This window comes from Sitophilus oryzae, unplaced genomic scaffold, assembly GCF_002938485.1.
Source record: "Sitophilus oryzae breed Bouriz unplaced genomic scaffold, Soryzae_2.0 scaffold_85_pilon_pilon, whole genome shotgun sequence".
In the NCBI taxonomy this organism is placed as follows: domain Eukaryota; kingdom Metazoa; phylum Arthropoda; class Insecta; order Coleoptera; family Curculionidae; genus Sitophilus; species Sitophilus oryzae.
In genome coordinates, this window is record NW_022147483.1 from 2,777,810 (window position 1) to 2,891,344 (window position 113,535).

Here is a 113,535-nt window from a genome sequence, read left to right on the forward strand (position 1 = left end):
ATGGTACTATAGAAGGTACCACTTATATGCATTATAGTACCATCATATTACAGTGTCACCGAACATACGGAGCATACAAAGTTTAAGCCCAATCAAACGCCAAGAAATGGTATCGTAATATGGCACTACATTATGGTTCCCCTTGATATGCTTCATGGTACCATAATATTGCAATGTCATAAAAAATACGCAAGTACAATCAAATATGAGCCCAATCGAACGTCAGAAAGTGGTATCATAATATGGTACTATAGAAGGTACCACTTTATATGCATTATAGTACCATCATATTACAATGTCACCGAACACACGTAGTATACAAAGTTTAAGATCAATCGAACGTCAGAAAGTGGTATCATAGTATGGTACTATAGAAGGTACCACTTTATATGCATTATAGTACCACCATATTACAATGTCACCGAACACACGTAGTATACAAAGTTTAGGATCAATCGAACGCCAGGAAATGGTATCGTAATATGGTACTACATTATGGTACCTCTTGATGTACTTCATGGTACCATAATATTGCAATGTCATCAAAAATACGCAAGTATATTTAAATATGAGTCCAATCGAACGTCAGGAAGTGGTATCGTAATATGGTACTATATTAAGGTACCAGTTTATATGCATCATAGTACCATCATATTACAATGTCACCGAAAATACTTACTATACCAAAGTATAAGTACAATCGAACGCCAGGAAATTCAATTACAATCAAACGTCACAAAGTGATTGTAATTCAGCTCGTAAGATTTAACTCCAACCAACATGGCAAGTTAAATACCTAAAAGTTTGAAAAAAGAGCTCTGATCTATTTTAATATATTTAAATGATGTAGGAAATTTGAAGGTAGGCTTTATCAGGAAATATTACAATATAAATTACACAATGGCAACACTGCATAAAATTATTTTAAATTTCGTTTGTAGAAAACTGTTTTCTTTTAAATTTATTGCCCTCTATTATGTAATAGCTAAACTACCGCATCAAAATATCTGATTTGGATACAGGCTTTAAAAGCCTGTCTCCTTTTGATACCTACGATTTTATACGTAAAACGAGGCTTCTGTTGCGTAGCTAGATATTCTGTGCTACAATAGACAACAATGAGCCCAAATAGGCGAGTATCTAATATATAATAGAGAGTATCTAAATATGTGAGGGAGACTACAACATAATGGTAATGGAAAGTGGTTGAATAAGCTGATAATGATGATACAAAGCAGAAGGGTTTAGTCAACTCTACTCTACCCTACTTGATTTTTATTGGATCGATATTATAAATTTAATTGTATAACGATCATACTACTAAGCAACTAAGAAAACATAACATTTTAACGTTTAAAATTTATCTAATAATAAACAATTTAAACTTGATTCAATCTTCGTTCAAAATTCAAGGTGAATGAGAGACATTAATGTTATCTATTAAATAATCCATAGTCATGCCAATAATATTTTCTCAGACAACACGATAATGAAAAAATAAAATGAATGTAATCATCGATTATATTTAAAAATAAAATATAACGTTATCACAAAATTATTACATAATATAATTTACAAAAATTCATTTATACAGGGTCCGGCAAAAGTGGGTCGGGCAGCTGTAACTCCTAGAATAAAAAACTTGCGAATTTTGTTTAAGTGCAACGCTAAAGTATGTACTCGGATGCATTTCAGGAAAATATTTTCACTTTTACAGGGTGGCTCAAAAAAGTGTGAGTGGATCGGGATGATTTTTTTGAACGGAACACCCTGTATATTATTGCATTTTTGGCTTCCTTTCAGATCACTTTACATAATCCTAAGATATGAGTAAATATATTTCGATAATTTGAGAGATATTAATAAATAAATAAGAAATATATATTTTTTCAGCCTTTCTGAAAAAAATTATTAAAAATACAAGAAGTGTCCTGAAACCAAAACTATATTAGGTATTTACTTTAGATGGTCTGTACTTACTTTACTATAAACATCGGAACCTTAAATCATACAGGGTATTCCAAATTCTACGCCAAACTTTCCAAAATTCAAAATAATTTTTCTTGGTTTTTTTAAATGGAACACCCTGTAGATTGACATTTTTTGTATTTAGAGTATTTCAAAATTTTTAACGGCCTCGCAGATACGTGCGGTATTATTTCGAATGGCTCTTTCAACGGTAAAATACGAGAGAAAAATCATTGGGTGGCTTTGATAAAAATTTACTCTGGAAAAGCCATATGAAATTAAAAACCGCGAATATCTACGAAACCGTTAAAAATTTTGAAATGCGCTAAATACAAAAAAATGTTCATTTTTTAATTCTGCATCTGTTAAACAAATCATATACAGAAAATAATTTTAGTTTTAATACTGAATCATGGTCTGTCATGGAAAAATAATGACAATAATATAAGTGGATAAGACGGATTTTGCTGCAGTAAGGTAATTTGTAACGAATTTTATATTTTCACTAGCGTGTACCAGCGACTTTGTTCGCGTCGAATTAATCATTTGTAATGGTGATGATAAAGCAAAGCAAGAATTTCCATTAACATACAAACTGGATAAAATTTTCTCACATTTATGTCAGCATGAGAAAAAACAATATGGCGATATTATTATATAACTTGGTAATATTTGAGGGGTAGTTTCATCTCGTTGGAATTTGACTTTCGAAAAATCCGTTTGCCATAAATAAGCTTTTTACGTGAAGCAGTTTAAGCAGAACTTTTTGGAACACCCTGTGTGATTTTTTAAAAAATTTCAAAATATGTAAAAAACCAAATAAATTATGCTTGTCCAAGCGTTTTCCCGAAAGACTAACCGTTTTTTAAATAACAAATATTGTAATATTTGAGAGGCGTGTTCACCCTCTTGGAATATGAGATTCGAGAAACCCCTCCTTATCGAACCTCTACACCCCACAGTCAATCCGTTTGCCAAAAATCTGCTTTAAACGTCGAGGAGTTTAAGCAGAATCGTGATTGCTCGATGGTCATATTTTATGAAACACCCTGTATAAATTTATAAAAATCTTAAACTATGTAAAACAACAAAATGAAATATACGTGTTTAAGAGTTTTTCCGAAAAACTCACCGGTTTTTAAATAAAAAATATTTTAATATTTGAGGGATAGTTTCACCCCCTTAGAATTCGATTTTCGAAACATCCCTTCTTATCGAACTTCTACACCCTAAAGTTAATCTGTTTTCCAACAATCAGCTTTTTACGTCAAGCGCTTTAAGCAGGATCGTGATTAATCAATGACCAGATTTTTCGAAACACCCTGTATACATTTTTAAAAAATCTTAAAATATGTAAAAAAACAAAATAAAATATACGTGTTTAAGCGTTTTTTCGGAAACTTGACCGTTTTTAAAATAAAAATATTGTAATATTTGAGGGGTGGTTTCACCCTCTTGGAACTGGAATTTCGAAAAATCCCTTCTTATCGAACCTCTACACCCTAGAATCAACCTGCATGCCAAAATTGAGCTTCTTACGTTGAGTGGTTTGAGCAGGATCGTGATTAATCAGTATGTCAGTCACTTAAGGATTTTATATATTAGTATAGACACAAAAGACGGATTTTGCTGCAGTAAGGTAATAGACAGTTAAAGCACGGCCAAAGACATAGACGTAAACGTATCGTTTGACATGTACGCTTGCGCAGTGATAAATTCACTTGCGTTTACGGATACGTGATACGTATCTTTACGTGCCTTTACGTACGTACAAAACGCAAACGTATCGAGCCGAAGGAGTTTCGATTTTCATCCGAATGATGCCGAACGTACAAATTCACAAACAACTCGTTTCCACAACTGGCTAGTAATTAAGTTATTTCATAAATTTTGGGGTCAGTGTAACAGAACTGGGCCTATTTTATTACAATAAATTAGTATGAAAATATTAAGCATCATAATAAACTCATTTTGGAATCTATTTCATTAAATGCTAGTTCTTAGCCAAAATCCATGTGAGGATTCTAAAAGATGGAATCTAATAAATAATCATAAAACTGTGTCTGTTTTACAATATTTTTATTACTAAGAGCATTTTAAGTTGTAAGGACTACTTTCTGTAATAGAATAATTTCCATTTATAATTTTCTTCATTTTTCGAACTTTTATAAATTTAATGTGGAATCAATGGAATAATAGATATCCATTTTCAGTTTTAAAATTAAATTGTTTTACAAAATAATTTAGAATTACAAATGTGTCATTTGCGTTACGTACGTCAAAATACTTGCGAAAAACTCTTGTTTACACGACAACGCAACGGCAGACGTAACGTAGGTTTCTGCGATACGTGTCGAGAGATACGTATACGTATTGTGCCTTGCTTTAACTGTCTAATTTTTAATGAATTTTATATAAGAATAGGCGAATTTTACTGCAGTTTGGGATTATGTTTATGTAGCTTTCAGAATTTCACTATTAATATATGTCATTAGGCCATTTTTTTTTAAAAATTGATAAGGCGGGTTTTGCTAATAAGACTAATGGGATAATATATTCTTTTTAAGAACGTACGCTACTGAACTGAATCTTCTCCCACTTAAAACATGCTAACTGCGAGCCTGTATAAACAAATTTGTTTTTATTTAATCATCAATTGTTGATGGATAATAACATCAGTTCTAAAGTGTACTAAAAACATCGACAGTTTACTTATACCGGTCCTCTGTAGATAGATAACAAACAGAACATATTATATTAGTGTGTCATTTTAAGTTATTTTTACTTAAAAAAACAGTGAGAAAACATGGGTTCTGTAGGACGCTTTGTGGCTTTTTCTGGACTGCTTGTTATAGCCTATTTTTTCCTGAAATCCTCTAAAATTCCACCGGTACCAACAATTGAGGAAACGTGGTGGGGTCCCGGAAGTCCAAAAAAAGAAGATGCTACCATCAAGCCCTTCAAAATCAACGTTCCAGATGAGGTAAAATTATTACTTAAATAATATCAAATTGATGAATTTTAAAAAGATTTTAAATAGTATTGCGCCATATTATACAAGATGTTTTCTAATGACGGTGAAATATTTTAGAGGGTGAGATAATTTTATGAAAAAAAAATGTACAGGGTGTCCCATTTTTGTGTGTTTTACCGGGGTTTATCGTTTACGAGTAGAGATACAAAGATGCGGTTTTCACGTCAATGTATGGCATTTCTATAGAACTAATGTCTGATCATTATTATTATTTATTGGCTATTCTAGACTAGTTTCTGTTTGCAGAAGTGTATCAAAAATATCAAATCAATCTGTAATAATGCAAAAGAACTGTAATAATGTTTAATAACGTTATACTTTTTCCTTAATTTTTTTATTCAAATCTTTTATTATTATATTATAGGTTATTGCTGATCTCGAAAATCGATTAAATACAGCACTACCATTTCAAGAACCTCTGGAAGATGCCAAACAACACTATGGAATCAACACGAAACTTCTGACCACCATCGTGGACTACTGGAAAACGAAATATAACTGGAAAAAGCGCCAGGAATTCTTGAACCAATTTCCTCAATATCAAACTCAAATCCAGGTAGATATACAGGGTTGTTCACCACATACGACACGGAGTATTGTAGCTAAACGGCTAGATTTTTGCAAATTGTAAGTTTTGGGTTCGTTGAAGGACTATTAGAGCTACAATTTAAAAATATTTTTACAAGATACAGAGTGTCCCAAATAAATAAAAAATATCAAAGTTGTATTTTTTTAAATAGAACACCCTATATATTATTACACTTTTAGTTTCTACGATTAAAATAAAGGTAAATTTGATTAAGGTTTATTACACTTAAACCTTACCGTTTTTGAAATATCTTCAATTTTGTGAAATTGCAGTATAAATTTTAAGGCTTCATTTCTCCGAGGGTATCAAAGTTTTTAATACTAAATATTTACTGAAATTTATTTATTGATCAGTTATTGTATTGCATAATAAAACTTTACTACCTTATACAGTGTCTAAAAATTTATTTTTAAATAATTACTAGCTTTTAAAGGCCAATAACTTGTTTAATTTAAATGGAACGCCCTGTATATTTTAGGAGAATCAGATGCACAATTTAATTGTCTATCAAATTGTATTACACCATTTTTACCTATCCCTTCAAGTTTTCGTGAAAATGCATTTTCTTGTAATTTTAGAACCATTTGTCAATATACCCATGGAATACTGACATTTTATATTATTTTAAAGATGTACCAAATTTTTTAAAGAGTACAGATACTAATATTGTCGATATAGTTCGTTTATTTCATTAAAAAATAAAAAAACTGTTTAAATATTTGTTAAAGAGGACCAATTAATATGATTCCAGTATTCAAACTACATTAATTGACTGTTTGCGTTGATTAATAATAATTGCTCCAAATACTAAAAAACTGAATTATGTATGTGTATTAGACAGTGTGGTAAAAAGTAACACTTTAAAAATGATATTTAATTTTTTGACACATGCTTATTTATAACAACAGAGACGTTCATTTTCATAACTTATTATTATATTGATTTCTGATTCAAATCCACCTTTATTTAGAATAATTTATTAACGAACACAATTAAGTATGTAGTTAATTAGTATTTGGGTGGAAATACTGGTGGTATATTTAATTAATGGTATACTCTTTTATAAAGATTTAAATAGTTTTCTTTTTGCATACAAATGGCCTAGTAATATTATCGTTTTACTAAAAACTATAATATTACTTGCCTGTACATTTTGTACATTTGTTATTTTAAAAACAATCTAAAATATAAATATTCCATGGGTATATTGATAAATGAGGTGTAAATTATAAGAAAATGCATTTTCTACGAAAACTTGGAGGAATAGGTAAGAAGTGGTATAATACAATTTGATAGACAATTAAATTGTGCATCTGATTCTCATAAAATATACAGGGTGTTCTATTTAAAGTAAATAAGTTATTGCCGTTTAAAGCTTGTAATTATTTAAAATAAATTTTTCGACACTCTGTATAAGGTAGTATAATTTTTATTATTGCAACACAATAACTGATCAATAAATAACCTTCAGTAAATATTTAGTATTAAAAACTTTGATATCCTCGGAGAAATGAAGCCTTAAAATTTATACTGCAATTTCGCAAAATTGAAAATATTTCAAAAACGGTAAGGTTTAAGTGTAATAAGCCTTAATCAAATTTACCTTTATTTTAATCGTAGAAACTAAAAATGCATAATATACAGGGTGTTCCATTTAAAAAAATACAACTTTGATATTTTTTATTTATTTGGGACACTCTGTTTCTTGTAAAATATTTTTAAATTGTAGCTCTAATAGTCCTTCAACGAACCCAAAACTTACAATTTGTAAAAATCTAATCGTTTAGCTACAATACTCCGTGTCGTATGTGGTGAACAACCCTGTAAACAACCCTGTAAATATGTGGTGAACAACCCTGTAAATATGTTTTTTACTAGTTAACGCTGTTATGTCCTAACGAAATGTATTTCAGGGTCTTAACATACACTTCCTTCATGTTAAACCCAAAAATGTCCCTCAAGGTGTCGAAGTACTGCCTCTGTTGCTTTTACATGGATGGCCAGGGTCCGTACGAGAGTTTTATGAAATTATACCCATTCTGACAACGCCGCAAAAAGGTACGTAGCATTTTCCGTGTAAATTAAAAAAAAGAAGTAAACCAGGAAAACACACGTTGTTTTTGTAATGTTACTGTCATTGAAAAGTCTTTCATCAATTTGATATTTTATAACTGTTATTTAAATATATTAGTTTAAATAAAATACAACAGCTTTATTATTAGCCATACAAATTAGACATTATTTAGAAAAACAACCGTCTAAAATAACAGTTTTATTAATAAATAACAGTTCAAAACTAACTAATTACTTGTTATTTTAACTATTTGTTGTTTTAAAACTGTTCTGTATAAATAACAGTCTAAAATAACAAAATTAATACAAACGTAACTGTTCAAAAACGTTATTGTTACTATATATCTAATTGCTATTTTAAAACTGTTATGTAGAAATAACTGGCTAAAATAACAGTTTAAAAAGAAGGTTGTTATTTAAGATTTGTAATTTTAATATAATAAAAATAACAAATTAAAAAGGCTGTTATCGGGATTCACGGATTTGTTATTTTGAAACTGTTATGTAGAAATAACAGTTTTTGTTGCAAAGGTTATTTAAGATTTTTTAAATATTCTTTAGGAAAAGACTTTGTCTTCGAGGTTATAGCGCCTTCATTGCCAGGTTATGGATTCTCGGATGGGGCTTCCAAACAAGGACTGCACGCAGGCGTAATGGGACAGATATTTGATAAATTGATGCGCAGACTGAAATTTTCCAAGTACTACCTGCAAGGAGGTAATAACAGCATTTCTACATTACTACATTTCCATATTTTCGCCATTTAATATTATTATTATACAGGGTGGTCCGAACTGTATTCCGGAAACTTCGGCAGCATGTTCTGCAGATAAAAATAAGTAAAAAAGTTCGTATAAATGTATATCCTAAAATCATTTTTATTTCGATTTTTTCCCAATAATTTCTGAAGTAACGACAATATTTGGATAAAAAATTGTGTTTAGGAGTTCTTTTCAATTTTCGTACCACGAATTAGGATAAGATTTTTATCTGTATACATATAGTAGGTATACCTAATCTGGGTTAGTATCTTTAGTTTCATAAAAATGTTCCTCAGTAATGTGAAAAAGCCGCATCTTTGTATCTCTACTCGTAAATGAGAAATATTGTAAATCATAGAAAAATGGGACACCCTGTGCATTTAAAGTGAAAGCTTTGTGCTATTTCACAGGTGACTGGGGATCATTGATAGCCCAGGACATGTCAGTCCTCTATGCGGACCGTGTTATTGGCGTACACTCAAATATGTGCAACACTCAGAACGCTTTAGGAAACTTGCAGCTCTTCGTAGGAGCTTGGTTTCCATCGCTGGCATTGGACAAAACTGAAGCTGAAAGGAACACTCCTTTGTCAAGTTTCTATGGCAATATCTTGCTGGAAAGCGGATACATGCACTTGCAGGCAACCAAACCAGACACTGTAGGTAAGTATACAGGGTTGTTCATCACATACGACACGGAGTATTGTAGCTAAACGATGAGATTTTTACAAATTATAAGTTTGGGGTTCGTTGAAGGACTATTAGAGCTACAATTTAAAAATATTTTTACAAGATACAGAGTGTCCCAAATAAATAAAAAATATCAAAGTTGTATTTTTTTAAATGGAACACCCTATATATTATTACATTTTTAGTTTCTACGATTATAATAAAGGTAAATTTGATTAAGGTTTATTACACTTAAACCTTACCGTTTTTGAAATATCTTCAATTTTGCGAAATTGCAGTATAAATTTTAAGGCTTCATTTCTCCGAGGTTATCAAAGTTTCTAATACTAAATATTTACTGAAGTTTATCTATGGATCAGTTATTGTGCTGCAATAATAAAAACTTTACTACCTTATACAGAGTGTCTAAAAATTTATTTTAAATAATTACTAGCTCTAAACGGCAATAACTTGTTTAATTTAAATGGAACACCCTGTATATTTTATGAGAATCAGATGCATAATTTAATTGTCTATCAAATTGTATTATACCATTTTTTACCTATCTCTTCAAGTTTCCGTAGAAAATGCATTTTCTTGTAATTTAGAACTCATTTATCAATATACCCATGGAATACTGACATTTTAGATTGTTTTTAAAGCAACAAATGTACAAAATGTACAGACTAGTAATAGTATCGTTTTTAGCAAAACGATAATATTACTAGCCCATTTGTATGCAAAAAGAAAACTATTTAAATCTTTATAAAAGAGTATACCATTAATTAAATATAACACCATTATTTCCGCCCATATACTAATTAATGACATACTTAACTGTGTTCGTTAATAAATTATTATAAATAAATGTGGATTTGAGTCAGAAACCAATATAATAATAAGTTAACAAATTAAAGTATCTGTTGTTATAAATAAGCATTATTTATTAAAATATGAAATATCATTTTTAAGGTGTTACTTTTTATCACACTGTCTAATGCCCATACAAAATTCAGTTTTTTAGTATTTGGAGCAATTATTATTAATCAACGCAAACAGTCAGTTAATGTAGTTTGAATACTGGAATCATATTAATTGATCCTCTTTAACAAATATTTAAACAGTTTTTTTTATTTTTTAATGAAATAAACGAATTATATCGACAATATTAGTATCTGTACTCTTTAAAAATTTGGTATCTTTAAAAATAATCTAAAATGTCAATAGTCCATGGGTATATTGATAAATAAGTTCTAAATTACAAGAAAATGCATTTTCTACGGAAACTTAAAGAGATAGGTAAAAATGGTATAATATAATTTGATAGACAATTAAATTGTGCATCTGATTCTCGTAAAATATACAGGGTGTTCCATTTAAATTAAACAAGTTATTGCCGTTTGAAGCTAATAATTATTTAAAATAAATTTTTAGACACTCTGTATAAGGTAGTATTATTTTTATTATTGCAACACAATAACTGATCAGTAAATAAACTTCAGTAAATATTTAGTATTAAAAACTTTGATACCCTTGGAGAAATGAAGCCTTAAAATTTTTACTGCAATTTCACAAAATTGAAAATATTTCAAAAACGGTAAGGTTTAAGTATAATAAATCTTAATCAAATTTACCTTTATTTTAATCGTAGAAACTAAAAATGTAATAATATGCAGGGTGTTCCATTTAAAAAAATACAACTTTGGTATTTTTTACTTATTTGGGACACTCTGTATCTTGTAAAATTATTTTTAAATTGTACCTCTAATAGTCCTTCATCGAACCCAAAACTTACAATTTGTAAAAATCTTATCGTTTAGCTACAATACTCCGTGTCGTATGTGGTGAACAACCCTGTATAAAATTATTATTCTACAAATAATTATTGATCCTCAAAAATAATGATTCAGATTGATGCCACCTATACAGGGTGGTCCGAACTGTAGGTATTCCGGAAACTTCGGCAGCATATTTTACAGATAAAAATAAGTAAAAAAGTTCGTATAAATGTATGTCCTAAATGCTTAGTTTCAGAGATACAGGGTAGAGAAGTTTCTTTTTTATTTCGCTTTTTTCCAAATAATTTCTGAAGTAACGTCAATATTTGGATTAAAATTGGTGTCTGGGAATTTTTTGACATGAGAAATTTGATTTTGATGTCAATATAATTGCTATTTGTAGGGGGCGCCACCTACGTGTGTTTTAACTGTTTTGAAGAGTAATAACTTTTCGTCCGTACCTGTATAAAATTACTGGGTGAAAAAATATACATTTCCGTGATTTTTTATGTAAAAAATATCTCTTGGTACAAATCGCTACGAGCAACCGTTCTCAAGATATTTAGAATGGAAATAGACAATACACCAGTGGCGGACTAAGGGGGGGGGGAAGAGGTGGTCCGCCCAGGGCCCCGTCTAATATTTCTCAAAAACGGTTAATGTTAGGTATAGAGTATTTAATATTAAAATTCATAAAATTTTACAGAGAATTTAAATGTAATAAAAATTGGAACATCTATTTAAAATAAGAAAGTTGCTGTCAACTTCCGGTACTTCCGGAAGTGTCGCAATAGTGAAAATATTTTTAATCGATAGAAACAATTATATGCAAAAAATCTCGGATGTAGATATTGTAGTTCCCTAGAAACTTCTAATGCAGGCTCAGCCTGGGACACCCTGTATAAATACTTGAATTTTGTCAACCATTATACATGCGTCATACAATTTTTACAAAATGTGTATTAGAAGTATATCATTATCTGAACAGACCGAGGGCCACATTTAGCTTCGCCGCCCCTGGCCCCCGACAGGCTTAGTCAGCCACTGCAATACACGTCATTAATGACAAAAAATAAACAACGCCGAATAGATAGTTATCTGACTGAAATGATAAATTTAGGAACTTTTTATTTTTTAAATTAATCATATTTTTTTTCCGAAAAAATGATTATCAAAATGAAAATGAAACTTCTACACCCTGTATCTCCAAAACTAAGCATTTTAGGACATACATTTATACGAACTTTTTTACTTATTTTTATCTGGAAAATATATTTCCAAATTTTTTCTATTCAATTTCTATCACCCTGTAGATAAAACTTGTTATAGGTGTGGCCTTAAGTGACAGTCCGGTCGGTTTGGCTGCCTATATAATAGAAAAATTCACCACGTGGACAAATCCAGCTTGGAAAGACCTGGAAGATGGTGGTCTGACCAAGAAGTATACTCTGGACAAGCTTCTTGACAACGTCATGATCTACTGGGTGTCCAGATCGATCACTACCTCTGTGAGGTTGTATTTGGAGAATTTCAGTGCGACAAGAAGAAACTTAGACTTAGATTCGTAAGTACATTACAATAATCTAATAGCGACTACAGACAGACAGGGTGGCGCCTCTCATACGCCGCGGAAGATCCAAGGAGAACGGTAGTTTATATCGAAATGAAATCTTGGCAACATATGTAGGTTAACTGAAAATATATAAAATTATACAGGGTGTCCACAAAAAGAGTTACACATCAAAGTTGTGTTTTTTTTTTCTAATAATCACACCCTATATATTAATTAATTTTCGGATTCTAGGCAAAAAATAAAGATAAGTTTTATTAGAGAAGCATATACCTAAAATCTAAGGATTCTGACATATATTTCACATTTTGTGAAAATGAAGAGTATAAATTTTAAATTTCGATGACATGCTACGTAAATTTTAGTTGACCTTGTATAGACTGATATTTAACTACAGTAACCATTGTATGTTAAACCAAATTGAAATTTGACCCGAAAAGTTATACAGGGTGAGACAAAATTATTATGGAATATTAGTCACTTTTAAAACCAAGTTACTCCTTTATTTTAAATGGAACACCCAGTATATTTTTCCGGTGTTCAATGGGGAATTTATATATCTTCAAAATATTATTAAGGTTGCTTATCCCTCAGATAAAGATTTTCCTAGATATTTTAATTTTTATGATTTTGCGTCAAGATCTTTATTATTTGAAAAAATCTAGGGTGGCTGTGATATACCTTTTGTTAATTTAACAAAAATTAAAGATTGTAGAGTAAAATACCCAACGGTAATAAAAAGATACACGTTTAAAACATATTTTAATTATTACAGAATTAAAACTAGATATATAAACCTATAATTATGTGACAAAAATTAGCTAGATGAAATCAAATGCTCAAGATGCTTCCTTTCATGTTAACTGCATAAAATGATTGTATTTTCAAAATGTAAGAGTCTTGTTTTCCGTTAAAAATTTGTTTATATTAAATTGTGTTATTTTAAGAAATAATATTTTATTTGAATCTCTAATTGACTTTTCTTGACCGCATGTATACAATGTCGTTTCCTAGACGATGCGGTTTGCATTGTTGATGATTATTTTGACTGACGTCGCCATTTATCAAAAAAATATTAAATTCAGATTATAATTGTGTGGAAAATATTTCTGGGACTGAATAGAAGGAATGAAGTATTATACAGGTGAGTGTATTTTGTTCACTCACGGGTATTACTGGAATTTGTGTGAGAGTATTTTAATATTATTTAATTTACAGTTATTACTGAGTTATAGTAGTAGATAGAAAATGGTATTTTAGTATTACTTTTGTGTGTGAGTGTATTTTGTTCACTCACGGGTATTACTGGAATTTGTGTGAGAGTATTTTAATATTATTTAATTTACAGTTATTACTGAGTTATAGTAGTAGATAGAAAATGGTATTTTAGTATTACTTTTGTGTGAGAGTGTATTTTGTCCATTCACGGGTATTGCTAGGATTTGTATGAGAGTATTTTAATATTATTTAGTTAACAATTATCACTGAACTTTAGTAGTAGATAGTAAAGGGTGTTTTAGTATTACTTTTGTGTGTGTGTGTTTTATAGTAGACAAGTATTTATCAAAGAGCATTTTAATATTATTTAGTTAAAGGATAGATGTTTATCAATGAGTGTTTTAGTGTTATTTATTGTCGTTACGGAACAACATTAAGCTATGTCGCTTTTGGGCCATGCCTATATGTAGGTGAGACGCCTTCTGGCCTAAGCTACGACTATGTCGCTTTTGGGCCATGCCTATATGTAGGTGAGACGCCTTCTGGCCTAAGCTACGACTATGTCGCTTTTGGGCCATACCTATATGTAGGTGAGACGCCTTCTGGCCTAAGCTACGACTATGTCGCTTTTGGGCCATGTCTATATGTAGGTGAGACGCCTTCTGGCCTAAGCTACGACTATGTCGCTTTTGGGCCATGCCTATATGTAGGTGAGACGCCTTCTGGCCTAAGCTACGACTATGTCGCTTTTGGGCCATGCCTATATGTAGGTGAGACGCCTTGTGGCCTTAGATACGGTACAATAACAAACATATTTAACTATTTTATATACTCGATTATGGTAATGTGATTGTGTGCGTTTTCCAGTGATGCTCAAGTATATTTTATTTTTATAGATTGCAAAACACGTAATATATATTTCAAGGAGTGAGAAGTATTGTGCAGATCAGGCATTCAAGGTAAGTTTGGCTTCTTTTATTTATGTTGATTGAATATTAAATTGATGTTAACACCATTCATATATTATGCTATATAAACAAAAAAAAAAATATTATATTTTTCTTACTCGCTCTTACAAAAAGGATCTTTTCATTTTAAAAGGCATATGTGGAGTTCTACCTCGAAAAGCAGCTACAATAATTTCTCTCATGTTGTAGACAATAGTTGGTCGAGTTTTGTAAACACTGTCTTTAACATATCGCTATAAAAAAAAACCAGACTAGATAAAATCAAGAGCATTTAAGTATTCTATTAATTGGTGAATGCACACTGCATTCACCAACTAATAGAATCATATCATTTCTCTCTGATGTAGGATAAGTTTGCATTTTCGACAATTTTTTAAGATTTTTTTTTTGATCTGACACAATATGATAACTAGTTGTTAAAGTTGGACTAATTAGACAGCTATGTTGAAGTAACGTCAGACATATCACCGCCACCTAGATTTTATCAAATAATAAAGACCTACTCAGATCAAATCATGTAAATGAAAATATCTAGGAAAATCTTTGTTTGAAGGGTAGGCAACCTTAATAATATTTTGATGAAACATGAATTCTCCATTGGATATCGGAATAATATACTGGGTGTTCTATTTAAAATATAAGAGTAACATGCTTTTAAAGGTGACCAATGTTCAATATTAATTTTGTCTCACCCTGTATAACTTTTTGGATCAAGTTTTAGTTGGATTTAAAGTACAATAGTTAATTTAACTACATATTAAGTTATACCGAATAAACTACAATTTAGGTAGCTTTTATTGTAATTTAAAAATTGTTGTTTATTTCTAGAAAATGTTAAATATATCAAGAACCTTACATTTTAGTCATATACTTCTCTTATAAAACTCATCGTTATTTTTTTCCAAGAATCCGAAAATCAGTTAATGTATAGGGTGTCCCATTACAAAAAACACAACTTTGATATGTAACTTTTTTTTAGGGACACCCTGTAGGACTCTCTATATTTTTAAAAAGTGCTCTGAATTAAACTACATATGCTCACAATTTTCATTTCATTACAACTGTCGTTCTTCTTGGAGCCTCTGCGGCGTATGAGAGGCGCCACCCTGTACAGGGTCCGGCAATAGTGCTAGAATAAAAAACTTAGAAATTTTGTTTAAAAACCTAAAATATATATTAGGATGTATTTTTGAATATAATTTAACCTCTACAAAGTAGCTTATAAAAGTGTGAGTGGGTCGGGATGATTTTTTTTAAATAGAACACCCTGTATATTATTGCATTTTTGGCTTCTTTTTAAATCATTTTACATAATCCTAAGGTATGAGTTAATACATTTTGATAGTATTCAGAGATATTAATAAATAAATATCAAACATATTTTTTTCAGCCTTTCTTAAAAATATTATTAGGTTTTTTTATACTGAACACCCTGTATATTATTTTTTCAATAGATGGAGAATTAAAAAATGAACAACAAAGTTTATGTTAATTTAGTAAGAAATAAAAGTTAATATATAGGGTGTTTCAAAACAAATGCGAAAAACTTTAGGGGGTGATTCCTTGTTCAAAATAAAGGGTAGTTTGCTTTATAAACGTTGGGTCAAAAGTCAACCATTAGGGAGATATCGCGGTACAAAGATGGCGGAAAAATAATGTTTTTATTTTTTATCTTGAAAACGAAAAGAGATAGACTGGTCGAGCTTTATTAGCCAAAGCAGTGAAAATCATTGCGTATATTTTTAAATGAAGGGTTGAATTACTCCTCTATCATCTTGTTAACGAATTTTATCAAACATGCAGTCGCATTTGAGGTTTAGTTTAGAAACTTTGTTTCTTAGCTTGATAAAACTCACTATTGGAAATTAAAAATAAATGTAAAAGCATTACATGTCAGGACAAAAACATTTTTAGATCAAGAATCTAGTGATAATAACGATAATAATAATCATCTAGATAATAACGTATTGCAGAGTAATGTCAAATAAAATAATATTAGGAACATCCTAAAAAGTAACAGCGGCCGACTAGATTTTTTCCTAAAAAAATTACAGCAGCCCACTAGATTCTTTATCAGAAAATGTTTTTTGTCCTGACATGTAATGCTTTACATTTTATTTTTTAATTTCAAATCGGTGAGTTTTATCAAAAAAATACAAGAGATAAAAAAGTTTCTAAACAAACTAAACTATCCAAATTAAGGCATTTGCATGTGTTTGATAAGATTTTTCTTTAAATTTCGGTAACAAGAATGATAGGGGTAGTTTATTTCAACACCTTCCACTCATTTTAAAAAAGTGAAAAAATTACCAGAAAGTGTGTTTTCATAACAGTGATGCTTCCATAAAATTTTATTAGTCTATCTCTTTTCGTTTTCAAGTTAAAAAATAAAAACATTATTTTTCCGCCATCTTTGTACCGCAATATCTCCCTAATGGTTGACTTTTGACCCAACGTTTATGAAGCAAATTACCCATTATTTTGAACAAGGAATCACCCCCTGAAGTTTTTCGCATTTGTTTTGAAACACCCTGTATATTAACATATTTGTTGCAGTATCCCCATAACTGTGCCCAGCGGTTGCAGTCGTTTCAAGCACGAACTTATCTATCCCATAAAGGCAGTACTGAAAGGAAGGTACAAGCAACTTATCTCTGTGGATGACCACGACGACGGTGGACACTTTGCTGCCTTCGAGTTGCCGGAAGTACTTGCCAAGGACGTGTTTAATTTTGTACAAAAAGTCAGAGCATTACCCAAACAAAAACAGGAGTTGTAAAAAGATAAATAGGAGACTTATGCCCCGACCCCATTAGCCAACACGCTACGTCATGCGATGCCATGCTGCCCCACGTCATGTAGATCAGTGCGTATGTTTTTCCATTTAATTACATGTATTGCGTACACACTAGGCAGCACGCCACGCCATCCGACGCTATAACACGCTATGACACGTGTGATGGTCGATTCGTCGGTCCCATTTCGTAGGTAACCCTACTGATAACGTTTTTTACTCTAATTAAAATTTCAGGCGTGTTAACACGTGTTACATAGTATGTACATGCACACATTCCCACGTCGCAACACGTGGGATAGCGTGGCATCGCGTGGCATCGCGTGGCATTGCGTCAGGTGTTGGCTAATGGGGTCCCGGCTTTAGAGACGTATATGGATAAGTTGGAGTGTTATTGTTACGATTTTTAATAAAAATAAATAAAAAATTAAAGAAAAAATTATATATTTGTTACATTTTTAATTTTATCCTCTTCAAATTTTCCTTTTACTTACTTTAAAAAAGTAATGAATATACAGGGTTGTTCACTACATACGAAACGGAGTATTTTAGCTAAACGATTAGATTTTTTCAAATTGTAAGTTTTGAGTTTGTTGAAAGAACATTAGAGCTACAATTTAAACATAATTTAAAAAATACAGAGTGTCCCAAATAAATAAAAAATATCAAAGTAGTTTTATTTTTTTAAATGGAACACCCTGTATATTATTACATTTTTAGTTTCTAGGATTAAAATAAATGTAAATTTGATTAAGGTTTACCGCATTGTAATCTTACCGTTTTTGAAACAGTTAGGTTTTTGTCAAAATGGGCGTATTTTTAATCATATCTCAATTTTTTCAAATGGAACGAGGGTGGTCATTAGCATATTTGGAAAAAGCATTTTTTTACGAATAATTTGATACCACACACTTGGTATTTCGAGTCAAATTTTCGTTACGAACCGCAACTTATAATTTCAAATAAACCATATTATGCGAAAATGTCAAAAGTTGACATATGATATGTCATTCTATTCAGAGTAAAATACCGAGGGTGCCAATTCAAAATCAAAAGTTGTAGTCATTTTCGGTGAAACAGGAAGTAACCGAAAACAATTGAATCCGTCAATCAATCCTAATTTATGTCATATATTAATATACCAAATCTCGTTTGTTTAACTGAAAAAATAAAGCAGTTATAAGGGTGAGCCCGTTTTGAGCCCGTTACCTTAGCAAAAGATTTAGTAAAATAAAACTCAGTTTAATTGATGAGCAACATTTAATTCAACAAGCACACATATACACACTCAGCCGTAATAAATAACGTTAATAACATAAACCCTTCCTTATCCCTTCAATCCGGTCAAGGCAAGGGCCAGGGCAATCCAGAAAAATCCACAGGTCCTCCCAATCCAGCGTCAGCTTCGAGCAGGCTCATGATCACAGCCATGGCCGCCTCGTCGTTCCCTTCCTGGCTCGTGTGATGCTGCTGAACCGGTCCCGAAGCACATCCAGGGACTGGATTCAACATGTCCGCGACAAAACCCGAAGAGGATCCTTCGGCAGGACTCGGTCCAGCGCCTAGAACTAGCGGTGAGTACTTGCGATGAGTATCTGGCGGTATCGAGTAGCTAACATCGACTTTGAGCTTTTTTAACTGGGGAGATACTGGGTAAAGCGTGTGGGGCAGGGGGTATTTGGCAACATAGGGATAGTCTACAACAAAAGCGGTTGGGTTGAGCGTGCGGGTGTGTTTACCAGGGTCGGGCATCATCGATGTTTGCGGCTGTTGTTGCTGCGGTAGCGGTAGTTGTAACGGTGCCACGTTGATATCGGCGAAGTCTGCCATGGTGTCGTCCCTGGCGACGGGGATGGAGTATTGGTCTTGGAGGGTGGAGGTGAAGTCTGGCAACACTGGAGGTGGAGGGGTGGTGTAGAGGTCGCAGGGTTGGATGTTGCTGGTGGATGGTATGTGTGTCTGAAAAGAAGATGTTAGTATAAATGTTAAGGTGGCTACACACACTACTGCAAGCTTGACAAGCATGCATGAACAATCTTTTTGTACAAGCCATGCATAATTTACCTTCGCCGCCACACGGTACATACATTCTTGAACAAGCTTCAGTTTATGCCGCGAAAAAGAAGAAGGAAGTCCGAAGAAAAAGAAGAAGGAAGTCCGCGAAAAAGAAGAAGGAACCCTGAAGGCATTTATCTTTTTAATAACGGCATTCTTATCGGCTTGGCTGTCAATTAATCTATACTTATTAAGTAAAATTTTGTATGCTGCATCCTTCTTCACCCTATCATGATATTCTGGTGATTTAATTCGCCAAAGACACGGCTAATTTTCGTATGCGCGAATAAAATCTTCCAATAATCCTCGATTGCTCCTTTTCAGATCGCTAGACATGATGGCGACGGGACGTACAGGTCATTTAAGATCACGGACTGAACTAATTGTTTGTACAAGCTGAATACATGTGGTACACACGTATCGTTTCGCTTGCGCAAGCATGGCTTGTCCAAGCTTGTATGATTCAAATTCAATCAATCACCAAGCGGCTTGCACAATTAAAATGCTTGCGCAAATTTTCCCTACAGACGCTACATTTTGCTTGTACAAAAAGATTGTTCATGCATGCTTGTCAAGCTTGCAGTAGTGTGTGTAGCCACCTTTACAATGAAAGTCGGAAATACAGAAAATGTACACACAATCATAACAAACAAGCACTAGGACAGTAATGGCAAATAACGTGTCACTGCTGACACGCATCTTCAAAGATAAAAAAATTCATAATTGAAATATTTGTTTCTCATTGGCCAGAGTTGGTTTTTAATAATTATTCTTCTTCTTACAGTGCCACACTCTATATAGAGCGTCGGCTACCTCTCGCATGTACTTGTGATGTGTGTCATCAGTGTTTCACAAGTACACGGGACCTACAGTTTATTGCCGAATCCGAACGGCATATTTGAGAGGCTGTACAAGGCAAATATACTCAATGTGGTTTGCCATTGCCTTCCTTGAGGTGGCGGCTCGTTGGTCGCTCTATTTAGATAAATAAATATTTTTATTTAAATAAATAAAGCGACCGTACTGGCTGGGGATCGAACCCAGTACCTTCCGCTCCGCAGATCGACACATTAACGCTGGAGCTACGGCCGGCCACAACATTATTATTAATTATACACATAATTATTATTAATTTATTATTATTAGCAGGGATGTGTAGGTAGAAAATTTTATATTTTCTACCGTATTTTCTACACGTAGAAAATTAATTTTCTACACCAACTAATTTGCTACATTTTTTACATGTCCAGACGTAGAAAATTAGTTTTGTATATTGTAAGCCTTTTTTTTATTTCAAATACTTCAATCACAATTACGATTAGTACAAGAAATAAACTTATAACGATATATCTAATTGTTATTTATTATTTAACAAATGGATAGTATATATCATGTCAAAAAAAAGCTTAACTAATAAATTCGATATTATTTTAAATTGATATGTGAGGGAGGATGCGTGACAGTGACTGCTGTGTCATAATTCACAGGCATATTGTATTTTCTGTCATTTTCTGAATGTCCTTTGTCGAAATCTTCCTTGATTTGTTACACTTTATAGTCGAAGTTTACTTTACTAATTATTTTTAATACTAATTATTATCAGATTAATTAGTTTTATAACCGTTCATTTATTATTCAATTTAAATAATGAGCACGTGCCTCGATATTTGTCAAATTTCTCGTTTCCCCGATATTTGACACATTTGACATTGACGTTTGCTGCTGGGGGCTCTCGGATCTTTGCAGGTCCGTAACTTGATCTACTATTTCACGACCAATCTTGCTTGCTTCCACTTGAGTGTTGATCAATCTCTGTATGTTTTGTTCAGTAGCTAAAAACAATAATAATAAATATTGAATTAATTTGGTAATAACGTAAGAAACGGCGTCAAAGAATGCTGGGAAATGACCGTCTTTGGTGCCTTTCTTTCGATCATACGGTATACTAATATTTTATACAATTTTTTTGGAAAATATAACTACCCTCAATTATTTCTGGCATAGTACCATAGTAGAAGGAAAAGAGTAGTTGCACTCTCCCAAATATATTCTGCCAGTTTTTACAATCTGTCGAATATCGGCAGATTGCAGAGCGTTTCAGTTGAGTTCCGTCCGTCGAGCTGCGAGGTTCGAGCGTTGCGTCCCAGCACAGAGACGGATTGACAAAAAAAGAGTGTCTTACTGTGTGCTGCTATTGGTAGCAGTAATAATTCAAAAAATTGTACTTTGAGTTTTTTTTGAGAGTCATTTGTAATCATGCTTGTGTTCAGGTTAATTTTCTCATGACTGATTACTACTTAGTAATTTGATATTATTTTCATTCAAACCTCAATTTTGATCGATATTACTTTTGACAACCATCCCTTGCTTGCTGTTTAATGAACTGCACCATCATTGAAAAAAAAATTGCTAGTATGGAAAGTACCGAAAAAAAACTGGAAATACCGGTTCCTTAGAGGCATGTACCAAAATTACCGGTTCCGAGAAACAGCTCGGGTTGCGGAAATGCTATAACGTACCATAACCGTGAATCACCCTATACAGGGTGAGTATTAAACAAGTGCAAATATTTTTAGGGGTAGTATATTTTGGTCCCAGAAATATGAGGATGTTTCTGTGCAATTTTTTTTTGAAAAGAAAATCTGGATTTTTTTTTAGTTTTTAGTTAAAAAACATATTTTCTTGCTAATATGGTGACTAGGGTTCAAAACCGGAAATTCCCGGTTCTTTTGAGATATCAAAATACATTTTGAGTTGAAAACATTTCTCAGAGGCTGTTTGATATAATGAAAACTATAAAATTTGACCACCCATGTGAGAAATTTCCTCTTATTTACATCATTAAATTATTTATTAGATTGAAAATATTTTATGCATTAAAGTTTACAAAAAATAAAGATTTATATAGTCGAAAAAAGTCCGATAGAACCAATAGAAATGTAACTATTTTGTCACATCTTTAATTAAATTTTGTTAAATAAATTAATTTTTTATTCTATAAATATCTTTTTTTTTCCTAATCTCCTACGAGCTGATATAATATGACGAGCAATCTATTAAATTACTGTGAGATTATACAGAAAAGTCCACAGACTTCGAGACATAGAAAAATCAAGTCCATTTAGCGTGTGTCCAAATTTTGACAAGTTTTCAAAAATGACAGTTTTGTTTAGACTGAGGTTTAATTTCACCTAACTTCTCGGTAAATGATTTCTTTTTATGGGGGTACATAAAATCTAAAATTTACGGCCATGAAGAAATTCAAAACTTGGAGCAGTTAAGGCAGAAAATATTTAATGCCTTTGACACTGTCACCCCTGATATGTTATCCAATGTGAGGAGGGGATTTTATGATCGTTTGGGTTATTGTTTAATGCAAGAGGGAGGCACTTTTGAACAATTTTTGTAATTTTTTAAATTTCATTATCCTGTTTTTTTACCGTTTACCCATTACCTACCTTGACGAACATAGGAAAACGAAGGTACTTTTCGGGACCACAAATATTTTGATTGAGAAAATTGGTAACTTTTTTTTGGATTAAAAAACAAAAGTTGTTAATATAATACCAATTTAAAAGTGTTTTAGTAGTTTTAATACACACTATGATATAAAATTTATTATTATTATAATGTACATTATTAATACTATTGTTCATTCGAAATGGCATTAAGGATCAATTGCAACAATGATTTAAATTTTTCTTAAAGATAAGTAGAGCTTAGAATGAGCTGTATTTATATTTACTTTAATATTCACCTTAAATGAGGGAATTTGACTGATACAATTTTTGAATTTGAATTGTTTTTAATGATACTAACAATTTTAGTTCAATTTTTAATAAAATTTATTTAATATTAATAGAAATCCAAGAGATTTGAAACCTCTTTTAGCGATTTATAACATTCTCAAATGAATTACAGGTGCCCTTATTTTCTATGAAAATCACACAGCTTTTTTTAATAGTCGCTGCAGTTGCTATAGCTATAAAAAACGAATTTTTTAAGGTGTGAAAATTGCGACACACGCTAAATGGACTTGATTTTTCGTATGTATGGACCTTTTTGTATGCCTCGATAACATATTGGTGCAGATTATTTTCACCCAAACAAATAATAACCCAAACTATACATTGATGCGGATTGTCTATGAACTCTTTCTGAAGGTCACAGAAACCTGAACGCGTAATTCGGTGTCCTTTCGCAGCTGTTGTAGGTAATTTGTGACAATGTGTTGTTCAATGTATTAGTTATCCAATGAAAATCACCTAACCGATATATTACTACAAAACAAACACATTAATGTTAAAATTAAACTTGTTTCAAATTAAAAAAAAGTTGCAGAAAATATCTGAAATAGATAGTCATTATATATTTTCTCCGCATTTCCTCCTATCAGAAGATTTTCAGATACAGAAGAATTGTTACTTACACGAAATGTGAAAATATTCTGTTTTCAAGCAAATTTTTACTTGATGATCAATTTTTTTTATTTTATTTTATTGTGAACTCATATTTTCCTAAATACATCTTTGTGAAACTATGGCGAGTGCCACGACTATACTTTGCCTAGTTATAGACTACGACTATACAGCTACGTCAGTGGTCACGGGACGCGAGAACAAGGTCATATAAAGTGGCAGAAAAAGAACAAAGGATTTGACAAGGAGTAAAGCTACTAGTTTCCTTATACTATGATAGTACCTACTTTGTTTGTACTTACGATTAGTAAAAAAGTCATACATGTCCTGCGAGACTTGTGTACCACTTGCGGTACTCTCCTTATTGCGAAAATCACTTCTAAACAGAATACAAAACCAAAAATTAGAGACCCATTTACAATTTGTGATTAATACACGAAAACTTACACCACTAGTGTATTCTTGGCCATCATATATTCGATTTCTTTCGTCCAAGGATTCATAAACTGTCTCCAATCGGTCTCTAAACGTATATAATTTCCTTCCTTTGTACGAAACCTGTAAAAAGAAATAAAAAATCAAATATATCCGAGGACTTGGTGGATAGATCTGTCAACACTGTCTGGAAATTAAGGACTTACCTGTAAATGCCAGTGTGAACAAACTCTGTAGTTTTCAACGCCATCTTGTGTCGTTCTGCTACTGCAGATATATCGTCTTGGTGATAATACTCGTACATACTGGTACCTAGTAGCTCTTGAGGTACAAATCCCAAAATCAAAGTGGCACTAAAAAAAGAAACGTTAAAAAGAACATTAAAAAAAGAAATTTACTTATATTAATTTCTTAACAACAACCACTTTCTGAGACACTAACTAAACAAAATAAATTATGCGTGTCCAAGCGTTTTCCCAAAAGACTAACCGTTTTGAAAAAAGAAATATTGGGCACTAAAAAAAGAAACGTTAAAAAAGAACATTAAAAAAAGAAATTTTCTTATATTAATTTCTTAACAACAACCACTTTCTGAAACACCAACTAAACAAAATAAATTATGCGTGTCCAAGCGTTTTCCCAAAAGACTAACCGTTTTGAAAAAAGAAATATTGTAATATTTGAGAGTTTTTCACCCTCTTGGAATTTGAGATTCGAGAAACCCCTCCTTATCGAACCTCTACACCCCACAGTCAATCCGTTTGCCAAAAATCAGCTTTAAACCTCAAGCAGTTTAAGCAGAATCGTGATTACTCAATGGTCATATTTTATCAAACACCCTGTATAGATTTTTAGAAAATCTTAAAATATGTAAAACAACAAAATAAAATATACGTGTTTAAGAGTTTTTCCGAAAAACTCACCGGTTTTTAAATAAAAAATATTCTAATATTTGAGGGGTGGTTTCACCCCCTTAGAATTCGAATTTCGAAAAATCCCTTCTTATCGAACCTCTACACCCTAAAGTCAATCTGTTTTCCAAAAATTAGCTTTTTACGTCGAGCGCTTTAAGCAGGATCGTGATTAATCAATGACAAAGCTTTTTCGAAACACCCTGTATACATTTTTAAAAAATCGTAAAATATTTAAAAAAACAAAATAAAATATACGTGTTTAAGCGTTTTTTCGGAAACTTGACCGTTTTTTAAATAAAAAATATTGTAATATTTGAGGGGTGGTTTCACCCCCTTGGAACTGGGATTTCGAAAAATCGATCCTTCTTATCAAACCTCTATACCCTAGAATCAACCTGTATGCCAAAATTGAGCTTCTTACGTTGAGTGGTTTGAGGAGGATCGTGATTAATCAGTGAGTCAGTCACTTAAAGGTTTTATATATACAATATATAGTATAGATATATCATTTAAGATTCACCCTGTATAGTTTTTATAATAAACAGTTAGTTTCAGTATACTCGGTGTATTTAAAGACCGTAACCGCTACTTACTTTTGATCAACAAAGGTGAATTTCCCATCAAGAGCATGCCTAGAAACGAACTGGATAGGTGCTGCATTAGGATGATGGTTCGCAGCCACTGTTGAAATGTGAGGAAGTATTCTACCTATGGCCACCAAACAGCACAAGTTGCATCCGGTGTCCATATCCGGATCGTCGTGTTTTTCCAGTCCAATCTGTGCTGGCGGCCATGATTTTAAATAGCCCGTGCAATGGATCACACTGTATTTCCTTTCGGCAGCCAACTGTTTGTTTTTTCTGCGATTACCGGCTGTTGTTGATGTCTCTGCTTCATCCTTTTTTTGTGGTTCTGTTCTGCTCCTCATTCGGCAGAAAAATGATCTTCTTGCACCTAGACAGCATAGAAATTACTACAACAGTTAGTTTATCGTATAAATATCAAAGAAATACTAAAAATGATATATGAAACAAACAATATGAAATATGAAACATAAAATGAAATTTTGAAACGTATTAAGTATTAATATGTTTAACATTTTGATATAAACTTCACAGTTTAAACAGCTTAATTAATCGTGATATGTGAAACATGAAATATAAAACATAAAACAATAAATCCGGGTGTGCACTCTACATTGTATAGGTTCTAGAACAATTAATTAGCTCTGAAAATTTATCCTACGAATATATCAAAGCAATATTAAAAATTCCATATGAAACAAAAAATATGAAATATGAAACACCGAGTGAAATTTAAAATATATTAGTCGTGATATTGTGAAACATAAAATATGAAACATAAAACATTACATCATTGTGTGCGCATTGTAGGTTCTAGAACAGTTAAATAAAACTCTAAAGGGATATCCTAGGTGTATCAAAGTGAATGATAAAATTATATATAAAATATTAAATATGAAATATAAAACAGAAAAATGTGAAATATAAAATATTAAATGCAAAAGAGAATTAGATACATAAAATATTAATCATGAGATAAGAAAAGTCAGATATAAAATATGAAACAAAAAGTTTTAAATATAAAACAAAAAATAATAGTAGGCTATGGAAAATTATAAATGAAATAAAATTAGGAATCAGAAATATTAATTATAAGACAAAAAACGTCGGAACTAAAATACGAAACAAAAAATTTTAAATGTGAAACATAAAATATTATTTTTTTTTAATTTTGAAACATTAAATACAAACAAAATTATCAACATACCAACAGTTAATTAAGCCTGAAAAATTATGCTAGTAATATCAAAAGAATGTGTCCAATGATATATGAAACAAAAATTATAAAATATAAAACATTAATGCCAAATGAAACTTGAAACAGATTAAATATTAATATGTTTTTTAAAGAGTTTTGATTAAGTTTTACATTGTTAAATAATTGTGATACATTAAGTCCTCTTCAGCACTTCATCCGGTATAGATAGATTCTTCTGGCACCTACACAGCGTAAAAATTTCTACAGTAGTTAACTAAAACCCTGAAAAGATATCTTAGGTATATCAAATAGAATAACAAAAAAAATATAAAACATTAAATATAAAATATGAAACATTAATTAAGATATATGAAATACAAAACAAAAAATGCAGTTTTAGAAATATTAGTAGATAATGAAAAATTATACACCAACAAAATTAAATTAGGATTATTAATTATATTATGAGATATGAAACATCAGAAATGAAATATAAAACAAGAAATATGAAGTGTGAAATATAAAATATTAATCGTAAAATATGAAAAATTAAATAACCACTAGAAACATTAATCACACATTAATGAAGGATCAAATGTAAAATACAAAACAAAAGATAATTAACAAAAAATATTATTACGAAATAAAATTAGAAATATGAAATATTCATTATTAGATATGAAACATAGGAAATGAAACATAAAACATGAAATATGAAATGTGAAACAAAAAATAATAATCGTAAAATATGAAATATTAAATACAAAACAGAATTAGATGTAACATATCGGATTTGAAATATGAAACATTGAAATATAAAATATAAAATACTAAACACTGAAACACTAATAACTAATAAACGTTGCAGTAAAATATTAATCATTGCAATACAATTACCACTACCTTTTGCCCTTGCATTGTTATGTTATACAATCTCAATCAAATGTTACTTACAATTACATGATTCAGGATAAAATTCACGATTAACAAATAATATATTTACCCGTACAAAACTTAGAACTCTTTTCGGGCTCGTCTGTCTTCACTGGCAACATTGCTGGAAAAGAAATCAGTGATAACTGAAGATGAAAAAATTTAATTAGTCTGCATTAGTTTTCAGTTTTTGAGCTCCCGAATATGTTTTACTTCACAACCTTTCGATCTATTATTTTAGAACTGTTATTCGTTATAAATATCAGTTTAAAAATGCTGTAATTTCTAAAAATAAAAGTTGTAAGAAATAATAGATATAAAATTAATAATAGAAGAGATAATACGACGGCTGACAATACCAATCGTGAGCTGCAAGTGCAAAAAAGGACAAAAAGGGATATTTTTAAAGTCACTCACTTTTGGCATCGATCAGTCTTTCTCTAGGACTCATATCTGATGATGTCAGCTGTTCCTTGACCTTGGCCACGTCCTTGGGATGAATGATATCGAAGATACTTTGACCCAACAAATCAGCCTGAAAATTAACCAATTAGAACGATGTTTTATCACATTGTTCTTAATATATTAACAAATAGTACAGGAACTTCTGATTTTTCACATTCATTAAAAACACAAATATTAAAAAATTAAATAATAATAGTATTTTGTTTTATTAAAAGTAGAGTAAAAATGGCACTTTTTGTGGCGATGCTGTACGTTTGACTTGGACATACAGGCGAGCCACAAAAAGTCATTTTTACTCCGAATAGAACATGCTATTTTTTTCAAACGTCGCAAATAATTTTTTAAACAATTTCAAAACGTTCTAAATAGTATAAAAAGATTTAAAAGTGATACCTTGTATGTAATATCGAGAAACTATGGTGACGCTCGTTGATTTTGTATTCATATATTTTCGTACTTTTGTGTTTAGGCTAGGTAAAAGTGCTTTACTTTTATGCCTATGCGTTAAAATGACTTTTTTATATTGTCAATCACGTAGCAAAAATTAATACTTTTGTGACGTTTGAAAAAAAAAATTATATTATAGATAATGTAATAAATTACAAAAAATATCGTAGTATCTCTCTCCATGAAGATTGATGTAAATCCTGACCCGACTTTTTTAAAAAATGTCGGATCTACCCATCTCTAGTCTCTAGCGTGTATTACACTTACCTGGGTGTAGTTCAACACTTTGGAAACGGACTCGGACAAGAACAAAAATCGACCACGGTCGCATCCAACAACAAACAGAAATCCATCAGCTATCTGTAAAAATCATGTTTCTAATATTTCATCTAGACAACTGGTAGAAAAAATATTATATATAAAGTAATAAACACTGTGTACAAGAAACTTAACTACGAGTATATATGAAACAGAAGTTGCTAATAAAAGTTATATACGCCCCAGTAAATTGCAACTAAACTGATAGAAAGTTTAGTACTTTTGTTCCTGAAAATAAGTACTTTTTACGATTTCCATAACGAACTACATCATTGGTTTTGGGACATTAGAAGCTCTTAAAATGCGTAAATAAAAATCTAGGGCCGTATTTAAAAAAAGAAAATTGATGATGATGAAATCTGATAACACCAACTTTTATAACAAAAGAAGTAATAGCATTGAGAATGTGTAAAAATTATTTTGTTATATCTATGCAAATAGAGGAATAAAAAAATAACAAAGAAATCGCAAATATTCATTTTTTTTTCAAAAATCTTTGGAAGTGTTCGGAATTTTTAAATTTTTGAAGTAGCATCTTGATCAGCATCAAATTGGGCAAATTTGCCTTCATTTGTCCTCGTATCTTTTCTAGTTTCCGAAATCTTAATGATGAGTCTCGAATATGGGACACCCTGTATAGATTATTTATATGGGTTGGTCCATTATACTGCTATTAAGGTGCGACGTTCTTGCTATTATCTACATAGATTTTTTTCTAGTTTTATAGCGCATTTTTTTCCTATTCCGCATTGGAAATAGCTCGGGAAATAGTTTAATGAAATGTATCAAGTAACGGTAGTTTTATCGAATGGTTACACATAAATAATACATACAATATTATGTATCTACAGTTGTTTAACAATAAGACAATTTTATGCGCAGTAATTAATAATATTTTTTTTGCAAAAACTAAAGTAATGTAATGTAAGGCAATGAACCAGTGAAAAGAAAAGACATTCTATTAAATAACATAACATCGGAAATATCAGAAGAATATACCGTATGATCGAAAAAAAATGGCGTCCAGTTGGCTTGGAAATGACGATCCATGACATTTCTAATATAATTTTACATATAAAATGACAGCGATCTTCATTTCATAGCCATCGCCGACGCCGTTTTTATTTGATCATACGGTATATATAGTCTGTGAAACGAATAACTTTGAATCTAACAGTTCCCGCGGGCTTTTCTAGTGTTAATTTTATTAGGTTAGCAACTTGCGGCCAAGCATTTTTCTTTATTGTCTGATATTTAGAAATGTCAAAAGCTGATATGACATTTTACTTTTGACAATTATGACATTTCGTGTTGATTTTTGCAAGAAGAGGAAGAACTGTCACTTGTTTTTTATTTTCCTTTTCTATTTCACGAAAGTAAAAAGAGTTACCTATCTGATTCGTTCAGGCACTCAATTTAAAGAATATCAGTAACTTTTTTGATAGAGGGATTTTATATTTGCCATGTTGGTAAAAAATAACGGTCAAAATTCAAAGTTATTCATTTTAAAGACTATATCTGGGACAACTAATACACAGTTCGGGATCTCTACTATCTAGGTAATAGATGTCATCCACATAGTCAAATCCCCCAAGTGGCAATGGGGAGCACACCTGGCAAGAAGGATGGACAATAATAAGTATACTCAGCAATAAAAAACGGCTAAAAATAATATATATAAACGTCAAAGTCTTATTAAATTAAAATTTTGATAGTCTCAACATGGTCTCGACAAACAGCGTTTTTTATCATTTAATTTGAAGAAAGACTTACCTGTAAAAGAAGTTTCTTCAATTCTTCGTCGCTCATAAACGAGGGTTTGTATTTGCCTTCTGTCTGGGAATTAAGAGACTCCTTTATGGTTTTCACGTGTTGGACCGCCATACGCAACACCGTGAGCTTGTCCAGCTTCCTGGACATGGCATTACACATGGGAATCAGAGAGGACAGTTCGGTGATGTAAGTGTTCATCTTGTCCCTGCGTCTTTTTTCGATTTCGCTGTGATTTTGTCTGGAACAAAAAAAAAGTAAATGTAAAGTGACTGTAAAGTGGATTTTCATTCAACCACGGCAAGAGAAATGACAGAAGAAGACGCGTAAAAAATAAGGAAGATAACGTTACACTACCAAAATTTTATTTGCAAAAAAATAATATTTTTAGTTGTTTCGAACTTTTTGACGGTTATTTAAAGTACTTTCTTTGTTTACTTCTACCTTGTTTATGTAAGTTTTACATGACATATTCTACTAATATCTGGGTGTTATAATGAGCCCGTTATTATTGTAATAAGTTAAATAACGTTGTATGACGGAATCTAACGGTACCGTTGCGTCTCGGTACTGCATTCTTTTCGCCTACTGTGACCTTCTGGATCCGGTACATACGCCGATAGAACAGTTATCTTTCTTATTGAAAACGAAAAGAAAATGGCACAGCATAGCGAAAGGGAAAACAAACGGCTAGTACCGTTGGTCGGGACATAAAATAAATAGCACTGTTCGTATATACGAGGGCTAAATAATAAATGATTATTTGAATAGAATCTTTGAATAGAAAGATTAAGGCCAAGTCGCGAGTGAATTAATTTCGGGAGACGAAAATGCAATTTTATCGTCGTGTATAAAACAATATTTTTTCCATAGCGAGTTACGTTTTAAAAAATATTCAGAAATTATTATTTCAAGGGATTTATTACGAGTAGAAAAAATATTTATTGGGTTGGCGTTGGTTTCTATGTAATTTGACAAATAAATAAAGCTGTCTCTTTAGTTGTCATCAAGGGGGTGACAGTAAACCGGAAAATTGGAAACAGTTCTGGCGCGGTCCTACCCAGGCTGTCCTAGACAAAAATCTGAATAGTTCTAATGATTTCTGTCAATTTCTGTTACGGAACATTTTTATGCACGTCGGCGTCCTCTTCTTTTGTCTGTGTGTCAACCATGTGTCAACTCCGGGGCCTCTGGCAAGGTCGGGCGCCATTTTAATTTTTTCGGCTGAAATTTATAAAGTACAAAGATGTTTTTGATATAAAGTTCCTTGTTAACACTTTAATAAAGTATATATGATATTAATTATATGAAGAAAATGATGAAATCGACGTTTCTGCGTGTATTAGGTATGGGCCATATTATATGTAAAAATAGGTAATATATTAACTGTTTTCATATTTTTTTAGCTTTAGATCCAAGGATCTTGGGATATTCTTTACCAAGGATTTTTCCGTATCTCTACTTTAACGACTGATAACGGTGATTTTGAGCAATTGAAAGCAAGTTACACAAGGTAAATTATGATTATTGTTAGCCTACAGCCTACATTAATTATCTACAAGATGAACAGAAATGCGTAATTACATATCACATAGGTACCTATTATGTATTTTAATAGCAATAATGCTATGTATGTAGATTTTTTTTGTAGATTATTTTTAAAATACAAATGAGGTATTAGATGTATATGTATCATATTTTTTATTCATTTTATTTTCATTCAAGTCCTGTTTGATTTTAATTCACAAAAGTCTTATGTACCTATATTTATGTTTTTTTTACATTTTTTTTTCCTGTTTCCAGTTAGTTTTACGCCCGTGAAGCTGTGAAAACATTTATTTATCTTCAAGTTTCTGTAAGTCAGTGCACTGTTACTTTACTCATTCACTTTAACACATCACCCCTGATGTTATTTAATTATTTTGATATTAATACAGTAGTTATGTGTTTATAGCTCTTTAATTGTGTTGATTTGCATATTTACATCGTTCTAAATTCTAAATAAATATTTTTGAGTAATTTTGTTGTATTATTTACTACTAGAAAGAGTAAAAGTATATTAACCCTCATTTAAACCTCCTGAACAGCCCGCCATTAAAACACGGAAACGGAAATAAATTTCATAAAATTGAAATTGTCATGTCTATGTCATGCTGTCTAATCATGTCAAATGTCCCAGCCGCCATATCTGAAAATTAGTTACCCAGGCAGCCACGCTGTTTCCATAATTTAACCTTTGATTTAACATTGACTTGACACTTCTTCTTGTATTTATTATTTTATGGTTGTCAGTCTCCTCAATGAACACCTCAGTAGATTGAAACTAAGAAGAAACGGCGAATGCAGATTCTGTGGGGAAGATGGGGAAACACCAGTACACCTCATCACTGAGTGCGCCGAGACGACAACCATTCGTGCCATGAATTTTGGTACGACTGATATTGGAGATGGAGAACTACCCTCTATAAAACCCAGTCCCAGATACTGGCTTTTGTCAAAGCCCTGGGACTGTATGATGAGTTATGACTCAAGAAAGGGGGACACAATGGATCTGTAAGGTCGCAGTGATTAACCCCTTTCCCACTCATTCTAAATTCTAAATTCTAAATTCTAAAATTCTAACCTATCCTCGCTGTTAAAATATCATTTAATCTACCCTTGCGGTTAAAGTACTATTTTACCTACTATTTTTGATAGATATAAGGCAATTTTAACAGTTGCAATGGAAAAAAATATATCTTATCTACATTCAAAAACAGTTTAAATTTATTATATTGATGCTATTTAAAAGTATTGCATGTCTGTAGCTAAATTGTCCATAATGATAATTAATTTTCAAATGGCTGTGCTAGGTGTAAATGACACTATTTTGCACTCCATGTTTGTACAAGGCTATCGCTCTTCCCAGAAAGTGCGGACTCCATCGACTTTCGGTAACGCTTGCACCGTTATAGATGCTCGCAAAAAAGTATAACATTTAAAATTAGTTCCACAGATTTTATAAGAACGACCGAAATTTCTATAGAGATTTCTATATGCAGAATATTACATTGAACCGTCGTATTAAACGGAATAATCGAAAACTGGACATATGTAAAGGTGAAGTGACGTAATGCGTAATGCAGTTAGGTGAAGCCGGTGCAGAAAACAAGTAGAATCAAGTTCAAGGTGCACCACTTGCACACCTAATCTCCAACGACATACAAGGTTGAAATGAAAACTTCTTATTGAATAAACCGTTAGTTGTTATTAAAGTACCGTATCATGATTTTTACAAAAACATTCTTGTTCTATAGTATGCAGTAATGAATAATATATTTTAATTTAGATTATAAGAGATAATGAGGTAACGACTAACATAACACTAATATGGTGGTAAGAATCAATATGATTTACGTAATATCAGAACTGACTTTCTCTTTTGGACAAAATTTGAAATAATGATTATGAGAATACTCTATCTTTAAATAAAAATACCGGGTGCGTCTCAAAAGTGGCTCACCCCCTATAACTTTTTTATTTTTTCAGATAAAAAAACGAGATTTGGTATGTTATAGTCTGTGAAACGAATAACTTTGAATTTGACAGTTACCGCGGGCTCTCCTAGTGTTAATTTTATTAAGTTAGCGTAACTTGCGGCCATGCTGATGCAATGCCGTCTCTAATAGAACAGCCACGGACCGAGATTTATGACGTCACGCTAGTTAGATACTAGGGATTAATAAATATGTTGTAGAATCCATGGAAAACATAATTATTCCTCGTATATGTAATTTTTTGGGTTATATTCGACACTATTTTTTTTTCATATGACACAACACTGATGAAGGCTATAAATGTTAGCTATGACGTTTTTTTTAAACCAAAAAAAAAATAATGAAAACTTAATTAGCGTTTTTCACGAACCTAAATCCCAAGAAAATCAAAAATTTTTCAGCGATCTTTATTTCATAGCCATCGCTGATGCCTTTTTTTGATATTGTATTATTTGCAAATATAATTTTTCGATAACATTGATGCTTTCAAAATATACATATAAATTTTGTGAATGCAAATAATAATACATCACTATTAGTAGATATTGAATGTTTTTTGTTAAATTAGATCTTTGAATAAGAAGACTAAGGAAGGAGCATAATGCTATCCATGTATTCATGCATGGTGGGCGGAAAAAGCGCCATAAAAGCACTCTAGGGTGGGGATCCTTGACAGTTCTGTTTGACCATTGATTTGACACATTTGAATTTGATTTGAAATTTTGTGGATTTGTCAATTTTACGGAGCTTGTTTTATGTTATTTATTATTTATTCTACTACTGATAGTTGTATAAAGGTAGTAAATCTAGATGGAAATTGTGGCAGCACTTAAATTAACAGTGACACTATCGCGATTTATCGAAAAAGACTCTAAAATAGTTGGTTGTGTAGCGTGCGGTAGATCTCGGCAAAAATTGAGTGAAATAATGGAACAACTTTTCGCTAGTAAGTGACTATATAATATACATACGTGTAGTAAACCGATCATTTATGAAATTCACTTAAATTAACTAAATTATATATTTTTCTTGCATTTTAGCTTTTATTTATTACTTGTCAAAGATTAGATGTCAAAGAATTTACATACGTTAATTTGACTTACCTGCTTCAGTAGCGTATCGGATGTTTGTGGTAATAAATACTTATTATAACTTATCTATTTTTATTAGAATTAAAGAAATATTAATAACTACCAACATTTATTCACAACGTAAAATAAAACAACAAATTATTGAGTCTACCCCACGTCTACCATACATTATAGTTTTACATTTTTTAAATAAAATTAGAACGACACTGATAAACCGGAATTTAAGTCGGCCATATTTGAGGCCCATCGCGGTGTACCTAAGATTTTTAATATGCTCCTTCCTTAGTCTTCTTATTCAAAGAATTAGATCGATTTTCAAACCCAAAAATTTAAAATATATTTTACATTTTACCCATTATCTTATGTACCTATTCATTATTTGTATATTGTAAAATATTTGCTGCATTTGTATGGTTCATAGTTTATTTGTCAAAGTATTTATTACTATAAATAGGTATATATATATATTGTATTTATTAACTGTATATTATATATATTTCATGTAAACTATATCATTTTTAAAAGACAAACCAAAAATACGAGGAATAGTTATGTTTTCCATGTATTCTACAACATATTTATTAATCCGTGGTATCTAACTAGCGTGACGTCATAAATCTCGCTCCGAGGCTGTTCTATTAGGGACGGCATTGGTCTGATATATAGAAATGTCAAAATCTGATGACATTTTACTTTTGTCAATTATGACATTTCGCGTCGATTTTTGAAAGAAGAGGAAGAACTGTCACTTGTTTTATTATTTTCCTTTTCTATTTCACGAAAGTAAAAAGAGTTACTTATCTGATTCGTTCAGGCACTCATTTTAGAGAACATCCGTAACTTTTTGGATAGAGGGATTTTATATTTGCCATGTTGGTAAAAAATAACGGTCAAAATTCAAAGTTATTCATTTTATAGACTATAGTATATGGCATAAATTAGGATTGATTGATGTATTCAATTATTTTTGGTCACTTCCCGTTTTACAGGAAACGACTACAACTTTTGATTTTTAAATGGCACCTTCGGTATTTTTTTTACTTTATTTGATAGAAAATGACATTCTGAATAGAATGACATATCATATGTCAGCTTTTGACATTCTCGCTTAATAAAAAAACATATTTTAAAATTCAATCTAGAGTGCCATGGCTATGTTAAAAACACTAATTCTTAATTAAGAAGCCTTGGAAAATTAGATTTGATCGTCTAATGTTTTTAGTGTCTTGTCCTAGCTGGCCAGTTAGAAAATGCGCATATCGTATTTTTAAACATATCTCATTTTTTTCAAATGGAACGTGGGTGGCTCAATGGTATACGTATTTGGAAAAAGCATTTTTTTACGAATAATTTGATACCACACACTTGGTATTTCGAGTCAAATTTTCGTTACGAACCGCAAATTATAATTTCAAATAAACCATATGCAAAAATGTGTAAAGTTGACATATGATATGTCATTCTATTCAGAATGTTATTTTCTCTCGACTAAAGTAAAAAAATACCGAGGGTGCCATTTAAAAATCAAAAGTTGTGGTCATTTCCGGTGAAACAGGAAGTGACCGCAAACAATTGAACACGTCAGTCAATCTTAATTTATGTCATATACTAACATACCAAATCTCGTTTTTTTAACTAAAAAAATATGAAAGTTATAGGGGTGAGCCACTTTTGAGACGCACCCGGTATATATCTGAAAACTGCTATATCGAAAATGTGATCCGCGATTCATTATTGGTGGAAAAATTATGGCGCGCAGTTCAAATTTCATAAAACTGAACTTCTGTTAGTTAAAGCATTTATACTCAAAAAAGATATTTTGAAAGATCTCACCAGAGATTAGGGTCGGTAGTGAAAAGGTCGCGACAAATCTCACAACATCACACCAGTGGGGAGGGGGGGGGGAGGCCAAAAAACACTACTCAAAAAAGCGCCTCACGTAATTTAAGGACGCCCCCTATATAAAACGATCAGGAGATTCCTGCTTTTAAAAAAGTTTTAGTTTTACTCTTACTTTTGTTCGTTTATTTTCTTCGCGCCACCCTGTATAATTGGGTAATACGGTAACGCAAATAGTCCCGTTAGAAGGTTACGTTACTACATAAATATCATGCTTATTTTTTACAGCCACACCTGTAATAATTACCGTTATGTTTTTATTTATAATGTTGTTTATTTGAATTTATATTCATGTATGAAGAATAATCACACCCCTGTATTGAAACAATAATTCTTGCCATTTCTTATGTAAAATGACCTCTTGAATCTGAATATGAACTCTATTTTCCTCCATCACACTCGATAGTTTGGTGGGATAAAAGAATTATTTTTTGGCTTTGTAGACAATAGCACAATAGAACCCCAGAAATAGCTAGTTAGACAGTCTCTTCTTCCACAATTACGTAAAACTATACAGAAAAATTTATCATAAGACTATAAGAGCCGCTAAGGACCTTTATTATAATAGGAGAATAGTCAATTCTGGTAATGTTGCTAAAGAAACATGGTCTATTGTAAATGAGTTGAGAAACAAAGCTTCTTCGTCTAGCAATATCTCTACCTCACCTGAGAACCTTAACGATTACTTTGTAAATGTAGCGAAGAACTTAACTAATACCATATGTCCTCCTCATGATCCACTTTCTTATCTCTCTAATGATATTGTAAACTTACACAGTTTCTTTTTTTCGCCCGTAGTTTTAGAAGAGCTTCGCAGTACAATTAATACCATCAAAAATAAATCCTCTTCTGGGACCGACGGGCTAACTTTAAAAATGTTTTCGAATCTGCCAGAAAGCACTCTGAATCACCTAACAACTTTAATAAACATGTCGTTCCAAAATGGTATTTTTCCAAAATGTCTTAAGGCGGCAATAATCATTCCTCTGCATAAAGGAGGAGACAAAGATGAAGCTTCTAACTATCGCCCAATTGCACTCCTTCCAACGCTATCTAAGATCATAGAAAGGTTGGTTAAAAGAAGGCTGGTATCTTTTCTGCTTAAGTACAAGATACTTACTGAATATCAATTTGGATTTCTAAACAACAAGTCCACAAATGACAAAAAAAGACGCTATGTTTTCCCTCCTTAATAAAGTTTACTCCAGCCTAAACAACCATCACTCTACAGCAACAATTTTCTGTGATTTTTCTAAGGCGTTCGATTGTGTAAATCATAAGATCTTAATTAATAAACTGCAGCACTATGGGTTCAGGGGATCATCTCTCAAATGGTTTAAGTCGTATCTGAGCAACAGAAGTCAACTTGTGAGGGTGGATACCACGTTGTCTTGTAGCAAGCCAATAGAATGTGGAGTACCACAAGGCTCAGTACTAGGCCCTATTTTGTTTCTTCTTTTTATTAACGACATTGCTAATATAAACATCAGTGGCAAAATATGTCTTTTTGCGGACGACACTAGCTTCACTTGGAGCAACAAGGACATCACGGCACTTCATAGGATTATATCAAATGACTTAATCACCATTAAATCTTGGTGCGATTTGAACCTCCTGAGTCTCAACATTTCTAAAACTAAAGCTTTGTCGTATAAAAACTCGTTGCAGCCTTTTGTACTTAACAACACCACCATTGACGTCGTCAAGTCTGTAAAATTCTTAGGGCTTGTTGTGGACAATTCTCTGAAATGGGACATACATATCGAAGCTTTGTCGAAAAAATTGAGCTCTGCCTGTTTTGCATTAAGGTCTGTTTCTAAGGAGCTTAACTTGTCAGTGGCTAGAACTGTTTATTATGCACTTTTTGAGTCGCACCTCAGGTATGCCCTTCCATTCTGGGGTACGTGTTGTGCGACTCAATTTGACCGCATTTTCAGGTTCCAGAAGAGAGCTGTTCGATATTCACTGGGACTAAACAGCAGAACTCATTGCCGGGACTTTTTTAAAAAATTAAAAATATTGACTCTTCCTTCCTTATTTATATTTGAATCCGTTTGCCTAATACGTAAACATGTATCAGCTTCTCAAGAGAAAGGCCATCTCATACTTATCCACTCAGGAACGCGGAGCAAGATCTTTATCTACCTACCCCACGCTCAGAGTTAGTTAAAAGTTCAATATTATACAACTCGAAAAAAATGCACAATCACCTGCCATTTGAAATCAAATCCATAACATCATTTTCTTCTTTTCGCAAAGCAGTGAACTCTTATTTACTAGACAAGGCTTTCTACGCCGTAAATGAATTATATTTTGAAAATCAAATTTGATCTTGTAAACACTGGTCTAATGTTTGCTATTGCTATATTTACTAATGACATCGAAATGAATTTATTTAGAGGTCATTGATATTTTACTATAAACTAGCTAATATTTTTGAATATTATTTTTATTTTTTGTTCTTTGACATTATAAACATTTATAAATGTTTATTTTAACAATAAGACTGACAATATTATTTGTATAATGTTTTGTATTATCTTTTGTTTGTTTGTTTGTGTACCTTGTATTTTTACTTTGTTTGTTAGTTTACCTTTGTCTACAAATTGAAAAATTTTTTGACAATAAAGGCATTTATTTATTTATATTTATTTATTTATTTATTAGCAATGTAGTTGCTATTTCTGGGGTACTACAGATATTAAGTGTTCTGTAAACATGAACTTTTGTAGGAAGGCGGTGGGCTTTTTTTAGAGGGTGTAATCCGGCTCAAATTGTAGTCAAACCAGTAAACGTAATCGATTTTTTAATAATAATTCCCTTTTAAATAAAATAATTCCCTTTTCATCTCTCCAAATTAAATTATTATTATTATTGAAAAAAGCTATATCTGGATTCAGGGTACACTTAGCCCTGCAAAATCGTAACAGTATACTTACTTCTTGTTTTCGTCTGTCTTGGTCGATTTGGCATCCTCGGCCATTTCTTCATCCATCTCGCTGACGTCACTGAAACAAAGAAAAAGAACATATCGGTTACTATGTCGACCAAGATTTCTGTGGGTCCCTATATAAAGGGCAAGTCCCGGTCGCAAAGCTAGAAACTAATTTCGAAGGAATAATCGACAGCATACGTGAACTAATTAACATAGTCTTAAGACGGGGAATCCCTAGAGGTGTCCTCTATGCGAGCCAGGAGTGAGATCCAAGGGGAAACCCCTAAAATTGATCGTGTGCTATAAACTTATTTGGCTCATGTTTATTAGCTAACCTACAAGATTGTATATGCTGTAATCAACACTAAAGTGTGTTATTCTAAATTTATTTTTGTTTGAAAGAATTTTCTCTTATACAGGGTGGTCCGAACTGTATTCCGGAAACTTCGGCACTTTCGGAAATTCGGAAATTTTAAATTATTTTCCAAATAATTTCTGAAGTAACGTCACTATTTGGATAAAAATTGGTGTTTGGGAGTTTTTTGACATGACAAATTTGATTTTGATGTCAATATGACTCCTACTTGTAGAGGGCGCCATCTATATATTTTTAACTGGTTTGAAGAGTAATAACTTTTCGTCCGTACCTGTATAAAACTATTAAATAAAAAAATATACATTTACAATGTTTTTTGTGTAAAAAAGGTCTCTTGGTGAAAATTGCTACTAGTAAATGGTTCTCGAGATATTTGGAATCGAAATTATGTCCTGTCATCATTGACATAAATTAAACATATGTTGACTAAATACACACACCAGAAAAATCTAGGGATATCATTTTGTTAAAGTTAAAAATAAATGTTTTGAATAACAACCACATATTTGTAGGCCGATTCTTTCTACTTCGATTGAAACGAAGTGGTCACACTAGCTATTTCTAAATTTGGGATATTTGCAGAAGTGTTTGTGCATTTTTTGTCAAATGTATAAAAAGCACTAGCATCAATTGTTCAAATTTAACCTGTACTGGCTATGTTTTTATGATAATTGGCCAGAATTCATTCAAATAAATCTTTTTAGTATTAAATGACATTATGGAGCGTAGACATCTTAACAGAGACGAAATACTAAGGGCCATGGGTATGCTCGAAGTTTGGCGCATTCCAGCTTCGAGCGGAATGGAATGCGCCAAATCGATGTAGCTAGAGCATTAAATACAACGCAAAGTGTAATATCGCGATTAAGTGCACGCTACCGTGAAAGTGGTGATGTTGCTGAAAGGCACGCAAGGCGAAGGCATTACTACCCCTCAGCAAGATCATTTTTTACAATTAAATGCTCGACGCCGACCGACTCTTACAGCACCAGAGCTTAGTTTAATTCTCCAGAAAACACATAATGTAACCGTTAGTCCTGACACTGTTCGCAATAGATTAAGCGTGGTCAACATAAGAAGCAGACGCCCCTGGAGAGCTCAACCCTTAACGAGAGGAAATCGAGAGGTACGATATTTGTGGGCTCGAGATCATGTTCAGTGGTCGAATGAATAATGGGCCAATGTTCTCTTCACGGATGAGTCACGCTTTGGAATTCATCCGGATTCGAGAAGGCTTAGGATATGGAGAGAACCGGGAAATCTTATTCGGTTGTATCATGTTCAGGAAGTGCACCCTTATCAAGGTGGAACAGTTATGGTCTGGGGAGGAGTCCAGTTAGGCCGAAAAACCGATCTCTTTTTTCTTTAAAGGTTTCTAACAGGAATCGCATATCGTGATTTAATTCTTGAGCCTGTCGTGTTACCATATGCCAATGATTTTAGGAGAAACTTCATTCTCATGCATGACAATGCACAGCCTCATACAGCCGGAGTGGTAAGTGAGTTTATCCATGCTCATCAATTAAACATCTTACCCTCGCCGACACAATCTCCTGACCTCAACCCCATCGAGCACGTATTGCTCACGTATTTGAGAATGGGTATGCCTCGTGAAACTCGTAAGGATCTGGTTCGGGCCGTGAATGCAGCGTGGCAGGCTGTACCACAAGAAGAGATCGACAACCTGATCAGGAGCATGGAGAGACGATGTAGGGCTGTAATGAACAGTAGAGGAGGCCATACCCTTTATTAGTTTAGAATAAAAAAAAATGTGTGTATTTTTTTGAGTTCAATAAAAATTAAGGTAAATTATTTTATTATATTCGAAATGCAAATAATAAAATTACTGACGATGGCTGGATAAAATTGTAATATCCCTAGACTTTTCCAGTGTGTGTAGTTATTTGACTAAACTCATTTTTTTGCAGAAAAATTTATGATTAATTTGAAGAAATAAAAAGTTCTCAAAATTATCATTCCAGTCAAATAACTATCTACTAAACATGTTTATTTTTTGTCAATAATGACATGTATTGACTATTTCCGTTCTAAATATCTTGAGAACGGTTGCGCGTAGCGATTTTTACCAAGAGACATTTATTACGTAAAAAATCACGGTATATTTTTTCACTCAGTAGTTTTATACAGGTACGGACGAAAAGTTATTACGCTTCAAAATAGTTAAAACACATGTAGATGGCGCCAACTACAAGTAGGAGTCATATGGACATCAAAATCAAATTTCTCATGTTAAAAAACTCCCAGACACCAATTTTCATTTAAATATTGGTATTACTTCAGAAGTTATTTGGAAAAAATCGAAATAAAAATGAAACTTCAACACCCTGTATCTCCGAAACTAAGCATTTTAGGACAGACATTTATATGAACTTTTTTACTTATTTTTATCTGCAGAATATTCTCCCGAAGTTTCCCGAATACAGTTCGGACCACCCTGTATACAGGTGTAGTTGTTAGTTGTAGACTTTACATTTTATGCTTTTGACGGCATATACTTGATGATATCTAAATATAATTGATGGAAAAGTTCATTTTTACAATATTAATACAAAAACAAACAAGGTAACAATATTTTCAACTTTCCTTAAATTAAATAAAAGGAAGCATTACTGTATATAACTTCTGTTTACATTCATAATCATAAGTTAATCAAAGTTTACATCTTAGAAGTCACTCGAGGCTTCACCAGCTTTGATAAACTGTTTCCAAACAACTCAAGTTAGAACAACACCGCGATTCACAAAGACCTTTTGAAGTAATGGAGAGTTTCTACTAAATTGAATGAAAAAAGTTTCTTTAATTGTTATAAAGTTGCTTTTTATGTAGCTTTTTTAAATATTCGATTTCAAATATGACATTATGCCGATAATTGACTCAAAAGTTTATTAAAGATTATTAACTGTATACAGGGTGAGTCTTAAATAAATGCAAATATTTTCAGGGGTGGTATATTTCGACCCTAGGAACACGTCTATGAGTTTTTTCGCAAAAAAAAAGATGTTGACAATCGTGCATTTTCTTTTAAATTTCCCTGTATATTTTTCGAAAACTTTTTAGGACTGCCTGTTCACCGCAAATTTTCTCACGGTATAATTTCTTAATCTCTGATATTGCCATAGTTACGGCTACAGAAAACTATCCGGTGGCTTTCAAAATTTTTTCAAAAAAAAATCATTTTTTTTTAATTTTCAAACTTTAATATCTCGGTTATTTTGAACTTATCTGAAAAATGGTAAAGAAAAAATTATATTTCTTTTATCGAGATCTACCCTGAAAATAATTGCACTTATTTAATTTGACTCACCCTGTATATTTTGAAAAAGTTGGTTATACTGTACGAGTTTCTATATTTGCCGTTTAAGAAATACCGTATGATCGAAAAAAAAAACGACGTCAAAGACGGCTGGGAATGACAATTGATGATAATTTTGGCGAGGTCAATCTCTAGATGTCATTTACTAAAAATTGACATAAAACTTGTCAAAATTAACACTATTTATAAAAAGATTAAAAAGGATAGAACTTTTCCAGGCACACAAATCTATTTCCAAATAATTATTTTTTGTCTAACTGTTTAAAAATCATTTTTACTCAAATAAAAATAAACTACAACCTTCTTAAGGTCAACTGGCAGTCAGGATCATTAAATAAAGAAGCATACAGGCCAAGTAAATGATGTCTAGGGCTTAACCTCGCCAAAATTGTCAACGATTGTCATTCCCAGCCGTCTTTGACACCGTTTTTTATGGATCGTATGGTATATATTCTATTTCACTTTTCGCATATAGTGTTTTTAACAAAAAAGTTTCAGGTAAAAAATACATGGTAATACCGCATAGTACTTCAAATAAAAATAGTGTCCTATATACAGAATTTTATGCTGAACCCAATTTTGTAATTGCAATTTAAAAAACGTACCACTATAATTTTTTTGGAACACCCTATATAAAACAAAATATTTTTAGAAAATGCATCTTTATAAACCATGCAAATTTTTTTTCATATCTTAATCAGCAACGACGCGACGGTATTGGACTTCCTATACAAGGTGTTTCAAAACAAATGCGAAAAACTTCAGGGGGTGATTCCTTGTTCAAAATAAAGGGTAGTTTGCTACATAAACGTTGGGTCAAAAGTCAACCATTAGGGAGATATCGCGGTGCAAAAATGGCGGAAAAAATAATGTTTTTATTTTTTATCTTGAAAACGAAAAGAGATAGACGCATGAAATTTTATGGAAGCATTACTGTTATGAAAACACACTTTCTGGTAATTTTCTCACTTTTTTAAAATGAGTGGAAGGGGTTGAAATAAACTACCCCTATCATTCTTGTTAACGAAATTTATAGAAAATTCTTATTAAACACATGCAAAAAAAATAATTTGGATAGTTTAGTTTGTTTAGAAACTTTTTTATCTCTTGTGTTTTTTTGAAAAAACTCACCGATTTGAAATTATAAAATAAAATGTAAAGCATTACATGCCAGGACAAAAAACATTTTTAGATAAAGATTCTAGTGGGCTGCTTTTTTTCCACTCATTTTAAAAAAGTGAAAAAATTACCAGAAAGTGTGTTTTCATAACAGTAATGCTTCCATAAAATTTCATTAGTCTATCTCTTTTCGTTTTCAAGACAAAAAATAAAAACATTATTTTTCCGCCATCTTTGTATCGCGATATCTCCCTAATGGTTGACTTTTGACCCAATGTTTATGAAGAAAACTACCCTTTATTTTGAACCAGGAATCACCCCCTGAAGTTTTTCGCATTTGTTTGGAAACACCCTGTATATGAGGACGGGCACTAAATCCACTCGGACCGGTCGACTCGACTAAAGAGCTATCGGCAGGTTGTGTTTTTTTATTCTTAATCTAAGGTTTTGAACCAGCCTTCGAGTCGAGCGGTCCGAAAATTACATATTTTTTCAAACGTCACAAAAGTATTAATTTTTGCGACGTGATTGACAATATAAAAGTCATTTTAACGCCTAGGCATAAAAGTAAAGCACTTTCACGTCTAAGCATAAAAGTGCGAAAATATACAGGGTGGCGCCTCTCATACGCCGCGGAGGCTCCAAGGAGGACGACAGTTTGTATTGAAATGAAATTTTGTAAGCATATGTAGGTTAATTCAGAGCAGTTTTTAAAAATATAGAGAGTTCTACAGGGTGTCCCCAAAAAAAATTACATATCAAAGTTGTGTTTTTTGTAATGGAACACCCTATATATTAATTGACTTTCGGATTCTGGGAGAAAAATAAAGCTGAGTATTATAAGAGAAGTATATGACCAAAATGTAAGGTTTTTGACATATTTAACATTTTCTAGAAATAAAGAACAAATTTTAAATTACAATAAAAGCTACCTAAATTGAAATTTACCCGGTATAACCTGTATATGTAGTCAAATTAACTATTGTACTTTAAATCAAATTAAAACTTGATACAAAAAGTTATACAGGGTGAAACAAAATTAATATTGAACATTGGTCACCTTTAAAAGCATGTTACTCTCTTATTTTAAATGAAACACCCAGTATATTATTCCGATATTTAATGGAGAATATATGTCTCTTCAAAATACTATTAAGGTTGCCTACCCCTCAAACAAAGATTTTCTTAGATATTTTCATTTACATGATTTGATCTGAGTAGATCTTTATGATTTGATAAAATCTAGATGGCTGTGATATGTCTGACGTTACTTCAACATAGCTGTCTAACTAGTCCAACTTTAACAACTAGTTATAATTTTTTGTCACTTAAAACAAAAAAAAATCTCAGGAATTTGCCGAAAATGCAAACTTATCCTACATCAGAAAAAATTGATATGATTCTATTAGTTTAATGCAGTGTGCATTCACCAATTAATAGAATACCTAAATGCTCCTGATTTTATCTACTCTGGTTTTTTTATGGGGATATGTTAAAGACAGTGTTAAAAAAACTCGTGTCGACAACATGAGATAAATTATTGTAGCTGCTTTTCGAGGGAGAACTCCACATATGCCTTTTAAAATGAAAAGATACTTTTGAAAAGACAATCATTTTATGCAGTTAACACGAAAGGAAGCATTTTGAGCATTTGATTTCATCTAGCTAATTTTTGTCGCATAATTATAGGTTCATATTTAGTTTTAATTCTGTAATAATTAAAATATATTTTAAACGTATATTTCTTTATTACCCTTGAGTATTTTACTCCACAATCTTTAATTTTTGGTATATCACACAGCCACCTAGATTTTATCAAATAATAAAGATTTACTGACGCAAAATCATAAAAATTAACATATCTAGGAAAATCTTTGACTGGGGGGTAGGCAACCTTAATAATATTTTAAAGATATATAAATTCTCCATTGAACACCGGAATAATATACTGGGTGTTCCATTTAAAATAAAGGAGTAACTTGCTTTTAAAAGTGACTAATGTTCCATATTAATTTTGTCTCACCCTGTATAACTTTTCGGGTCAAATTTCAATTTGGTTTAACATACAATGGTTACTGTAATTAAATATCAGGCTATACAAGGTCAACTAAAATTTAGGTAGCTGTTATCGAAATTTATAATTTACTCCTCATTTTCACAAAATGTGAAATATGTCAAAATCCTTAGATTTTAGGTATATGCTTCTTTAATAAAACTCACCTTTATTTTTTTTCTAGAATCCGAAAATCAATTAATATATAGGGTGTTCCATTAGAAAAAAACACAACTTTGATGTGTAACTTTTTTTGGGGACACCCTGTATAATTCTATATATTTTTATAAAACGCTTTCAGTTAACCTACATATGCTGCCAAAATTTCATTTCGATATAAGCTACCGTTCTCCTTGGAGCTTCCGCGGCGTATGAGAGGCGCCACCCTGTATTATTAAACTGACATAAAGTGTCAAATACAACGAGTGTAACCATAATTTCTCGATATATAATTACATACAAAGTATGACCCTTATGACTTTTAAATTATATGGAACGTTTGAAACTGTTTGAAAATTATTTAAGGCGTTTGAAAAAAATAGCATGTTTTATTCAGAGTAAAAATGACTTTTTGTGCTTCGCTTGTATATCGTGTAAACGTACAGCTTCGCCACGAAAAGTGTCATTTTTACTCCTAATAAAACAATACATTATTATTCCTAAGACCTGCCGGATAGCTCTTAGGCCAGTCGACTGGTCCGAGTCGATTCAGTGCGTGTCCTCCTTAATAGGCCACCCTGTATATGGGAAAACAAAGCTAGAATAGCATAGGAAAAGGACAAATGCAGTAGGCCTACAGGTCGCAATGTTTTCGGCATAGGACGACCTTAAAATAGAGAAAAAAAACTGATAAATGGTAAAACTTACTGAGATGAAGCTTTCCGTTTCTTTCGTATGGTAGATGGAGGAGGAGGCTCAGCTACTTGAACGTCCATCATGGTGGAGGCGCACGATGAGCTAGCTACAGATGGCGGATAAGATACCGCAGTTGAAGAACATGGGGCATTCCTGCAAAAAAATGTCTAGATGTTATGTCTTATATTAAAAATGTTAATGTCTTTTGTTATAATTTTAATACTAATTAGTTAATCAACTATTTATTTTTTACAGACAGATATTGTCATCTATTGTTATTTCTAAGGTCACTCCGATGCTATCTTTTTTTTTTGGATCAAACAGTATAGTTTTGATATTTAATTTTTCGATCCATAAATTCGGAGATATCAACTAGCACTAGAACATGAAACCTCTTTAAACATATTTTGTAAATGATAAATTTAGAAAATATGTTATTCAATATAATTAACAGTAGTATATAAAAAAACTATCCTTGAAATTTGCTTTTATTTATAGATATATTTTTTATACACAGGATGTTCGAAAAATGCACTATCAAATTTCGGGAGGTAAATCCCCATCAAAATATACGGAAAAAAGTTCCTATGGGCTTGGTGCAATCTCCGCCGGAGCTGCCACCATCGGAGAATATTGTAAACAACTAGTATATACAAGGTATATACGAAAAATTTATTATTATATAATTATTCTAAAAGTGCCAGGAAGTATAATTTGTGCAAATTCTAAAAATAAAAAAGTAAATATTTTGATATCTTTCAGAAGGTCTAACTTATATTATAATTTATTATTCCAGCTAAAAAAAACTTTTTAAATTTCAACTACGGTAGCGAGCATAGTTTTAATTGCCGGTTTTGCTAGTGAGGTCATAATTGGGGCTATTTCGGCTATAACGAAATTTTTTAAAGGTATATAATTATAATTTTAGAAGATGTTCAGGAAACATTTAATCAGTAGTCGATTACAAAAAGTATACTATTAATATAGCAAATTAAATTTTATTCTCTGATAATAATATGTCTATTTAATTTTTTTGATTATGTAACGAGAACTTTGTTTTTAACTTCAAATCAATATTATCTCATAAGTGGAAAGGCTTGAGCTATTGGCGTAACTAGAGGGGGGCCCGGGGGTGCCAGCCCCCCCCAGGTTCTGCTGGGTACCCCCCAGAGAAATACTGAATTATGACTCTTGGCTACGTATTAATTTTTATTTGCTTGTGATGCAGTAAAAATGACGTTTTCTAGTTTTGTTTAGTTAATATTATTTTGCTGTGTTCAAAAAATGTGTTAATTTTTATTTTTTTAGATAATGTGTAGGTATTTAAATAATCTACGGGAACACGGTTTGATAACCAAGTCTATGAAATTTATTGATAGAGAAATTCATGTAAACGTTTTATTCAAAAAATGTGTTTTTTTAAATTATTTTTGATTTAAAAAAAAAACAAAAGCCTTAAGCCGCCCCTGGGCTCAACCCCAACTACAGAAATACCAGAGAGTAAAGTAGACATATTTAGAAAGTATATATTAATTTTTTTGGTTGGAACTTTTATTGTGGGTGTCGTCAAAAGTCATAATAGTTGCTAATTAAGTAATGATCAACACTGTCCCGCCTTTTCATTATGAGGATCTGTCAGCCCTGCTTGTATGTTGCTAAAATTTTATTGTTTATGTCCCAACTTATTTTAAAATTTAGATCGTTCTTTTCGAAAAATGACGTAACTCGAAACAGTGGGACGTAACTTTGAGGAATAGTAACAAAAATTTGTTCGACGTAACTCGAAACGACGTAACACGAAACGACGTAAATCGAGGACTGCCTGTATTAAACTTCTTTAAAAAAATAAAACAGACTTAAGATGCTGTGTCAGCATCTTGAGTCCATTTTTGTTACGTTATAAGAACGAGGTAATATTTATATCCTATTCAGTAAATGTAACTCTATCGTACTATGTGACATTGATTTCAGAAAACTGTATAAAGTCTAGTTCAAGGCTCATTGTTAAATAATTTTATTCCAACACTTATAACGGAGATTTAGAATACTACCTAATATAATTAATAAGTGACATAGGTTAAAACTGGATCATTTGATTGACAGTAAATTTGTAGCAAAGCCACTTAATGATTTTTGTCTGGCATTTTACAATTTTGAAAGAGCCATAATATGTAATAATACTGCGAATATCTACGAAACCGTTAAACATTTTAAAATGCTGTAATCATAAAAAATGTTTATTTTTTAATTCTCCATATAACAAAGAAATAATATACAGGGTGTTCCGTTTCAACATTCCACCAAACAAAATTCCTAAGTTCTTTTTACAGGACATACAGGTGCCCGACGCTTTTTTGTAGGACCCTGTACATTATACAGGGAGAGTCTTAAATGAGTGCAAATGTTTTTAAGGGTGGTATATTTCGACCCCAGAAACACAAGCCTAAGAAGTTTATTTTGCGGAAAAAAATTTAGAATTTGGATTTTTTTTTTATTATTTTTAATTAAAAAACATAATATCTTGATAATATGGCAACACTAGGTATAATACATTAAAATTACAAGAAACAAAATCCATAAAAAAGATCCAGTGGTTCTCAAAATTTAAGCAAAATCTATTTTTTTTAATTTTAAGTAAAATTACTCGATTTTTTTGGACTTAATTAAAGATCTACCAGCCTTAAAAATATTTGCACTTATTTAAGACTCACCCTATATATGTTTTTTTTTTGTTTAAACATAAACTTACTGGACTAAATTCGTCAATTCATAATAAGTCGGTTGGTAAGGCTGTATATGAGGTTGAATACCACCCTGTTGCACCATAACAGGCTTTAACCCTTCCAAGGACAAAAAATTCCTCTCTTCCTCGGCAGGAACCTGCTGTAAGTACCCCGAATAAGTCGCAACATCCTGCAAAGTCATGTTTCTCGCCACCATCGTATCGCTCATATCACTTTAAGTGTCCCGAATCAAAAAAAAATCGAAAAAATCACATCACATGGTCCGAAATTGCGCAAAAGAATCTAGAATCAACCACTGACGCCAGCGTTCGTTTCTTTAAAAACAAGCGCGAAGCGGACGCGCGTCTATTTAAATCAAATCGAGTTGGCGCGGTGGCTCGCCGAGCCTTCCGATTGGCTATAAATGTCACCTTGACGACCAATCGACAGTTATAGTGATGGGAACCGTTGTTGTTTTGTGTTTTAGGTGGGACGAAAAGCTCACAGAAATAAGTAGGCGTAGAGGGATCTCAAAATAGTACAGAATATAAAATACTGATATACAGGGTGGACCGCACTGTATTCCGGAAACTTACACAGCATATTCTTCAGATAAAACTAAGTAAAATAGTTCGTATAAATGTATGTCCTAATGGCGGATTCTCACGACTGGCGTACTTGACAAATATTTGATATTGGAATATACTTGCCATGTCGTGAGAACGGGTTCCTCGGTCACTTGTCGCGTCCCCACTCTCTGTCGGTAAATATAGCCCGAGTCAAACGATTAATCGTACACTTGCCAAGTATACTTGGCCAGCCTGGGCCAGCCTTGTTTACACTTGCCGAGGCGCAAAAAAACGACTGCGCAATAATGTTACTGTTATAGCGTATGTCCGATTTATTTCCGGATCGTAGTGTTTTTAGAGTTAATTGTGGATAATTTAAAACGTTAAAACAATAATAGATTATGTAATATCAAATTTACATTAATAACTTCAATATTGGCGACATACCTAAATCGTTTATCACAGCAATAAATGGAGTGGACAAATGAAGACTACACGGGAAAAACCAGATATGTCACATTATCATAGAAATTAAGATAGCGATACAACTTTATAGACAAATGTTAACGTCATTCGAAAAAAGAAAGCAATAATACGCTTAGTCCCAGAGATATTACAGCTTGGTTATTTTGCCGTACAAAGGAAAAACCAGAGTAGTCCACGCGTAAATGGCAAAAACCAGAGATGTACTTACGCATGGGCGACAAGCATGCATCTTGCAATTAGTATTATATTATTAAAACAAGGGATATTACAGAAAATAAACGTCGAAAATCAAAAACACAAACAAATTTATTCCGCTCGAAACTTGCCGAAGCTTACAATAAACAACAATAATCTCGACTGACCGAAAAACATAGATGAATCAACAAATCTCTCAAAAACATCATCTGACACGATCGATAGAAAACTATTATCCTTATGTAACAATCTTAAAGGTATACACATACGTAATTAATTTATGTACGTATATACGGAATATTTTTTTCGTTATCAATATGGTTATAACTTTATGTATTGTAATAAAAACCTACTTAAATATAAATTTTTAACAAAAAATAATAGTTTAGATTTAGGTTTTATACAACCTTTAATTAATTGAACATCTCTGGGCTTCTCCTGTTTTGTTTTGAATTTTGACTATTTTTTTAGATTATCTATTTAGATTTTTATTTCAATATTTCAGAATATGGCGATAATTCACAATATTATAGAATATATATAATAATTCAGAATTGGTAGTAATTAGTAATATAAATATTTTTCTAATTATTCAACCGAAAATGGCATATTTCTTTAAAAACACTAAATTGCATTTTTCTCGGCTCTAATTAAAATGGACAAAACTGGGTTTTCCCGTGTAGTCTTCAAATGATGTTGTTTTGGAATTTATGGATTTATACGAAAATGAGCCCTTCATATGGATGGCCAAACATAAAGAACATAGAAATCGTATTACAGTGTACAGTAAAAGAACTTAAAAAGAAAAAAGAATCACTAGCAACGACAATTTCGGGACGACCAGTATCCATCGATGCGACTATACTGTTTACTTGCCAAGGATTGTAGGGGTACTTGGCAAATACGCAAATATTGGCGTACTTGCCAAGTACACTTGTCAATGTAGTACAAAGTGGGGACTGGTGGGGATACTTGCCAAGTACGCAAATATTGGCGTACTTGTCAAGTACGCCAGTCGTGAGAATCCGCCTTAAAATGCTTAGTTTCGGAGATACAGGGTGTAGAAGTTTTATTTTTATTTCGATTTTTCCAAATAGTTTCGTCAATAATTCGATGTCAATATTTCGATGAAAATTGATGTCTGGGAGTTCTTTGACATGAGAAATTTGTTTTCGATGTTAATATGACTCCTATTTCTAGGGGGCGTCACCTACATGTGTTTTAACTGTTATGAAGAGTAATAACTGTTCGTCCATACCTGTATAAAACTACTGAGTGAAAAAATATATATTTTCGTGATTTTTTACGTAAAAAATGTCTCTTGGCAAAAATCGCTACGAGCAACCGTTCTCAAGATATTTAGAATCGAAATAGTCAATACATGTCATTATTGACAAAAAATAAACATATTGAGTAGATACTTAACTTGACTGAAATGATAAATTTGGGAACTTTTTATTTTTTTAAATTAATCATAAACCTTTCTTCGAAAAAATTTGCGATAAAACAGTTTCTGTTGAACTTTTGCCACAAAAACATTTCAAATTTATGATTTCAGTCTAATAGGGTAGGATAGCGCAAGAGTACGCACTTAATATTTATTGCTGAATAACATTGAAACAAAGTCGTTTTAAGGTTGAAGTATATTTAGGAAATTATAAAACATGCATTAATTTAAACATATAACATTCCAAAAGTAATTTAAAAATGTATTTGACAAAAATATCTAAGTTTAAATAAAAACATGCAAATGCGTACTCTTTGGTGAATATTCCCCTAAGAGTTCGCACGTAAATTCCCTAAGAGTGCGCATTCTAATTGTACGAGTTAACCAATCGTTAAAATTACTTGTCACATAAATCGCATAAGAAACTACCACTTCCAAGATAATTAGAACAGTCCTCATGCCACCAAGTTTGGCAAACACGGCACATTAACCAATCAGAGTAACTAAAATTTTCATTGCATCCTGGACAGATAGTGTTGTCTATTTTAGTTGCTGAAGCTTGTTTACACTTGAGAATTTTTCTTTTTCCCTTTTGTGCCTTTAGTTTTTCTTCTGTCTGTTCTAATAAATGTTCTTTATATGGGGTAGAGGACAGAATTTCAGACCTTTTAGATTTTGTTTTCCTAATTTGCTCGTATTTAGCTTTTGGCAGCGGTAGAATCATTTTGGGTGTTACAGAACAACATGGGTCAGATTCATTTAATTTAACAGAAGATAAACTGTGTCGTGGACTCTGATTTGCATATTCTTTTTGATTTTGATTAAATATTGGACTATTTGTTGGTGTCCTATTTTCTTTTTCTATTGTTATTTTTTGTTTTTCTTGTCGCTGCAATTCAGCCAGTGGTATTTCATCTTCATCAGACCATTCTATTAATTCATTTCTATTTATATCCTCTTGTCCTTGACGGTCTACATCTGAATGAAATTTATCAGTGACTTCAGACGGGGCAAAGTCTGCTGCGGTAAAAATATCAGGATTGTAGGGATATATCCCTGTACAATCAAATGATTTTTCACAGATCTCTATTGTAGCGACTTTTGAATAAGCTGAATGGAAAAGCGCTGCCATTTCTCTCATTGTGATTGGTCTCCCAGGATTACTAACCATCCATTTATCACATTCTCCAGAAAAAGCCGTTTTTAAGGGGAAGAAGAATACTCTGTCCAAAGGCTGAAGCTTATGACTTCCGTGGGGTGGTAATGTTAAAAGTGTAATAAAATGGCTCCTCGCAAATAAAACTGCTTCCAGAGAGCAATGTGAAATATGGTTGTCCATAATTAAAACTACAGGATCCGACTCGGAAGGTTTAACAAAGGTTGAAAAATGGTGCAACCAAACTAGAAATAATTCTGTGTTCATATACCCAGAATCAGATATCATCTTCAGTGTACCTGGAGGTGCCCCATAAAAAAGTTCTTCTTTCATACGCTTTCTAGCGAATATTAAACCTGGCGGTACCCAGGTACCAGAGGCACTCATACAGCATACTGCAGTAACTAATTGACCTCTGTCGGCTGACACTATTTTTGATACTGTTCTTTTGCCCTTTACTGCATAAATTTTATGGAGCTTGTTTGGAACAGTACAAAGTCCCGTCTCGTCCATATTAAAAATTCTGTGTGACAGCACTTTTGTTTTTTCGTAGACAAGTTTTAAATTTTTAAAAAATCTGTCACACTGGACTTTATTAAATCCTGTAGCCCGACCTAAACTACATTTTTCTGGAGCTCTTAAAGATAAACGATTTCTAGCAGCAAAGTCCTGTGCCCAATGTTTCCCTGCCATTAAATTTTGTTCGTTAAACCTATGAGAAATGTGGTTTAGTTTCGCGTATTGAAAAGCTAGTGATCTAACATCCTTCATACGAAGTCCGTAAAATCTCGCCTCCAGATCGCGAATATGATCCGCCAATTCTTTTTCTTGTGCTTTCGAAAATATTGGTTTAAATCTACCCAAGCTAGTTGGAACAGTGCCCTAAAAAAAGTAAAACGAGGAATAGTTTAAAATTTTAAAGTAATCCTACATATTACTTCACGCAACCTCTTCCTTAGAGTACATTCATTTACCCCCAATGCCTTTGCAACCGATCTTTTACTCTCTCCCTTTGATATTCTATCGGCTGCCATATTTAACATTTCTTGCGTAAATTTTAGTACTCTATCGCTCTTTCGTTTGTACGGGCTCATTATTATACTGTTTTGGAATTGTCTACAGCATAAAAATATTAAAAATTAAATGCTTTAACGTATACCTAAGAGTACGCACCTGTGCGTACTCTTAGGGAGACACGTAATCAAATTCTAAAAACCAATTTAACCATCTAGGCAACTAATAAAACTTTAATTTAACCTAAAAGTGTCTCTGTAAACAAAGCACTTTTTATTACTATTACAGCAGTTTTCATAAAAACTGAATGCACAAATGTATGTACCTTACTTGTTGTATTACAAATATTATAGTAAATAGGGGAAAATATCATTTCTTACCGCCAATTAAAGAAGGGTTAAAGCAACACCATCAGATTTTTAGACACTACTCCTATGGCCGTTACCAAGCTACTTATGCGTTTATATTAGGCAGATTGCTTGTCACTTCGTAAATATGGCCGCCGCGTACTCTTACGGAATGCGTACTCTTACGCTATCCTACCCTAACTATTTAGTCAACACGTTTAATTTATGTCAATCATGACAGGTATTAATAATTTCTTCCAAGATTTTTACCAAGAGACCTTTTTTGCGTGAAAAACGTCGTAAATGTATATTTTTTACTCAGGTACGAACAAAAGTTATTCTTGAAACCAGTTAAGAAATATGTAGGTGGCGCCCTCTACAAGTAGGTGTCATATTGACATCAAAATCAAATTTCTCTGGTCAAAAAACTCCCAGACATCAATTTTCATCCAAATATTGACGTTACTTCAGAAATTATTTCGAAAAAAATGGAAATAAAAATGAAACTTGCCGTATCCACTAGGGTATCCAGTCCCGGGACTTAGCATAAAAAAAGTGGTCCCGGGACTCGCTGATGGTCCCGGGACCTCAACTTGGTCCCGAAACCGCTAAATTATTATACCTTGCAGTTGTTGAAGTAATGTGTTGTAAAAGAAACCATCAGAAAATCATTGAAAACCGGTCAAGTGATGATAATTATAGCGACGACGACGATGAAACTGTGGATGAAGAGATCATTTACGACCTAACTGACAGCTACAACATAAACGAATTAGTCAACAAAGTCCGAAAATCTCCTTTTCAAAACTCTCCATTGAAAAACACAGAAATACGTGCACGGAAAATACAACCGAGAATTAAATCTTATTTTAGATTGTAAAACCCGTTGGAATAGCCTTGATAGAATGCTAGGAAGGTTCGTTTTTCTAAAAGATTGCATACAAAAGGCCATTATTGATCTCTCCATATCAGTAAATTTCAGTGACTACGATTTTGAAATTCTGGACGGAATTGTTAAGTGCCTAGAACCTATAAGGCTAGCTGTGATGACACTATGTAGGTATGAAGCAAATCTCTACACTGCTGATGCTAGCTTTAAGTTTATATTCGAAGAACTTTCAAAAATCAATGCGCCTTTAAGCCAAAACTTACAGGAAGCATTGAAGCAACGAATAAACAAGCGAAGAACCCCTGCCTCCAGTGTGCTTAGTTATCTCTGTAATCCACACACTAAAATATATAGAAAGTTTTTTTGCTAAATCATTTTAAGACCCTACTTTATTGCTGGCTATATTTAGTTCGATATTTTGTGCTGTAGTTCTTCAGAACTATTAGCAATTAGGACTATGTCATGGTTAAGATATTCTCCATCTATTTTTAATCCTTTGTTGGTCCAGTCCAGTTGACGGAAGATTTCTTCTAGTGTTGCTGTAAACGGGTTTGGGGATATCGCATCTCCTTGTCGTGTATTCCTTTGTCACTTACAATAAACAACTATATTATTCAACTACTACTTACATTATATTGTTTAAGTCTTTGAAGAGAGTCAAATACTGAAATTATTTGAACTTTTCATATTTAAATTGATTGAAGATTCAAGTATTTTTGAAACTGCTTTGTTACAACTTTGTTCGGCAACAAAAAACTATGACATTTCTACGTTAGGGTGTATTCCGTTACTTACCTTGGTTATGGCTTTATGTTCCGTTTCTATCAAAGGTTTTCTCAAAGTTTTCGTTTTACGGAACACTGTTCCTGAAAAATTCGGTTATAACTGTCACCAAACTAACCAGCGCGAGAAGCCTGGTTTTTCTGGGTTTGCTTGTCAATCAATGTCATTTATGTGACAGAAATCAAGGAAATATTGAAAGTTCGAGTGAAATTCTCATTTAATTTCTAAAATTTGTAATAATACTTTGTATTTACATCCAAAAGCAATGGAGGTAGGCAGTAAAGGTAAATAAATTTCATTAACTAAATAGAATGACTTTTTAGGACTATTTAAACTTATCATGCAGCCATTACTGTTTCTTAAAGTCAGGAACATTCAAAGAGAACATGAAAAACAAGACAACAAGTAATCGTGAGTGTTTTGTAAGCTATAAAAATATAAATATTGATTAGATTTGTTTATTTATTACTGATCTGTTTTAATATTGGACCTGCAAATCTTCAGTTGAGCTGTCTAACGAGTTTAACAGTTTATTAATAAAGTACTTTTCAATATTAAAAAGAAGAAAAGAAATTGAAAAGAAGAAGCAAACGTAAAAGCAGAGAATAGGTACATTAAAAATGCATAAAAGATAAATTTTATAATAGAGGTATTGAAATTTAGATAACGTCAACATTTGACGTTTCCAGTATTTTACCAAACCGTTCCGTATAAACATAAAATAATTAACTAGAAAGAAGTGTCAACTCTGTGTTAAATCGTGGAAACACGATACGCCACCGAAAGCCTTCGTTGTCGTCTGGAGAACTAATTTTCCAATTGACAGGTTGACATGATAAGGACATGATGGCTTAATTTTCATTTCCGTTTCCGGTTATTCAATGGCGGGCCCTCTTTCAGTTCAAAATGTATTTTGTATTTTTTCTTTTCATAAATAAAACCAAAATAATTTATTCACATATATTTATTTGAAATATGGAATAACGTGACTAAATAAATATCAAAATATAGAGGATTGTATTGTTTCAATACCAATTAGTTAATTATATGTACTTTTAACGTAAAATTTTAAAAAGGTATAAGTATGACTTACAGTAATTTGTAAATTAACCACACGTATTCGCAGACTTCAAGAACAGAAAACGACACAGGAACATGAAAACGGGAGCCTTATACAAAAACCTGAAAACAGAAAAACAATTTTTTATACTAAAATTAACAATGTAAAAATATCAATTGGTATAAAATATGGCGCGGCGTAAAAATAAAAGCGTCCATTATTTCCCAAAGAGACCTGGCTTATGAATCAAAGAAGCAAAAAAGACTGTTAGTTGGATAATATAAGCCGTCCGATTTATTGCATTATTGACAATAAATCGCACATCTAACAAGCGTTTTAACTAATGTTGGCAATAGTTTCTGTTTGATCTTACCTTGCTGCAAATTGTTTCCATTTTCAAAAAATCGCCGATCAAAGAGATTATAACACCATCTTCTTGCATCAAAAATGTAAAAACAGTGTTTATTTACTACCTATTTTTCATATACATGGGACATACCTACTACTGCAGAAACGTCATTTTGTCCAGGATTCTTCATGTAATATATATTTTATATACTTTATTACCTTTATATTTATAAATTTCAGCCGAAATATTAAATTGAACTTCCAAAACGAAACTAAAGGGAATGAATTAAAATGGCGTCGAATATTTTCGAATTTGTTTAGGTTGAAATCTGAAGTTGTCTCCCATACAGCACATCAAATCACATTTACGATGTGTTTACATTATTAGATGTAGACACAGGGTGACACAATTCCCCCCGATGTAAATATGCTACGTTTACACATTGTAGTTCAACACGTATGCACAAAGGTTAAACGTCCGCCTCACAATAGCAGCCACAGTAAACTGTTAAGTTAGACAATAGTTAGACAAAAACAATGCTGTCCTTGTCTAGGCGGCCATACTTGTCGTGAGGAGAATGACAAGAATGACACTAATGACTGTTTCCAATTTTCCTATTTCACTGTCACCCCCCTGCGTATAAAACCGATGTTTTTCAGGAACCGCTCTTTACCGTAGTTTACCGGTCTGGTTCGCCTGGTTTTACAACGGAATACGGCCTTAGAATGCCTCTAACGTTACTTATTTCTCTGGCCAATGAAAGGTATCAGGGGCGTGGAGGGGGGAGAATTGTATATACGTAAATAGAGGAACAAATAAGGGTTACCTGCTGTCGCGAAATCATAAAACTGTCAAGTGCAGCGGTAGCCGTGGATTATTTTATGCAACGTCGCATCCAGGTAGCATAATCACATTAGGTAATTCATTGGAAAGAGTGTATTTAATTTTAACAATAATGACAGACAAAACGGAACAAAGGTGGTTATTATAAGGGCGAATTATATGAGGCCATGGCCGCATTTTTCAGGATAGGGTACTTTAATCTATACTAATATATAAAATCCTTAAGTGACTGACTCACTGATTAATCACGATCCTGCTCAAACCACTCAACGTAAGAAGCTCAATTTTGGTATACAGGTTGCTTCTAGGGTGTAGAGGTTCGATAAGAAGGGATTTTTCGAAATTCCAGTTCCAAGGGGGTGAAACCACCCCTCAAATAGTACAATATTTTTTATTTAAAACGGTCAAGTAAGCCTGGAAAAACGCTTAAACACGTATATATTTTATTTTGTTTTTTACATATTTTAAGATTTTTTAAAAATGTATCAGGATGTTTCGAAAAATCTGGTCATTGATTAATCACGATCCTGCTTAAAGCGATTGACGTAAAAAGCTGACTTTTGGAAAACGGATTGACTTTAGGGTGTAGAGGTTCGATAAGAAGGGATTTTTCCAAACTCGAATTCTAAGGGAGTGAAACCACCCCTCAGATATTAGAATATTTTTTATTTAAAAACATTTCGGTATTTTTTTAACTTCAAACGATTCTATAAATAATTTTCATTCCACATTTGTTTTAAAATAAATAACAATTTCATTGAACGGCGCGGCGTAAAAATAAAAACTAGAATATTATTTAATTAAATCGCGACTGGCCATGTAACGGACACGTAATATAAACAAAACTGTTCTTTGGATAAAAGCCGAACAACGTAATCACTAATCCGATTATGAAAAAGGCTACAACTAACAAGCGTTTTTCCATGCCTGTTCCAATTATTTCTGTTTTATCCATACATACAGGACACATATCTATGAATCTATATAGGATTTGGTAATTTTAATGATCCTTGACCGTCAAGAGTGAGATTATACAGGGTGTTTCTTAAATTAAGTGCAAGTATTGAGAATGCTAGTATGTTTCGACCCCAGAAACATGTCCATGTTTTTTTATACAGAATAAATTGCCTAAAATTTTACATTTTTCGGGAAATTAAAAATAGTGAACAGTATCAAGGGAATTATAAGGTTGTTAGTTACCGAGGACAAAATGTCTATCCCGAAAGCCTATTAAATGACTTGTTTAAGGTTGATTCTCACTATACCTTCCGTATCAGCTACCTTCCGTTTCCCTTCCGTTTACATAAAATATTATATCATCTAAATGAATAGGACAATGCACACTATCCGTTCCGTTTCCCTTCCGTTTCATATCCTCCTTCCATACATTTTTTTGGCGGAAGGACTGAAGCGTATCGGAAACAGCGTTGTTAAGTTCTTACATTCGTACCAGCTCTGTGATGAACATTTTGCTGATATTTATTTATTCTTTCACCTCTTAATTAAGTCTATTATCTTTTTCAAAAGGTACAAATTTTTAAAATAAAACTTTCGCAATAATATAAATTGTACAATAAAAAGTATGGAACTGATACGGAACGGAAGCTTATACGTATAGCGTCAATACAATAAAAAAATATGGAACGGATATGGAATGGAAACGGAAGGTATAGTGAGAATCAAACTTTATTTGGTTTCAAGAGCCGGAAGATTAATAATCATGGCGCCCAACGTGGGGCGCCATGAATAACAATGTTGGTTTAACGTTTTTATTTATCAAAACATACTAGGCTTAAACACATAATAGTTACCAAAAATTTATAATTCCACGCACTTTTCTTCTTATCTAGACTTGTCGTCAGTCAAAGCAGATTGGTTAGGCTCCTCCAATAACTAAAAATAGCTACAAGGACATGTAACTCCCAAATACGGGCTGCTTCAGAATTTGTGATGTTTGTGAAATGGATATTGATGAAGCAGGTAAATACTACAAATGAAATTATTAATATGTTGTTCAATATATTCGATGTAACTGTTCCTAAAAGTAGATTTAAAAGATTTGACGTTTTAAATTTTAAGTAAAGCTAGGTTTTTGTTATAGTTTCGTGTATTTCCCGCCTAATTTTTTTTTAAATTGTCTAGATGGTAGTGTCTAGTACACGAATTTAAAAAGTTTAGACCCGATAATATCCGATTTTCCAAGATTTTTCTTTAAAAAAAAATCATGCAATATCACACAATTATAAAACTTGCCGTAGGACTGCTTTCTCCGGACTCTTAACAACAACAACTGCAGAAATAAACTGCAAAACAAATATGCGATCGACAAACTTACACGACTTAATACAGGCCAGCGCCGCGCCTGAATCCGCGCACACTTGACCAGCCCGTCCGGCACGGACCGTCGTTTGACAGGGGAGTCGGAGAGCTGGAATCTGTTCCGATCGACCATCTGGCGTGAAGATATTCACCAAGAAGCAATTATTTGTGAAATGGATGAACGAATAAGAATTGGTAAATATAACAAATTATTAATATGTTGTTTATATTCGATGTTTACTTTCTTACGATGATTTCTCGGATGACTGTAAAAAAGAAATAAAACATAAATTTTCAAGATTTAGGGCCGAGTTTAAAAAAAAATGAACAGAAGCAAGTTTTCAGAAAAATTATTTTCTCAAAAAAAATGCTAGGTGGCTTGAAATCTTTTTGTTTGCCAAAAGCAGTGCCAAACATGGGAAGACCTAAAAAGTCGTTTTTTTTTTAATTGAGTGAGAGAAGTAAAAGAAGAAAGGCCAAGGAAGTTCTTACTAAAACAGATGCCAAGTTACTTACCTACGCGACTCAAATGCAATTGCATGCAGAAGGACATCGAAAAGTTACTAACTTTGATGCAGTCTTTGATAACAACAGAAGATCCATCTAATACGTTTTCTTCTGACGGGGAATCATCATCTAACTAAAAATGGACAAGGTTTTTGGGAATTTATAATTATTTTGTATTTTTTTAGAGTTAATAATTAAATTTCCATATTTTCCTCTTTCTGTTATTCTTCTATTGTATTTTTTACCCATACAAATCGTGTAAATTATAAAATTTCACATTAGTTTGCTATTATTCCAAATTAAAATCAATAAAATTTGACCGCCTAATTTTTACAAATATCCCTTTGTGCGGCTGTAATGCAAAATTCTAGCTGTGAGCATCAATTAAAACGAAAATAATATTTGCTATGAGAGATGCAGAATTTTATAACAATTTAAAATATATTTAACCAACATCAACACATGTAAACTATATCTAATAACATGAGATTTTGCTACAGATGTTCGACATATCGATCGGACAGACGGGAGGGTTTTTGAACATTTCTCGCGGAATTCATTAACTCAGTGGGGGTGAAAGATACCCTCTCATAACACCTAAGTATTTCTAATTCTTGTCTAGATTATACGGAAGAATAAGGAACCTTTATTCTTCCGCAAATATATCCATAGGATTAGATCCATGTGCACTAAATCAGGCGGCCTCGACGGCCAACGGCTGGAATCTTGGTTAGCTATTCAATTATTCTTGAAATTGGCTGCAAAAATTTGCTGATAACTTCAGCGTTCAGAGGCGGTGCGTCGTCTTGCTGAAAAAATATGTTTTGGAGTTCCATTAAGGGCGTATCATCAATAAGGGGTCCAAAGCCTACTAGTTAAAAGTGGCGAACTTTTGAAAATTCTGTATTTCGAAGTGGATTATAACAAAATATTAAGTGTGCTATATTTTTGGAAAGGTAATTTTAAATTCTTTTCGGTTAATTAAAAATATACAGGGTGTCCCAAATAAAAAATCAATTTTTCTGTTGATAACTCTTAAATTATTAATTTTAAAAAAAATTATACTTAAACCATTACATTCTACGTAAAAAGATGCTTTGGAAATGTTTTCATAGAAATACAAAATTCTCCATAGCAAAAAAGTTACAGCGATTTGTTAAAAATGCACATTTTTGAAAAACACCACGTAACTCCGAAACGGTAACAGATATTGATGTGCGGTTTTCACCATCATGTTTTTGGTGGAGATTGAGCTCCAGACACCGATATTAGTTTTCGTCTATCTAACATAGAAAAGGGTGTTTCTATTTAAAAGCGTCGAATTTGACCCACCCTGTACAGTATTGACCTTCTTGTTTGGGCGATCTGATATAAATTGTTATCCAATAGCACACGAAATGTGACACTTTTAATTCGAAAAATAGCCAATATGGCTACGTCTGTGTCCATTCGAAGACTGGATTTTTCCAATTATATAAGAAACTCGATCTCTTGCATCACCTGAGACCTTTTTCGTCCTTTTCCTTGTCCACCTCACAAAGAAACGCCTTTAAAAATAATTAGCTATTCTCAAAGATCGTTATTTTACACTGTACAAATACGTATTGTTTTGATTTAATTTAAAATATAATTATTATTTACCTTATTACAGATTTCTTCTCTGATATAATAATGCTAGCGTAAAACAATTGAAAAAATATGGGTAAAAGAAGGGATGTTTTATGTTCAAAACAAATCGATATTATAAAAAAAGTATCGATACGAGGGTTGTCTTTTATATTATTTGTATACCGGGTGCGTCTCAAAAGTGGATCACCCCTATAACTTTGTTATTTTTTCATATAAAAAATCGAGATTTGGTATGTTAGTATATGACATAAATTGGAATTGATTGGCGTATTCAATTGCTTTTGGTCACTTCCTGTTTCACCGGAAATTACTACAACTTTTGATTTTTAAACAGCACCCTCGGTATATTTTTACTTTATCGGATAGAAAATGACACTCTGAGTAAAATGATATATTATATGTCAACTTTTGACATTTTCGCATATGATTTATTTCAAATTATAACTTGCGGTTCATAACGACAATTTGACTCGAAATACAAAGTGTTTGGTACCAAATTATTGGCAAAAAAATGCTTTTTCCAAATATGCTAATGAGCCACCCTTGTTCCATTTGAAAAAATTGAGATATGATTAAAAAAACGATTTGTGCATCTTTTAACCCGCCTGGACAAGACACGAAAAACATTAGATGATCGAATCTATTTTTCCAAGGTTTCTTGATTAATGTTTTTAACACAGCCATAGCACTCTAGATTGGAATTTAAAATACGATTTTTTTGTAAGCGAAAATGTCAAAAGTTGACATATGATATGTCATTCTATTCAGAGTGTCATTTTCTATCGAATAAAGTAAAAATATACCGAGGGTGCCATTTAAAAATCTAAAGTTGTAGTAATTTCCGGTGAAACAGGAAGTGACCAAAAACAATTGAAGACGTCAAACAATCCTAATTTATGTCATATACTAACATACTAAATCTCGTTTTTTTATCTGAAAAAATAAAAAAACTTATAGGGGTGAGCCACTTTTTGGACGCACCCGGTATACAGGGTGATTCCTGTAAGTGGGCCATGCTTTCGGAGAAAATATTAGGGGACGTCGAAATATTAATTTTGATATAGCACACTATGGGTGGGAAATGCCTCTTGCGCAAGGTACAGGGTGATAACGTTTTTGAACAATTAAAGATATACTTTAATAGTTTTTTAACAGTTGAAGGTATCGTTATAAAATGTTATTATAGGAGTCTACCTAACAGAGACACTTGAAAAATGTAAAAAGAAGAGATTTAATTTTCAGCCAGTGGCGTAGATGTGATACGCATCGGGTAATGTTTTCAAAAAAAATAATACGCCACTGATAAAAATAAACATTTTAGAGTTTTTTTATTTACTCGGTTTATTTCTAAAAAAATGTCTCGTGCAACTTTCTCCTATCTAACTCAATATTGCCACAATTTAAAAATTATTATTTTTTTTAATGAGAACTTTAAATATGCGAATTATTATAACTACCTTAAAACTAAGAATTTTACTATTAACAATAAAAAAATGCTCTAGTTTAAAAGATGCTCAAAGTGACATTTCTTCTTGAAAATAACATTGTCGATGACAATTCCTCTGAAAGACCAAACAATTGTTAAAGTATGTCTTGATGTCTTTCCGTTATCGATATTTCACAGTATCGATATTATTTTCTACATACCTAACTCAGATACATAATTAGTTTTTCTGTGAAAATGCTCTACAGTTGCCCTGGGCAACCTCTTGTTAAATCCGACAAAAAAACTGCGAATGGACATCTGATGCATCATTTTTCGTCTATAAAGAGTATTTTAATAGGCGATCCTATATACCGTGTGATCGAATAAAATTCATGTCGTCTTTTACATAAAATTGTTATTAACATGTTACTGTTATTTTTTACATTATTATTATTACTGTTATTTTTTACATTATTATATATTACATTAACATGTTACTGTTAACATGTTAATTTTTCCGCCTTTTTTTGACAAATCTTACGTTGCCACACTGTCGTAAAAGTTGTTGGAAATTAGATTAAATTTCCATATCTTTATTCTCTAATAATTTCTTAAACTATTACAAAAATAAACACGTTAAGTAATGCATTAATTTCAGAACTAATATAGCGGAATATAACCTACAAGAATTAAATAAAATAATCTTTATTTTTAGAGTAAACCTGGAGTAAACATTCACAAATAAATACATTTTAAGACGTGACAACGTTGGATTTGGACTTAACTTAAAATATTTGACGTTTCAGGTTGTAAATAAAAACAAACATTTCTATTATTATAAAGTAATTTATATGTTACGTTAAGTATATAATTCGATTTTAAGTTTAAAATACAAAAACTTGACACCATGGACGAAATGGTACCGGTTTTCGATACCGAGAACGATCTCTTCAGTTTCGAAAGCGATCATTTAGCATTGAGAGGCAATAAAGACTACTGCGATGTGTTAAAAACTCTCGTAATTTTGACTGCTCAAAGAGAACAAGCTCTAAAGGTAACTCAGAAATTAATAACATAATAAAAAATTAAATAAACATATTTTTGGTAGGATTTTAAAGTAGTATCGGACGCTAAAAATGAGGCACTAAAAAATCCGATTGCTGCTGTCGAAAAGTTGAAAAAAGAAGGTAATTTGGGAATTCCTCCCTTGTTAGTCTTACCCAAGGTAATTTATTGTAAAATCACAAGGAAAATGTCGCTGTTTCATTGAAATTTTAGCTTCCAAAAATAGACTTTCAAAAGTTCACTGTCAAAGTGCCCGAAAGTGAGATCTTAGACATTTACAGTTCTTCGGCACAAGTTGCTGACAAAAAGCTTGAACTGAAAAGTAATAATAACAGCAGGGCATGGAGCTTGGAAGAGCAAAAGCGTTTGGAGGAGTTGCTGCAAATTTACCCTCCGGAACCCATCGAAATGAGAAGATACCAAAAAATCGCCAAAGCTCTTGGTAGTACATCTTTTATAGTTAAAATTCTTAACTATATTTTATTATATCTGCTGTATAGTTGTGTTAATAATAATAATATATAATCATTGTAGGTAACAGGACAGTTCAACAAGTGTCTAGTAGATTACAAAAGTATTTTTTGAAGTTGTATAGGGCAGGTTTGCCTGTACCAGGCAGAATACCAAAGTCATGTGAAAAACACAAGGTAAGATAATAATACAGGAGTATTTATAATAGCTCTGTATTAGATTTAAGTGGTAAAAATTAAATCTTAATACATAACAGGGTCTGGCAATAGTGCGTCGGGCATCTGTAGCTCCTACAATAATAAACTTACAATTTTTGTTTAAGTGTAAACCTAAAGTATGTATTATGATGTATTTCAAGAAAATATTTTATTTTCTACAGGGTGGCTCAAAAAAGCATGTTTAGATCGGGATGATTTTTTTTTTAAATGGAACACCCTATATATTATTGCATTTCTGGTTTCTGGCTTCCTTTCTGATCACTTTACATAAGATATCATCCTAAGATATTATTTATTTGGCTTTGATAGTTTTAGAGATATTAATAAATAAATTAAAAAAATATTTATTTCACCCTTTTTTAAAAAAAATATTAAAAATACAAGAAACGTCCTGAAATCAAAACTATATATTTATTAGAGTTGGTCTGTACTTACTTTTCTATAAATATCGTAAGCTTAAACCATACAGGGTGTTCAAAATTCTATGCCAAACTTTCTAAAATATAAAATAATTTTTCTTTGTTGTGTGTGTTATTACAATAGTAAATAAATATTTTTTACGTTACAGAAATCGAATCTTCATAAGCATCAACGCCATAACCACTATTTATGGAAACCCACAACATTTTTTCCAGAATTAAATGTGCCTGTTCAAATGGAGAACATGGATAACATTCCTGGACCTAGCAATATGTCTCCTCATACAGAATATCCAAACCAAGCTACGTCTGGTAAGTTGACGTTGCCATTCGCTCGAAATCATTTTTTTTCTATAGGGTGGTCTTGTTCTGTAGCTAAAAATAAGTAAAAAATATGACCTGTATCGATTTTTTCGATTCCAAATATCTTGAAAAGGGTTGCCCGTAGCGATTTTTACCAAGAGATCTTTTTTACGTAAAAATCGGCGAAAATGTATATTTTTTCGCTCGGTAGTTTTATACAGGTACGTCCAAAAAGTTATTACTCTTGAAAACAATTAAAAAACAAGTAGTAGTAGCTTCCTACAAGCAAAAGTCGTACTGGCATCAAAATCGAATTTCTATATCGTCGTTGTTTGAGAAATTATTTGAAAAATTCCGAAATAAAAATGAAACTTCTACATCCTGTATCTCCGAAACGAAGCATTTTAGGATATACATTTATACAAACTTTTTTACTTATTTTTATGTGCAGAATACGTTACGGAAGTTTTCCGATTACGTTTCGGGCCACCCTGTATATTAAAATGTGAATTTACTGTTTAGAGAATTATCTGATGAGAACTGATTATCATCATAACGATGAAAATGAATCGGTTGGAGAGAATTGTCAAGAATTACAGATCAACTTGTTAAAGAGGGTGAGACAGGAAAAATCAAAGGAAGATTCTGCAGATTATATGCCTTTTAGTCATGCAGGATATAAGGTAAGTCCCAATTTTCAGTATTCACATATTAAATTAATAAGTATATATTATTAATATATACAGTGAATTTCAAAAAGCTCATAAAGAACAATTTTGTTTATAAAACATGAAAAATAAAACACACTGTTTATTTTTTGTTGGAAAGGATATAGAGCTAATTTGTTTTCCTGTTTATAATTCGGCATTTAAATAATTTTCATTATTTTTTTATAGGATTTTATTTTAAGCAGTTAAATTAGGGCCTACCAGAATCATTTTCGTATTGTTAAAAACAATTTCAAAATTACGATTTTGTCCATTTTTGCGTTTGCAAAAGCAACTTTTTAAAAACAAAAAATTAATTTTAAAAAAATATAAAAAAGTCATTTTAACTCCTAGGCATAAAAGTAAAGCGCTTTTACGCCTAAGCATAAAAGTAAGAAAATATGTTATTAAACTGACAAAGTGTCGAATTCATCATTAACAATCACTAATCATAAAATCCTCAGAATCCTAAAAAGACAGTATTGGGAAGTATTTCAATCATTGTTAATCGCTCCGTATACAGTAGAGGTGGGCAAATATTGAACGAGTATTCAAAAAGAATCGTGTGATTCGATTCACTGCTTAGAATACGGTTCGTTCAATTGAATCGTGGCCAGCACGAATCCATAACATTTAAACAATGAGCCGTAAAAAAGAATCGTGAGAATTGAATCGGATCACAATGCGATAGTTTGTTCAAAGAGTCGGGAGAATTGATTCATTGCTTACAATACGGTTCGTTCAGTTGAATCGTGGCCAGCACGGATCCATAAGATTTAAACAATAAGCCGTAAAAAAGAATCGTAAAATTGAATCGGATCACAATGCGATCGTTCGTTCAAAGAGTCGTGAGAATTGATTCATTGCTTACAATACGGTTCTTTCAATTTAATCGTGGCCAGCACGGATCCATAAGATTTGAACAATGAGCCGTAAAAAAGAATCGTGAGAATTGAATCGGATCACAATGCGATCGTTCGTTCAAAGAGTCGTGAGAATTGATTCACTGCTTACAATACGGTTCGTTCAGTTGAATCGTGGCCAGCACGGATCCATAAGATTTAAACAATAAGCCGTAAAAAAGAATCGTGAAAATTCAATCGATCACAATGCGATCGTTCGTTCAAAGAGTCGTGAGAATTTATTTATTGCTTACAATACGGTTCTTTCAATGGAATCGTGGCCAGCACGGATCCATAAGATTTGAACAATGAGCCGTAAAAAATAATCGTGAGAGTTGAATCGGATCACAATGCTATCGTTGGTTCAAAGAGTCGTGAGAATTGATTCATTGCTTACAATACGGTTCCTTCAGTTGAATCGTGGCCAGCACGGATCCATAAGATTTGAGCAATGAGCCGTAAAAAAGAATCGTGAAAATTGTATCGGATCACAATGCGATCGTTCGTTCAAAGAGGCGTGAGAATTGATTCATTGCTTACAATACGGTTCCTTCAGTTGAATCGTGGCCAGTACGGATCCATAAGATTTGAACAATGAGCCGTAAAAAAGAATCGTGAAAATTGAATCGGATCACAATGCGACCGTTCGTTTCTACGGCGCGGCGCGGCAGTGATATAGACATAGAGTCAGGCACCATTATTTAGACTTGGACAAAAGCACTAAACAAACACCATGTGCATAAAATGCAAACGATAAGAATGTTATTTACAAGAAAAAAACTTATTTATACTGTGCTTAGTACGAGAGTATCTGTAAGGTATTTAATTTTTACGTTAATATTTTTGGTAAAATAATATTACCGACTATAAACCATTAAATGTCGGACTAAAAGACGAAATCGTGTTTTATGCATCTCCAAATATTATTGGCCTCTGCTCAATATGATAAAAAAACGACGTCAGCGATGGTTATAAAATGAAAATCGCTGTCATTTTATATATGTTAAATTACCTATATGGGAAATGCCATCAATGCTCATTTCCAAGCCAACTGCGGTATTAAGTAATAATAATAATAATATAATAGCTCCCGTATATAGCGTTTGACGCCTTGGGAGTAGCAAGGTACAGCTTGCCATGCTAGAGCCGTTCGGTATACAAGGAAGGTAATGTGGCTAGCACTACGCTTCAACCGCCTATTATTACCTCAGGATTGTGAATTCCAGGTACTCATTTAAGGCTGAATCGACCTAGGTACCCAAACTATTTATATTTTAATAAAAATAGTCGGCTGATGAAATGCCGGGTGTAGGATTCGAACCCACTACCTTGAGATTGGTAGACGAGAGCCTGTACCTCTACGCCACCGGGCACCGGGTGATATTAAGTGTATACTATTTATTATATGATTATTAAATCGGAATTAAAATATGGCTCTTTAATTGGTATTAAGATGTCTTTACTTATCTTTTAATAACCTTGGGCAATGTCTGACTTTCGTGTGTACAAAGAGTATAGTCAATAGGCTCAGAACAGTAGTATTATGTACTGAACAAAGAACAAGTATGTTTCCAAGCGCATGAAATATAGGATTCGGTGGTTATGTAATAAATACTTCGCATTTTTCTCTCTCCGACTTATAAAGATTTACTCCTAGACCTATGTCGACCCAAAACTGTCTCTTGCAATATGTAATTTTATATTTTTAGTGTGATTACTGCGAAGAAGATCCAATCATAGGCTCCAGGTGGCACTGCATTGTGTGTCCGGATTCAGTAGATTACTGTACCGACTGCGTACTGTCCCAGTTGTACTCGGAAAACCCGCATCCGCTCAGCCATTGGCTGGCGATATATACGGACGATTCAGAAAATTATTCGCTTCCGGAAAATTTTTCTGAGTCAAACAATTCGGAGAATAAAACTGAAGGCTTTGACATGACCAGTGACGATGATGATACATCCAGTTAAAAATAATAAAACAAATTCTATCTAGGTGTCAATAAAATATTTATATATTTTTTCCGTTTTTTTACTCCTTATATTTTTCTCCAGTGTAGCCCTTTATTTATGCAATTTTGACAGGTTTGTTTGACGTTTTTTCAATTGGCACTTGAATTTGATTTGACATGTTGCGTATTTGGGCCTTTCTGAGCCTATTTTATATTATTTATTATAAGGTATGAGTTTACTGGTATTTTTAGACTTAAGTGATATCATGGAAATACTTTGTTTTTCAGTTTTGTTTGACATTTGACTTGACACATTTGAATTTTTGCGGGTTTGCTTGAAAAATTTGATTGTGATTCTGTAATTTTTTGGAGGTCATTGTCGAAATCAGATATTCTCTCAGGGTGCATCCACACTATCCTTTTTTTTTTTTTTTTTTTATAGATGTGGGGGGTCACCTCTCACCCGAGTCATACCCACTAAAAACCCATCTGTAGAGTTACCTCTCCAATCTCGGAACCGCCTTGCGGCATTACTTCAGGACTGGAGATTGTTTCGCCACTTATGTCTGTGTCTGCCAAATTTTTATCTTTTCATCTTCCTGTTTTTTAAGCATGATGGCTCCCATCATCCTGGTGATTGCTTCACAGTTCTCTCTATATTCCATCATAAGCTCGCCGACATTTTCCCTTGTTATTTTAACCTTGCATATTTGTTCCGCCGATGCTCTAGTCTCCAAATGCCTACTACACTCGAATAATGTGTGATTGGCCGTGTCTGATGCTTCACAATACCAGCATTTTGTGGATTCTGCCTTAGTTATTTTAAACAGGTACTCTCCAAAAGCACCGTGCCCTGTCTTCGCCTGGGTGATGTAATAGTCCGTTTTCCAAACCCTCACGTCCGGGATATTTATCTTAATTCGACCCTGGTATGCCTCCCATCGGTTCTGCCATTTGTCCAGTATTATCTTCCTGGCCTCTGATCGATACCCTGAGCCGTGCCTGTATATTAAATTTCTTTCCTCGATTTGTAGGATAATTGGGGGGATTTTTGCTAGAGCGAGAACAGCTTCTGTGGAAACTGTACCATACGCCGACACTACGCGTAGGGCTAGCATTCTGTTAATTTTCTCGAGGACTTTTTCATAGTATTTATAATCTGTTGCCCTGCTCCAAATGGGCGAGGCGTACAGGATCATCGAATCAGTGCCTTCTATTAAAAGATCAGCCTACGGGCGGACTTTTGTTTACTTCATCAGCTGTACATACTTAGATATTGGGTTAGATTCCGTTTCATATTTTGTGGGTTGATTTTTGGTTTTAACTCTTTGATTTTTGGTATTATTTATTATTGTAGTGCAAAAAACTAATTATTTTGGTGTTGAAGTGACATAAACTACTACCAGATATATGGTCACTCTCGGTTTCGCATAAAAAAATAGAAATTTTAAAAATTACACGTTGTGTAAGTGATTTAACCTAAAAGTGCCCATACATTTTTTACTTATCGTGATTTTTGTGTGTGTTTTTTAAGACTCTAACAATTCATCAATAAAGCTTAAGTGGAGTGTGTTTTTGGTGCTATGCCTCATCTTTGTTGTGTTCCTGGTGGAAAGGATAGTTACTAAGGATAGTTATTATACTAGGCAGCCTAAAGTGTCCGGAAGAGCAAGAAAAGTGGGTACGAGTTATAAATCAAGAGAATTTTATTGAAAATATCTTTAATAAATTTAAAAATAATATTCTCCCATGATGGTATTAATGAAAACTGGACAATTATGTTTATTTTATTCATATTGTGGAATCTCCACTCCAAGTGTTGCTGGTTCAGCTTCGATAGATTCAAACACGTAAGTAGGTATTATGATCTAGGGAAAAATAAAGAATATGTGTATTAGAGATCATGAAAAAAGATTATTATTTTGAGTTCAAATTTTAAAAGATTTTTGTAAAGACAAGACTGATATACAGTTTAAAAGAAGAATGTGTTTTTGTTTGATAATATATAATGTATGTTAAGCATAACATATATTTGTTCAGTAATTTTTAATGAATAGTATTGATTATTTATAATACCAAATTAATATCAAATATTTAAGTGATGGCTGAATACAATATGAATAAAATAACAATAAAATTGGTATATTTGCATAATACAAAATTAAGTTTTAAGAATAAAGGTGTTACTAAAAATACTAAGAAATTCATATTTCTTTGTTTTAATTGGTCTAATGTTATTTACATTGTACGTAAGAATTATACCGTATCATCGAAAAAATCGGCGTCTAGTTGGCTTGGAAATGAACATCGATGACATTCCCTAAATAACTGTACACATAAAATAATTAACTAGAATTTTACAATCTTGGAAAATTTGATATTCTTGAACCTTGATTCTAAATATTCTAAATTTTTTTATTTTCTTGGAATTTAGGTTCGGGAAAAACGCTGATTGATTTTTCATTTGGTTTTTCATTATTTTTATTTGGTTAAAAAAAACGGTTCGGCTAACATTATAGCCTCCATCAGTGTTGTGTCATATGAAAAAAATAGTGTCGAATATAATCCAAAAATTGCATATAAAATATTCACACCACGCACATAATGTTTACTGCGTACTCCATAGTCAATGTAGATAATTTTAGTGTTAAGAATAATAATTTTAAAAAATATGTGGTCATCTTTTGATAAGTTTATATTAGTTTATTAATTGCAGTAAACATTATGAGGTGTGAATTATATTGTATATATGTAATTTTTTGGATTATATTTGACACTATTTTTCTCATATGACACAACACTGTGAAGGCTATAGTTAGCCGAAACGTTTTTTTTAAACGAAATAAAAATAATGAAAACCCAAATGAAAACTTAATCAGCGTTTTTCCCGAACCTAAAAATCCCAAGAAAATCAAAAATTTTAGAATAATTTAACATATAAAATGCCAGCGCTCTTCATTTCATAGCCATCGCTGACGCCTTTTTTTAGATAATATTGTATTATTTGTAAATATAATTTTTCGAACATTGATACTGGCAAAATATACATATAAATTTTGTGAATGCAAATAATAATACATCACTATTAGTAGATATTAAATGTTTTTTGTTAAATTAGATCGATTTTCAAACCCCAAAATTTAAAATATATTTACATTTTACCCATTATCTTATGTACCTATACATTATTTGTACATTGTAAAACATTTGCTGCATTTGTATGGTTCATAGTTTATTTGCCAAAGTATTTATTACTATAAATAGGTATATATGCTGTAGTTATTAACTGTATATTATGTATATTTCATTTAAACTATATCATTTTTAAAATACAAACCAAAAATCTGAGGAATAATTATGTTTTCCATGTATTCTACAACATATTTATTAATCCGTTATATCTAACTAGCGTGACGTCATAAATCTCGCCCGTAGGCTGATCTTTTAATAGAAGGCACTGATCGAATGCACAACCGAGGCAAGCATTCTCCTCGTTCCGTCACTGGGGCCTCTAATATTAGGAGTGATTCTGGTCAGCTGTTTGATGGTATCAACCGTCCTGTCCCTGATTTTAAGGACATGTGTAGTCATGCGCATCCCGGAATCAAGCCAAACGCCCATATATTTTATTGCCTTTTGAGGTCTGATGTGGCAATTTCCCAATTGGATATTTAAGTTCGTCGTCTTGCGATGTCCTACGAGAACGACTAGTTCTGATTTTTCTGGCCCAGATGTATGTCCATTCTATCTAACTTATTGGTTATAGTTAGGGCAGCTGTTTGTATCTTTTCTTCGAAGATAGTGATGGTCGGAACGGTAATCAGGACAGCCAGATCATCCGCATAAGCAATCAGTAGATTATATGGTCCAATATCGACCCTCAGGATCTGGTCATAGAAGATGTTCCACAAGGTCGGTCCTAGAATGGACCCCTGCGGTACCCCGCACGCCATCTTGTGTTTTTTGCCGTTTTCTGCAATTACATATCTTTTTGACAAGAAAGACTTAATCATAACGATGAGGTATTTACTGATCTTTATGCTCCCTAATTGTTCAACAATTCCTGTCCATGGGGCAGAATTGAATGCGTTTTTAATGTCTAATGTAAGCAGTGCCGCGTATCCCCTGTTCTTATACGATTTCGTTTTAATACGGTCTACGTTACTCGTAACAATGTTTAACGCGTCTATCGTAGATTTGCCTCTGCGGAACCCGTATTGGTTTGGGTGTAGTCTGTTTCCATCCTCCAGTCTATCCCTCAGAAGACATTCTAACAGTTTGGCGCTTGCATTAATTAAACATATTGGACGATATTTTTTGTCTTGACTTCCATCTTTATTGGGTTTCTCTGCTAGAACAAGTTTGGCAATTTTCCACGAATTTGGAAACTGTCTGTTGATAAGACACTTGTCCAGGATCTCAGTGATTCTCTGAGGGTCGCATAGCAGCAATTTTGATCCACACTATCCTAGAAACGGCGTAATGACCTTGAATAGATTTCCAGTAATTCTATTGGCTGAAAAATTCATCTGTCAGAAATTTTATGCGTCAAAAATTTCAGCCAATACAATTACTGGAAATCTATTCAAGGTCTTTACGCCGTTTCTAGGATAGTGTGGATGCACCCTCAGTGAACAGACTATACCGGGTGCGTCTCAAAAGTGGTTTGCCCCTATAACTTTTATATTTTTTCAGATAAAAAACGAGATTTGATATGTTAGTATATGACATAAATTAGGATTAATTGACTAATTCAATTGTTTTTGGTCACTTCCTGTTCCACCGGAAATGACTACAACTTTTCATCTTTAAATGGCACCCTCGGTATTTTTTTGCTTTATTCGATAGAAAATGACATTCTGAATAGAATGACATATCATATGTCAACTTTTGACATTATCGCTTAATAAAAAATTGTATTTTAAAATTCAATCTAGAGCCATGGCTATGTTAGAAATACTAATTCTTAATCAAGGAGCCTTGGAAAAATATATATTTGATCGTCTAATGTTTTTAATGTCTTTTCCTGATCAGTTAGAAAATGCTCAAATCGTATTTTTAATCATATCTCAATTTTTTCAAATGGAACGAGGGTGGCTCATTAGCATATTTGGAAAAAGCGTTTTTTTTTTTCGAATAACTCGATACCGATTTGATATGCGAAAATGTCAAAAGTTGACATATGATATGTCATTCTATTCATAGTGTTTTTTTTTCAATCAAAAGTTGTAGTCATTTCCGGTGAAACAGGAAGTGACCGAAAACAATTGAAAACGTCAATCAATTCTAATTAATGTCATATACTAACATACCAGATCTTGTTTTTTTAACTGAAAAAATAAAAGTTATAGGGGTGAGCCACTTTTGAGACGCACCCGGTACATAACTAATACTATGTCAATAATTAGAAAAAAAATAGAGCCACAGATTTGGTTGAATTAAAAGGAAACTACATCTTTAACATTATAAAAATTGTTTAATAAATTATTTACAACTATAAATGTTCTGTATAAAATACAAGGTAACTGATTTAACATTAAAACACTATTCACAAAACTATATTAATCCTTATTGCAACGTCCTAACATATTGTCACTTGTTTTTAAACTAATATAATATAAAAATATATATATTCCTAATTCATTTCTTTAATACTTGATATTAGTTATTGCGTTCCTGATGATACCTCTTTGGATATGTTAGCTCTGCAAAAATAAATACAGATTATTATTCCATTACAATTCAGACCACCCTGTCAAAAAATTATAATCTAGACAGTGCCTTCTATTAAAAGATCAGCCTGGGGGCGAGATTTATGACGTCACGCTAGTTAGATATAACGGATTAATAAATATGTTGTAGAATACATGGAAAACATAATTATTCCTCAGATTTTTGGTTTGTATTTTAAAAATGATATAGTTTACATGATATATACATAATATACAGTTAATATAACTACAACATATATACCTATTTATAGTAATAAATACTTTGGCAAATAAACTATGAACCATACAAATGCAGCAAATGTTTTACAATGTACAAATAATGTATAGGTACATAAGATAATGGGTAAAATGTAAATATATTTTAAATTTTGGGGTTTGAAAATCGATCTAATTTAACAAAAAACATTCAATATCTACTAATATTGATGTATTATTATTTGCATTCACAAAATTTATATGTATATTTTGCAAGTATCAATGTTCGAAAAATTATATTTACAAATAATACAATATTATCTAAAAAAAGGCGTCAGCGATGGCTATGAAATGAAGATCGCTGGCATTTTATATGTAAAATTATTCTAAAATTTTGATTTTCTTGGGATTTTTAGGTTCGGGAAAAACGCTGATTTAAGTTTTCATTTGGGTTTTCATTATTTTTATTTGGTTTAAAAAAACGTTTCGGATAACTATAGCCTTCATCAGTGTTGTGTCATATGAGAAAAATAGTGTCGAATATAATCCAAAAAATTACATATACAATATAATTCACACCTCATAATGTTTACTTCAATTAATACACTAAAAAATGCCAAGAAAATCAAAAAAATTAGAATATTTAGAAACAAGGTTCAAGAATATCAAATTTTCCAAGATTGTAAAATTCTAGTTAATTATTTTATGTGTACCTACAGTTATTTAGGGAATGTCATCGATGTTCATTTCCAAGCCAACTAGACGCCGATTTTTTTCGATGATACGGTATAATTCTTACGTAAAATGTAAATAACATTAGACCAATTAAAACAAAGAAATATGAATTTCTTAGTATTTTTAGTAACACCTTTATTCTTAAAACTTAATTTTGTATTATGCAAATATACCAATTTTATTGTTATTTTATTCATATTGTATTCAGCCATCACTTAAATATTTGATATTAATTTGGTATTATAAATAATCAACACTATTCATTAAAAATTACTGAACAAATATATGTTATGCTTCACATACATTATATATTATCAAACAAAAACACATTCTTCTTTTAAACTGTATCAGTCTTGTCTTTACAAAAATCTTTTTTAAAATTTGAACTCAAAATAATAATCTTTTTCATGATCTTTAATACACATATTCTTTATTTTTCCCTAGATCATAATACCAACTTACGTGTTTGAATCTATCGAAGCTGAACCAACAACTTGTGGAATGTGGTGAAACAATCATATTGTGGAATGTGGAGATTCCACAATATGAATAAAATAAACATAATTGTCCAGTTTTCATTAATACCATCATGGGAGAATATTATTTTTAAATTTATTAAAGATATTTTCAATAGAATTCTCTAGATTTATAACTCTACCCACTTTTCTTGCTCTTCTGGACACTTTAGGCTGCCTAGTATAACTATCCTTTCCACCAGGAACACAACAAAGATGAGGCATTGCACCAAAAACACACTCCACTTAAGCTTTATTGATGAATTGTTAGAGTCTTAAAAAACACACACAAAAATCACGATAAGTAAAAAATGTATGGGCACTTTTAGGTTAAATCACTTACACAACGTGTAATTTTTCTTTTTTTTTAATGCGAAACCGAGAATGACCATATATCTGATAGTAGTTTATGTCACTTAAACACCAAAATAATTAGTTTTTTGCACTACAATAATAAATAATACCAAAAATCAGAGTTAAAACCAAAAATCAACCGACAAAATATGAAACGGAATCTAACCCAATATCTAAGTATGTACAGCTGATGAAGTAAACAAAAGTCCGCCCCCAGGCTGATCTTTTAAAGAACGGCAGTGATCTAGATACCTATTCCTACCTCATAGATTTCTTCAAATTTTCATTTTCATTCAACAAACTCTGCATTTTTTCCTGTAAATTATCTATAACCACATCTTTCTCTTTAAGCTGCAACTTTAAGTCAGATATTGTGTCTTCCAAAGCCTCAAAAACTGCCCTCGACTCGCCATTACTCTCAGAATGCATTGGGGGCTCATTCAGACAGAAAAACTCTTGTATTTCTATGGAACTAACCAATTCAGGTACTTGTAAAATTGCATTTACTAGAGATTGGAGCCCATTGATTCTTTCCTCGAGAAAAATCGGATCAAAATTATTTTTTAACCTGAAATAATAACATTAGTGTTAGAAAAGAATCAAAAAACAATCAGAAGAATATAAAACCTATAGAGAAATCAATAAAAGTTGGTTTGCAAGTCATCAAAGACACGGAAATTATTACATTAAAGTTCTATGCCAACTTTTATTGATTTTTCATATATCCTATACCATCTTTTCCTTGGTAAATGCCTAACAACATCTTGAAATTTGTTCCTTAGTCTGTTACAAAGCCTCACAAAATCCGTATACCGTCGAAACACGTACCAGCAATCACCGTTAATCTTGTTTTCAATTCGAAGTTTGTATACCTACGAGAAAATTATACTAAAAAACTTTACCTACACTTTGAAAATTATTTATTACAGTAAAACGAGCACGCTCTTCCATAATTTCATAGCCCACTATGGGTATTTGTATGGGGTTTAAGATATCACTAGTCGTATAAGACACATTATCATCTGTTTGATGAGTAAAACTGTTGTGATCGGCAATAGTCATACTCTGAGCTAAAAGGGTTACATTTGAGGCAGTAGAGCTGTTTAAATCATAGTTTCTATATCTGTAAATAACGAAAACTTAACAAATTATACTTATAAAAACATAGTTTGTAACATTACCGTAAGGGGTTTGCTAAATACTCATCGGAATCAGTGGAAACAGCTTCTTCAGCTCCATCGAAAGCTACGTTTCCATTCTTTGCATCCCCGTTTTCTACAATTTCTTCGGAATTTTGTTTTGTTGCTTTGCCTCTGTTATCCATGGTAAATAAAATAAAAAACAGTCCCACTCAAAGACATCAAGGTATTTCTTTTACATTTTATTCTCTACCGATGAATAAATGTGCGTTTCACTTCAACGATTTTAGAAAATACATGTTGGAGCACCACTTCACATCGAAAACGGAGAAATTAACACAAATGGATTGTCGAAACCAAACAATTAACAAGAAATTGAGAACAAAAACAAGACCAGTAGACCAAAGCAGCTGTTTTTGATGTTTTTGACAGTGAGGGAGAGTGTTGCCGTACGGTTTTAGAGATTTTACTGAATTTGTATGAATAATTTATTGCATTTGGAAAAAATGTACCGAATTTAACATTTTGCTACTACGGACAGAGAACAAGAACCGTACTTACATTATTGTTATATACATGGTAATCTCATTGATATTTTATATTTACACGTAAATCTTTTGTATTCAATCTGTTTTGAATTCAGACAATTATACTGAAACGGCAACACTGGTGACAGATGATTCGTTTGTTTATGTTTTAAGCCTAGATTTGTCTTTGTTTCTCAGAACACATTAAAAAGAGACATGCAGACTCCAGATATTTTATTAAATGTCATATGAATTTGTATATCTTAACCTCATTTAATTTATGTGTTTTCCGAAGAATATTTTAAATGAAAAATACGTTTCAACAAAAATCTATTTGTACGTTTTATAAAACTGAATTATTAACATGCCCCAAGGCAGGAGAAAGACTCCGTTTAGTGGGAAGGCCAAAAAGGAGCAGTTAAAATCCAAACGAGAAAAACATGGTAAAAAATAACGTGAGCATAAAAAAATGCCGGGATAATTTGCGCATTGTTTCAGGAGGCAAAAACGTGCCTTTTTTGGACAGAAAAGGGGACGACAGCGATGACGATTCGGGGCCTTCCATCCAGAAACTGAATTATCAACCTACAAAGAGCGGTAGATCCAAACCGAACAGATATGCATTACAATTTTTTAGAGAAACGAATGAAGAAGTTAAAGAGAAAAAGGAACAGGTAAGTAAGTATTTTTCTAGAACAGTCTATGAGTTTAATTCGATTTATTATTAGGCTCGACACAGCCTGGTCAAGGTGGATGAAAAAGAATTAGAAATAGACGGAGATCTTTTTTTTGAGAATAAATTAGATTTCCCCAAAAGACCTCCTTGGAACTTTGATTTGTCAAAAGAACAACTTGATGCACAAGAAAACAGGTATAGAGAAATCTATTAATTCTTATGATTAGTTAGTAGTTATCTATATTATATTTAATAGATATTTTACCGAATATTTGAAGACTATAGAAGCTGGATTTGATATGAAAGAACTTAGTTACTTTGAACTAAATTTGGAAACGTGGAGACAATTGTGGAGGGTTCTGGAAATGTCTGACATAGTACTCTTTATCGTGGATATTCGTTTTCCAGTAATCTTAGAGAAATAAGTTCTGAAATGAGTTCTAAAATACTTTTTTAGGTAGTTATGTTTCCACCATCTTTATACCGATATGTAACTGATGATTTAAAGAAAGATTTCATCTTGGTATTGAACAAAATAGATTTAGCACCGGCTCCTCTAGTGGCAGCTTGGAAGCATTACTTTGAGCAGAAATATTCTCTTCTAAAAATATGTCTGTTTACTAGCCTTCCCGGCTACAATCTTATGGGCCAGAGATTAGATAAAGGAGGTAAATAGTCAAAACACTTAAACAGGAATAGCTACAGATGGCTAAGTTGCTGATATAATCATTGTAAATATTTTTTTGTTTCATTTTTTCGCAGGGTTGCAAGTTAGAAGGAGAAAAGGTAGGGTACGCATGGCTGCCGAAGGTAATCAACAGTTATACGAGGTGTGTAACAGTTTAGTGGGAGATAAAGTAGACTTAACTTCGTGGCAAAGTAAAATAAAGGTAAGTAAATACCTGTTACTGTTTCTGTGGCTTTGCATTGTATTGTGATAAGATATTAAATAAAGTTAAAGTTATTTGTAAGGTTAGGAACTTGTCTTTTATTGGTTATGACTGTTACGCCCGTTTTGACAGAGCAAGGCAAAACTGTTATTTCTAAATAACAGTTGGAACTGTTATTGTTGGTTATATTTTCATACCTGTTATTGCTTGGAACTGTTGTAAGCTTGGTAAAATTCGTGGTACAACAATAACGATACCACATCGCGAGCGGTCGCTATCAAGCACTGATATTTTTATACCTGTTATTTCTTGGAACTGTTGCATGCCTGGTAAAACATGTGGCACAACGATCATGATATCACATCGCGAGCAGTAGCTACCAGCGCACTGTTATCTTCATACCTGTTATTTCTTGAAACTGTTGTATGTCTGGTAAAATGGTAAAACTCGTGGCACAATGAACAATATATCACATTACGAGCGGTCGCTATCAAGTACTGTTATTTTCATACCCGTTATTTCTTGGAACTGTTGCATCCCTGGTAAAACTTGTAGCATAACTCACAATATCACATCGCGAACGTTCACTCGCAAGCACTATTATTTTCATAGCTGTTATTTCTTGGAGCTGTTGCATGCCTGATAAAAGCAAAGTACAGTGACTGGCATGTATCTGCATCACAGGTGCCATGAGAACATGTCCAACAGCAGCAATGGAGGTCATTCTAGACCTAACACCACTGCATATTGTCGTCGGTAGTTATGCCAATGCGATAATGATTAGGATGGTCATTGACGGAAACAGTACTGGGAGAATTTTCAGGTCAGGGGCTTGGAACACCCTTAAAAAGAAAATTCCACTTCTCCAACTCCCAGTGGATGACATACCAAGAATTTACAACTTTGAGAATCACCTCACTGTAGTATTGAGTAATAAAAAGGATTAGAAGAAAGAAACGCTTAGTCAGCATATAAAAGACCATACCATCACGTGGTATACTGATGCTTCCAAAACCAAAGCAGGGACAGTGATAGGAGTATTTGGGCCGAAAACTAAATACTCCGAACCAATAGGCACCTACCCAAGTATCCTTCAGGCAGAAATTTGCGCTATCGAAAGATGCGTACAATTTCTCTTAGATAGGAACTATCGAAAACAAGAAATTGCCATCATATCCGATAGTCAAGTAGCACTTAACGCGATCAACTCAGTAACCATCAATTCGAAGTTGGTCAAAGAATGCCTAGAGAAGCTCAACAAATTAGGCAAAGAAAATAAAGTCCTCCTACTCTGGGTGCCCGCTCACCAAGGGATAGAAGGCAATGAAAAAGCAAATGATCTAGCTAGAAAAGAAGCGAACACTCCACTAACTGGACCAGAACCGTTCTGTTTTCCAAACGGGAACCAACTGAAAGCGGAACTGAAGAATCTGGAAGACTCCATCCGTAACTTGGAATGGGTGTCCTCCAACGGTCTAAGACACTCGAAAAAGTTCCTTAGAACTTATGACCGAGAAAAATCAAAGGTTTTCCTTGATTTAAGTAAAAACAATCTTCGGATTGTCACGGGGTTTCAAACAGGACACTGTCTCCTCAACGAACACCTCAGTAGGCTGAAACTGAGAAACAACGGCGAATGCATATTTTGTGGGGAAAATGGGGAAACACCAGAACACCTTATCACTGAGTGCGCCGAGACGACGACCATTCGTGCCATGAACCTTGGTACGTCTGATGTCGAGGATGGAGAGCTGGCCTCTGTGGAGCCGTCTCAGATACTGACTTTTGTTAAAGCCCTGAGACTGTATGATGAGTTATAACTCGTTATAACTCAAGAAAGGGGAACACACAATAGATCTATACGGTCGCGGTGATTAACTCCCCTTCTAAACATTCTACATTCTACATGCCTGATAAAACTCGGTAGCATCGTACAAGACTATCATGCACTGATGTATTCATACCTGTTATTTCTTGGAACCGTTACTAGTTTGGAAGAATATGTGTAGTAGGGTGAACCAAAAAAAACTAACCTATGGAATTTATGGGTTAAAATGAACCTAATAACCGAGAAAAAAATATCCCCGGAAGGCAATTGAGCTAAAAATCAGCTCAATTTAAAAAGGTGTCGGTGTAAAATCCGCGATGTAAATTTTTTTATCGTAAACGGCTTCAAAGTTATGGTACTTTTAATGGAAAAATATTTTTTTATGTGTTATTTAAATGGCAAACTTTGAATGTTCGCTGACACCTTTTAAAAGTGAGCTAAAATCCTGCCTTTTTTCACAATAATGGGCCGTCCTCTGCCGGAAACACTGCGACATAGTTCCTCCGGTTCTAGCCTAGCTTTCCCAAATAAAAAGTATCGCTTCCAGAGTCTCGCAGTAACATATTATGTGCTCCGCTGTTTCAGGATCTTTAGCGCAGAGTCTGCAGCAAAGACTTCCTTGATACAGGTTGAGCTTGTTCAGGTAATACTTGACAGCCATGTGTCCTGTCAAGAGGCCTGTTATAATCCGCAATTTATTCCTGCTAAGCATTAGCAGTTCTTTTGCGGTTTTAGAGCTAGGTCCTTGGATAAAAGCCTTGCTATGCCTGTGCCCCTGTCTGTTTTTCCAGTGGACATTCTGCTTTTCCCTGATCCAGAGTTTTAGCCATACATTTGGGTATTCCCAGTACTGGCTCTGGACCAAGACAGGATGCCGATGATCCTTGCCTAGCTAGCTCATCGGCTTTTTCGTTGCCTTGGATGCCGCTGTGGCCCGGCACCCAGAATAATTTAATTCTGTTCCTTCGAGCCAGAGCTCCCAGTTCACCTAGGCATTCCCAGACGAGTCTCGACGATACCTTTGGGCTCATAAGCGCCCCAAGTGCCGCCCGACTGTCTGAGCATATATTGATGAGCTTATCTGAATAAGCTCTTCTATTGTTTTCTCTCGCACATTGTAGAATGGCGAAGATTTCTGCCTGGAATACGGGGATGTTTTTTCTCAGTTATTAGGTTCATTTTAACTCATAAATTACATAGGTTGTTTTTGTTTACCCTAGTGTAGAGCGGCCATCCTTCCGTCACTTCGGGAGCCATCACTGTCAACGCACTGTTATTATCAAACCTGTTATTTTTTCAAAGTAACGACTGTTGTAACTGTTATTTCTCAATAGCAGTTCTGAACAATACTGTCATTCAATATCAACCCGTCTTTACATTTTGAGCGTATTTTTGTAACTTTTTAGAACTAATAAATGATTTTGTATGTGTATCACAGGAAGAAATACGGGAAGAATATCAAGAAGAGGAAAAAATTGAAGTGGGTGAGACCCTTCACGTCCAAAACAACACCGATTACTTCCAGTACGAAAGGTTTAAGAGTGGCATCCTTACCATCGGCTGTATAGGGCAACCTAACGTAGGAAAATCGTCACTGATGAACGCCATAATGGGAAAAAAAGTACGGCATTATTTTAATTTTGTTAATACCACAAGATCATTTCGATTTCATTATTTCAGGTGGTCAGTGTCTCGAAAACTCCCGGCCATACCAAACACTTTCAAACGATATTCCTAACAAATAACGTAAGGCTATGCGACTGTCCCGGTCTAGTGTTCCCGTCAAAAGTGCCCAAACCGTTGCAAGTGCTCATGGGTAGTTTTCCAATAGCTCAGTTAAGAGAACCGTATAGTACCATTAAATATTTAGGTTAGTTTTTTTATTTGTCTAGGTAATGACATAGTATAAGGAAACTAGTAGTTTTACTCCTTGTCAAATCCTTTGTTCTTTTTCTGCCACTTTATATGACCTTGTTCTCGCCTCCCGTGACCACTGACGTAGCTGTATAGTCGTGGTCTATTAACTAGGCAAAGTATAGTCGTGGCACTCGCCATAGTTTCACAGATATGTATTTAGGAAAATATGAGGTCACAATAAAATAAAATAAAAAAAAATGATTATTGAGTAAAAACTTGCTTGAAAACAGAATATTTTCACATTTCGTGTAGGTAATAATTCTTCTGTATCTGAAAATCTTCTGATGGGAAAAATGCGGATAAATATATAATGACATATTTTTATATTAACTCTTTTTTGATTTAAAACAAGTTTAATTTTCTGTAGATAACTGGATTCGGCATAAAATTCTGCATATAGTACACTGTTTTTATTTAAAGCACACTGCGATGTTGCCATTCTATTTCTTATTTACTAAAATTTTGGTTAGAAACATTATATACGAAAAGTGGTAAAAAACTAGAGTGAATATAACTTTATTAATACTTAGATATGTTTTCTTAAACATGAAGGATACCAGAATAAATTCGTGTAGAAAAATTTACTTTATCATATACAGGATATTTTTTATGGCGTCACCAAAATCGTAATATTTAAAATGTTGTATTTTATTTTTTTTTAAATGCAACACCTTGTATATTATTTTTCTTTCAGATGTAGAATTAAAAGGTGAACATTTTTTGTATTTAAAGTGTTCTTAAATTTTTAGCCGTTTTGCAAATATTTTCTCTATTTCATTACATGGGATTTTCAACGATAAAATATCAGACAAAGATCATATTAGGTGGCTTTGATCAAAAATTTACTGTTGAAAGAGCCATATGTAATATAATAAATTACGAATATCTGCGAAACCGTTAAAAATTTAGCAACACTTTAAATAAAAAAATGTTCACTTTTTAATTCTGCGTCTGACAGAAAAATAATATACAGAATGTTGCATTTAAAAAAATTGAGATATACCATTTTAAATATTCCGACTTTGGTGACGCCATAAAAAATACCCTATATAGAATGATGTAAAATAATTAGAAAAAATAAAACTAACTTTACCATAACTTTTTTTGTGACACCCTGTATATAACAAAATATTTTAGGATACGGCCCTTTATAAACCTTGAAATATATGAATAAAACTTTTTTTACATCTTCGACAACGACGACGATATTGGACTTCCTCGCACTAATGGGCCACCCTGTATATTTACGGTGGTTTAAAGCTAGGTGTGGCACTCTTCTTCCCTCAAATATAACCTCAATATTTTGTCTATAATATTTTGAATATTGATATATTACGACCACTTATAATAAAAAATAAATAAGAAAAAACATAAAAAATACAGTCCGCTAAATTTATAAGGGATTATGCTATTATAAAATTCTTTCAATTAAAAAATATGAATAATTTGCGGAGACTTTAGATGTACAAAATATTTACTCTAAAATTGTTCCAAAAACCAATCTACATATATAAATTATCTCGTAAATTATTATTGGAATGAAAATTTTATATCAAATCCCGTGACCAAAAAATATTTTCATGCGCATATTTGAGACAACCTGTATATCTAAAAAACTATTTTTAAAATCTGCGCACATGCTAAAAAAATAATAACATTTAATTAATTACATAATGTCTCAGCTTCTAGAATGAACAAATATAATTAAATGTTCATTGATAATTACTATCAGCTTGCCGATTTACATTCGATGGAAATCTAAAAAAACTCAAAGAACAATTTTTTGAATTATTACTACAAGTAATAGCAGCACACAGTAAGGCACTCATTTTTTGTTAATCCGTCTCTGTGCTGGACCGCAACGCTCGAACCTCGCAGCTCGACGGACGGAATTCAACTGAAACGCTTTGTAATCTGCCAATATTCGACAGATTGCAAAAACTGGCAGAAAATATTTACAAGAGTGCAACTACTCTTTTCCTTAAACTATGGTAATGATGTAAAAAATGTGACGAACTATTTTTAGGCGAAAGACTGGATTTGATAAAAATGTTGAGGATAGAACATCCGTACAACGACGAAACGTGGTCGGCCATGGACATTTGCGACGGGTGGGCGAAAAAACGAGGCTATTTGACAGCCAAAGCCGCCAGATTAGATTCCTATAGGGCCGCGAATAGTTTGCTTAGAATGGCGCTAGATGGCAAGATATGTCTGTGTCTCAGGCCGCCTCATTACACTCGTAGACGAGGTGAGTATATTTAGTAATAATATTAAAACTAAAAGAGTTTCGAACTTCCATAGTTTTTATTTATTTTTTGTTTACACACCCGTGAATTTGTTGAGTGCAGTCAAGCATGAGGTTTTCCACCAAGAACACCTGCATTGCAGCGTTTTATGAGTGGTTGCCATATTGTTGAAATTTCCATACTTGGATTGCTAAAGATTTTATTATTGTTAGAAATGAATACGGCCTCTTTAAATTTGCGCTTTTTCCAACGGGGTTCTTTGTGGATAACCCGGGCTTCCGACCATCTTATGTTGTGGTGCTTGTACCACACATGATCTGCAATGCCCGACTTGTTTCACCTCTTTGCGTATTATGTTTTTTGTGTTCGTCAAGTTGTACATGAGGACGTTTTGTCTCTCTAATATACGATTCACCGCACTCGCAAGGTATGTGGTTGATGCACTCTATCTCTTGGTTTGATGATTCAGGTTTTGTTTTTGCTAGGATATTTCTTAGAGTAGTCCCAGACTTCAAAACAGTTTTAATTTTATATTGCTTAGCTACTCACCTGATCTTCTCCAATGTTCCTTTCATATGGAATGGTCAAGAGAGAGAGCATCCTCCTCAGGCTGGCTTACTAATGAGTCGGATCTGCAATTGGATATAATATTGTGTAGGGATTTTGCAGAGTAACCATTCTGAAGCATATCGGTTTTAATATTACTTAGTTCAGAATTTAGGGATTCTTGGTCACTGCATATAGTGATTGCTCTACGACTTAGTGTTTTATCTATACCTGTTTTGGTTGCTTCAGAAAGGTTCGACGGAGAATTTAAATATTGTCCCATATGTGTGGGTTTTCTATATACAGCAATGCTAATGGATCCATCTCTTCTACTGACAAGTACATCTAGAAGCGGTAGACCAAAGTTTTTCTTTCTCAGTCTTTAAACTGATTGAGTTATTTCGTGAATTAAGATGATTAAGAAAGGAATCCAACTGTCGATCGGTTCCGTTCCAGATTATAAAGGTAGAGAATTTATACGCCAACGTCCCCAGAGGAATCGTTAAGGTGCGTCCACATTGCTCGTGATCCTGCTCGCGCTCTTGCTCCTGATTGTGCTTGCGTTACTTGCGCTTCCTGTTTGTCGTGTTTCTCAAGATCTTTCGGCTCGCAAGCAACGGCGTCTACATTGTAATGTAGTGCTTGCGTTCGTGCTGTTCGGACATGGATGATACAGAAGTATTTTTAATAGCGGCTGCTAGTGCGATCATTAATGCAAAACGGAAGAGACAAAGAGAAAAAAAGGCGGTGTTGGATGTCTAATAATTTCAAAAGTAAATCCCAGCACAGTGAAAGTAAACATCTACGCGATTTACAAACAGACAGAATGTTTTTTAATATTTTTTATCGCATGTCCGCAACTGATTTTGAAAGACTTATTAACTTAGTTGGCGCCCGTATAGAAAGAAAAAAATACAACGTTTAGGAAGTGTATTCCGGTTAAAGAAAGAGTTAAATAAAGATTGGCCGTAACATTAAGATTCCTTGCAACTAGAGACTCAGATACCAGTTTGGGTTATTTATTCAAAGTTTCTAAGCAAAGCATTTCAAAAATAATACCAGGCGTATACCAAAATATAAATAAAATTCTCAAAGATCAGATTAAAATAAGTAGGTAATATAAATATAGAGTTATATTTTATTAAAGGTACTATATTTAATATTATTAATCCAAGAACAAAACACAAATATTTGTAATTCTGAACAAAATAAAATAAGAAAAATCATGGTAGTATCATCATACTGCAGTAAATACCGAATCCTATGAATGAAACCAAACTAAAAACTTAACAAACAACACAAGTAACGCCGTAAAGTATGCTCGCATGGCTCCGAAGCCTCTTTGATGTACCGCGACAGAGCCGAACAGTCGAAACAGGCATTTTATGTGATCGTAAGCACGAACATCTCGCTCCGACTGTTTGCCATGTTTTTCGTGTTTTACGTGTTCGTTCGGCCTGCTCGCGAACAATGTGGACGCACCTTTAGACCTCGTCGGGGGTTCTAGCTTAATGCTAGTTGGGTTAATTTTACAGAATTTTGGCAAACTCATCCTGACGTCGAAAAAGTTAAGTGGATCCAGGCGTTGAGCAAAGAAATCGAAGATACCATCGAGAGTTTGGACAAGGCCGTTGGTGGAGCGGTTAGCGATGTTTCTACTGATAACGATGAACCTGTCAGCCATCGTACCGTCACCGAAGAAGACTCAGATGAAGAGCTTTCTTCCGATCTCTACGAGGATGCACCTGTTAATTCTTCAAACAAATACGCCACGTTGGAAACCGAAGATTAATATAAATACTCTCAACTGTCGACCGTTACTCATATTATTTTTTCTATATTTATGCTATTCGTGTTAAAATTTACTTTTTACTGTTCTAATAAACAAACGTTTAAAAAATCGTCGTGTTTGTCTTATTCATTTTCCTGGTACTCCTCCTACAATTTTTTGTATATATTTTTTTACACATCATATACAGGGTGGTCCGAACTCTATTCCGGAAACTTCGGCAGCATATTCTGCAGATGAAGATAAATAAAAAAGTTTGTATAAATGTATGTCCTAAAATGCTTAGTTTCGGAGATAAGGGTGTAGAAGTTTCACTTTTATTTCGATTTTTTCTAAATAATTTCTAAAGTAACGTCAATATTTGGATGAAAATTGGTGTCTGGGGTTTTTTTTACATGAGAAATTTGATTTTGATATCAATATGGCTCCTATTTGTAGGGGGCGCCACCTACATGTGTTTTAACTGTTTTGAAGAGTCATAACTTTTCGTCCGTACCTGTATAAAATTACTGAGTAAAAAAATGTACATTTGCGACATTTTTTACGTAAAAAAGGTCTCTTGGTAAAAATCGTTACTCGTAATGGTTCTCGAGATATTTGGAATCGAAATTATCAATACCTGACATTGACATAAATTAAACATGTTGACTAAATAGTTATTAAACTGAAATCATAAATTTGAAATGTTTTTGTGACAAAAGTTCAACAGAAACTGTTTTATCGTCATTTTCTCGAAGAAAAGTTTATAATTAATTTAAATAAAAGTAAAAATTTCCCGAATTTATTATTTCAGTCAAATAACTATCTACTCAACGCAACGTGTTTATTTTTTGTCAATAATGACATGTATTGACTATTTCCATTCTAAATATCTTCAGAACGCTTGCTCGTAGCGATTTTTACCAAGAGATATTTTTACGTAAAAAATCACGAAAATGTATATTTTTTTACTCAGTAGTTTTATACGGGTAAGGACGAAAAGTTATTACTCTTCAAACAATTAAACCACATATAGGTGGCGCCCCGTACAAATAGAAGACATATTGACATCAAAATCCAAATTTCTCATGTCAAAAAACTCCCACACACCAATTTTTATCGAAATATTGACGTTACATCAGAAATTATTTGGAAAAAAGTCGACATAAAAATAAAACTTCTACACCCTGTATCCTCGAAACTAAGCATTTTAGGACATACATTTATAGGAACTTTTTTACTTATTTTTAACTGCAGAATATGCTGCCGAAGTTTCCGGAATAAAATTCGGACTACCCTGTGTAAAATTATATATGATTTGTCGAATATGTCGAAGAGAAAACTAATAAACATATTATAGAAATTTGTAATTTGTCTTTATTTTTCATTTTTACACTATTAATAATTTTTTTCTGGCACTTTTTTCAAGAAAATCGCTTCTTCTTCTTTTTGTCCGGTACGAAATCGTCGGATACTTGATTGGCCTGTACGATTTCTTCGCTTTGCTTCTTAATATCAGCTCTGGTCAGGATGTTGTGATCCGTAAACACGGAATCGATCAAAGCTAGAACATAACATGAAATTCCATGAACTTAAACTGCATGAATATAATTACAATATTTTTATGATTTAATTTTATTATAATGAATTAGTATACAGGGTTATTCACCACATACGACACGGAGTAACCCCTATAACATAGGATATACAACATTTTAATGAACAGTCCTTTCCATAAAATCAGTAAAATGAAAAATATACGAAATAATGCACAATACATGTACTGATTTCTATCGAAAATCGACAACTATGAAACTATGATCCCTTCCCCGACACAAACGGTACATTGTGAGACAGGAAACTGTAGAGAGAAACAAGCCCTATAACATAGGATACAACATTTTAATGAACAGTGCTTTCCATAAAATCAATAAAATGAAAAATACGAAATAATATACATGTACTGATTTCTTTCGAACATCGACAACTATGAAACTATGAACCCTTCCCGGACACAAACGGAACATTGTGAGACAGGAAATTGTAGAGAGAAACAAGCTCTATAACATAGGATACAACATTTTGATGAACAGTGCTTTCCATAAAATCAATAAAATGAAAAATATACGAAATAATATACATGTACTGATTTCTTTCGAAAATCGATAACTATGAAACTATGAACCCTTCCCGGACACAAACGGTACATTGTGAGACAGGAAATTGTAGAGAGAAACAAGCCCTATAACATAGGATACAACATTTTGATGAACAGTGCTTTCCATAAAATCAATAAAATGAAAAATATACGAAATAATATACATGTACTGATTTCTTTCGAAAATCGACAACTATGAAACTATGATCTCTTCCCCGACTCAAACGGTACATTGTGAGACAGGAAACTGTAGAGAGAAACAAGCCCTATAACATAGGATACAACATTTTAATGAACAGTGCTTTCCATAAAATCAATAAAATGAAAAATACGAAATAATATACATGTACTGATTTCTTTCGAACATCGACAACTATGAAACTATGAACCCTTCCCGGACACAAACGGGACATTGTGAGACAGGAAATTGTAGAGAGAAACAAACTCTATAACATAGGATACAACATTTTAATGAACAGTGCTTTTCATAAAATCAGTAAAATGAAAAATACGAAATAATATACATGTACTGATTTCTTTCGAAAATCGACAACTTTGAAACTATGAACCCTTCCCGGACACAAACGGTACATTGTGAGACAGGAAATTGTAGAGAGAAACAAGCCCTATAACATAGGATACAACATTTTGATGAACAGTGCTTTCCATAAAATCAATAAAATGAAAAATATACGAAATAATATACATGTACTGATTTCTTTCGAAAATCGACAACTTTGAAATTATGAACCCTTCCCGGACACAAACGGTACATTGTGAGACAGGAAATTGTAGAGAGAAACAAGCCCTATAACATAGGATACAACATTTTGATGAACAGTGCTTTCCATAAAATCAATAAAATGAAAAATATACGAAATAATATACATGTAATGATTTCTTTCGAAAATCGACAACTATGAAACTATGAACCCTTCCCGGACACAAACGGTACATTGTGAGACAGGAAATTGTAGAGAGAAACAAGCCCTATAACATAGGATACAACATTTTGATGAACAGTGCTTTCCATAAAATCAATAAAATGAAAAATATACGAAATAATATACATGTACTGATTTCTTTCGAAAATCGACAACTTTGAAATTATGAACCCTTCCCGGACACAAACGGTACATTGTGAGACAGGAAATTGTAGAGAGAAACAAGCCCTATAACATAGGATACAACATTTTGATGAACAGTGCTTTCCATAAAATCAATAAAATGAAAAATATACGAAATAATATACATGTAATGATTTCTTTCGAAAATCGACAACTATGAAACTATGAACCCTTCCCGGACACAAACGGTACATTGTGAGACAGGAAATTGTAGAGAAACAAGCCCTATAACATAGGATACAACATTTTGATGAACAGTGCTTTCCATAAAATCAATAAAATGAAAAATATACGAAATAATATACATGTAATGATTTCTTTCGAAAATCGACAACTATGAAACTATGAACCCTTCCCGGACACAAACGGTACATTGTGAGACAGGAAATTGTAGAGAGAAACAAGCCCTATAACATAGGATACAACATTTTGATGAACAGTGCTTTCCATAAAATCAATAAAATGAAAAATATACGAAATAATATACATGTACTGATTTCTTTCGAAAATCGACAACTATGAAACTATGATCTCTTCCCCGACTCAAACGGTACATTGTGAGACAGGAAACTGTAGAGAGAAACAAGCCCTATAACATAGGATACAACATTTTGATGAACAGTGCTTTCCATAAAATCAATAAAATGAAAAATATAGGATATAATATACATGTACTGATTTCTTTCGAAAAACGACAATTATGAAACTGTGAACCCTTCCCGGACACAAACGGTACATTGTGAAACAGGAAATTGTAGAGAGAAACAATCCCTATAACATAGGATACAACATTTTGATGAACAGTGCTTTCCATAAAATCAATAAAATGAAAAATATACGAAATAATATACATGTACTGATTTCTTTCGAAAATCGACAACTATGAAACTATGAACCCTTCCCGGACACAAACCGTACATTGTGAGACAGGAAATTGTAGAGAGAAACAAGCTCTATAACATAGGATACAACATTTTGATGAACACTGCTTTCCATAAAATCAATAAAATGAAAAATATACGAAATAATATACATGTACTGATTTCTTTCGAAAATCGACAACTATGAAACTATGATCTCTTCCCCGACTCAAACGGTACATTGTGAGACAGGAAACTGTAGAGAGAAACACGCCCTATAACATAGGATACAACATTTTAATGAACAGTGCTTTCCATAAAATCAATAAAATGAAAAATATAGGATATAATATACATGTACTGATTTCTTTCGAAAAACGACAATTATGAAACTGTGAACCCTTCCCGGACACAAACGGTACATTGTGAAACAGGAAATTGTAGAGAGAAACAAGCCCTATCGGAGTATGGTAGCTAAACGATTAGATTTTTGCAATTTGTAAGTTTTGGGTTCGTTGAAGGACTATTAGAGCTACAATTTAAAAATATTTTTACAAGATACAGAGTGTCCCAAATAAATAAAAAATACTAAATTGTATTTTTAATATTTCCAGAAATATTTCGTAGAACATTTTGGCGATAGTGTAGGGACTGTTTATTATTTATTTAAATTTACTTACATTCTTCGCTAATTACGTAATCCATAGACATAGTTTTGGTAGACTCGTACATCATGCGCTCGAAAGATTTGTAGCCTTCTTCCCTTTCGGCGTGCTCTAAGAAATCTTTGGCCTGTTGGGCTAGTTTCGTAAATTTCTTCACCAAGTCGGGAATTATTTTAGTGACTGAAACGTAACAAAATCAAAAATAAAAGAAAAACTAGAGATACACCTAAAGTATTTTAACGAGACGACAGCCATTCGTACCATAAACTTTGGCAAATATAGAAATAGATATAGAGGTAGATGTAGATTGTATGGAGGAAGGAAGTTAATCATTGCGACCTTATACAGGGTGTTTCAAAAAATATGTGCCATCTGTCGTATTTTTCATATCAACATAGGTCCGATTCTGCTTTGTTTCGTCTTAATAATCTTTCGATTTATTATAATTTTCTTCCAAGTACTTTTAGCGTTTCGAATTAAATTTTGAGGGTAAAAGTTCCTATAATTACGACATAGTTTAAAGCTAAAAAAGTGTCGATATATTACCATGGACGAGCATATGGGGTTATCACCACTGGAATATTTTCCTAAAAAATGCATGTACGCCACTGACTTTTTTTTCTCTTCTTAGCAAAATAGCGTAAGCAGTTTAATGTCCATTAAAAGTTGTCTCTTCGGTATTTTGTCGATTTCAGCCTGCTTCATGAGATAAAAGCAATTTTATTAATTTGCCTCGATCCAAGTTTAATAGCAACCTTTAAAAATATTTAATATCATTAACTTGCGAACGCTTTAAATAAGTACTCATTGATTCCTCATCAAAAAATATAAAAAAGTTCCTATAAACATGGGTATGGAAATGCATAGTTGTAGAGTTACAGTTTGTTAAAACCTTTTTAATTTTAGGTTTTTTGTAATTACCTTAAATACCACTATTTTTTTATTTGAAATTGCTGTAGGTGGGACTAATAGTAATAATATTTAATAATTAATTAGGTAAAATATATAATTTATTAATTTTATTTTAAGTTTGTTAATTGTGATTAATAAAATTGCATATATTATCTCATCAAGGAGGCCGAATTCGACAAAATATCAAGAGATAACTTTTAATTGGCATTAAACGGCCTACACACTATTGATATCAAAAGAAAAGAAGTCAGTGGCGCACATGTTCTTTTTTTGAAAAATATTCCAGTGAGATAACCCATATGTATTTGATGAATTTATCGACAATTTTTTAGCATTAAAATATGTAGCACTTATAGTAACTTTTACCTTAAAAATTTCATTAGAATCACTAAAAACACTCGGAAGGAAATTATAATAAATCGAAAGGGTATTAAGACTTAACAACTTAAAACCCTGTAGCTACGAAACAAAGCAGAATCGGATCTATATTGATATGAAAAATAAATCTTATTTTTACGTCAGGAATCGCCCCACGACGCGACAGATGGCACATATTTTTTGGTGATTAACTTCCTTTCTCCATACAATCTACATGTACCTCTATATATCTGTATTTACCATCTATTTCGTCTTCGGCGGGTTTCTCTACGAGTTCTGCAATCGCAATTTGCCTTCTCATCCTATGAGATCTGTCTTTGCTCTCTTCGACAGAGAGCAAATTGGCCAGCAACTGCAGATGCTTCAGGGCCACGCGTATTTTAGCAAGGACGCTGTGTCTGTTCTCCGTCAGCTTAGTAATGCTTTCGATCTGCTCCTCCTGTTCGCCAATTTCTTTTAAGAAGTTCGTTTTACTTTCTTTATATCTGAAAAAAAAGCGTATATAGTAATATTGATTTGTTTAACTTGTTCCTAATTTGTCTGGGTGTGATACACACTTTTTTTCTATCATTATTTTTGAAAGGATATTATTCTTCAGCTTAATTGAGAACCTCCCAAACCAGTGCAATCAAAACTCTTCCGCGTAACTTTGTGGATATATGTAGGTATATTTACTTATTGTCGATCTCATAATAGGTAATTTATTTAACATCCCTTATCACCCGAAAAAAATAGAAGATATGGCAACGTTGTAAATTTTCAAATTTCTAGATTAGGTCTAGAATATATTTGTCTCTCTCATTACATAGGAGAGAGAAAGAAGTATATATGAAATGTCAAACTTCCATCTGGTCTCAATTTTCTTTGTTATTTTGTTAAGAAAAGTGTTTTTCAGTAAAATTTTGGATATTTTTCTATCCCCAATCAAGTGTAACTTTTAGATAAACAATAATATAATGAAAATATAGTGAAATTATTACTTTATAGGGCCGAAATAAAGAAAAATTCAATGTTGAAATAATTTTCCGTTTTTCTGAAAAACCGAAAGAGACCGCCAAGAAAAAAGTTCAGATTCGTAATCTACGACCTCAAAATAGTGTGTATACCAATTTTGGTGAAAGTCGGACGATTTCCAGTTTTCCCAATAATTACCGAAATTTAATGGGGGCCAATCCGGGGACATACTGTATGTCCATGGAATATTGGAACACCCAATTGTAATAATAGAATTATTCACACCCTGTATGTTTAGAAGCAAAATAAAAAATAATAAAAATTTTAAATGATTCTCACTGGTTAGTTGTTTCCACCATGGTATTTTCCAGCTCAGATTTTATTGATGCTGCATGATTTGATTTCGTCATCAGTTCAGTGTTGCTGGCTTCGCATTTTGCCACCATTTCTGTCAAACGCTCCTTTTGGCGAAGTTGCTCCTGAAGACTGAAAAATGTTTTTTTCTATTAGCATTATATTTGAAAATTAAAAAAACTACACAACATCTGCATAACTCCATATTATTAGTATAAAAATGTGAGTTCAAGGGTTCAATGCAATATTAGCCTGTGTACAGGGTGGCCCGAATTCGACAGGATACAGGATCGGTTAAATGGAGGCAAAGTTGCGTAATTTGATGCTCAATAAAATGCCGTATTGCATTTTTATTTTATTTTTTTTTTTTGCATAAAATATTCTGGTGATGGAATTTTCTGTACGAAACGTCGGCAAATATCAAAGAGACTATATATAGTGTTTTAAGAGTGATGAAGATTTAATTAAATTGAAAAAAATCAGGTCCGTATTTAAAAAAATTAGTGATGGACAAATCTGTAATTTTTAGATAACAGTTGAAACTGTTATAGTTATTTATAAAAAACAGCTTAAAATAACCGGTTTCTTTATTTTACTGCTAAATATCTGAAAGAGTATGAGGCGGTCACCGCCAGGCGTATTAACGCAGTTGCAAGTTGCAACAATGACGTGCGCGGTGGTAGTATTTCCAGGGTGTCAAAACATTTCTAAATATCGATTGTTATCTAAAATACCTCTCTAAAAACGGTGGTTGTTTACAAATAAGCGCTGTTTACAAATTGCGATATAAAAAAAGCCAAAATTCCGCCACTCGTCTATACCTATACATTCCGATCTACCTACGCCCTGCCATGTACAGGGTGCATCTCACTCGACGGGCGAGAAGCTCTTAGTTATGATTTTACCATTTGCGGTCAAAAAATAGCAATATAAGAAAATGTGTAGTATATTCTTCATAAGTAAACCAACTACACACTAGAGTTCGAATTAATTTTACACTTAACTAGCGTGTACCAGCGACTTCGTTCACGTCGAATTAATAATTTCTAATGGTGATGATAAAGCAAAACAAGAATTTCCATTAACATACAAACTGGATAAAATTTTCTCATATTTGCCAAAAATAAGCTTTAAACGTCGAGCAGTTTAATCAGAATCGTGGTTAATCAATTACTCAACTTTTTGGAACACCCTGTATGATTTTTTAAAAAATTTCAAAATATGTAAAAAAACAAAATAAATTATGCGTGTCCAGGCGTTTTCCCGAAAGACTAATCGTTTTTTAAATAACAAATATTGTAATACGAGTATTTGAGGGGCGTTTTCACCCTGTTGGAATTTGAGATTCGAAAAACCCCTCCTTATCGAACCTCAACCCCACAGTCAATCCGTTTGCCAAAAATCAGCTTTAAACGTCAAGCAGTTTAAGCAGAATAGTGATTAATCAATGGTCATATTTTATGAAACACCCTGTATATATTTTTAAAAAATCTTAAAATATGTAAAAAATATTAAAATAAAATATGTGTGTCTGAAAATTTTTCAGAATAAATAAATACCTAAATATTGAAACTTAATAAGTAAGTACTGAAACATACAGCGCCATAATATCTCGACCTCCGCCCGTTATGCTCGTAATAGGTTGAAAAACAATGTAACTAAAACAACTGAATCGTTATTCTCCAACCTGTTTCGACCCTCCATCGACAATCGACCGATGCAGCAGCGTTCCTTTCCCACTCCGATTATCTCGACCACCGCCCTGTTATGCTCGTAACAGGTTGAAAAACAACGTATCTAAAATGACTGCTTCTCCAACCCGTTGCGAGCCTCCATCGACAATCGACCGATGCAGCGGCGTTCCTTTCCCACTCCTGTTATCTCGACCGCCAGGCGTTATGCCCGCAACTGTTTCAAAAAACCTGCTTCTTTTATATCCTATTATTTTTAAGCTGTTGCAAACCCAATACGACCATCGACGGTATCGACCGAAGCAGCTACGTTCGCCGTAGCGCATTCCCCACTCCGTTGTCCGTTGTCTCGCCGCCTGTATCGATGGTTGACGAAATAACATGTTTTCCATCCATACTAGTTGTTTTTTGTAATTGCTTCGAGCAGCATAGAATTTCGTGGCTGTGCAGAGCGCTGACTTCGTTTTTCGTTTCACGAGCGGCCGATCTCTACGTGTCGTTATTTTATATCTGTTATTTTTTAGAAGTAGTAACGATTGCGTTATGTTATTTATAAATAATTGTTATAAAATAACAGATAGTTAAATAACAACCCATCACTAAAAAAATTAGGTTGATGATGGTCGCCAGAAGCCGAAACGTCAAAGTCAATATTTAATCACACAGATATAGAGCACAAAAAGTGACTATGAAAATGTGTTTTTCATTTTAAGTTATCTTAACAAATAAAGCCAGGAAACAATAGAAAACAAAATTGAAAATTCCATTTTTTTCGAATATATTCGGAAGTATTCGGAATTTTTCAAAACGCAAAACGGCATTTTATTGAGCATCAAATTGCGCAACTTTGCCTCTATTTAACCGATCCTATATCTCTTACGGTTTCCGAAATCCCAATGATGAGCGAATTCGAACCACCCTGTACAGGGTTATCCCATTTACCATGGATATATAGCTTCCAAACTTGGCACAAAAATTGCATTTTTCAGGTAGGTTAAAGTCATCTCAACATCCTTTAGATCAAGCTGAAGACCGGTAAAACTTTCCGAAGGTTTCAGTTGAACCTTTCCCAAATTCAGATCACTCTAAAAAATAATATAAAAATATATACAGGAGATGGAATTTATAGAGGAGTAAAATTAACCAGAAGTTTATTTTTATTTGTGTGGATATCAATCAAACTTTTAGTTACGTAAACAAGGGCGCGACTTTTAAATTCATTGTTGCCAACTATGAACATATTCGGCGCAGTGCTGACTAACTAGAATTTAAATTTCGCGCTGGGGATTCAGGTGGTAGCTCTGCTGTAAAAAAATGCCAAGTTGCCACATTTATTTATTTATTTCCTGACATTGTCATTCGTTTTGACACTTTAGTTTTGTATACTCTGTTTTTTTTCTCAGGTAAGATTTCGACAGACGATGACAGAAGAAAAGCAGATGACGTCCCATACCAATCTATTTATTTTACTAAAAAAAGTTTCTAATTATTTTTAAGTTATCTATGGATGGGTTTAAATATAAATCCGTCATGCGTCGTGTCTTGTTGTTTTTAACCAGTTTTATTGGTTTATTTAAAAAATGACAGACCGTATTTCAATTTTATTGGTTTGACGGAACGATGAACGATAAACGGACGCCGATGCGTATGAACTCGCCTTTAGATTTTTGTCATTTTTGACGCTTATCAAAGTCTTGCCAAATTATAGGTTATAATTTTGTGTCAACTTTTGTTAAATACCCTGCGTTTTGGAAGATGATGCATTTTGATTCGTATTATTACGTGTGTTTTGTGTCTTTTGAAGTCAAGTGGAGGAAAAAATCGAGTGAAAATTAACTGTAGACCCAGAGCACAGTTTATCGCTGCCCAGGCAGAAAGTCTTATACACCAATGAAGTTGCCATCGATAAAGTTTCTATACAATTTCGTCGTAGATAAGTGCATCTCGTATAAGGTAGAAGGATCAAACTAAACACATACTAAAAACTGGAGTAGCTGTAAAATATCGACATCACACGATAGGCAAATAGTGGATTTTAGTACTGCAGAAAAATAATGTCAAAAGGTACTGGTTTAAAAAAATTAAGATTAAAGTTAATTAACCAACCTTTAAGGTATAAAATTTGGTAGGAGTTATTATTAATAAAATAGTTTGTTTTATTTACCTATGTTGTTTTATTTATTCCGGTGGAATATTACAAATTTGTATTTGTACAAAAGTTATATTGATAAATATAATCATAAATGCGGGTAGTTTCATAAAGCTTAAAAGTAAATAATAGTTCTTTTTTATATTTTTTTGGTATGTAGTGTCTTGTTCTTGTTTGTTTTGTATTAACACATACCGTTTTTATTAAATAAAATAACTCGATTACCTTTTTTCAGTTTTATACAGTTTTTTTCACAATATTTTGAAGTAATCACTTGTCATCTTGTCAATCAAATTTTAAATATTTCCTGCTATGCGTTCCTGTTGTACCAACTTATTTCTTTGTAAAATAAAATAAACTACTTTGAAATTAAAATGACAGACACATCTATCACTGTCAAGGATCTTCTCGTTGGACAGACTATATTAGGTGTTTTTGGTTTAAATACAGTGGCGAACAAAAGTATGGAAACATTTTAATTTATACTATTTCTTAGGAATATCTCACTTGCTGGTAACACTGTATTTTATCTATTCTTGATTAACCTCAAGAATTTGACTGATAAAATATAAAAAACATTTGACAAGGTTTTGTCGATTATAATGGTGTTTTGGTATTTGGTTGTTTACAAAAGTATGGAAACATTTTAAATATTTTTATTTAAAATTACTTTAGTTAGTGGTCTGCCTTAGTGACTTGGTGTAATAGTACTATTTTCAAATACAATGCCGAAATGCAAGTATTATGCCTCTGACTTTAAACAGAAGATAGTTGCATTATATCAAAAGGGTGTGAAGCAAATTGATATTTCTAGGCGGTTGGACATCCAGAAGGGGTACAGTAAGTAAGATTATTAAGTGTTATTTACAAAGAGGGACTGTAGATCCCGCAGTTAAAAGTGGAAGACCGCGAAAAACTTCCTTAAAAATGGACCACATAATTTTAAGAAAAGCCAGAAGCGACCCAAAAAAAAGTGCCGTTGATATTAACAAGGAACTTAGGGAGGAATACCCAGATGTAAACGTTTCTGACTGACTGTTAGACGGCGCCTACTAAAGGAGAACCTTTATGGTAGACGCGCCGTTAAAAAGCCCTTGTTAACGAAGCGCCACAGAATGGCAAGATTAAAGTTTGCTAGAGATCACAAAGACTGGACACAAGATCAGTGGGCTTCAGTAGTTTTCAGTGATGAAAGTAAGTTTAATTTATTTGGAAGTGATTCTACAGGATATGTGAGAAGGCCTCCTGGTCAAACATTTTACCCGAAGTATTTAATTCCAACTGGTGTGGGGATGTTTCAGACGATCTGGTACTGGTCCGTTAGTCAGAATTGATGGGCGTATGGATGCTCAAAAGTATGTTGAGATATTGGCGAAAAACTTGTTGCCATACGAAGATGATCTGCCTTTGTCATGGATTTTCCAACAGGATAATGATCCTAAGCATACCTCTCGACTTGTAAAGAATTGGCTTTCAAGGGAAAAAATTCGGGTTTTGGATTAGCCTTCTCAATCGCCCGATTTAAATCCCATCGAGAATCTTTGGATGCAGTTAGAAAAGCAAATCAGAAAAAGACAAATCACAAACCGAGAAGATTTATGGGTAGTTTTGCAGGAAGAGTGGCATAAAATTTCAATTGATTATTGTGCAAAGCTAATAGACTCGATGGGGAGAAGATGTCAAGCAGTCATTAAAGCCAAGGGATGGCCGACAGTATTAAAAAAATATTTCAATTATGATTGAAATATTTTTTATATATATATATATATATATATATATATATATATATATATATATATATATATATATATATATATATATATATATAATAAATTTCTTGCAGTTTTTAGGTATATAATAAAATTATATAAGAGTTTCTTGCCTTGAACTGCTAATATAGAAATTAATTCCACGCTGTGTTCGACATAATGTGGATCAACCTGCTCTCACTACCGGTTTCGGGGCCCTACCCCATCATCAGGTGAGCTTGGGTATTTCCACAATCTGTCGAGCACAGCGCAGAGTATATAAACACGATTTGTCGTAAAGTAGCGGTAAGATATTAAGTCCCGCATCGCGAGATAGCGGCCTGCGTGCAATGTAGGGGTAGTAATGTAATGGAGTAGGGCCCCGAAACCGGTAGTGAGAGCAGGTTGATCCACATTATGTCGAACACAGCGTGGAATTAATTTCTATATTAGCAGTTCAAGGCAAGAAACTCTTATATAATTTTATTATATACCTAAAAACTGCAAGAAATTTATTTTCCATTATATAATTTACCATTTTCCATTATTTAATAATACTAAAAGACTTACGTCTCTTCTGAGCAGATTTTTGATATTGGAACCGAACGACAGCACCCTTTTACTGACGTTCTCCAGATCTATCCGCCTTGATGCCAAGTCTCTCTTAACGATCTTTTCCAAAACCTTGAACTCCTGTCGTCTGTCATCCAAGTATTCCGTGGCCAATTGGCCTAGCTTGGTCGCGTTGATCATGCAGTTGCCCTGGTTTATACCATCGTTCCTTATAGCTTCCAGTATGGCATCGAAGTACAAGGCATCCTAAAAGATATAACAATAAAAAATGTGTGGTCCGCGTCTCTTAGCAATGTGCACAGTTTCTCGGTTTATTTCATACGTTTGGCAACGTTTTTACTGTTCTCTCTTTGTTCAGTACATTATACACGCGTTGTACTCTTCTTACATACGGAAATCTCGACCCAATACTAACTTTTGCCAGCCCTTAGTACTAAAACTCTATGAAAAAAAGCATTACCTTTTTCATTATGGCTATCATCTCCTTATAGGAATGCCTGATAACTATAGCAGCCTCTTTCTTCAAAATGGCATCTTGCACCTTGCCCGTTATTATTTGCGCTTGCTTCTCACTGGGAAACATGCATTGCCAGCTCAAGCCTTCGAATTTTAAGATGTCTTCCACTTCAGCATAGTGCAACTACGTTAAAAACATCCCAGCTCTAGTGCTATTGATAAATTAAAGTATAGCCAACGAGTTAGGGAAGATTTTGACACACGACATCCAAAAAAATGACAGAAAATACGATTTGTCTGTGAATTAAAATGACAGACACGACAAATGTCACTTTCAGGGATCCTGTCGTTGGATATACTAGACAGCAGTAGATATTCTTACCTTTAAGTCAATCAGCTCCTTGGTTTTTAGTTGTTTCTTATGGAGGAGTAAATCCTTAGATTTTCTTTTGTTAAAGTTCACTTGTTCCACCATTTCGATAACTTTCTAAAGAAAACAAAAATAAAGGTATAGTGCGTACAGAAATGCTTGAAAGAATGAATCAATAATACGAAACAATAATGATTGAAATAGTTAGTAATATCACAGATTAGGTATCCTATAAGTATACAGATAAAAATCTTGTCCCTAATTCGTGGTACGAAAATTGTTTTTTTATGACGATGTGCAAACGAGTCAAATTTCCTGTGCGTAAAAATAAACTCGCGTAAAATAACAATAAATAGCGTAATAGAGAGATATCGCTAAACCGAATAGCGTGCATGGACGTTAATAAGGCCAGATGTTATTTCCTTTACGTAAGGTGATATAATAAACGCCACGAATGTTTGGGAGTGATTCATCGCTTGATGAAGTTATAATCGACACGCGCGCTATCATTTTTACATAAAAACGTAATTTTTTACCGCAGACGTAGGTTTTTAAAGGCCCAGTCTAATCATCTGCCTGCGCTCCTCCTACTTATTCTAAAATGTTAGCGTGATTGACAAAGACGATACTATATCGCGTTTCTTTGATTGATTCGTTTTTGCGCGTCAGTCCATTGGTATGCTTGCAGTGCGACCAATGGAGCATTCCATTTTATATTTATAACCAAATTTATGTTTTGACAAGACTTTGACAGTTAAAAGAACAAATTACAACAGATTATATATTGATTATTCTATGACTTGAAACACCACGGCACTGGAATTAAGTTTTATGTGACCTTGAACAGATTAGTTCATATGGTAGCGGCCGATGAATCACTCCCAAACATTCGTGGCGTTTACTATATTAACTCTCTTCATTTATAGTTATCGGATCGGAAAGAATTCGGTTCGCGTCGCGTCCGCTATTTAAACTTAACCTAACTTTGAAATTGTTTTGTTTACTAGGTATTTTAAAACTAAAGGGCTAAAGTGCTTATTTCCAGTGCTTTGTTGTTCAACGTCTGCCAAGCAACACATTCTCTTAGAAGGGCTAAGTCGTCATCTGCTGTAAACCTAACCCTCTTTATAGGTTCTTTAATATTGGAAGAGGTGGAATCCATATTTTGAGCCATATTTATTTAATTAAAACTAATCCCAGTTACTTAAATATCAAATTACCTAATAAAACTAAAGTAATAATTCAAAACAATTCAAACATAACCTAAAATAAAAGATCTCGCCGGCCGGCCCCGATTGTCAAATACCGCAATTGATCCGCAAATTACGTCAGGCGGTAACGTTGTTAGCGGGTGTTGCGTTAAAAATTGACTCGCGCATATCGTAACCATGATAAGGTACGCGTAAATACTGCATGACGCTATTCGGTTTTCCGATATCTCTCTAATAACTGTGCCGGTCAGGCGCTGTGCACAATTTTGGAGGCCATAAGTGGGCGTGCTATGTGCGCAAACTACTAACCTAACTAGTGCCCGATTCCAAAAATTGGAACCACGAAAAACAATAAAGAAAAAACAAAGTTTATAATCTGTATAATCTGTGGTAATACTGAGTTTGCTTTGTTGTACTCGCTTTTTTCTTCTTGAGAATTTACGTTTTAACAAAAAGTGTTCGTATTTACCTCGGGTTGGGAATATTGGTAGGCCAGTTGCATTTCCCGATGTTCCGCCAATGTGTTCCTCAATTTTTGCTTATCTCCTCGAATGGCACTGTCCAAATCGTGCTTATTTTGCTCTATCTCTTTCTGTAACTTCTTCAGTTCTCTGATTTGCTTCTTCTCAGCTACACCAGTGTCCATTTCAATAATCTTCCTATCCCTAGCTGTTCAATATATACACATGATTACTAAATCACTTTTAAATTTTTAGATTAAACGTGGTGATTAAAAAAAAAATAAAAACAAAAAAAATTAAAAATTTTAATTATATAACATCCATTTACTTTGTAGCCTTAGATTGACAATTTACTAGCTCAGAGTCTTTCTGGGCACACCCAAAGTAGTGCCTCCACTATAAGTTGGCCGGCTGGTACTGAATAGGCTGTGATTATACTGCATTAATACTTACTGTAAAGTTTAATAAGGCCCTTATATTGCGTTATTTTGTCCTTGGTGGTCCATTTCTTGGAGGTCATTCCGTGCAGCTTGACCTTATTGGCCGACAGCATGTTTGTGGCGTTCATTTTTACGTATTTTTATAGGAAATCGAGAGAAAAAATTGAACAATTTTTTGCCGCCTTTGACATTAGGTAATATTTTTTTACCTTAAAAATAGGTACGGTCTACTTCAAATTCATATGGACAGTGACATGTTATAAAAAAAGGTACCTAAAGGTGATCCTATACTATCATTGGTTAAAGTAAAGGTCTCCACAGACGTTACTTATTAACGTTAAATATTTGCGTGTAGGTATACAGGGTGGTCCGTACTGTTCCGGAAACTTCGGCAGCATATTCTGCAGATAAAAATAAGTAAAAAAGTTCTTATAAATATATGTTCTAAAATGCTTAGCTTCGAAGATACAGGGTGTAGAAGTTTAATTTTTATTTCGATTTTTTCCAAATAATTTATGAAGTAACGTCAATATTTGGATGAAAATTGGTGTCTAGGAGTGTTTTGACATGAGAAATTTGATTTTGATGTCAATATGACTCCTATTAGTAGAGGGCGCCACCTACATGTGTTTTAACTGTTTTGAAGCTTAATAACTTTTTGTCCGTACCTGTATAAAACTACCGAGGGAAAAAATATACATCTCTGTGACTTTTTACGTAAAAAATATCTCTTTGTAAAAATCGCTACGAGTAACCGTTCTCAAGATATTTAGAATGGAAATAGTCAATACATGTCATTATTGACGAAAAATAAACACGTTGAGTAGATAAATTTGGGAATTTTTTTTTTAAATCATAATTTTTGACACAAAAATTTTCAAATTTATGATCTCAGTCTAATCACTATTTAGTCAACATGTTTAATTTAACCTACTGCTACTTACTGCAGAAATTATTTGGAAAAACCGAAATAAAAATGAGACTTCTACACCCTGTATCTCCGGAACTAAGCATTTTAGAACATACATTTATACGAACTTTTTTACTTCTTTTATTATTATAATTACTCCGAACCAATGGGCACTTACCCTAGTATCCTACAGGCAGAAATCTACGCTATCGAGAGATGCGTACAACTTATCTTAGATAGGAACTCTCGGAAACAAGAAATAGCCATCTTGTCTGATAGTCAAGCAGCGTTAAAGGCGATCAACTCCGTATCAATCAATTCGAAATTGGTCAAAGAATGCATAGAGAAGCTGAATAAATTAGGCAAAGAAAACAAAGTCCTCCTACACTGGGTGCCTGCTCACCAAGGGATAGAAGGCAATGAAAAAGCAAATAATCTAGCTAGGAAAGCAGCGAACACTCCACTAACTGAACCAGAACCGTTCTGCTTTCCAAGTGGTAACCAACTCAAGGCGGAACTCAAGAACTTGGAAGATTCCATCCGCAACCTGGAATGGAAATTTTCCAATGGTCTAAGACACTCGAAGAAGTTTCTGAGGGCTTATGATGAAGAAAAATCAAGATCTTCCTGGGTCTGAGTAAGAACAATCTTCGGATTGTCACGGGGTTTTTAACAGGACACTGTCTCATCAATGAACACCTCAGTAGATGAAACTAAGAAGAAACGGCGAATGCAGATTCTGTGGGGAAGATGGGGAAACACCAGTACACCTCATCACTGAGTGCGCCGAGACGACAACCATTCGTGCCATGAATTTTGGTACGACTGATATTGGAGATGGAGAACTACCCTCTATAAAACCGTCCCAGATACTGGCTTTTGTCAAAGCCCTGGGACTGTATGATGAGTTATGATTCAAGAAAGGGGGACACAATGGATCTGTAAGGTCGAAGTGATTAACCCCCCTCCCACTCATTCTAAATTCTAAAATTCTACTTCTTTTATCTGCAGAATATGCTGCCAAAGTTTCCGGAATACAGTTCGGACCACCCTGTATACAGGGTGTCATAATGAACATATTATATTCATAGGAACTTTTTGTTTTATTTTTATCTGTATGAATCACCGACCAAAGTTAGATACACTATTTTTTGACATCCTGTATAATTTTAATTAAAATATGTAGATTATACCGTTGAAATTATTTTTAGTTTACTAATTAAATTACGTTAAAATATATTAGGGAAATTGCTGTGGCAACGCTGTGGTTTATTTTTTACTACAAATTATAGGAATCTGTAGAAATTACGCTGACATTTTACAGTTTCATTCGTGTTTGATAGAGCGGTGTTGTGAGTTCTGTACAGTAGTTGTGAATTTTGTGCTTATTAGTGTTTTTTGCAAAAAAAGAATTATTTGAAGTAGTTTTTAAGTATCTATGATGGTTCGCTAGGTTTGTAAGAAGGTGGACTCTGTAAAAAGTAAGCCTCGTCCAGATTAGCCCTAGCTGTAAAAAGGAGACGATAACCTAAATATTTTTTATTACTTTACTAAGAGAGAAAGATTTAATAATCTTTAAACAAATAAAAACAGGTATATCTGGTTATAAAGCTCTTTTATTACACGTCTGAATCACAATTCATATATTCATACAACACCAGAATTAAATAAACCTATCGACTAATAACAGACTTCGGTCAAGTTCATATTATTACCAATTGAAAATTTCAATTTTAAGCGTCACTTCCTACGCAAAATAATAAAAAATAAAAAGATTAAATAAAAGGAAATACATAAATTAAAATCTTAAAAACAAAACAACAGAAAAATTAAGAGAAAACAGTTTTTTAAATGAATTTTAATAATTGTAAAAAGTATATTTTTTTGCTTTTCATAAAATGTTTTTTACACGTAAAAAACTAGTTTTTTACATCTCGGATTTTTACACGTTCATCCTTGATATTGACCATGACAAGCTAAACTTGACAAAAATTCTGTGTGGATATTCTGAGTATGAAAAACGTATGTAAATTTTGAATAAACTAAAAGTGTAAACAAATATAAATCAAAAATAATCGTTTAAAACTGAAAAAGCCCTACTCTTTTACCTGTAAAAACTATATTTTACACGTAGAAAACTATTTTTTTACAAGTTTTATTTATGGAATTGTGACAGTATCAATGTCGATTGAAATTTGCTAAAAAATCGCAGATTGTTTCGCCTATCCCTGAGTATAAAGTTGTATATTTCCAAGGGTTCTTAATATGTCTCTACAGTTCCATAAGAATCAGTTTAGTAAAAATACAATATGACGGGAAAAAAACGGCGTATAATAAAGATCACTGTCATTTTATACAGGGTGTTTCCTAAAACATGCGCCATCTCTCGTGGGGAGATACCTCACGTAAAAATAAGATTTATTTTTCATAGGTCCGATTCTGCTTTGTTTTGTAGTTACAGTGTTAAATCCTTAATATTTTTTCGATTTATTATATTATATATTATTTTCTTCCATGTACTTTTAGCGGGTAAAAGTTACTACAAATGCGATATATTTTAAAGCTAAAAAAGTGTCGACATATTCACCAGGGACGTGCATATGGGTTGTCACTGGAATATTTTTCTAAAAAAAGCATGTACGCCACTGACTTTTTTCTCTTGTTAGTGAAATAGTGTTAAGCAGTTTAATGCTGATTAAAAGTTGTCTCTTGATATTTTAATAACTTGTCTTGATCCAAGTCTAATAGCAACATTTAAAAAATTTTAGTATCATTAACTTGCGAAAGTTTTAAATAAGTACTCATTGATTCCTCGTCAAAAAATATGAAAAAAAGTTCCTATAAACATGGGTATGGAAATGCGTAGTTTTAGAGTTACAGGATGTTAAAACTTTTTAAAATTAGTTTTTTTTTGTAATTATTTTAAATACCATTATTTTTTTATTTGAAATTTCTGTAGGTTGGACTGTAATAATAACTAATAGTAATAATATTTAATAATAAATTAGGTAAAATATAAACTAACGTGCATAGAAATCGGCCCACTGTGAACTTTTGGTTTTAACTGTGTCTATTAGAATCTGTTTATCATGGTAAGTAAAAAATATGAGCTGTTTCAAAGACTATTTAACATGCTTTAATATGAGCATAAATTTATTCAGGGTACTTATCGTTTATATGCGTACCAACGGGTCTTTGAATAAGAAGACTAAGGAAGGAGCATAATGCTATCCATGTATTCATGCATGGTGGGCGGAAAAGCCACCATAAAAGCTCTCTAGGGTGGGGATCTTTGACAGTTCTGTTTGACGATTCATTTGACACATTTGAATTTGATTTGAAATTTTGTGGATTTGTCAGTCTTTACGGAGCTTATTTTATGTTATTTATTATTTATTCTACTACTGATAGTTGTATAAAGGTAGTAAATCTAGATGGAAATTGTGGCAGAACTTAAATTAACAGTGACACTATCGCGATTTATCGAAAAAGACTCTAAAATAGTTGGTTGTGTAGCGTGCGGTAGATAACTTTCATAAACCGATCATTTATGAAATTCACTTAAATTAACTAAATTATATATTTTTCTTGCATTTTAGCTTTTATTTATTACTTGTCAAAGATTAGATGTCAAAGAATTTAGATACGTTAATTTGACTTACCTGCTTCAGTAGCGTATCGGATGTTTGTGTTAATAAATAGTTATTATAACTTATCTATTTTTATTAGAATTATATATTTTTATAACAATTTTAATAACTACCAACATTTATTCACAACGTAAAATAAAACAACAAATTATTGAGTCTACCCCACGTCTACCCTACATCATAGTTTTACATTTTTTAAATAAAATTAGAACGACACTGATAAACCGGAATTTAAGTCGGCCATATTTGAGGCCCATCGCGGTGTACCTAAGATTTTTGATATGCTCCTTCCTTAGTCTTCTTATTCAAAGCAACGGGTAAACAAATAAAAGATATTTGTATTGTGGTGACAATAAGAATAACAAACTTGTCAAATATTGCAATTACTACCTTTGTAATCGAAATTTTCACATTGTTCTTTTATTCTTTGATTAGTTGTGTTTCATTGTTTGATTAGTGTTTCAATTTAATGCATGCATCACCGGAAAAAGCCGCCCAAGCAATCGCTTTAATCGAAAATGGACTTAAACAGAGAGCTGTAGCTCGGCAACTACATATGAGACGCGGAGCGGTTCGAAAAGTGTGTGAACGATATGAAGAGACTCGATCCTTTCGTAGTCGACCTGGAACTGGTAGAAAGAGATATACAACGGACCGTGATGGCCGCTTTATTGTGTCAACAATGTTAAGAAATCGGCGTCTTAATGCTATTCAGGTGCAACAGCAGCTCCGTGAAACACGAGGAGTGACTATTAGTCAGTGGACAGTAAGACGAAGATTGAAGGAAAGTAACATGACCCCCAAAACACCCGCAATTGGTCCAAAACTTACCCCAGCTCATCGTCAAGCACGCCTGCGTTTTGCACTGGAACATCTGAATTGGACACTAGAACAATGGGAATCTGTTTTATTCTCAGATGAGACCAGGATATGCCTCTATGGTAGCGACCAAAGAAGAAAAGTGTACCGGAGCACAATGGATCGAAGCATAGGAAGATAGGGACATTGGCTGTTTTTGAAGAGTTCCAAATTTAAATATTTTTTTACATATTTGTGTTACAGAGATATTCTAGTCTTGTAAAACATATACAGTATGTCTGTTTGTTATTTACTTATTGAGCATATGAGCACCATTTGAAGTAAATTGAAAAATCATTCAAATTGGTAGATAAAGAGTCTTACATTTGATTGTAATTTTAAAATGGATGTAAAAGATATTCGTTTGTTATATATAACGACTTATTAGAAGCGTTCTTGGGCTATAGTATTGGATTGTTAAATTTAAAAAAAGTCACACCAGAAGTGAAAAACTCATTTGTTTTTTATTTATGTCATTAAGACTTAAAAATATAAAGTTTTCTTGAATTACAAAAAAATGTAAGCGGATGTAAGTGGAGATATTACGTGCAATGTAAAGAGCCACCTTTACTAGCACATTGGCTGCCCCAAAGTGCCACTGCAAA

At 32.9% G+C, this 113,535-nt stretch overlaps 7 protein-coding genes and 1 long non-coding RNA gene across 12 annotated transcripts; 4 read left to right on the plus strand and 4 right to left on the minus strand.

Annotated features, from left to right (window-relative positions):
* Positions 1-4,600: 4,600 nt before the first annotated feature.
* LOC115890084 (juvenile hormone epoxide hydrolase 1-like) lies at positions 4,601-17,409 on the plus strand. Its single transcript, XM_030910217.1, has 7 exons — positions 4,601-4,951; positions 5,367-5,558; positions 7,505-7,649; positions 8,226-8,381; positions 8,836-9,087; positions 12,201-12,435; positions 17,184-17,409. The coding sequence occupies exons 1-7, from the start codon at positions 4,775-4,777 to the stop codon at positions 17,404-17,406; spliced, it is 1,380 nt and encodes a 459-aa protein (XP_030766077.1). The 5' UTR covers positions 4,601-4,774; the 3' UTR covers positions 17,407-17,409.
* On the plus strand, positions 13,341-14,708 carry LOC115890085. Its single transcript, XR_004051559.1, has 2 exons — positions 13,341-13,585; positions 14,556-14,708. It is a non-coding gene; the product is annotated as an uncharacterized LOC115890085 (long non-coding RNA).
* A 1,223-nt stretch (positions 17,410-18,632) lies between the features above and the next one.
* Positions 18,633-57,942, minus strand: LOC115890091 (protein cycle). Of its 4 annotated transcripts, none has more exons than XM_030910226.1 (13): positions 57,612-57,739; positions 48,169-48,309; positions 40,424-40,492; positions 30,962-31,199; positions 29,138-29,230; positions 28,376-28,493; positions 28,029-28,082; positions 25,837-26,197; positions 24,536-24,682; positions 24,342-24,452; positions 24,197-24,273; positions 21,136-21,308; positions 18,633-19,380 (listed from the first exon to the last, which is right to left on the minus strand). In XM_030910226.1, coding segments are annotated over exons 1-13 (2,199 nt in total). In that variant the 5' UTR covers positions 57,614-57,739; the 3' UTR covers positions 18,633-18,765. The 4 variants fall into 4 exon arrangements, with proteins under 4 accessions (XP_030766086.1, XP_030766085.1, XP_030766084.1 ...); XM_030910225.1 differs by lacking the exon at positions 57,612-57,739 and adding an exon at positions 50,906-51,270 and having other exon boundaries at positions 24,197-24,270; XM_030910224.1 differs by lacking the exon at positions 57,612-57,739 and adding an exon at positions 50,906-51,269.
* On the minus strand, positions 53,948-56,266 carry LOC115890092. Of its 2 annotated transcripts, XM_030910230.1 has the most exons (3): positions 56,127-56,266; positions 55,671-55,848; positions 53,948-55,614 (listed from the first exon to the last, which is right to left on the minus strand). In XM_030910230.1, exons 2-3 carry the CDS (start codon positions 55,824-55,826, stop codon positions 53,974-53,976), a joined length of 1,797 nt encoding a protein of 598 aa, XP_030766090.1. In that variant the 5' UTR covers positions 55,827-55,848; positions 56,127-56,266; the 3' UTR covers positions 53,948-53,973. The 2 variants fall into 2 exon arrangements, with proteins under 2 accessions (XP_030766090.1, XP_030766089.1); XM_030910229.1 differs by having other exon boundaries at positions 55,671-56,266.
* Positions 57,943-66,683: 8,741 nt separating the features above from the next.
* On the plus strand, positions 66,684-71,997 carry LOC115890045 (ZZ-type zinc finger-containing protein 3). Its single transcript, XM_030910155.1, has 7 exons — positions 66,684-66,952; positions 67,007-67,123; positions 67,177-67,405; positions 67,498-67,610; positions 68,221-68,383; positions 68,897-69,057; positions 71,693-71,997. Exons 1-7 carry the CDS (start codon positions 66,806-66,808, stop codon positions 71,951-71,953), a joined length of 1,191 nt encoding a protein of 396 aa, XP_030766015.1. The 5' UTR covers positions 66,684-66,805; the 3' UTR covers positions 71,954-71,997.
* A 5,394-nt stretch (positions 71,998-77,391) lies between these two features.
* On the minus strand, positions 77,392-81,013 carry LOC115890047 (sorting nexin-16). Its single transcript, XM_030910157.1, has 5 exons — positions 80,647-81,013; positions 80,393-80,588; positions 80,198-80,337; positions 79,728-80,033; positions 77,392-77,639 (listed from the first exon to the last, which is right to left on the minus strand). The coding sequence occupies exons 1-5, from the start codon at positions 80,787-80,789 to the stop codon at positions 77,600-77,602; spliced, it is 825 nt and encodes a 274-aa protein (XP_030766017.1). The 5' UTR covers positions 80,790-81,013; the 3' UTR covers positions 77,392-77,599.
* Positions 81,014-81,108: 95 nt separating this feature from the next.
* On the plus strand, positions 81,109-91,138 carry LOC115890046 (guanine nucleotide-binding protein-like 1). Its single transcript, XM_030910156.1, has 10 exons — positions 81,109-81,574; positions 81,630-81,805; positions 81,860-82,002; positions 82,064-82,214; positions 82,265-82,475; positions 82,570-82,697; positions 85,964-86,146; positions 86,206-86,395; positions 88,469-88,693; positions 90,773-91,138. Exons 1-10 carry the CDS (start codon positions 81,496-81,498, stop codon positions 91,027-91,029), a joined length of 1,743 nt encoding a protein of 580 aa, XP_030766016.1. The 5' UTR covers positions 81,109-81,495; the 3' UTR covers positions 91,030-91,138.
* A 1,243-nt stretch (positions 91,139-92,381) lies between these two features.
* LOC115890019 (myosin-1-like) lies at positions 92,382-107,774 on the minus strand. The gene is made up of 10 exons (XM_030910121.1): positions 107,526-107,774; positions 107,081-107,280; positions 105,413-105,517; positions 105,035-105,214; positions 104,572-104,820; positions 101,047-101,189; positions 98,399-98,545; positions 97,346-97,590; positions 95,831-95,995; positions 92,382-92,569 (listed from the first exon to the last, which is right to left on the minus strand). The coding sequence occupies exons 1-10, from the start codon at positions 107,638-107,640 to the stop codon at positions 92,430-92,432; spliced, it is 1,689 nt and encodes a 562-aa protein (XP_030765981.1). The 5' UTR covers positions 107,641-107,774; the 3' UTR covers positions 92,382-92,429.
* Between the last annotated feature and the right edge of the window lie 5,761 nt (positions 107,775-113,535).

Bases quoted from the DNA above. Each gene is read 5' to 3' on its own strand.
- LOC115890092 (XM_030910230.1), bottom strand. From the start codon at position 55,826: ATGAGCCCGTACAAACGAAAGAGCGATAGAGTACTAAAATTTACGCAA. The intron at 55,615-55,670 runs GTAATATGTAGG...TACTTTTTTTAG, and splicing joins TAAGGAAGAGGTTGCGTGAA to GGCACTGTTCCAACTAGCTT.
- LOC115890084 (XM_030910217.1), top strand. From the start codon at position 4,775: ATGGGTTCTGTAGGACGCTTTGTGGCTTTTTCTGGACTGCTTGTTATA. The intron at 8,382-8,835 runs GTAATAACAGCA...GCTATTTCACAG, and splicing joins CAAGTACTACCTGCAAGGAG to GTGACTGGGGATCATTGATA. The intron at 12,436-17,183 runs GTAAGTACATTA...TATTTGTTGCAG, and splicing joins AGAAACTTAGACTTAGATTC to TATCCCCATAACTGTGCCCA.
- LOC115890047 (XM_030910157.1), bottom strand. From the start codon at position 80,789: ATGGATAACAGAGGCAAAGCAACAAAACAAAATTCCGAAGAAATTGTA. The intron at 80,589-80,646 runs GTAATGTTACAA...CGTTATTTACAG, and splicing joins TATTTAGCAAACCCCTTACG to ATATAGAAACTATGATTTAA. The intron at 80,034-80,197 runs GTATAGGATATA...TTATTATTTCAG, and splicing joins CATTTACCAAGGAAAAGATG to GTTAAAAAATAATTTTGATC.
- LOC115890046 (XM_030910156.1), top strand. From the start codon at position 81,496: ATGCCCCAAGGCAGGAGAAAGACTCCGTTTAGTGGGAAGGCCAAAAAG. The intron at 81,806-81,859 runs GTAAGTAAGTAT...ATTTATTATTAG, and splicing joins TTAAAGAGAAAAAGGAACAG to GCTCGACACAGCCTGGTCAA. The intron at 88,694-90,772 runs GTGAGTATATTT...TTAATTTTACAG, and splicing joins TCATTACACTCGTAGACGAG to AATTTTGGCAAACTCATCCT.
- LOC115890019 (XM_030910121.1), bottom strand. From the start codon at position 107,640: ATGAACGCCACAAACATGCTGTCGGCCAATAAGGTCAAGCTGCACGGA. The intron at 105,518-107,080 runs GTAAATACGAAC...TGTTTTCTTTAG, and splicing joins ACCAATATTCCCAACCCGAG to AAAGTTATCGAAATGGTGGA. The intron at 95,996-97,345 runs GTAAATACAGAT...GTTACGTTTCAG, and splicing joins CGCCGAAGACGAAATAGATG to TCACTAAAATAATTCCCGAC.
- LOC115890045 (XM_030910155.1), top strand. From the start codon at position 66,806: ATGGACGAAATGGTACCGGTTTTCGATACCGAGAACGATCTCTTCAGT. The intron at 66,953-67,006 runs GTAACTCAGAAA...TATTTTTGGTAG, and splicing joins AAAGAGAACAAGCTCTAAAG to GATTTTAAAGTAGTATCGGA. The intron at 69,058-71,692 runs GTAAGTCCCAAT...TTATATTTTTAG, and splicing joins TTAGTCATGCAGGATATAAG to TGTGATTACTGCGAAGAAGA.
- LOC115890091 (XM_030910224.1), bottom strand. From the start codon at position 51,108: ATGAGCGATACGATGGTGGCGAGAAACATGACTTTGCAGGATGTTGCG. The intron at 24,683-25,836 runs GTAAGTAGCGGT...TTCTTTTTTTAG, and splicing joins TTCACCTTTGTTGATCAAAA to TGCCACTTTGATTTTGGGAT. The intron at 19,381-21,135 runs GCACGTGCTCAT...TCTTCTTTTCAG, and splicing joins GAAATTTGACAAATATCGAG to ACACACATACCATCCACCAG.